The sequence below is a fragment of the Oncorhynchus keta genome, chromosome 12 (genome assembly GCF_023373465.1).
Source record: "Oncorhynchus keta strain PuntledgeMale-10-30-2019 chromosome 12, Oket_V2, whole genome shotgun sequence".
Taxonomy (NCBI): domain Eukaryota; kingdom Metazoa; phylum Chordata; class Actinopteri; order Salmoniformes; family Salmonidae; genus Oncorhynchus; species Oncorhynchus keta.
Genome location: NC_068432.1, coordinates 36964682 through 37074150, shown reverse-complemented (window position 1 = coordinate 37074150; position 109469 = coordinate 36964682). Strand labels below are relative to the sequence as shown.

The window sequence follows — 109469 nt, the reverse complement described above, 5'->3', positions numbered from 1 at the left end:
CCTGCTTACAAGCAAAAATTAAGGCAGGAAGCACTAGTGACTCGGTCTGTAAAAAAGTGGTCAGATGAAGCAGATGCTAAGTTACAGGACTGTTTTGCTGGCACAGACTGGAATATGTTCCGGGATTCTTCCGATGGCATTGAGGAGTGCACAGAGGACGTTGTCCCCACAGTGACTGTACATACATACCCCAACCAGAAGCCATGGTTTACAGGCAACTCTCGCACTGAGCTAAATTGTAGAGCTGCTGCTTTCAAGGAGCAGGACTCTAACCTGGAAGCTTATAAGAAATCCTGCTATTACAACAGGCAAAGCGTCAATACAGAACTAAGATTAAATCCTATTAAATCGGCTCTGACACTCGTCGGATGTGGCAAAGCCTGCAAACTATTACAGACTACAAAGGGAAGCACAGCCGAGAGCTGCCCAGTGACACGAACCTACCAGACGAGCGAAATAACTTCTATGCTAGTGTAGCCGATGCGAAATGGCTAGCTAGTTAGGGGTGGTGCGCGCTGGTAGCGTTTCAATCGGTGACATCACTCGCTCTGAGACCTTGAAGTAGTGGTTCCCCTTGCTCTGCAAGGGCCGCGGCTTTTGTGGAGCGATGGGTAACGATGCTTTGAGGGTGACTGTTGTCTGTGTGCAGAGCGTCCCTGGTTCACGCCCAGGTTGGGGCGAGGGGACAAACGTAAAGTCTATACTGTTACACTCGCTTCTAGGGAAATAACACTGAAATAGCTCTCCGCAGCTGATGTGAATAAGACCTTTAAACTGTCTTGGTGTGCTTGGACCATGTTAGTTTGTTGGTGATGTGGACGCCAAGGAACTTGAAGCTCTCAACCTGCTCCACTACAGCCCTACCGATGAGAATGGGGGCGTGCTCGGTCCTCTTTTTCCTGTAGTCCATAATCATCTCCTTTGTCACAAGGCCACAGGGCCAGACGGATTACCAGGTCTAGTCCAAACATGTGCTGACTGACAAGTGTCTTCACTGACATTTTCAACCTCTCCCTGTCTGAGTCTGTAATACCAACATGTTTCAAGCATACCATCATAGTCCCTGTGCCCAAGAACACTAAGGTAACCTGCCTAAATGACTACCGAACTGTAGCACTCACGTCTGTAGCCATGAAATGCATTGAAAGGCTAGTCATGGCTCAAATCAACACCATTATCCCATAAACCCTAGACCCACTCCAATTTGCATACCGCACCAACAGATCCACAGATGATGCAATCTCTATTGCACTCCACACTGCCCTTTCACACTTGGACAAAAGGAACACCTATGTGAGAATACAATTAATTGACTACAGCTCAGCGTTCAACACCATAGTGCCCTCAAAGCTCATCACTAAGCTAAGGGGCCTGGGACTAAACACCTCCCTCTGCAACTGCATCCTGGACTTCATGACGGGCCGCCCCCAGGTGGTAAGGGTAGGTAACAACACATCCGCCACGCTGATCATCAACACGTGGGCCCCCAGGGGTGTGTGCTCAGTCCCCTCCTGTACTCCCTGTTCACTCATGACTGCATGGCCAGGCACAACTCCAACACCATCATTAAGTTTGCTGATGACACAACAGCGGTAGGTAGACCTGATCACCGACAATGATGAGACAGCCTATAGAGAGGAGGTCAGAGACCTGACCGTGTGGTGCAAGACAACATCCTCTCCCACAAACATCATCAAGACAAAGGAGATGATTATGGACTACAGGAAAAGGAGGACCGAGCATGCTCCCATCGGTACGGCTGTAGTGGAGCAGGTTGAGAGCTTCAACTTCCTTGGCGTCCACATCACCAACAAACTAACATGGTCCATGCACACCAAGACAGTCATGAAGAGGGCACGACAAAACCTATTCCCCCTCAGCAGACTGAAAAGTTTTGGAATGGGTCCTCAGATCCTCAAAAGGTCTTACAGCTGCACCATTGAGAGCATCCTGATGGGTCACTGACTGGTATGGCAACTGCTCGGCCTCCGACTGCAAGGCAGCAGGTAGCCTAGTGGGGTTAGAGTGTTGGACTAGTAACCGAAAGGTTGCAAGATCAAATCCTTGAGCTGACTAGGTAAAAATCTGTTGTTCTGCCCCTGAACAAGGCAGTTAACCCACTGTTCCTAGGCCGTCATTGAAAATAAGAATTGTTCTTAACTGACTTGCCTAGTTAAATAAATGTTTTAAAAAGGCACTGCAGCGGGTAGTGCGTACGGCCCAGTACATCACAGAGGCCAAGCTTCCTGACATCCAGGACCTATATACCAGGCGGTGTCAGGACCTAAACATTTTCAAAGACTCCAGCCACCCTAGTCATAGACTGTTCTCTCTGCTACCGCACAGCAAGCGGACCCGCAGCGAGAAGTCTAGGTCCAAGAGGCTCCTATATAGCCTCTAAGACTCCTGAACAGCTAATCAAATGATCAACCAGACTAATAAAATGGCTACCCCCCCTCCCCCTCCCGGGAACGCTGCTGCTGCTCTCTGTTATTATCTATGCATAGCCACTTTAATAACTCTACCTACATGTACATATTTCCTCAATTACCTCAACACCGGTGCCCCGGTACACCGGTACCCCCTGTATATAGTCCCACTTTTGTAATGTACTGCTGCTCTTTAAACATTTGTTATTCTTCTCTCTTACTTTTTTTGACGTATTTTCTTAAAACTGCATCGTAGGTTAAGGGTTGTAAGTAAGCATTTCACTGTTGTATTTGGCGCATGTGACAAATAGAATTTGATTTGAAATCATTACATTTGCTGACGACACAACAGTAGTAGGCCTGATTACCAACAACAATGAGACTACAAGGAGCAAGTGAGAGCCCCGGTGGAGTGGTGCCAGGAAAATAACCTCTCCCTCAACGTCAACAAAACAAAGGAGCTGATCGTGGACCACAGGAGACAGCAGAGAGAGAACGTCCCCATCCACATCGACAAGTTCCTTGGCGTGCACATCACTGACAACCTGAAATGGTCCCTTCACACAGACAGCATGGTGAAGAAGGCGCAAATAGCGTTTCTTCAACCTCAGGAGAATAAATTTGGCATAGGCCCTCTGAGACCATCACAAACTTCTACAGATGCACCACTGAGAGCCTCCTGTCGGGCTGTATCACCACCTGGAACAGAAATTAAACCTTCCGTAACCACAGGGCAGGGCATCTACAGCACCGGTATCACAACAAGGTCAAAAAGATCAAGGACCTCAGCCACCTGAGCCCCGGCCTGTTCACCCCGCTACCATCTAGAAGGCAGAGCCAGTACAAGTGCATCAAAGCTGGGGCTGAGAGACTGAGAAACAGCTTCTATCTCCAGGCCAACAGACTGTTAAATAGTCACCACTAGCTAGCCTTCGCCCAGTACCCTGCCCTGAAACTTCGTCACCATTCTAGCCGGCTGCCACCCAGTACTTTGCCCTGCAACTTGAGACTGCTGCCCTATGTACATAGAGTCATTAAACACTGGTCACTTTAAATACTGTTTACATACTGTATTCTTGTCATGGCTCATCATCTTCTGGATTATGTGTGTAATGTTTTTTTATTGCTAGGTATTACTGCACTGAGCTAGAAATACAAGTATTTCGCTGCACCTGGAATAACATCTACAAACCTGTGTATGCGACCAATAAACTTTAATTAGATAACTACACAGAGGTGGCACCACAGATCCCATAGTGGTCAGGACATTTTTGACTCCTGATGGCAACTAGGTATAACTCTGGAACACAAAAACCATACAACACATAAATGCCCCCTAGCCTACCAACCATGCTTCTCTCAATCCCTAATACTAAAACTGAAACTAAATCATATATACATATTTTAAATGTAACCTTTATTTAACTAGGCAAGTCAGTTAAGAACAAATTCTTATTTACAATGACGGTCTACCGCGGCCAAACCAGGATGACGCTGGGCCAATTCTGCGTCACCCTATGGGACTCCAAAGGTACGGACTCCGACCGCCAAACATGAACCTGGAAGGGGAGGGTTAGGGTGGGCAACTAGCATCGGTGGTGGCTCCGGTGCGGGACGTAGCCACCGCTCAGACCATGGATCTGGCCCTGAAGCCGGGCTGAACGCCATGCCCGGACTGAGCACCGGAGCAGAGGAAGGCTCCGGCCATGGAGCAGGACTGGACGCCGTGCCTGGTCTGGGCACCGGCGTATGGGAAAGCTCCGGGCCGTGGACCGTCACTGGAAGCTCCAGACCGTTGACCGTAACTGGAGGCTCCGGACCGTTGACCGTCACTGGAGGCTCCCGGACCGTTGACCGTCACTTGAAGCTCCTGACCATCACTGGAAGCTCTGGACTGTGAACCGTCGCTGGAGGTTCCGAGCTGTAGACCATCACTGGAGTCTCCGGACCGTGGACCATCACTGGAGGCTCTGGACTGTGAACCGTCGCTGGAAGCTCTGGACTGTGAACCGTCGCTGGAGGGTCTGGGCTGTAGGCCATTGTTGGAGACTCCGGCACAGGACGTACCGGGCTGGGGAGGCACACTGGAGGCCTGGTGCGTGGAGCTGGCACAGGTGGCACCGGACTGATAACACGCTCTTCAGGGCGAGTGCGGGGAGCCGGCACAGGATGTATCGGGCTGGGGAAGCACACTGGAGGCCTGATGCGTGGAGCCAGCACAGGTTTCACCGGACTGATGACACACTCTTCAGGGCGAGTGCGGGGAGCCGGCACAGCACGTACCGGGCTGGGGAGGCCTGCTCTGCAGCATACTCCTAGCCAACACCTCTCTCCGACTCGCTGTTGGCTGGGCTCCCTGCCTGTGCCATTAAACCCCTACAACTCATCCAGAACGCCGCAGCCCGTCTGGTGTTCAACCTTCCCAAGTTCTCTCACGTCACCCCGCTCCTCCGCTCTCTCCACTGGCTTCCAGTTGAAGCTCGCATCCGCTACAAGACCATGGTGCTTGCCTACGGAGCTGTGAGGGGAACGGCACCTCAGTACCTCCAGGCTCTGATCAGGCCCTACACCCAAACAAGGGCACTGCGTTCATCCACCTCTGGCCTGCTCGCCTCCCTACCACTGAGGAAGTACAGTTCCCGCTCAGCCCAGTCAAAACTGTTCGCTGCTCTGGCCCCCCAATGGTGGAACAAACTCCCTCACGACGCCAGGACAGCGGAGTCAATCACCACCTTCCGGAGACACCTGAAGACACCCCCCCTAAAAGATTTAGATGCACTATTGTAAAGTGGCTGTTCCACTGGATGTCATAAGGTGAATGCACCAATTTGTAAGTCGCTCTGGATAAGAGCGTCTGCTAAATGACTTAAATGTAATGTAAATTATATCCTTCCCTAAACTGCTCCACCGACACCCAGACGGTCTCTGGCTCTCTCCTCGGCTCAGCCTTGTAACTGAAACTGTGCCGAATTTCAAACAAAAATCTTAAAACTAATAGAAATAAAAACTAATATAAAAACATCAAATTATTTTAGCCTTGGATAAGACTGATACAGCATGTCAGTTCACTAATGTTTATTAGTAGGCTGCTACAACATTTATGTAGAGTTTTTTTCTTGTGTCTGTCGAGAGTGAGTTATTTTCCCGTTTGATAAAATAATACCAGAAGAAAGTGGAGAGCACGCTGCTTTCAGTTGACGTGCGCCATGCCAGAGATACTGTATACAAGCACGACATGGTCTTGTCTCCTGCCTAACAATGGGAGTTGTTGTCCATTTCGAAGACCCATTTGCGACCAAGCTTTAACTTTCTGACTGATGTCTTGAGATGTTGCCTCAATATATCCACATAATTTTGCTTTCTCACGATGCCATCTATTTTGTGAAGTGCACCAGTCCCTCCTGCAGCAAAGCACCCCCACAATATGATGCTGCCACCCCCGTGCTTCATGGTTTCTAAGGTCTTGGCTGATTTATTTTGATTTTCCCATAATGTCAAGCAAAGAGCACTGAGTTTGAAGGTAGGCCTTGAAATACATCCACAGGCAAACCTCCGATTGACTCAAATTATGTCAATTAGCCTATCAGACTAAGCCATGACATAATTTTCTGGAATTTTCCAAGCTGTTTAAAGGCACAGTCAATTTAGTGTATGTAAACTTCTGATCTACTGGAATTGTGATACAGTGAATTATAAGTGAAATAATCTGTCTGTAAACAATTGTTGGAAAAATCACTTGTGTCATGCACAAAGTAGATGTCCTAACCGACTTGCCAAAACTGTAGTTTGTTAACAAGACATTTGTGGAGTGGTTGAAAAACGAGTGTATGTAAACTTCCGACTTCAACTGTATGCAAGAGGTTAATAAAATGAGTGTCAATTCACATCTACCTGTTTTTTTCTCATAATAATGGTATGTACTTCCTTAAGTGGTTAACGAGATCATCTGAAATGGCTGTAGGCAAAAGGATCAGCACTGCAGCAGTGACACGATGCAGTGACTGTCAGACTCCTGACAGTTGGCCTGCTTTGGAGTAGCAGCCTATTCCCAGAAAGGGTTATAGCACCACAAGGTGGCCACATTGTGCTGTTGCTGCTTCTTTTCACGAGGGAAGTATTTTGGGCAATTTTTTTGTAAAGGGGCGAGAGAAAAATATTTCTCTCTGTGCTAATACAGCAGTAGTACAGGCCCAGTGCACTACTCTTGTGAAAAGAAAAAAAATCCAGTGCTGCAGACCGCTATATTGTTCCACTAATACAGAAATTGTAAAGGCCCAGTGCACTATTTTTGTCAAATAAAAATATATACAGTACCAGTCAAAAGTTTGGACACACCTACTCATTCCAAGCTTTTTCTTTATTTTCACTATTTTCTACATTGTATAATAATAGGGAAGGCAGCAAAACTATATGGAATCATGTAGTAACCAAGAAAGTGTTAAACAAATCTAAATATATTATATATATGAGATTCTTTAAAGTAGCCACTCTTTGTCTTGATTACTGCTTGATTGAGTAAAGCTTTGCATACTCTTGGCATTCTCTCAACAAGCTATATATATATATATATACACACATACAATATTGAACAATCATATCCTATTTTCATACGTTCTTTGAGTGGGGCAGAAGCGATTGATGCATGCACCTGGCACCAGTCAGTTTAACTTTCTTTTCTCACCTAGCATACAGTGATGGATCAGATGTCACGTGTTGCTGCTTTTGACTTTGACACACAGACACTGAACAAACACAGGGTTAGTTTACCATTCTGCTTGAGATTTTGGCACGTGGGCTTGTCACAAGGGGAAAGAGGAACTGTTTGTAAATTCTTGCACTAACCAGACTTCACATGAGTCTGTCAGATGAAGGATGTACTTTTTCAGTCTGAACACCGTAGAATATGGAAATTTGTTTTATTTTCATTCTTCAATCACAAACATTTTAATAATACATACACTACCGGTCAAACGTTTTAGTACACCTACTCATTCAAGGTTTTGTCTTTATTTTTACTATTTTCCGCACATTGGCTAACCTGGCTATCTGCATTGTGTCCCGTCACCCACCACCCGTCAACCCTTCCTTTACGCTACTGCTGCTCTCTGTTCATCATATATGCAGTCATTTTAACCATATCTACATGTACATACTACCTCAATCAGCCCGACTAACCGGTGTCTGTACGTAGCCTCGCTACTTTTATAGCCTCGCTACTGTATATACCCTCGCTACTGTTATTTTTCACTGTCTTTTTACTGTTTTTATTTCTTTACTTACCTATTGTTCAACTAATACCTTTTTTGCACTATTGATTAGAGCCTGTAAGTAAGCATTTCACTGTTGTATTCGGCGCACGTGAAAAATAAACTTTGATTTGATTTCTACATTGTAGAATAATGGTGAAAAACTATGAAATAACACATCTGGAATCATGTAGTAAACAAATAAGTATTAAAAAAATCAAAATATATTTTATATTTGAGATTCTTCAAATAGCCACCCTTTGTCTTGATGACAGCTTTGCGCACTCTAGGCATTCTCTCAACCAGTTTCATGAGGTAATCACCTGGAATGCATTTAAATTAACAGAAATACCTTATTTACATAAGTATTCAGACCTTTTGCTATGAGACCCAACTCGAATTTGAGCTCAGGTGCATCCTGTTTCTATTGATCATCCTTGAGATGTTTGTACAACTTGGAGTCCACCTGTGGTAAATTCAATTGATTGGACATGATTTGGAAAGGCACACACCTGTCTATATACAGTTGACAGTGCATGTCAGAACAAAAACCAAGCCATGAGGTCGAAATAATTGTCCGTAGAGGTCTGAGACAGGATTGTGTCAAGGCACAGATCTGGGGAAGGCTACCAAAGGATCTCTGCAGCATTGAAGGTCACCAAGAACACAGTGTCATCCATCATTCTTAAATGGAAGAAGTTTGGAACCATCAAGACTCTTTCAAGAGCTCGCAGCCTGGCCACTTTGAAAGAGCATTAGAGTTCCTCTGTGGAGTTGGGAGAAACTTCCAGAAGGACAACCATATCTGCAGCACTCCACCAATCAGGCCTTTACGGTAGATTGGCCAGACAGAAGCCACTCCTCAGTAAAAGGCAAATGACAGCCCGCTTGGAGTGTTCCAAAGATTCTCTGGTCTGCTGAAACCAAGATTGAACTTTCTGGCCTGAATGCCAAGCGTCATGTCTGGAGGTAACCTGGCACCATCTCTGCGGTGTAGCATGGTGGTGGCAGCATCATGCGTTGGGGATGTTTTCAGCTGCAGGGACTGGAAGACTAGTCAGGATCGAAGCGAAGATGAACAGAGCAAAGTACATAGAGCATGAAGACATTCTCCAGAGCGCTTTGGACTCTCAAGCTCAGTCGGGTTGGATGGGGAGCGTTGCTGCACAGCTATTTTCAGGTCTCTCCAGAGATGTTCGATCGGGTTCAAGTCTGGGCCCTTGCTGCGCCACTCAAAGACATTCAGAGACTTGTCCCAAAGCCACTCCTGTGCTGTCTTGGCTGTGAGCTTAGGGTTGTTCTCCTGCTGGAAGGTGAACCTTTGCTCCAGTCTGAGGGATCTGCAGAGAAGAATGGGAGAAACTCCCCAAATACAGATTTGCCAAGCATGTAGAGTCATACCCAAGAGGACTCAATGTTATAATCGCTGCCAAATGTGCTTCAACAAAGTACTGATTAACTTGTTGAGTGTAGGGGGCAGTATTTTTGTTTTTGGCAACAAAACAACAAAAAAACGTACCCATTTGAAGTGGCCTATTTCTCAGGCCCAGAAACTAGAATATACATATAATTGTCAGATTAGGATAGAAAACACTCTATAGTTTCCTAAATTGTCAAAATATTGTCTGTGAGTATAACAGAACTGATATTGCAGGCGAAAACCTGAGGAAAATCCAACAAGGAAGTGCTGTTTTTCCTGAAAGCTCTCTGTTCCATTGGATGCCTTGCCTCCATTTAAAGGGATTTCAACCAAATTCCTTTTACTATGGGTTCGTCAAGGTGCAAACAGTCTTTAGACATAGTTTCAAGGCTTTTATTTTGAAAAATGAGCGAGAAAGAACCCATCACATCAGTGGATGGCTGGGTGCCAGCAGAGTTTTTCATGCGCAACAGCCATATTCTCTCTCTCTCCTATGGAAGAAGCTACATTCCGGTTGACATATTATCGATTATATATTGTAAAAACAACCTGAGGATTGATTATAAAAAACGTTTGACATGTTTGTACGACCATTACGGATACTATTTGGAATTTTCGTCTGCGATGTCGTGACCACTCGAGCCTGTGGATTTCTGAACATAACGCGCCAAACAAATGGAGGTATTTTGGATATAAAAATAATCTTTATGGAACAAAAGGAACATTTATTGTGTAACTGGGAGTCTCGTGAGTGCAAACATCCGAAGATCATCAAATGTATTGCTTTTCTGACTTTCGTGACCAATCTACTTGGCTGCTAGCTGTTTGTAATATTTTGTCTACTGAGAGAGATGTTCTTACATAAACGCTTGGTATGCTTTTGCCGAAAAGCTTTATTGAAATCTGACAGTCCAGGTGGATTAACAACAAGCTAAGCTGTGTTCTGCTATATTGCACTTGTGATTTCATGAAAAATAAATATTCCTAGTAATTTAATTTGAATTTGGCGCGATGCAATTCAGCGGATGTTGATGAAAATGATCCCGCTAACGGGATGGGTGCGTCAAGAAGTTTTAAAGGGTCTGAATACTTATGTAAATGTAATTTAAAAAAATGATATATATATATATATAAACTGACAAACATTTATAAAAACCTGTTTTTGTTTTGTCATTATGGGGTATTTTCTGTAGATTTGAGGGACAAAAAAACATTTAATCAAGTTCAGAATAAGTCTGTAAAATAACAAAATGTGGAAAAAGTCAAGGGGTCTGAGTATTTTCTGAAGGCAATGTAGCTACTATAACTAATGTGTTAGTAAACCCGCTATAATCAGTGTACAATCAGCAGCAAGCAGTTTAGCAGTATTGCCCCAGTGGCAATAAATTAATAAAACCAAAAGCATACCTTGACTTGGAAGAGTTCCAGTGTTGGACAGCCATAGCCAGCTAGGTAACATAGCATCCCTTTATATTTGAGCTGGGTGTTTGAGTAGGCTAAACTACCTAGCAGCATTCCCTAGTTAAGTATGTTTTATTGAGTGAAAAACCATACAAAATCTCTGTCTCTTGATTCTCCTTCCTTTTTAAATAAATTCATTTGTTAAACTATTGTATTTTCTCTCTTCGAGACAACTATCCATCCTGCGATGCCTTTCTAAAATCTTCGAAAGCCAAGTTAATAAACAGATCACCAACCAGTTCGAATCCCACTGTACCCTCTCCACTATGCAATCTGGTTTTCGCGCTGGTCATGAGTGCACCTCAGCCATGCTCAAGGTCCTAAACGGTATCATAACCGCCATCGATAAAAGACAGTACTGTGCAGATGTCTTCATCGATCTGGCCAAGGCTTTCAACTCTGTCAATCACCGCATTCTTATCGGCAGACTCAATAGCCTTCTTCTCAAATGACTGCCTCGTCTGGTTCACCAACTACTTTTCAGATGGAGTTCAATGTGTGAAATTGGAGGGCCTGTTGTCCGGACCTCTGGCAGTCTCTATGGGGGTGCCACAGGGTTCAATTGTTTGACCGACTCTTTTCTCTGTACATATCAATGATGTCGCTCTTGCTGCTGGTGATTCTCTGATCCACCTCTACGCAGATGACACCATTCTGTATATTTCTGGCCCTTCTTTGGACACTGTGTTAACAAATCTCCAGAAGAGTTTCATTGCCATATAACTGTCCTTCCGTGGCCTCCAACTGCTTTTAAATGCAAGTAAAACTAAATGCATGCTCTTCAACCGATCACTGCCCGCACCTGCCCGCCTGTCTAGCATCACTTCTCTGGATGGTTCTGACTTAGAATATGTGGACAACTACAAATACCTAGTTGTCTTGTTAGACTGTAAACTCTCCTTCCAGACTCATATTAAGCATCTCCAATCCAAAATTAAATCTAGAATCATCTTCCTATTTCGCAACAAAGCATCCTTCACTCATGCTGTCAAACACACCCTCGTGAAACTGACTATCCTACCGATTCTTGACTTCGGCGATATCATTTACAAAATAGCCTACAACACTCTACTCAGCAAACTGGATGCAGTCTATCACAGTGCCATCCATTTTGTCACCAAAGCCCCATTTACTACCCACAACTGCGACCTGTATGCTCTCGTTGGCTGGCCCTCGCTTCATATTCGTCGCCAAACCCACTGGCTCCAGGTCATCTATAAGTCTTTGCTAGGTAAAGCCCTGTCTTATCTCAGCTCACTGGTCACCATAGCAGCACCCACCCGTAGCATGCGCTCCAGCAGGTATATTTCATTGGTCACCCCCAAAGCCAATTCCTCCTATGGCCACCTTTCCTTCCAGTTCTCTGCTGCCAATGACTAGAATGAATTGCAAAAATCACTGAAGCTGGAGACTCATATCTCCCTCACTAACTTTAAGCATCAGCTGTCAGAGCAGCTTACAGATCATTGCACCTGTACATAGCCCACTTGTAAATAGGCCATCCAACTACCTCATCCCCATATCGTTATGCATTTCTATTTTGTTTCTTTGCACCACAGTGTCTCTACTTGCACATTCATGTTCTGCACATCTTTCACTCCAGTGTTTAATTGCTGAATTGTAATTACTTCGCCACTACGGCCTATTTATTGCCTTAACTCCCTAATCTTACCTTATTTGCACACACTGTATGTAGACTTTTCTATTGTGTTATTGACTGTACGTTTGTTTATTCCATGTGTAACTCTGTGTTGTTGTTTGTGTCGCACTGCTTTGCTTTATCTTGGCCAGGTCGCAGTTGTAAATGAGAACTTGTTCTCAACTGGCCTACCTGGTTAAATAAAGGTGAAATAATAAAATAAAATTACTCGCCACATTTTATGCACTACAGTGCTAGCTATCTGTAGATTAATTCTCTGATCCTTTGATTGGGTGAACATGCTGCAAGTACCCCGATAGGTTGGAGGACGTCCTCCGGAAGTTGTCATAATTACTGTGTAAGTCTATGGAAGGGAGTGAGAACCACACGCCTCCTTGGTTATGTAATGAAGTCAATGTAACCAGAGTATGACAGAAACTAGCTGTCCTCTGTCTACACCATGGTGCTACCCTACAGAGTGCTGTTGAGGCTGCTGTAGACCTTCATTGCAAAACGGTGTGTTTAAATAAATTATTTGGTGACGTGAATATATTTTGTTTAGTTTTATGTGAAAAGTTTAGCTTTAATGCTTTACTATTTTTATGAAAATCACTGACGATGGTCCTCCTCTTGCTTCTCTGAGGAACCTCCACTGCTACAAGCGCGTACTGATGACACAAGTAAACAAGTTTACGGCCGAGGTGGTAAGAGGCAGATAACTTTTAATACTGTAAACCTTTTTAAATGTACGATATAAAGATTACTTTTGTGGAAAATTTGGAGCATCCGCAGGTCAGGTGTACAGCAGGCTAGATAAACCCAGTACCACACTTACAGGCTGTGTGCTACCCTCTGTTTATTGTTTGAAAATAAGTAACGTGAATACCCCATGTCTGTGATTCATTTTAGGTGAAATAGATGTTGCAGTCATCTACCCCGACCCAGCAGGATACATGGACTATAAAATACCTGTTACATTATCACACACACAATGAGGAACAGCAGGACTAAAGGATCTGTCAGCGACATATCAACGTCCATGTTAGTGTTGTCAGACAGGAGCTGGTGGTTCTACTGCCTCTTCTGTGTATAAAGTCTGCATTAATGACCCTCACTGATTCAAATTAAGTTAAATAATGGTATTAAGAGAATATTAAACAAAGAATATGAACGTTATAGCATGACACGCTTTGAATTCATTACTGCATTTATTTTCTCTTCAAAAATCATTTTGTACAAAGATATTAAAAACAAAAAGTTTATAATAAAGTTGTATCCCAGTGTACCAAAATAAAAAATTGCAAAATTCAACTATTAAGTGTAAACAGAATGTAAACAAGTTGTGTTTAGTGTCAGGGTTTTGGGATCAAATATGAAACATAATTGTACATTAATGAGGTATTGCCTAAACAACATTGGTATATATATATATATATATATATATATATATATATATATATATATATACAGTTGAAGTCGGAAGTTTACGTACATTTAAACTCAGTTTTTCACAATTCCTGACATTTAATCCTAGTAAAGATTCCCGGTTTTAGGTCAGTTAGGATCACCACTTTAGTTTAAGAATGTGAAATGTCAGAATAATAGTAGAGTGACTGATTTATTTCAGCTTTTATTTCTTTCATCACATTCCCAGTGGGTCAGAAGTTTACATACACTCAATCAGTACTTGGTAGCATTGCCTTTAAATTGTTGAACTTGGGTCAAACGTTTCAGGTAGCCTTCCACAAGCTTCCCACAATAAGTTGGGTGAATGTTGGCCCATTCCTCCTGACAGAGCTGGTGTAACTGAGTCAGGTTTGTAGGCCTCCTTGCTCGCACATGCTTTTTCAGTTCTGTCCACAATATTTCTATGGGATTGAGGTCAGGGCTTTGTGATGGCGACTCCAATACCTTGATTTTGTTGTTCGTAAGCCATTTTGCCACAACTTTGGAAGTATGCTTGGGGTCATTGTCCATTTGGAAGACCCATTTTTGACCAAACTTTAACTTCCTGACTGATGTCTTGAGATGTTGCATCAATATATCCACATCATTTTCCTTCCTTCAATGCCATCAAGTTTGTGAAGTGCACCAGTCCCTCCTGCAGCAAAGCACCCACAACATGCTGCTGCCACCCCCGTGCTTCACGGTTGGGATGGTGTTATTCGGCTTGCAAGTCTCCCCCTTTTTCCTCCAAACATTACGAATGTCATTATGACCAAACAGTTCTATTTGTTTCATCAGACCAGAGGACATTTCTCCAAAAAGTACGATCTTTGTCCTCATGTGCAGTTGCAAACTGTAGTCTGGCTTTTTTTATGGCAGGTTTTGGAGCAGTTGCTTCTTCCTTGCTGATCGGCCTTTAAGATTATGTCGATATGCGACTTGTTTTACTATGGATAGAGATACTTTTAGCCTTTTAATCTTCACAAGGTCCTTCGCTGTTGTTCTGGGATTGATTTGCACTTTTTGCACAAAAATACGTTAATCTCTAGGAGACAGAACGCGTCTCCTTCCTGAGCGGTATGATGGCTGCCTGGTCCGATGGTGTTTATGCTTGCGTACTATTGTTTGTACAGATGAACGTGGTACCTTCAGGTGTTTGGAAATTGCTCCCAAGGATGAACCAGACTTGTGGGGTTCTACAATTATTTTTTCTGAGGTCTTGGCTGATTTCTTTTGATTTTCCCATGATGTCAAGCAAAGGGGCACTGAGTTTGAAGGTAGGCCTTGAAATACATCCACAGGTACACCTCCAATTGACTTAAATGAAGTCAATTAGCCTATCAGAAGCTTCTAAAGCCATGACATCATTTTCTGGATTTTTATTTGCCGTTTAAAGGCACAGTCAATTTAGTGTATGTAAACTTCTTAACCACTGGAATTGTGATACAGTGATTTCTTTAATCCGAACCGACTTGCCAAAACTATAGTTTGTTTACACAAAATTTGTGGAGTGGTTGAAAAACAAGTTTTAATGACTCTAACCTAAGTGTATGTAAACTTCCCGACTTCAACTGAAATATATATATATATTATATATGTATAGTACAAGTTTGGACACACATACTCATTCAAGGGTTTTTCTTTGTATTTACTATTTTCTACATTGTAGAATAATAGTGAAGACATCAAAACTATGAAATAACTGATACGGAATCATGTAGTAACCAAAAAATTGTTCAACAAATCAAAATATATTTTAGATATGAGAATCTTCAAAATAGCCACACTTTGCCTTGATGACAGCTTTGCACACGCTTGGCATTCTCTCAACCAGCTTCACCTGGAATGATTTTCCAATAGTCTTGAAGGAATGTTTGACTGGCTCTGTAACTGAAAACAAAGTTATTTAAAAAATATATTGAATCCTTTTACCACATTCACCTTTTTAACATTCTTTGGCAAAAACATACAGCAGTGTTTAGAGTAATAGTCAAGTGTTTCCCTCTTAGACAGTGAATATACATCCATCTTCTCAAGTCCTCCTCTCCAGCTGGGGTCATCGGCAGGCCAGTGCCTGGGCCTCGCTGAGGAGATAGAAGGCAAAGGAATAACCAGGGAGTCTGAAATGTTCTCCTGCAGCAAGAGGAGTTCCCTGGAGTGATGGAAGAGTTCGGTCATCCACCATCTTCAACACCTCTCCGTTGAGTTTCACAGACCTGGAGATCACAGCACACAGATAGATCCTTTATAGTTTTTTAGCACGGTATTGTTTACACTGACAATGTTACAAGGCAAGACAAAAGCAGAAACAGGTAACACTTCGTTGTACAGGGTTCCCGAGTTGCGCAGTGGTCTAAGGCACTGCATTTCAGTGCAAGAGGCATTGCTAAAGTCCCTGGTTTGATTCCAGACTGTATCACATCCGGCCATGATTGGCAGTCCCATAGGGCGGCACATAATTGGCCCAGCATTGTCCGGGTTTGGCCGGGGTGGGCCGTCATTGTAAATAATAATTTGTTTTTAACTGACTTGCCTAATTAAATAAAGGTTCAATAAAAATAAAAATTACAATAATAATAATAAAAAGACAGCAAAAAGGTTCAAGCAACAAACTTAAGGTTAGTGGCCTCATTGATGGGAATAAAGATGAATGGTAGCCTACTTCGAGTAGAGTCCCTCCTCGCCAGGCTACAGTGCTGTTAGAGACCATGGCAGGCACAGCGATCCTCGCAGGGCTCTTACTCAGGTTCAGAGCAAACAATGTGACTGCTCCAATTTTGTAGCTTGTACTGGAGAAGAGAGGAAGAGAAAATTGAGGGACAGGCAGGATGGTTGTCTCACAAACACAAGTTGTTGTCTCACATCTTAAAGCTGGAATGCATAATTGGTGAAACTCCCACGTCCGTTTGAGACACTACAACAAGGAAGTTACTGCAAACAGCGAACACTTTCTGTCACATTGCATGCGTTATAGAACAGCAGAATGTGCTGGAATTTTTTTAAACATGCTGCCTGAGGTTCTTCACCTGTTTCGTCTAATGCGGATTCCATCTTTAATACAGCTAGATTGTGAAATACCTTTTCTTGTTAGTGCAGTGTAGGTAGACCCGTACTCTTTTAGTCTTTCCCAAAATGGAAAAGGCTTCTATACTCAGCACCTCTGGTCCAACAAGCCTCTTGTACAGAACTGATAGCCAGTAATCCTGCCAAAGTGATACAAATATAAACCAGATAATTTACTATATATAGAAACATTTAATATTTCTAGAATAGACCATTTTTTTGCAATTTAAAAAATACTTAATTGGATCACTGGCGTTTTTTCAGGAATTCAAAAGACATGAGGAGAATAAACAAGAATTTCTCTTACAGGAAGTGGATCGAGGTTATCATCTACCAGATGGTAAGTCCCAGATCCAATCAAAACCTGCCTGGTTACAACATCTAAACCAAGCTTTGCACCAAGGCCCAGTTTATCCAGCCACCTGTAATCATTAAAGAGTTATTTTACACCACAAATACAGTACTGCAGGGGTAGGCCACCCTGGTCCTGGAGTGCCGCAGGCACTTCATGTTTTTGATTTAACCAACCAGGAGGACCAGGTGTGTTGAATTTAGAAAATCACTGAACTGATCGATTAGCTCAGTTGGTCAGGTGTGGTGCCTAGTTGAAACAAAATCCTGCAGTACCTGCAGCATTCCAGGAACAGGGTTGCCTACCCCTGCAGTACTGTTTCAAGACACTATAACATTTTTTGGGACAATAATGAGATTCAGCCACATATCATCTGATCTAGAAACAATCAACCGTATTCATGCTCAATGAGAATTACATTAGATGTAATCCCTTGTAAGAAAATACTTCCCTCACACTGGATTAAGTCAATGTTGGATACATCATGGGACATGCATTTTTGTGGCAAGACTACTATTGTAAGTCTTCCTGGAACAGGGCATGGTTGAAAGATTGATCATGAGATGTAGGCTGACAGGTGACCTGTAAATTCAATGAAATCCACATTCCCAAATAGCAGAGATTCCCTTCCATGAGAGTAGACTAAAAACATAATTGACTCAACTGCTGCTAGTGCACTGAGCGTGCAAAGCTAGGCTGTCTGTAGTCTCTCTTCCCACAGTGGAGCGCCATGAGTCTGGCCAGCATGAGTAGGCTGCCTGTTACAACATCCAGACTAAGTCAGACTAAAATTATCACTCCGGCTCACGTGGTATCAGGCTATGATTCTGAATGGGTCTATCTTTCTGTCCTCACAGACACTCACATGAATCCAGCGACAAATGTGTCAGACAGACCCTTAGCCCCGCCTCCATAGGCAGAACTAGTCTCTCCAAGCCACACCTTCTTCCCAGGGGATGCCAGATCAACGTTCTGAGGATACAAGACACCGGACAACCAGTTAATTGCCTTTACTGAAATATAAAACATACACATTTTTATTTCCTGTGAAATTGCTGTGCACTGGCACTCATCTATAAAATGAAAAATATCTTATATACTATGATTAGACACGTACTTCCACATCTTTTCATTACCTCCATGACTTCATGTGTTTTCAGGGCTAAAGTGTTTAGCACCTCGGGGTCTAGGAAATCTTTTAAAGATGTGTGTCTTCCGTTGACATAGTAACTAATAAAAATACAGAGTAGTCGATTAAAGATCAGTTCTTCAAATTTGGGGCAGCAGGGTAACCTAGTGGTTAGAGCGTTGGACTAGTAACCGGAAGGTTGCAAGTTCAAACCCCCGAGCTGACAAGGTACAAAACTGTCGTTCTGCCCCTGAACAGGCAGTTAACCCACTGTTCCTAGGCCGTCATTGAAAATAAGAATTTGTTCTTAACTGACTTGCCTAGTTAAATAAAAAAATAAAAGTGACATGACAGAAACATACAGTACCAGTCCAAAATTTGGACACACCTACACATTCAAGGGTTTTTCTTTATTTTTTATACATTGTAGAATAATAGTGAAGACATCAAAACTATTAAATAGCAACCAAAAAAAAAGTGTAAAACCAATCAAAATGTATTTTATATTTGAGATTCTTCATAGCAGCCAACCTTTGCCTTGACAGCTTTGCACACTCTTGGTATTCTCTCAACCAGCTTTATGAGGTAGTCACCTGGAATGCATTTCAATGAACGTGTGCCTTGTTAAGATTTACTTTGTGGAATTCCTTTCCTTCTTAATGCGTTTGTACCGATCTTTTGTGTTGTGACAAGGTAGGGGTGGTATACCGAAGATAGCCCTATTTGGTAAAAGACCAAGTCCATATTATGGCAAGAACAGCTCAAAGGAGCAAAGAGAAATGACAATCAAATCAAATGTTATTTGTCACATACACATGGTTAGCAGATGTTAATGCGAGTGTAGCGAAATGCTTGAGCTTCTAGTTCCGACCATGCTGTAATATCAAACAAGTAATCTAACCTAACAATTTCACAACAACTACCTTATACACACAAGTGTAAAGGAATGAATAAGAATATATACACAAAAATATATGAATGAGCGATGGCCGAACGGCATAGGCAAGATGCAGTAGATGGTATAGAGTACAGTATATACATATGAGATGAGTAATGAAGGGTAAACATTATGTAAAGTGGCATTGTTTAAAGTGGCTAGTGATACATTTATTACATCCATTTTTCATTATTAAAGTGGCTCAAGACGAGTCAGTATGTTAGCAGCATCCACTCAATGTTAGTGATGGCTGTTTAACAGTCTGATGGCCTTGAGATAGAAGCTGTTTTTCAGTCTCTCAGTCCCCGCTTTGATGCACCTGTATTGACCTCGCCTTCTGGATGATAGCGGGGTGAACAGGCAGTGGCTCGGGTGGTTGTTGTCCTTGATGATCTTTTTGGCCTTCCTGTGACATCGGGTTGTGTAGGTGTCCTGGAGGGCAGGTAGACCAAGAAGGAGAGTGAAGAAGTGCTGCATCGGATGACCTGGCCTCCACAATCAACCGACCTCAACCCAATTGAGAAGGTTTGGGATTAGTTAGAGCGCAGAGTGAAGGAAAAGCAGCCAACAAGTGCTCAGCATATGTGGGAACTCCATCAAGACAAAGCTGGTTTAAAGAATGCCAAGAGTGTGCAAAGCTGCCATCAAGGCAAAGGGTGGCTACTTTGAAGAATCTAAAATATAATGATGTCTTCACTACTATTCTACAATGTATAAAATAGTAAAAAATAAAGAAAAACACTTGAATATGAAGGTGTGTTCAGACTTTTGACTGGTGCTGTATATGTATCATTAAAATGTCTGGAATTAAACAATGGAAGACAAAAAAGTAACATATTCTATGGTGTTCCGACTGAAAAGTACATCCCTCATCTGACAGACTCATGTGAAGTCTGGTTAGTGCAAGAATTTACAAACAGTTCCTCTTTCCCCTTGTGACAACCCCACATGCCCAACCTTACAAGCACACGAATAAACTAACCCTGTGTTTGTTCAGTGTCTGTGTCAAAGTGAAAAGCAGCAACATGTGACATCTGATCCATCACTGTGTGCCAGGTGAGGACAGACAGTTCAACTTACTGGTGCCAGGTGCATGCGTCAATTGCTTCTGCCCCACTTTCCAAGAACCTATGAAAAGTAAATAGGATATGATTGTTCAATATTTTTTATATACAGCTCTGGAAAAAATTAAGAGACCACTGCAAAAGTATCAGATTCTCTGGTTTTATTATTTATAGGTATGTGTTTGGGTAAAATGAACATTATTTTTTTATTCTATAAACTAGTGACATCATTTCTCCCAAATAAAAATGGTCATTTAGAGCATTGCTGTTATTTTGACCAGTTGCCATTTTCTGCAAATAAATGCTCTAAATGGCAATATTTTTATTTGGAATTTGGGAGAATTGTTGTCAGTAGTTTATAGAATAAAACAAAAAATAATAATTTTACCCAAACAAATACCTATAAATAGTAAAACCAGAGAAACTGATCATTTTGATATATCTGTCACGACTTCTGCTGAAGTCGTTGCCTCTCCTTGTTCGGGCGGTGCTCGGCGTTCGACGTCACCGGTCTTCTAGCCATCATTGATCCTTTTTTCATTTTCCATTGGTTTTGTCTCGTCTTCCCACACACCTGTTTTCTATCCCATTCATTACCTGTTGTGTATTTAACCCTCTGTTTCCCCTCATGTCTTTGTCAGAGATTGTTTTATTGTCAGTGTAGTGTGATTGTTGTATAGGTGAGCGTCGGGTCCTCGTACCCATGTCTGTTTGTTTATGTACGTTTAGTGTTATGAAGCACACTCTGTGGACTTTATTAAAAGTCTCCATTTTACACTCCATTTGACTCTCCTGCGCCTGACTTCCCTGCCACCTATTACACCTGTGCATGACAATATCAGTCAAAATTTTGAACACATCTACTTATTCAAGGGTTTTCTTATTTTTTTAGTAGTTTCTACATTGTAGAATAATAGTGAAGCCATAACTATGAAATAACACATGGAAACATGTAGAAACCAAAAAAGTGTTAAACAAATCAAAATATATTTCTAGCCACCCTTTGCTTTGATGACAGCTTTGCACACTCTTGGCATTATCTCAACCAGATTCCCCTGGAATGCTATTTCAACCATCTTGAAGGAGTCAGCAAATATGCTGAGAACTTGTTGGCTGCTTTTCATTCACTCTGCGGTACAACTCATCCCAAACCATCTCAATTAGGTTGAGGTCGGTTGATTGTGGAGGCTAGGTCATCTGATGCAGCATTCCATCACTCTCCTTCTTGGTCAAATAGCCTTTACAAAGCCTGGAGGTGTGTTGGGTCATTGTCCTGTTGAAAAACAAATGATAGTCCCACTAAGCAGGTGGAATGGCGTATCGCTGCAGAATGATGTGGGAGCCATGCTGGTTAAGTATGCCTTGAATTAGAAATAAATCACAAACAGTGTCACCAGCAAAGCACCATCACACCTCCTCCTCCATGCTTCACGGTGGGAACCACACATGCAGAGATCATCGGTTCACATACTTTGTCACAAAGACACAGCGGTTGGAACCAAAAATATCAAATTTAGACTCATCAGACCAAAGGACAGATTGCCACCGGTCTAATGTGCATTGCTCATGATTCTTGGCCCAAGCAAGTCTTCTTATTGGGGTCCTTTAGTTGTGGTTTCTTTGCAGCAATTTTACATTGCGGCCTGATTCACGCAGTCTCCTCTGAACAGTTGATGTTGAGATCTGTCTGTTACTTGAACTCTGTGAAGCATTTATTTGGGCTGCAATCTGAGGTGCAGTTAACTCTACTGAACTTGTCCTTGCAGCACAGGCACATCGTGCACCACTCCCTAGCATTCTCCTCGCCAATGTCCAGTCTCTTGACAACAAGGTTGATGAAATCCGAGCAAGGGTAGCATTCCAGAGGGACATCAGAGACTGTAATGTTCTTTGCTTCACGGAAACATGGCCCACTGGAGAGACGCTATCGGAGACGGTGCAGCCAGCTGGTATCTCCACGCATCGCGCCGACAGAAATAAACATCTTTCTGGTAAGAAGAGGGGCGGGGGCGTATGCTTTATGGTTAACGTGACGTGGTGTGGCCACAACAACATACAGGAACTCAAGTCCTTCTGTTCACCTGATTTAGAATTCCTCACAATCAAATGTCGACCGCATTGTCTACCAAGGGAATTCTCTTCGATTATAATCACAGCCGTATATATTCCCCCCCAAGCAGACACATCGATGGCTCTGAACGAACTTTATTTGACTCTTTGCAAACTGGAATCCATATATCCGGAGGCTGCATTCATTGTAGCTGGGGATTTTAACAAGGCTAATCTGAAAACAAGACTCCCTAAATTTTATCAGCATATCGATTGCGCAACCAGGGCTGGAAAAACCTTGGATCATTGCTATTCCAACCTCCGCAACGCATATAAGGCCCTGCCCCGCCCTCCTTTCGGAAAAGCTGACCACAACTCCATTTTGTTGATCCCTGCCTACAGACAGAAACTAAAACAAGAAGCTCCTGGGCTTTGTTCCGTATTGCGTCAGACAACAACATTGACAAATACGCTGATTCGGTGAGCGAGTTGATTAGAACGTGCGTTGAAGATGTCATTCCCATAGCAATGATTAAAACATTCCCAAACCAGAAACCGTGGATTGATGTCAGCATTCGCGTGAAACTGAAAGCGCGAACCAGTGCTTTTAATCAGGGCAAGGTGACTGGAAACATGACCGAATACAAACAGTGTAACTATTCCCTCCACAAGGCAATCAAACAAGCTAAGCGTCAGTATAGAGACAAAGTAGAATCTCAATTCAACGGCTCAGACACAAGAGGTATGTGGCAGGGTCTACAGTCAATCACGGATTACAAAAAGAAAACCAGCACCGTCACGGACCAGGATGTCTTGCTCCCAGGCAGACTAAATAACTTTTTTGCCCGCTTTGAGGACAATACAGTGCCACTGACACTGCCCGCAACTAAAACATGCGGACTCTTATTCACTGCAGCCAACGTGCGGACTCTCCTTCACTGCAGCCAACGTGAGGAAAACATTTAAACGTGTCAACCCTCGCAAGGCTGCAGGCCCAGACGGCATCCCCAGCCGCGCCCTCAGAGCATGCGCAGACCAGTGTGTTTACGGACATATTCAATCAATCCCTATCCCAGTCTGTTGTTCCCACATGCTTCAAGAGGGCCACCATTGTTCCTGTTCCCAAGAAAGCTAAGGTAACTGAGCTAAACGACTACTGCCCCGTAGCACTCACTTCCGTCATCATGAATTGCTTTGAGAGACTAGTCAAGGACCATATCACCTCCACCCTACCTGACACCCTAGACCCACTCCAATTTGCCTACCGCCCAAATAGGTCCACAGACAATGCAATCTCAACCACACTGCACATTGCCCTAACCCATCTGGACAAGAGGAATACCTATGTGAGAATGCTGTTCATCGACTACAGCTCGGCATTTAACACCATAGTGCCCTCCAAGCTCGTCATCAAAATCGAGACCCTGTGCAACTGGGTACTGGACTTCCTGACGGGCCGCCCCCAGGTGGTGAGGGTAGGCAACAACATCTCCACCCCGCTGATCCTCAACACTGGAGGTGAGGGCCCTCGGAGTGTGGTGTCAGGAAAATAACCTCACACTCAACGTCAACAAAACTAAAGGAGATGATTGTGGACTTCAGGAAACAGCAGAGGGAACACCCCCCTATCCACATATCGATGGAACAGTAGTGGAGAGGGTAGTAAGTTTTAAGTTCCTCGGCATACACATCACAGACAAACTGAATTGGTCCACCCATTCAGACAGCATCGTGAAGAAGGCGCAACAGCGCCTCTTCAACCTCAGGAGGCTGAAGAAATTTGGCTTGTCACCAAAAGCACTCACAAACTTCTACAGATGCACAATCGAGAGCATCCTGTCGGGCTGTATCACCGCCTGGTACGGCAACTGCTCCGCCCACAACCGTAAGGATCTCCAGAGGGTAGTGAGGTCTGCACAACGCATCACCGGGAGCAAACTACCTGCCCTCCAGGACACCTACATGACCCGATGTCACAGGAAGGCCATAAAGATCATCAAGGACAACAACCACCCGAGCCACTGCCTGTTCACCCCGCTATCATCCAGAAGGCGAGGTCAGTACAGGTGCATCAAAGCTGGGACCGAGAGACTGAAAAACAGCTTCTATCTCAAGGCCATCAGACTGTTAAACAGCCACCACTAACATTGAGTGGCTGCTGCCAACACACTGACTCAACTCCAGCCACTTTAATAATGGGAATTGATGGGAAATTATGTAAAATATATCACTAGCCACTTTAAACAATGCTACCTAATATAATGTTTACATACCCTACATTATTAATCTCATATGTATACGTATATACTGTACTCTATATCATCTACTGCATCCTTATGTAATACATGTATCACTAGCCACTTTAACTATGCCACTTTGTTTACATACTCATGTCATATGTATATACTGCACTCAATACCATCTACTGTATCTTGCCTATGCCGCTCTGTACCATCACTCATTCATATATCTTTATGTACATATTCTTTATCCCCTTACACTTGTGTCTATAAGGTAGTAGTTTTGGAATTGTTAGCTAGATTACTTGTTGGTTATTACTGCATTGTCGGAACTGGAAACACAAGCATTTCGCTACACTCGCACTAACATCTGCTAACCATGTGTATGTGACAAATAAATTTGATTTGATTTGAGGTAACTCTGGGTCTTCCTTTCCTGTGGTGGTCCTTATGAGAGCCAGTTTCATCATAGCGCTTCATGGTATTTGCAACTGCACTTGAAGAAACTTTCAAAGTTCTTGAAATTGTCTGTATTGACTGACCTTCATTTCTTAAAGTAATGATGGACTGTTGATTCTCTTTGCTTATTTGAGCTGTTCTTGCCATAATATGGAGTTGATCTTTTACCAAAAAAGTATATATTCTGTATGCTCAAAACAACTGATTGGTACAAACACAATAAGAAAGAAAGAAATTCCACAAATCAAATTTTAACAAAGGCATTCTAGGAGACTACCTCATGAAACTGGTTGAGAGAATGCCAAGAGTGTGCAAAGCTGTCATAAAGGCAAAGGGTGGCTACTTTGAAGAATCTCAAATATAAAATATATTTGGATTTGTTTAACACTTTTTAGGTTACTACATGATTCTATGTTATTTCATAGTTTTGATGTCTTCAATATTATTCTACAATGTAGAAAAAAGTAAAAATAAAGAAAAAGCTTGGAATGAGTAGGTGTGTTCAAACTTTTGACTGGTACTGTATATATAAATAAATAAATAAAATCCCACATGATTTGTGGTTGTGTGAGAATAATCTCATGACCCAACATTAACCAGCCCTGAGACCACTGGAGAAACAGTGGAGGGTTGATAGTTTGTCCCATACATTGTATAAAAATATATATATATATATATATTTTTTAAAGTAGTTCTCCCAATAGGGAAAAGAGCCTGAAAATGTTTGATTTACTTTGTGCCGTTGAGATGAGAGACTAATGAGTTGTTATAATTAACAGTTTAGGTTTGAACCACAGTCTTGGGTATAGACATGCAGTAGCCAGAGGAAAATGAGAGAAGCAGTAATACAACTCTGACCCTTTTGTATAATACGACTGAGAAAAGACAGAAAACGCCCATAAACTGGACAAACCAGTCTAAATCAAGTGGCCTATTATTCAGGGATTAGTCTCCTACTGCATTGGAAGTGATATTCAGTCATGAATATAGACAGGTATGCACGTCATGTCATAATTCAATTGTAGAATATCCTTTTAATTAATAATAATTCATACTTTCTTTGTCTTAGTCGTTTTCTAGTTAGCAACGACTTTTCATGTTTGGGAAAATATGTTTCTTACTTTGACCAAGGAGACTTCCAATACTATTGCCTTAGCTAAGTACACCAGCACGTCAAATATGACTATATTGGGGCTACCTTATGTATAGGCTACATAAAAGGGACAAACTCTCACCCCTCCAGTAAGTCTCTCCGGTGGTCTCGAGGTTGGCTAATGTCTGGTCCATAGAGTCCAGTGTCATGGTAAAGTTTGGATTCCCGCAGAATCCCCCTGAGTTGAATGAAGTCTTGGCCCAGCTGGTATCCGTTCACCCGGATCCCTGCCTTCTTCTCATAACTGTTGGGCTCTGATATGAATGGAGACAGGTTTTTAGAGGACCAGAATGGACATAACATCAAAAAGTCTGACTTGTCCTTGAGGAGTTGTAATATGTGTTGCCATTGCATTGGTGTGAAGCTGACATAAACTCAGCAAAAAAAGAAACATCCCTTTTTCAGGACCCTGCTTTCAAAGATAATTTGTAAAAATCCAAATAACTTCACAGATCCTCATTGTAAAGGGTTTAAACACTGCTTCCCATGCTTGCTCAATGAACCATAAACAATTTATGAACATGCACCTGCGGAACGGTCATTAAGACACTAACAGCTTACAGACGGTATGCAATTAAGGTCACAGTTATGAAAACTTAGGACACTAAAGAGGCCTTTCTACTGAATCTGAAAAACACAACAACAAAAAATGCCCAGGGTCCCTGTTTATCTGCGTGCCTTAAGCATGCTGCAAAGAGGCATGAGGACTGCAGATGTGGCCAGGGCAATAAATTGTAATGTCCGTACTGTGAGACGCCTTAGACAGCACTACAGGTAGACAGGACGGACAGCTAATCGTCCTCGCAGTGGCAGACCACGTGTAACAACAGCTGCACAGGATCGGTACATCCAAACATCACACCTGCGGGACAGGTACGTGATGGCAACAACTGCCCGAGTTACACCAGGAACGCACAATCCCTCCATCAGTGCTCAGACTGTCCTCAATAGGCTGAGAGAGGCTGGACTCGGGGCTTGTAGGCCTGTTGTAAGGCAGGTCCTCACCAGACATCACTGTCAACAATGTCGCCTATGGGTACAAACCCAGTCGCTGGACCAGACAGGACTGGCAAAAATTGCTCTTCACTGACGAGTCACGGTTTTGTCTCACCAGGGGTGATGGTCGAGAGCAGCACACTCTAGGAGCTCAGATGCAAAAATGTAATTACCAACGTTTCGACAGCCAAACTGTCTTCATCAGGGTATAATCACAAACACTGTGGGATGACTCATTTATGAAGTGTCAAAAGACACAGGTGTCTGTAATCATGGCCACGAGTGGCCTAATATCATTGGTTAATTATCAAATATTAAAATGTCATACAAAGAACAGCATACAAACAACAAATGGATAGCATACGATCATAGATTAATTTTACTACACAAGCTTACAAACAATTACAATGGCAAAGTCACAATAATCACAAGAATGGCTTCAGATCAAAGTCTACGTTGAGACCGAAGGGCGCAAGGGTCTTTAAGTTAAAGATCCAGGCAGCCTCTCGTTTTAACAAATGATCAAGGTTACCCCCTCTCCTAGGGAGGGTGACATGTTCGATGCCAATATAACGCAGAGACGAAATCGAGTGGCCTGCCTCCAAGAAGTGGGCCGCAACTGGATAAGTACAAATATACAAATATTTACACATCAAGTTTGCTGAAAATAAAACACAGTTGATAGTGAGAGGACGTTAATGTTTTTGCTTAGTTTATTTCATTGTTTAGTCAATTCAATCAATGAACCAAACTGCAATTGTTACCATTTCCCAGCTCCCAGGCCATGCTGTACTGTTTGGATTCACAGTACTGTATGAGGGTCCTGGCATTGCTGCTGTCCCAGGAGTTGCCAGTGGTCCTGAGCAGCTCGTTGAGCCCAAAGATGAGGTCTAATCCAGAGCAGTTTGTAAAAGAGTACAGTAGATCCACTGCATACTCTGCCAGGGAAAAAACAAATATTTTAAATTCTTCTTCTTTCAGACTATTTGCTCAAGGGAAAATGAGTGGTTAGCTAAACAAGAGTCTATTGTGAGCTAGACTGATGCTCCCTGCATGACAACCATCGCTCATACAGTACCTGTGAACTTTACACTCCGGTACTTCCTCTGCAAGTCCTCTTTCTGGAGAACTACTTCCTGTAGAGACCATTCCTGCTTCAGCCTCTCCTCCAGTATTGGGGGTAGCTCCAGCCTTTCACAGAGATCATCTGACAGCAGAATAGAAAGCAGGAATCAGAAACCAAGTGGCTCTGAGTCACTCAGAAGCTGACGACCTAAGATTTAACTCAAACGCATGATATTGTTTGAGATCTGCCTGGTCCACTGTGTGCATTCAAGCTGACTGTGTGAATCAACATAATGTTCCTTCTCAGTGTCATTAATGCAAAACAGGAATTGTGCTGCGGAAGTGAGTGACCACAATCAAACCACACACACACACACATCACAAGAGTTGCTGGTGAAATATATAAAACGACTCTCTGTGGTAATATGACTAGTAAGCAGTTGAAATGTGTGACAATGTATGCCATATTTACCTGCGTCAAAAACAGAGTTTTTGTGATACTCATTTGAATGTAAAAATGCAGGGTTGAAGGTCATGAAATCTTGTCTTGTCCCTCCAAATCTTAGAAATGCTGGAGATAAAGCTTGAGCCAATGTCCTCAGTTTTGGAGACCTGGTGGATTTAGTTCAGAATTTATGCAGTTTTGGAAGATTAAGTTGAGCTGGGGTGTATTCATTAGTCAGATTTCAATGCAAAATGTTCTCCATTGAAAAACATTTACTTCAAATGGAAACTTCAAAAGTTTCTCTTGGACACATTCAGCTCGTTCTGTTTGGTGGTTCCTAGAGTAAACTGTTGTGTGTTGCAAAACGTTTTAGAACGGAATCTAATGAATACACCCCCGGGGTGTAATCATTAGTACAAACAGTTGTTTCTCAACTAAAACAAGTTTCTGTTGGAAATTCAGGTAGGTCTCTCCCCATTTCGTTCTGTTTAAAAACGTTTTACATCATTATAGGCGTAATGAATACGCCAGACGTCTCTCTGAACTGTTTGTTTGTTTCTCCAGAGAGAAAATATTTATAGAACCTGACTGAGTCTAATCTAGTGGTAGTCTGCGGGTGTTAAAACAAATAGACTGAAGGCAATCGTTTTATAAAACAAATACATGTAAATTGTGTTAAAAGTAGTAATACTCACATTAAAAGGTACATGAACTTCTCTTCAGCGACGAGACTCGCATCTATGGCCACAGACAAAAAATGTTTGTTCACTCTTTTGAGTACTCGAGAGAGGTCTACATTCAGATATACAGACTCAAAATTCACCTCATCCCTCGCAGACCTGACACTTGCTCCGACATAATATCTATGAGATAGAATAGATATCACAAATGCCAAGATTAATATGCCTGACATGATAAGGCTAGACGGACACAGTTCAAGTATTACATTACCGCAGTGTATTCACTATAAGACAATTGTAACACAAATCTACTGATGCTCTCTATATTCCCTCACTATCCAAATAAATGAATGGCAAATTGTTATCGGTGCACTACACAGACATCACTGCGCCAGTTCCTGTATTCAAAAATTCAAATTTTCAGTGTGACAAAACAAGTAAGTATAATGTAGAGAATCCTTGTACCATCTAAACCTCTGTGAACTATATCTAACAATTTCACAACATATACCCAATATACACAAATCTAAAGGAATGGAATTAAGAATATAGAAATATTTGGACAAACAATGTCAGAGCGGCATAGACTAAGATACAGTAGAAACATATAGAATGCAGTATATCCATATGAGATGAGTAATCGGTGGTTGTTGTCCTGATGATCTTTTTGGCCTTCCTGTGACATCGGGTGCTGTAGGTGTTCTGGAGGGCAGGTAGTTTGCCCCGGTGATGCATTGTGCAGACCGCACCACCCTCTGGAGAGCCTTGCGGTTGTGGGTGGTACAATTGCCATACCAGGTGGTGATACAGCCCGGAAGGATGCTCTCAATTGTGCATCTGTAAAAGTTTGTGAGGGTTTTAACTGGTCAAGCCACATTTCTTCAGCCTCCGGAGGTTGAAGAGGCACTGTTGTTCCTTCTTCACCACACTGTCTGTGTGGGTGGACCATTTCAGTTTGTCAGTGATGTGTTCGCCGATGAACTTAACTTTCCACCTTCTCCACTGCTGTCCCATCGATGTGGATAGGGGGGTGCTCCCTCTGCCGTTTCCTGAAGTCCACGATCATCTCATTTGTTTTGTTGACGTTGAGTGAGAGGTTGTTTTTCTGGCACCACACTTCCAGAGCCCGCACCTCCTCCGTATAGGCTGTCTCGTCGTTGTTGGTAATCAAGCCTACTACTGCTGTGTCGTCTGCAAACTTAATAGAACATATCTACCGCTTCTTAGACTTGCTTTCAATGAGAATGACAGATCTATAACTCACATTTCTATGTGAATTTGGTCAGGTCTCCCAAAAAGTTACATACTGCAGCTTTAACCTCTTTCAGCTAGGGGGCACTATTTTTATGTTTGGAAAAATAACGTTCCCAATGTAAACGGCCTATTTCTGAGGCCCATATGCTAGAATATGCATATAATTGACAGATTAGGATAGAAAACACTCTAAAGTTTCCAAAACTGTCAAAATATTGTCTGTGAGTATAACAGAACTGATATTGCAGGCGAAACCTGCAGAGAAAAAAAATCAAACCAGGAAGTGACTTCTATTTTGAAAGCTCCATATTCCATAGCCTGCCTTCGCTCCATTTAAAGGGATTTAAACCAGATTCCTTTTCCTATCGCTTCCTCAAGGTGTCAACAGTCTTTAGACATAGTTTCAGGCTTTTATTTTGAAAAATGAGCAAGAAAAATAACATCGCATCAGGTGTTCGCATGAGTTTTGCTTGCGCAACAGAGCTTGGGCAGCCATCGTCTCTCCCTCTCCTACTGAAAAAGACAGAGCCAGTTGATATATTATTGATTATATATTTTAAAAACAACCTGAGGATTGATTATAAAAAACATTTGATATGTTTGTGTGGACATTACGGATACTATTTGGAATTTGTCTGCGTTGTCGTGACCGCTCGAGCCTGTGGATTTCTGAACATAACGCACCAAACAAACTGAGATATTTTGGATATAAAAATAATCTTTATGGAACAAAAGGAACATTTGTGTAACTGGGAGTGTCGTGAGTGAAAACATCCAAAGATGATCAAAGGTAAGCGATTAATTTTATTGCTTTTCTGATTTTCGTGACCAAGCTACTTTGATGCTAGGTGTTCATAATGTTTTGTCTAGTGATCAATAAACTTACACAAACGCTTGGATTGCTTTCGCTGTAAAGCATATTTTCAAAATCTGACACGACAGGTGGATTAACAAAATGCTAAGCTGTGTTTTGCTATGTTCCACTTGTGATTTCATGAATATAAATATTTTTAGTAATATTATTTGAATGTGGCGCTCTGCAATTAAGCGGTTGTTGATGACAACAGGTAAACTGTGATATAACTAAAGAGTTAATCAGGGTGATTTCTCCACAAATAGACAGGTAAAACACATTATGTTTTAATACACTCTGATAAACAATATGTTACACCAAACAATATTAACACACAAGGCCAAATAAAAGTAATGTTTACAAAATAAATCCACCCCAGCAACATATTTACAAATAGGAGAGATCAAGAGGCATCATTAACAAGTCATCCACCTCCTCCTGAAGTGCATCAGCTTTCTCATTCAACAGCATCTGAAACAAAGGAAGACTTCAAAAAAGGACAATGATCATAGTCACGTCTCATCACAATCCCTTTTTCTACGACATTCAATGTTTTTATTTATTCTATATGGATTTAGGACGTAAACAGCGCAATTGTGTGTGTGTGTGTGTGCGTAAGCATTTGACAACAGTCATACTTTTGCAGAAGCAACAATCTGATTGGCTTGTTTCTTGAAGAGGTTCTCCAAAGTCTTGACAAGAACGTTTGGGTCAGCGTTGGCCAGGTCAGCCAGTGTCTTATATCCGGCGTTGTACAGTTGCTTGGCTCTTCCCTGTCAAAAGCAAATAAAGGGTTACAGCATGCAAAAATACTTCTGGAACAATGCCTGCATACCTTGGCTAGGACAATTATAACTGGATACCTAAGATGTGGATATGTTTTTTGGGGCGTTTTGTTGACAGGTAAGTAGGACATTGTCACCATTTTGAGGATGATATAATGCCAATAAAATGAATAGAGATTTTTTTTAAAGTCTGACCTCCATGACTCCCGCTACCTCCATGAAAGGGATGAGCTCGGCCTGGACACAGTAGGTCAGCCTGCGAGTCAGCTCAGTCAGGAGAGCGTTGAAGGGCCAGAACTCCTCCAGCTCCTGATAACAGAGAGAGGACACAGTGAGATCAGTGGGGTCAAAATGGAAGGCAAAGAGCAGATAAAACTTAAGAGCTATTCTTAGTACTGAGAAGTGTTTGCAGTAACCCAAAACCCTATTACACTGAGGTGAAATCTCAATGTTCTTATGATAATCATGCATACGATATGGATCCATTTTCAGAGTGCCTCTATGAAACACTGACATGAAGGACAAAGATAGTTATATTTAGCTTGCCTGGTCCCCAATGACATACTCACTGAGTATATCAAACATCAGAAAGGCGCCGGAGGGCATGGCTGCCGTTTTACAGGCTCCTAACCAATTGTGCCATTTTGCTTGTAACTTATTTTGTACATAAATGTTTCTGCCACCGTCTCTTATGACCAATTCTTATGACCAAAAAGAGCTTCTGGATATCAGAACAGTGACTACTCGCATCGAGCTAGCTAGAGAAAGATTTTTTCTTTAATGAGTCAGAAGTGAAGGATTTACTGCTGATACCAGACCAGGCCCAAATTCGTTGTTCGCAAGAAGAAGAGACGCCGATACAGGGGACGCAGATCCGGGGGCCTTGTGAGAATTTGGCGGCAAGTGGGTAACCCACCTCTACCACCCGTCCTATTGGCCACCGCGCAAATACTGGAGAATAAACTGGATGAACACCGTTCAAGACTACCCTACCAACAGGACATTAAAAATGAATATCTTATGTTTCACCGAGTTGTGGCTGAATGACGACATGGATAATATACAGTTGGATGGGTTTTCTGTGCATCGGCAAGTCAAAACAGCTACTTCCGGTAAGACAAGGGGTGGTGGTCTGTCTATTTGTCAATAACAGCTGGTGCGCAAAATCTTATATTAAAAGAAGTCTCAAAGTTTTGCTTGCCTGAGGTAAGAGTATCTCATGATAAGCTGTAGACCACACTAAATACCAAGAGAGTTTTCATCTATATTTTTCGTAGCTGTCCATTTACCATCCCAAACCAATACTGGCACTAAGACCGCACTCAACAAGACGCAAGCACTCCGACGAACCATCAAATAGGCAAAGCGTCAAAACAGGACTAAGATTGAATCCTACAACACAGAGTCAGACGCTCATCGGATGTGGCAGGGCTTGCAAATTAAAAACTCAGCACTGTCAACTGTGTTTATTTTCAGCTAACTTAATGTGTAAATATTTGTATGAACATAACAAAATTCAACAACAGACATAAACTAAACAGGTTCCACAGACATGTGACTAACAGAAACGGAATAATGTGTCCCTGAACAAAGGGGTGGTCAAAATCAAAAGTAACAGTCAGTATTTGGCGTGGCCACCAGCTGCCTTAAGTACTGTAGTGCATCTCCTCCTCATGGACTGCACCAGATTTGCCAGTTCTTGCTGTGAGATGTTACCCCACTCTTCCACCAAGAAACCTGCAAGTTCCAAGATATTTCTGGGGGGGAATGTCCCTAGCCCTCACCCTCCAATCCAAAAGGTCCCAGACGTGCTCAATGGGATTGAGATCCGGGCTCGTCGCTGGCCATGGCAGGCCACTGACATTCCTGTCTTGCAGGAAATCACGCACAGGACGAGCGGTATGGCTGGTGGCATTGTCATGCTGGAGGGTCAGGTCAGGATGAGCCTGCAGGAAGGGTACCACATGAGGGAGGGGGATGTCTTCCCTGTAACGCACAGTGTTGAGATTGCCTGCAATGACAAAAAGCTCAGTCCGATGATGCTGTGACACACCGCCCCAGACCATGACGGACCATCCACCTCCAAATCGATTCCGCTCCAGAGTACAGGCCTCGGTGTAACGCTCATTCCGTCGGCGATAAACGGGAATCCGACCATCAACCCTGGTGAGACAAAACCATGACTCGTCAGTGAAGAGCACTTTTTGCCAGTCCTGTCTGATCCAGCGACTGTGGGTTTCTGCCCATAGGTGATGTTGCCGGTGATGTCTAGTGAGGACCTGCCTTACAACAGGCCAACAAGCCCCGAGTCCAGCCTCTCTCAGCCTATTGCAGACAGTCTGAGCACTGATGGAGGGATTGTGCGTTCCTGGTGTAACTCTGGCAGTTGTTGCCATCCTGTACCTGTCCCGCAGGTGTGACGTTCGGATGTACTGATCCTGTGCAGGCATTGTTACACATGGTCTGCCACTGCGAGGACGATCAGCTGTCCGTCCTGTCTACCTGTAGCGCTGTCTTAGGCGTCTCACAGGACATTGCATTGTATTTCCCTGGCCACATCTGAAGTCCTCATGCCTCCTTGCAGCATGCCTAAGGCACGTTCACGTACATGAGCAAGGACCCTGGGCATCTTTCTTTTGGTGTTTTTCAGAGTCAGTAGAAAGGCCTCTTCAGTGTCCTAAGTTTTCGTAACTGTGACCTTAATTGCATACCGTCTGTAAGCTGTTAGTGTCTTAACAACCGTTCCACAGGTGCATGTTCATTAATTGTTTAAGGTTCATTGAACAAGATTTGGAAACAGTGTTTAAACCTTTTACAGTGAACATATGTGAAGTTATTTGGATTTTTATGAATTATTTTGAAAGGCAGGGTCCTGAAAAATATGTTAATTTTTTTGCTGAGTTTATTACAGACTACAAAAGGAAGCCCAGCTGCGAGCTGCTCAGTGACACAAATCTACAAGACGAGCTAAATTGCTTCTATGCACGCTTCGATGCAAGCAACACTGAAACATGCATTGGAGCACCAGCTGTTCCGGACGACTGTGTGATCATGCTCTCCGTAGCTCATGTGAGTAAGACCTTTAAACAGGTCAACAATCACAAGGATGAAGGATTACCAGGACGTGTACCCAGTGTTGTCACTGATATTTTCAACCTGTCCCTGTCTGAGTCTGTTATACCTACAGTTGAAGTCGGAAGTTTACATACACCTTAGCCAAACACATTTAAACTCAGTTTCACAATTCCTGACATTTAATCCTAGTAAAAAGTAATTGTCTTAGGTCAGTTAGGATCACCACTTTATTTTAAGAATGTGAAATGTCAGAGTAATAGTAGAAAGCTTAAATGTATTTCATCACATTCCCAGTGGGTCAGAAGTTTACACTCAATTAGTATTTGGTAGCATTGCCTTTAAATTGTATAACTTGGGTCAAATGTTTTGGGTAGCCTTCCACAAGTTTCCCACAATACATTGGGTGAATTTTGGGCCATTCCTCCTGACAGAGCTGGTGTAACCGAATCAGGTTTGTAGGCCTCCTTGCTCTCACACACTTTTTCAGCTCTGCTCACAAATTTTCAATAGGATTGAGGTCAGGGCTTTGTGATGGCCACTCCAATACCTTGACTTTGTTGTCCTTCAGACATTTTTCCACAACTTTGGAAGTATGCTTGGGGTCATTGTCCATTTGGAAGAACCCTTTGCAACCAAGCTTTAACTTCCTGACTGATGTCTGAGATGTTGCTTCAATATATCCACACCATTTTCATCCCTCGTGTTGCCATCTATTTTGTGAAGGGCACCAGTCCCTCCTGCAGCAAAGCACCCCCACAGCATGATGCTGCCACCCCCGTGCTTCACAGTTGGGATGGTGTTCTTCGGCTTGCAAGCCTCCCACTTCTTCCTCCAAACATAACGATGGTCATTAAGGTCAAACGGTTCCAATTTTGTTGCATCAGACCAGAGGATATTTCTCCAAAGTATGATCTTTGTCCCCATGTGCAGTTGCAAACCGTAGTCTGGTTTTATTAAGATGGTGTAGGAGCTGTGGCTTCTTCCTGGCTGAGTTGGCATTCAGGTTATGTCGATATAGGACTCGTTTTACTGTGGATATAGATACTTTTGTACCTGTTGTTTCCTCCAGCATCTTCACAAGGTCCTTTGCGGTTATTTTGGGACTGAGTTGCACTTTTCGCACCAAAGTACGTTAATCTCTAGGAGACAGAACGCGTCTCCTTCCTGAGCGGTATGACGGCTACGTGGTCCCATGGTGTTTATACTTGCGTACTATTGTTTGTACAGATGAAAGAGATACCTTCAGGTGTTTGGAAATTGCTCCCAAGGATGAACCAGACTTGTGGAGGTCTAGAATGATTTTTCCTGAGGTCTTGGCTGATTTCTTTAGATTTTCCCATGATGTCAAGCAGAAGCACTGATTTTGAAGGTCGGCCTTGAAATACATCCACAGGTAAACCTTCAATTGACTCAAATGATGTTAATTACCCTGACAGAAGCTTCTAACGCCATGACTTACTTTTCTGGAATTTTCCAAGTTGTTTAAAGGCATAGTCAACATAGTGTATGTAAACTTCTGACCCACTGGAATTGTGATAAGTGAAATAATCTGTCTGTTAACAATTGTTGGAAAAACCACCCCCAGGTGGTAAGTGTAGGCAACAACACATATATCCTCAACACAGGGGCCCCTCAGGGGTGCGTGCTTAGTTCTCTCCTGTAATCCCTGATCACCCACGACTGGGAGTGTGGTGCCAGGACAACAACCTCTCCCTCAACGTGATCAAGACAAAGGAGATGATCGTGGACTACAGGAAAAAGAGGCCAAAGCACGCCCCCATTTCATTGACAGGGATGTAGTGGAGCAGATCAAGAGCTTCAAGTTCCAAGTTGTCCACATCAACAAACTATCATAGTCCAAAACACACCAAGACAGTCGTGAAGAGGGCACGACAACACCTATTCCCCCTCAGGAAACTGAAAAGATTTGGCATGGGTCCTCAGATTCTCAAAAATTGCTACAGCTGCACCATCGAGAGCATCCTGACTGGTTGCATCACTGCCTGGTATGGTAACTGCTTGGCATCTGACTGAACGGCGCTACAGAGGGTAGTGCGTATTGCCCAGTACATCACTAGGGCCAAGCTTCCTGCCATCCAGGACTTCTATACCAGGCGGTGTCAGAGAAAGGCCCTAAAAATGCCAAAGACTCCAGCCATTCTAGTCATAGACTGTTCTCTCTGCTACAGCACGGCAAGCGGTGCCGGAGCACCAAGTCTAGGTCTAAAAGGCTCCTTAACAGCTTCTACCCCCAAGACAAAAGACTGCTGAACAGCTAATCAAATGGCTACCTGGACAATTTGCATTGAGCCCCTTTTTTTAACACTGCTGCTACTCACTGTTTATTATGTATGCATAGTCACTTTACCCTTACATACATGTACATATTACATCGACTAACCTGTACCCCCACACATTGACTCAGTACCGGTACACCCTGTATATACAGTGGCTTGCGAAAGTATTCACCCTCCTTGGCATTTTTCCTATTTTGTTGCCTTACAACCTGGTATTAAAATAGATTTTTTGGGGGGGGTTGTATCATTTGATTTACAAAACATACCTACCACTTTGAAGATGCAAAATATTTTGTGAAACAAACAAGAAATAAGACAACAAAAATTAACTTGAGCGTGTATAACTATTCACCCCCCAAAGTCAATACTTTGTAGAGCCCCCTTTTGCAGCAATTACAGCTGCATGTCTCTATAAGCTTGGCACATCTAGCCACTGGGATTTTTGCACATTCTTCAAGGCAAAAGTGCTCCAGCTCCTTCAAGTTGGATGGGTTCCGCTGGTGTACAGCAATCTTTAAGTCCTACCACAGATTCTCAACTGGATTGAGGTCTGGGCTTTGACTAAGCCATTCCAAGCCATTTAAATGTTTCCCCTTAATGTAATCCAAGAAACTGAAGATCTCGTACAACGCTGTGTACTACTCCCTTCACAGAACAACGCACACTTGCTATAACCAGAATAGAAAGAGCAGTGGGAGGCCCCGGTGCGCAACTGAGCAAGAGGACAAGTACATTAGAGTGTCTAGTTTTAGAAACAGACGCCTCAAGTCCTCAACTGGCAGCTTCATTAAATAGTACCTACAAAACACCCATCTCAACATCAACAGTGAAGAGGCGACTCCGGGATGCTTTTTTTTTATGTTGTGCAACGTGGCCTCCCACTCCTCTTTCTATTCTGGTTAGAGCCAGTTTGCTCTGCTCTGTAAAGGGAGTAGTACACAGCGTTGTACAAGATCAAAAGTTTCTTGCCAATTTCTCACATGGAATAGCCTTCATTTCTAAGAACAAGAATAGACTGACGAGTTTCAGAAGAAAGTCCTTTGTTTCTGGCCATTTTGAGCCTGTAATCGAACCCACAAATGCTGACTCTCCAGAGGCCGGTTTTATTTCTTCTTTAAATCAGAACAACAGTTTTCAGCTGTGCTCATAATTGCAAAAGGGTTTTCTAATGATCAATTAGCCTTTTAAAATTATAAACTTGGATTAGCTAACACAACGTGCCATTGGAACATAGGAGTGATGGTTGCTGATAAATGGGTCTCTGTACGCCTATGTAGATATTCCATTTAAAAAAAATACAGTATATATACAGTGGGGCAAAAGGATAGGATTTTTAATGAATTTATTTGCAAATTATGGTAGAAAATAGGGTCTTTCAGCGTGACAATGATCCCAAACACACCGCCAGGGCAACGAAGGAGTGGCTTCGTAAGAAGCATTTCAAGGTCCCGGAGGGGCCTAGCCAGTCTCCAGATCTCAACCCCATAGAAAATCTTTGGAGGGAGTTGAAAGTCTGTGTTGCCCAGCAACAGCCCCAAAACATCACTGCTCTAGAGGAGATCTGCATGGCGGAATGGGACAAAATACCAGCAACAGTGTGTGAAAACCTTGTGAAGACTTACAGAAAACGTTTGACCTCTGTCATTGCCAACAACAGGTATATAACAAAGTATTGAGAAACTTTTGTTATTGACCAAATACTTATTTTCCACCATAATTTGCAAATAAATTCATTAAAAATCCTATATACAGTGGGGCAAAAAAGTATTTAGTCAGCCACCAATTGTGCAAGTTCTCCCACTTAAAAAGATGAGAGAGGCTTGAAATTTTCACTTCAACTATGACAGACAAAATGAGGGAAAAAAATCCAGAAAATCACATAGTAGGTTTTTTAAGAATTTTATGTTAGCAACACATACCTACTGTAATGAATTAGAGTTGGATCCGTTTAGATTTGTCTAATGCTTTACTAGTAAACATGCGTTTATTTAATGGATTAGCCCATCAGAGACGAGTAAATATATAAATCTGACTTCAAATTGAGTCCAGTGGAGTAAATAGACTATTTATTCTATTGACAGTGATACAATTAGTTCATATTTGCAGTACCATATTTTAATATTTTAGATTCATTATATTTGTTATCAGCAAGTATTAAGATGTGTTATATGGAAATTTAACAAACTATCACTTTGAAAATCCATTAATTTTGGGAGGAACTACTGATCCTGCACCAACATTTAAACTTGAACAGGATGTGACGTCAGTGTTGTTTTCTTAACACAGCAGGTTAAAAATGCTTGCTGTCCGATCTTTATAATGAAACATTTCACGGCTTGAAGGAAAATATAAGAATGCAGTTTTATTATTGTGTATACAATTCATTGCTAGGGACAAAAGCACAATCATACTGACGTTTGTAATGATTAAGATAACCTAGTATTAGCTAGCCAAATAGCTAACCTCTAACTAGCTATGCCATCCATTGCTAGCTAACGTTAACTAGCCACATGTGTCCTATAAACTAGCTAACTATCCAGCATCCGACCCGTTTACTTACAGCTGCATTGGGGTCGGACATCATTCCTGTGTAGATTAAGAAACCACAGAGCCAGTGCTGTAATATTTGGGATAATGAGACATTTCGGGGTACAAAACATTTGTCATCCCTGGATTGATGTACATTTCCCAAACCATATATTTTTTTCCAGTTCCGCGGTGTCTTAATTTTTATTTTACCTTTATTTAACCAGGCAAGTCAGTTAAGAACAAATTCTTATTTTCAATGACGGCCTAGGAACAGTGGGTTAACTGCCTGTTCAGGGGCAGAACGACAGATTTGTACCTTAATCTACACAGGAATGCTGTCCGACCCTATGTAAGCAAACGGGTCGGATCTGCTGGCTAATATACTAGCTAGCTGGCCAGAGTAAACTCTATATTTGATGTAAGCTAATGTCTTCTTTACTCTTCTCGCAGAACAATGTCTCAGAAGTATCCCAGGCTCGTCTAATGTAGTCCAGAAGAACGATGAAAATCTGCATATGTAACGTTACTATTAGCTAGCTATCCATCTAGGAAGAGTGCACAAAGAAAAACTATATGGATGGAATAATTGGGTTTCGGATGACATTTGAAAATGCAAATATAATTTGATTCTTATGTACTCTTAGTGCACAAGATGTGACATTCCACATGACGAACATTAACGTTTTAAACAGGATTTGAAGCTGTCTCATTTGTTTACAACGTCTATGGCAACTATATTGTTGGATGGATTCACATAACTTTATGTACATTTTTATCTCCCCAACCATTGTGGATGGAGAATCCATATGAACAACCACAGAAGGGCTGCATTCTGTGACATCACAGTGGACTTCAAGAATGTTCAGGTCTGTCAGACTACAGTACATAATACCATACTGATGAGCAGAGATGCAATTGAGCAATGTTTAATTACAAAATGCATATAATCCAAACTTCTTTCCAATAGCTGCTGTCCTTGTATATAAATCCCCACACAGGAAGAATTTACAGTAGGCACGTAACATGTGAGAACTTCGTCAGATAAAGCTAAACATGTTCATATCACATCACCAGAGGCTGTCATGTCATTTTAACAAGGTGTTATTCCTTTCCAGGGCTGTGGTAAGAAACAGAGGGAGATTTCCAAAGCCATAAAGAAAGCTATGGGTAAATCATCAAATCACTCACTTTATTATTGACTCATTGACTGGTCTTGGGACAGAATATCATATGATCCAATACTCTTGGGTCAGCAGCATTAAGCAGAGGTTGCTCTGTGATAGTTTCTCTTTGCAAATGCACCATCACTACTTACTAGAGGGTACTGATGACATTGTGCGCTACAGACCTATTGCTCAAAATGACCATGTTTTGATGGTTTAGGCCTTTCTATAATAAATACTCATAATATTTTCCTCCGCAGGAGTCATGTCTGGACCCACATTATGAAAGATACAAACACCTTCGACAACCAGCACTTGGAGTAACTGTGTCAGCCTGTATTGGGAACTAGTGTAGAATATATACAGTAATAATTGTATTAAAATAATTCTTAATGTGGAATATTGCTCGTTAATCTAGTCTGAGCTGCTATGCTTGGGTTGAGCCATGAGACCAATAATCGTAACTCACTACACGTGAAAATAATTTTGTAATTATGTACAATTTCAGCAACAGCTTGAATATAAAAAAATTGTTGATAAACTAAAGTTATTATAATCAATAACTTGGACAGTCACTTCTAAATAAAACATGTTGCCCCTAAAAATAAGCTAATTGAAGGCATCCCTGCAAACATATCAAGTTTTCAGTTATTGATGGAGGACTGTTACAGGGGAATGTCACAGAATTTCCTATAATCCATACACAGTGACATTTAATGCAAAGTGACCATTCTTGAGCGGTCCTTTTGGTCCTCAGAAGACGGGGGAATTGGACACATCTAAATCATTTCCGTTCTGATTGGCTGGGATCAAATCCTCCTCGGTCTCAGACCCACTGACTGACAAAGACTCCTCAGTCTCCTCCAGCATGCCTTTCCTCCTCTTGGGCACCTCAGATGATTCACGAAGGGGACGTTTTCTCCAGGATGTACCTCCGCCTCTCCCAAGCCTCCCCTTCCTGGCTTTAGGGAGTGTATGACTCAGGATCAAAGGCAGTGTTGTAGCGATGTCTATGCCATGGTCAGTGCTGCAGCAGAAATCAGGCAATGGAAACCCCTGGAGGTTTAGAGCCTGCGTTTGGAGTAGAGATGCCCCAGGAAATAGTGTTTTGATGACCTCACAGAGCAGCACATTCTCCTGGGGCTGTGCCGGGGTGGAGGCTCCATCTGCTGAGACTGGAAACAAACGTAAATAAAATGTTTAATACACACAAGATAATAGATCAAGACTGATTCATCAATAGAAACAAAGGTTATACTTTCTCCCAGCTCTTGTTTCCTATCATTGACCATCCTTCTTAGATCAGAAACGTCTGCAAGCAGCTTCTCGACCAATCGTTCACTCTCCTCCACTTTCTTACATGCCATCTGTGAAAATAAATAAACAAATCCCAGGTGACACCATGTTTACCAAAGGTTGTACTGTACAGTCTTTTGTACATGTTTTTACATCAATCCAACTTACCGTCAGTTCACCCTGCAAGGTGTTGTTCATGTCATTAATCTCATCCACCTCATGCAGAGATCCATCGGAGGAGAAGAATTTAGATCTACACAGGGCAAAAAGTGTACGACTAGTCATACAGGTACCAGACAAACACACATATTACATTTTTCAAAGTCAATAGTGCCCAGTGCTGAGGCCCAGTAGTAGTACCTGTGTTTCCTAACAGCATGGTTGTAGTTGACTGATGAACAAGATGCAGAGAGTCTCCAGTAGTCCTGCTCTTCCAACAAACCCAGGTTGCTGACCAGGACAGGTACACTGCAATACTGACTAATAATAATATTTTTTTTTTTAAGGGATTTATTGAAAGGTGTTTTAAATCCAAGGACTACAGCAAGAGTAAAAAACAAAACAAGGATAAAACTACAGTATACAAGACATTAGGAATACCTGATGATTCCATTTGATTTAACTAGGCAAGTAATTTAAGAACAAATTCTTATTTACAAGGAAGGACAAAACCTCCCCTAACCCAGACGATGTTGGGCCAATTGTGCGCAGCCCTATGTAACTCCCGATCACAGCCGGTTGTGACACAGCCTGGGAATGAACCAGGGTCTGAAGTGATGCCTCTAGCACTGCATTAGACCGCTGTGCCACCCGGGAGGCCAGGTGAAGGCCATGATCCTTTATTGATGTCACTTAAAAATAGATTTTGTTTAGCCTTGATACAATTGAGAAATGGATTGTGTATGTGTGCCATTCAGAGGGTGAATGGGCAAGACAAAAATATTGAAGTGCCTTTGAACAGGGTATGGTAGTTGGTGCCAGTCACACCAGTTTGAGTGTCAAGAACTGCAACACTGCTGGGTTTTCCACATAACAGTTTCCTGTGTGTATTAATAATATTCCACCACCTGAAGGACATCCAGCCAACTATGTGAAGCATTGGTATCAACATGAGCCAGCATCCCTGTGGAACGCTTGACACCTTGCAGAGTCCATGCCCCGACTAATTGAGGTTGTTCCGAGAGCAAAGGGGGTGCAACTCAATATTAGGAAGGTGTTCCAAATGTTTTGTACTCGGTGTAGAATATATGAATATATAAATATATATACACACACACACATTTTTAACCACTTAAGCTAGAGCTGGCTAAGACTACTCACAGTGCAACACATTTTGATTCAAAACAGTGTGAAGGCCATCAAAATGTGAATGTACTGACCTGCCATGTGATCTGAAGACTGCATACTCCAGTTTGTGAGTGGAGCCTGATGTTGTGATCTCACTGGGTGTCAGTAGCAGAAAGACCAGCTCGTGATTGGAGAGTGCTCTCTTCAGGTTCTCGTGGACTACTTGCTCTCTGAAGGTAATTTGTTGATCTGTGTTTCTCCGCTGTTTATACCAACCAATCACATTCTCCTGGATAGGAAAGTCAAATAGAAGAAAGAGGGTGAATAAAAGTGTGCTTTGTTGGCTATCAAACAAGATGGGAAAGAAATGCAAACAACTTGCCTAATGGCACAGGTTCCTTTACTCCCTGGACTTAGTTGCAATACCACCATCTGTGACATCAATATTACCACGCTATCTTCTTCCACTTACCTCCTTATAGTTGGATAAAATGTGCCTTATTTCATCCTGGTTCACCTCCCCTATTCTATTATAGAAGCTAAGGGAGGTGGAGAGAAAAATAGATTTGTTAAGTGACATGCTTCCAGAAATTATCTATGATAGTACGTGATATACTGTTGAAATAGTTACACACACACACAGCTGAATCACAATGTTAAGAAACCTTTAGTCTCTGCAGTTTACCTATTGAGCTTGCGACATGATATGTGTTTCTGAATGTCTGGAATAGAAAGCAGGGTGAGACAACAGTCAGTACACACAAAGATTATATTATAAAATGTAAGTACACAGCTGATGACTCACTTATTGTATGCTCAAACTGTATGTTGTCGATTTGAGAGTCAGTGATGTTGCTTCGCTCTTCAGCTTTGGTCTCCCCGAGAATGAGACCTTCCTGCAAAATGTTATGAGGTAACGTTACATACATGTATACTGTCAGTTTAATAAAAAAAACTAATATTTGAATGAGTAAGCTATTTGGTCAGACCTATCTGTTGTGGTGTTAGCCAACTGGCTAACGTAGCTAGTTAGCTAGCGATCTAGCCAGCTACTTACCACATCAGAATCACTGTTCAAGTGCTGAAACATCAATGAACCAAGAACAAATCCGGAGACGCGAATATAAGAGTTCGAGTCCTCCATGCTTATTTTTGTCAGAAAGACAACATCAAAAGTGTTACCACACAAACATAAGGGGTAACCCAGACATGTCACGTCACACGGGCTATAAAGCTGAAGCATCCGTTTAGAACGTTTTCTCGCCACCAAATATGGTAGTGAGAGGAAGTTCAGTCGCGGGTAGTGGGAGAGGATGTGACGAAACTGGACTGACATTCTGCTAATTGTATCATCGATGAAACATCTGATCTCCAATACATTGTTCTGTCCCAAAACTACAATATGTTACGAACCCAGTGCACTAAGTTGAATACACTTGACGCTTTGCCAAAGTTTTAAAAAATGGCGTTGTTTAGAAGTAGTGCATTTGTCGAATTGCGTTAGTGCACACGCCCATTTCATTGCGAAGACGCTCCCTAACTTAAATAAGCAAATATATGCCAATAGGATCTCGCAAAGCTCGTGCTTGGCTTTGCCCACCTCCTTGCTTGTTCTGCCCACTAATGCTTAATTTCCCCCCACTGTAAACGTCACAGATAAACTATCTCGGATTAGTTATAAATACATTTGGTGTTACGATTGCGTAAAAACAGCGCTACCTGCAATTGCAGACGCATCGCTTTTTCTGCGCAGCTGAATATGCACGAAAGCTGAATTTTTTTCGAGCAACTCGCCAGTGGGGGAGTGGTTTTATTATTTCCACTAGTTACCACAGCCATAAAGTCAAAATGGCTACATTGTAAAAACTCACATAAAAAATAGCTTTTGGTCTTAATTTATGGTTAGGGTTAGGTCTAAGGTTACCTGTTTGGTTAATGTTAGAGTTCGGTTTAAAATAACTTTTTAGGGAGATACAGTGGTGTACATTACTTAAGTAAAAACACTTGAAAGTACTACCTAAGTCGTTTTTTTGTGTATCTGTACTTAAGTTTACTATTTATATTTTTAACAACTTTTACTTTTACTTTACTACATTCCTAAATACAAGTATGCACTTTTTACTCCATACATTTTCCATGACACCCAAAAGTAAAATTTGAATGCTTAACAGGACAGGACAATTCTCTAATACACACACGAATCAACAACCCTGGTCAACCCTACTGCCTCTGATCTGGCGGACTCACGAACACAAATGCTTAGCTTGTAAATTATGTTTCGGAGAGTGCCCCTGGCTATCCGTAAATACATTTTTTTTAAACAAGAAAAGTATGCCATCTGGTTTGCTTTATATTAGGAATTTGAAATGTATTTATACTTTTCCCTAAATATATTTTAGCAATGACATTTACTTGTAATACTTAAGTATTGTAACGACCCTGGGTTTATATGCGCCGAAATCGACCCTGCCGCATCTGCTCCCTGCTGTTTCAGTACAGTATATTTAAAACCAAATACTTTTAGACTTTTACTCGAGTATTATTTTACTGGGTGACTTTCACTGTTACTTGAGTTATTTTCTATTAAGATATCTTTACTTTTACTCAATTATGAAAACGGGGTACTTTTTTCAACACTGAGAAGATGCATTGTATTGTAGAAATAGGCGCGGTTTCTGACTTTGTGAATTTGGTAACTAGTGACGTCCTGGTTTTATTTTTTACAGCAGATCTTGTGCACTTTCCTGTGGCTGACTACACAGTTGGGTTGCAACCTGCAACCACTACCGCTACAGCGAGGTACAGAAGAATGGAAAACTCGTTAAGACAATGAAGAGGTCTTCAGGTTACTATTTCTCTTTAATACATTTGGAAACATTTCATGTTCTGCAGTCAACCTCGGATATGGTATGCCCAATAATGTAAGCTATTTCTAGTGCTTCTCGGCTTGGCTGTATATTAGTTAGCTAGGCTATTTCGGTGTTCATATCCCGTTTCAGATCCTGTTTACCTAGCTAACTTTACATAGATCACTACCTAGCTAGGCCCAGGTCAAACATATGAATTCAGCCTCCTCTATTATAAAAATTAAATATAATGCTTATTTGGAATGAATAGCTAATAAACGTTATGTCTCTCTTCTGTAGATAACTTGAACCCTATGTGCCATACCAGTGGATGACAGATCTCTGTGAGGGAGGGATGGATGACCTGTGGAGTATAACGACTTTGTTGCTGCAGGTGTGGTTCTCCGTGATGATTGGGCTCATCATGATACCTGCTATGTTTGGCCTCTCCCTGGGGGTCACTTCGGTCTATATTCAGATTCTGGTCAAAATATTGGAGGTAACTGCTGGAAATTCTGGAAGAGCTCAAATTCTGAAATTTCGGGAATAGCTCACTATTTTTTTCTTTTATTCTGAAACATGTTATTGAAGCATAACCTCATATAGCATCCAATAAAGAACTATGTTATATTCTTTTTGTGAACAGATGATTTATGAAAAGATCAATATTTTTTGTATAAATGCATTAATCGGATATTAATTTATTTATATTCACTACTATATGTAGGATATTGTTACATTTACATTTAAGTCATTTAGCAGACGCTCTTATCCAGAGCGACTTACAAATTGGTGCATTCACCTTATGACATCCAGTAGAATAGTCACTTTACAATAGTGCATCTAAATCTTAAAGGGGGGGGGGGGTGAGAAGGATTACTTATCCTATCCTAGGTATTCCTTAAAGAGGTGGGGTTTCAGGTGTCTCCGGAAGGTGGTGATTGACTCCGCTGTCCTGGCGTCGTGAGGGAGTTTGTTCCACCATTGGGGGGCCAGAGCAGCGAACAGTTTTGACTGGGCTGAGCGGGAACTGTACTTCCTCAGTGGTAGGGAGGCGAGCAGGCCAGAGGTGGATGAATATTGTGCTCTGTATACTGTATTCATGTTTCCCCCTGACCCCTTAGAACAGACTGACATAGTTCATGTTCAATGTGGGGAACGCGGGGCAGTTGGGCAAGATGCAGTAAGTAGAAAGCATTGTGTGTGAGGTCAGCTGAAAATAACTCTGTTCTATGGGCAGTGGGCCACCCTGCGGATCCAGAGAGGACACAGGGATCGACCCACTCTGCCCGTGCCTGCTCCGCTACCCAATGGTGAGTGACATTACATTCACTACCCATCGATGAATGAGTTCATGCTGAGGTCTGGAGGGACCCTGTCTGTGTAACTTATTGTGGATGACTATCAAACTGTAGCCTAATCTTTATTTTCTTCATTAACTTTTGTACTAAGCAGTTCTTTTCTATGGTTCCTATGCTGAATGATACCATTTGAATCAATACTCTTTAGTTTGTATTTGCCCCTAACTGAAATGTGAATAGCCCTGTGATAATTATTATACATCCAGTAAGTTGAGTTGAGTTCTGATGGTCTATAGGAGAAATATTTGAATTCAGCAGAACTGCATTTCAAACATCCCATTGGCATGTGGAGTTCTTGGTTCTGTTCTTAGAGCATATTGTTCTGTAGTATGAGGAGTTGAATTCAGCTCTATCTGGAAGGAGTAGAGTAGACCCTGTACATGTGACTGTGTGTCAGTGTGGTGGCTTATGATTGGTCAGCTTATGATTGGTCAGCTCAGCTGATGTGGGGTTGCGGAGTGGTCATCACGAGCTTCTATACCCACAATATCATAAATAAAGTCTGCCCATTTCTATAATTTATCTTCTTAAAAGTACATTTTAAAAGTAACCTTAACCACACCGCTAACCTTACGCCTAACCCTAAGATTAAATTAAGACCGAAAAGCACATTTTTATAGCCAAGTTTTACTTTGTGGCATAACTTCGGGCAGAAAACTGACTCTCTATGTGTAGCTTAACCCTCAACCCATGCTGTGAAATACTGTATGCCCCCTTCATCTTCTCTTCCTGGAAATATACTGTACAACGTTTGAAAGACGTCACGTCACCGTCTTCAGTGGAGCTATGTTGAGTTAAATTTGATACTTATTAGACATGTATATCACATTCTATTTTGAACTGCCTTGAAGATTCCAGAAGATTAGGTTTATACTGGGGACTTTTTGTAGTGTCTCTAAGTTGTCTATCTGCAATCCTACCCTATGTTGTTGAATTAACACTCAATCATGTTTTGATCACAGTAACATTGGCATTCTAAATCAGGGTTGACAGGAAACTTAAAAAATGACTTTTTTTATTTTTGTATGGAAGGACAAAAAGGTCAAGTCAATGCAATGTTATTATGCAATAAGATTTAGCAAACTATTCAGCAGCAGAGATGACAAAACCCACCATGCTTTTGTCTAAAACTCTTCTTCTGTGAACATAATACTAAAGCATATATAACTGTATAATCATGACACAAGCTAATTGTTAACCAGTAAGTTATTAGAAAAGTGTTCATGTTTTACTGGAACTGGGTAAACTACAGTACATCAATGCTGAGTACAGAGAAAATTAATGTAAGCTCAGTGCTCTCACTGGTACCTGGTACTGATAGGCTATGCCACAACAGTCTTCCCATCGCATTCCTCATCGGCATTTCCTTCTCTGGGATCTCTTTATACCACTAGAGGAAGAGAACAGATACAGGTAGATACAGTGCCTCAATTAGTAGGTGTATATTTTACTCTATACATACAATCCTTCTTATACATCCCCCACTCTACAGGCTTTTCCATCATATTTAATGTCCTACATCTGAAAATCTCTGACTATGCTACCCACTCAGTGATTTATCTGTGCTGTTCCTCTCTTCTCTTCCCAGGACTCATCCAGAGGGAGGGTGGCTCTATGGAACAGGAGATGGGGGAGCTGCGTCGGTATCGTACCCAGTCCATATCGAGGGGAGAGTTTGCGCTGAGCGACTCATTCTACTTCTACAGAAAGGGCCTGGAGAGCATCGTGGATGACCAGGTCACTCAGCGCTTCTCCTCTGAGGAGCTGGTCTCCTGGAACCTCCTGACCCGCACAAACCACAACTTTCACTACATCAGCCTGCGCCTCACCGTCATCTGGGTCCTGGGCGTGATCATACGTTACTGTGTCCTTTTCCCTCTCAGGTGGGTCTGACCACACCTCCCCTTAACTCTATCCATCTCAGACCAATCAACAGCCCATTTGTTCAGTTCAGTTTCTGTCAACTGATGTGGATTTATTGGATAGAGTGCAATTATTACTACTAATATTATTATTATTAAACACGATTTTAATGTTATTTTATTTTTTACATTTTTTTTGTTCGTACTTTCAGGATAACCCTGGCAATCATAGGGATTAGCTGGCTGGTGATCGGGACAACTTTGGTGGGGTTTCTACCTAACAGGAGGTAACGATGTACACAACAAAGGTTTTAAAGAATGTTTTACAACTTTCATAAACTGTGGTGATAGGAACATTGATAGGAACATCCAATGTTCCTATCTCTTATAACAGCTAGCTAGCTCAAGAGTTGATATACGGCTTGAGAGAATAGAATTTCCCTGGCTGTTACTGTACTTTGCTCTTGTGTTCTAGAGTGAAGAACTGGCTCAGTGAGTTAGCCCATCTGATGTGCTATAGGATCTGTGCCAGAGGCCTCTCTGCCACCATCCAATACCACAACAAGTTAGTATCCAGACCAAACTACCTAAAATAAACATTTAGGAAGTAATATTTGTATCAATGTTTTCAATTTCATGATGTCATTGAAATAAATACTTATTTTTTACAGAAATAATAAACCACAAAAAGGAGGAATATGCGTAGCAAACCACACCTCACCTATTGACATTGTCATTTTGGCCAATGATGGATGCTACGCTATGGTGGGTAACATGAACATGGCTGTGTCAACATATCACTGATTTTTGATATTGTATACATCACTTTTGGTTCTCAGCAGACTAGAGTTGTCATGCTCACTGTGTCCGGGTTTATTCCCAGGTGGGTCAAAGTCACAGTGGGCTGATGGGGGTCATCCAGAGATCAATGGTGAGGTCCTGCCCACATGTGTGGTTTGAGAGGTCGGAGATGAGAGACCGGCATGCTGTTACCAGTAGGTGAGACAGCAAGTAAATGGGAAAAGATGTCAGGAGATGCATTTAGTATGTCTTTTTCATCTGTACATTTACTCGGTTGTCTTCTGTGAAGTGAATAAATTGCTTGCCAATGTCAATTTATTGCTTGTATAACGATATACATTACCATTACTGCCACTCAATCTCCTCATACATTGTATTGTTTTCATCGTGATTAGTTTTGTCCTGGTTATTGATCTCCCTCCCTCCATCCTCTTCTAGATTGAGGGCTCATGTTGCAGCGAAGCGCAATCTACCCATTTTGATTTTCCCAGAGGGTAAGTCTTTATACTTTATTGTAGTGCTTATACTATGATTGTATTGTAGTCTTTATACTAGGACTTTATTGTAGTCTTTATATAAGGTGTCTCGTCCACCTTTATCTGCTGTCTGGAAGGTGTAGTTGGGGTCAATTCCATTTAATTTCAGTCAATCCATAAAGTAAATTCGTAAACTATTTTTCTGATAAAATGTCAGTCTACTTCCTGAATTGACTTGAATTGAAATGCAATTGACTCCAATGCTCCTGGAAGTTTGTGGTTGTGGTGGTCTCGTGACCTTTTTATCTCCTGCAGGAACCTGCATCAACAACACATCAGTCATGATGTTCAAGAAGGGAAGCTTTGAGATTGGAGGGACAATATACCCAGTTGCAATCAAGGTACTCTCTGCAGTCTTCAGTAAATTGTCCATTGTCTGAAATGCCTCTCTTGTGTTCTAACCCTGGCTCTGTCATCAATCAGCAGTTACTGTATGACGTTAAACATTGTTACATATTGACCTTCACTTCTTATGTGTTGACCTTGTCGGCAATTTTTTTATTTCATTTCCATGTAAAAGCCTTTTGATCAGTGGAGGCTGAGGGGAGAACAGCTCATAATATTGTCCGGAACGGAGCAAATGGAATGGCATCAAACACCAGGAAACCATTCCACTAATTCCGCTCCAGTCATTACCACGAGCCCGTTCTCCCCAATTAAGGTGCCACCAATCTCCTGTGCTTTTGATTAATATACGCTTGGATCTCCTTCCCTGTTAGTATGACCCACGCTTTGGAGATGCCTTCTGGAACAGTGCCAAGTACAACATGGTGAGCTACCTACTGAGAATGATGACCAGCTGGGCCATCGTGGTCAATGTATGGTACCTGCCCCCAATGACCAGACAGGTAGGTTGTCACAGTCTATATACGGTATTACTGCTACTCCCTCACATGACCAACTGGTCAGACCTTATGTTGTGTTTTATTCCCAAACCTTTATAGAGTGCACACTCCTCTTACCCCCAGGACCATAGACTCCTCTGTATATATATTTTTTTAATGATATCCTTCTTCATTACCGCTTTGAATAGGAAGGGGAAGATGCTACCAAGTTTGCCAACCGAGTGAAGTCTGCTATTGCACATCAGGGAGGGCTGTTGGACATGGCATGGTAAGGAAACCCTCAGCAAACGTTATTTTTCACTGCTTTATTCTCACTAAAGATCCTTTAAAACATGTCATTCTGTCATAAAAGAGTTCTGTGATCAAAAGAAAATGTGCTGGGAACCATACTGTTTTATAATAATGTGTTACTAGTTAGAAGCTTTACCTCCCTCACTAGCTTTAAGCACCAGCTGTCAGAGCAGCTCACAGATCACTGCACCTGTACATAGCTCATCTGTAAATAGCCCATCCAATCTACCTCATCCCCATACTATATTTATTTATTTATCTTGCTCCTTTGCACCCCAGTATCTCAACTTGCACATTCATCCTCTACACATCCTACCATTCCAGTGTTTAATTGCTATATTGTAATTACTTTGCCACCATGGCCTATTTCTTGCCTTACCTCTCTTAACCTACCTCATTTGCACATGCTGTATATAGATTTTCCTAATGTATTATTGATTGTATGTTTGTTTATTCCATGTGTAACTCTGTGTTGTTGTATGTGTCGAGCTGCTTTGCTTTATCTTGGCCAGGTCGCAGTTGTAAATGAGAACTTGTTCTCAACTGGCCTACCTGGTTAAATAAAGGTGAAATAAAAAATAAATGAACAAGTAGGCCGCAACTAAAGTCTGAATTGCAGTACACAGCACATGGAGGTAAACATATCTCGGGGTGCTTAAAAAGCAAAACAAACATCAATAAGAAAAATTGAATGACATGAGTATAGGTCTGGACTACAAAGTTCTGAGTAGGCTACTTCAATGTTCTGAGTAAGCTACTTCAATGTTCTGAGTAGCGTACTTCAAGTTCTGGGTAGGCTACTTCAAGTTCAAACCTCCAACAGATGGAATGACAGTCAATAGCACAAGGCTTGAACAGAGGGAGGTGCAGGTGGTTAACAGGGAGAGCTGAGCAGCCAAATCAGGTCGTCCGGGGGCAGGTACCTGAAGCTGGGTGTCTTGCCTTCCGCGTCTTCTCCGTGCTGTAGGACACTGCCGTTGTTTTTTTTTTTATCTTCCCATACTCAACTTTGAAGGAATGCTCTTGAGCAATGAATTCCTCACTGCCAACTCAGCACTGCATTGTAGTCTTGGATCAAGGAGACCGTAGAAACATTCCAATGTAGGCCGACCGAATTCAAGTCAAAATAGCTGATTTTGAAAAGCTGTTTTGCTGTTCATTCTCGGGCAGGAAACAAGTAAGATGTAATCCAGACTAAATCTATACTCGTTTGGCTATTCAAAAACAAAAATTGAAAAAACATACATTTATGAAATATTTACTAGATATACAGGAGCTCTCTGCCAAGGCTGCCAAAAGGGCGCCATGGCAACTGTAGAACGTCTGACTCTCTCTACAGGGATGGGAGCTTGAAGAGAGACAAGGTGAAAGAAGAATTTAAAGAGCATCAACAGAAGATGTACAGCAGTATGGTTGTGGGAAAGAAAGCTAGAAACTCACAAGAGCCTCACACAGAGAGCACCAATAGCTAATGACATTGGAATTAACATTGGACAATCTCTGACAGTGGGCGATAACTTCAAAGTATTTTACATACTACAATGCATACGGACTGAAGTAATTCCAAATCAATGGCCTTTGTTATTGAATACACAGATTCATTATAATTGTGTGGTATCAGACTCTGATACGCAACATATAGTTTATCCGTTTTTAATGCATGAAATGCCTTTTCTTTTTTTTATTGTTTTATAGAAACTGAAACATATCAAACTTAACTGCAAGTAGTACTAATCTGTATGATATTAAATGATCTCTGATAATGTTACAGTAATACTACGTTTTCAGATTGCACTAAACTTAACATTATTCAAGAATGTGTTTACGTTGACACAGAATTTGTACTGGTATTAGTATTCATTTGTTCAATTTTCTTTCTTATGTTACGTTATGCTCCTTACAATGCAACTCCTGACCCTAAATAGCCCCCTACAATATACACTGAGTGTACAAAACATTAAGGACATCTGCTCTTTCCATGACATAGACTGACCAGGTGAATCCAGGTGAAAACTATAATCCCTTATTGATGTCACTTGTTAAATCCACTTCAATCTGTCTAGATGAAGTGGAGAAGACCGGTTAAAGAAGCATTTTTCATTCTTGAGACATGGATTGTGTATGTGTGCCATTCAAAGGGTGAATGGGCAAGACAAGATATTGAAGTGCCTTTGAACAGGGTATGGTAGTAGGTGCCAGGCGCACCGGTTTGTGTCAAGAACTGTGACGCTGCAGTTTTTCAACAGTTTCCCGTGTGTATTAAGAATGGTCCACCACCAAAATGATATCCAGCCAACTTGACACATCTGTGGGAAGCATTGGAGTCAACATGGGCCAGCGTCCCTGTGGAACACTTTTGACATCCTGTAGAGTCCATGCCCCGACTAATTGAGGCTGCTCTAAGGGCAAAAGGGTTGGAGTGGGGGACACAACTCAATATTAGGAAGGTACTCATAATGTTTGTTCACTCAGTGTATACTGTTCACCCATGGTCATGTTTGAAGGTGCTTTGATCAAAGTCCAAAACAAAGACTGGGGGTTTATTGTTAATTATTTACATCATTTAAATGTTATGAAATCTACATTTTGGCCTGGTCCAGAAACAACCACTTGCCCTGCTCTAACCCTTAGCCACTTATGCAGATCTGAGAGGGTAGATGTATAGGTATAAAGAATATGGAAATGCCTATTTGACATTTACATGTTAGTCATTTAGCAGATGCTCTTATCCAGAGCGACTTACAGGAGCAGTTAAGGTTAAGTGCCTTGCTCAAGGGCACATCGACAGATTTTTCACATATTCGGCTCGGTTACTGGCCAAACGCTTTTAATCGCTGGGCTACCTGCTGCCTATAGAGGCTTATTAGAAGTTGTCTCTGGACCTATACTGAACAAAAATATAAACGCAACATGTAAAGTGTTTATACAACGTTTCATGAGCTGAAATAAAATATTCCAGAAATGTTCCATACACACATGAAGCTTATTTCTCTCAAATTTTGTGCACATATTTGTTTACATTCCCGTTAGTGAGCATTTCTGCTGACAGTTGTGGCATATCAAGAAGCTGATTAATCAGCATTATCATTATACAGGTGCACCTTGTGCTGGGGACAATAAAAGGCCACTCTAAAATGTGCTGTTTTGTCAACCAACACAATGCCACAGATGTATCAAGTTTTGAAGGAGCATGCAATTGGCACACCGACTGCAGGAATGTCCACCAGAGCTGTTGCCAGATAATGTAATGTTCATTTCTCTAACATAAGCCGTCTCTAACGTACTTTTAGAGAATTTGGCAGTACGTCCAACCGGCCTCAACCACAGACCACATATATGGAGTCTTGTGGGTAAGAGGTTTGCTGATGTCACATTGTGAACAGAGTGCCCCATGGTGGCTGTGGGGTTATGGTATGGGTAGGCATAAGCTACAGACAATGAACACAATTGCATTTTATCAATGACAATTTGAATGCGCAGTGATACCGTGACAAGATCCGAAGGCCCATTCCTGTGCCATTCATCTGCCACCATCACCTCATGTTTCAGCGTTGTAATGTACAGCCCCATGTCACAAGGATCTGTACACAATTCCTAGAAGCTGAAACCTTCCCAGGTCTTTCATTGCCTGCCTACTCACCAGACATGTCACCGATTGAGCATGTTTGTGATGCTCTGGATCGACGCGTACGACAGCGTGTTCCAGTTCCTGCCAATATCCAGCAACTTCGCACCGCTATTGAAGAGGAATGGGAAAACATTCCACGTGCCACAATCAACAGCCTGATCAACTCAATGCAAGGAGATGTGTCGCGCTGCACTGACTGGTTTTCTCTTCCACACCCCTACTTTTTTTAAAAGATATCTGTGACCAACAGATGCATATCTATATTTTCCAGTCATATGAAATCCATAGATTAGTGCCTAATGAATTTATTTAAATTGACTGATTTCATTATATGAATTGTAACTCAGTGAAATTGTTGAAATTGTTGCATGTTATATTTGTAATTTTGTTCAGTAGTTTTCTAATTCTGCTAGTACTGTCGTAAATGAAACACTAGGAGTCAGTGTTTGCAAACAAATAACAATCATGTCACCAACTTACTCGTCAACGATCAGAAGGATCCACTCACACAAAAAGATCTCACTACCTTGACTAAATATCAACACCTCATTTACAATCCAAAAGTTTCAATATAAGAAAGAAAGATATGCTATTAAGTTGAATAGTATGGAGTGTGGGGATAATGTTAGACGGTGGCTGATTAAAACCGTAGTTTACCATAAAGCTTTGGTTTTACTCATACAAAACACAAACAAACTATATTTGATTTAATTTATTTAAATGTATACAAATGTTATATAATGATGATCTAAATATTTACTAAATAAGCTGAGGTCTTGGTGTGTAAAAGTAATACATTCCTGTTCTGTTACTTTGTGAAAGGATGATGGGAATGATGGTTGACCGCGTGATAATATTACTTATTTTACTAATAGCCTGATACATATAACAATATGACACCTATCATTTTACCAGGTTCACTCTTTTGGGACAAGGTTTCTTGTCTGTGAGAACCTGTATGTGCCCTGAGAGTGACACGGTGGGTTAGGGAGGTGGGAAGAGAGAGAGTGAGGGGGTTAGATGATCCCAAATAAAAAAGTCTGTACAGATAAATGTGGGTAAGACATGTTTACTGTGCTGGTGCTTTAATAAAGAAAGCAGATACTGTGAAATAGCATGGAGTTATTCTTCCACACACAGCGAGCTGGAGCCAGCTTAAATTTCACAGCCTCTCCTCCGTCGCAGACCCACACCGAGACCATCTCCCAGCACGGCTCAAGCACCCGGCTATAATAACAATCCCACAACTTAAATTGCTTGAACAGAAATGTTTGTTCTCTTCTAACAGGATTGTGAATTATTAATCGGATCTAAAGCCGATTTTATAACCTGATTGTTGAGGTGGGACTCTTGGCAAGTGATGCTGCACCACACCATTTACTGTGATGAATGTGTGTGCACATCTTTATAGCCAATTTAATGTGATTCGGATAGATTTCGAAGGGACATCATATAGAAAGCATGGGAGTGACCCATGCAGGACCTATATGACTGCAGGCTCCATACAACTGCCCAGTATGTCTTAATATGTTGATTAGATTTTCTCCATTTCATTTTTACTTTGAAGTGATCTATACAAATGTAATGCAGGTACACTCAGTAAATATGAATACATTGTCAAATTGAATCATTTCCTCCAGAGAATATAGTTCATGGAGGACATCATTTTAAATCGAAGTTTGTCTGGAACTGAGCATCTTAACCAGTCAGGAGGTTAAATGACTCTAGCTCTGTCTAAGACCTGACATTAGTTAGAGCATAATGTCTTTAAAAACATTGTTCTGCCATCCCTTCTGTGTGCTTCGAGTGGAACTCCTACGCTAATGTAGGGCTATGTTATGTTGAAGAACAATGTGACTCACAGAGAGAAATCAATATAGAGGCATTTGTATTTGTATTTATTATGGATCTCCATTAGATCCTGCCAAGGCAGCAACCTACTCTTACTGGGTTCCGGCAAAATGAAGGCAGTTATACTGTACAATTTCAAAAACATTACAATACATTTATTACAGAATTCATAACACAGCGAGAGTAATATCTGGAAAGTCTATTCATTCTAGACCCATGATGCACCTCAATGAAATAGTCTTCTTCTTTTTTTTTATCTGCCCACAGCCCACCCTAATGTTATTGCATTAAATTCATCACAAACTCCCCCTTAGTGCATTTTGGGTTTAGTCAAAAGACAACCGTCGGGTACATGGATGGGCAGAGTATTCTGATGAGCTGGAGTGTGTGTCCTTCCTCCAGCAGTCATCCGTCACTTAAATCCCACTTCTTCAGACTGTGTTTCTGACTGAGAGAGATCAGTAATTATTCATCAAGACAATTTATTGTTTGCTTATTGTGTGATTTGACTTAATTCTTCATAAGAAAGAATAAGTAAATTACAATATATTCAATACCTGCTTTATTCCATCACATACTTAATCAGACTGATAGTTATCAAATATGATATGTTTTGGGGAAAAGTCATTGTTTTTATTATTTTTGTTGCACGGCGCCAGTGAAAACCTGACTATATTTAAAAAAATAGATTCCTGCTACAATTGGAATGAAGGATGTCTGTCTGTCTGGCTGATAAATAATACAATGTGACAATCCTTCAGTGTTGTGGACAGTGTGTCTGCTGTTCCTAGGCATGGCCCGGACTGGACCCTAGCTCCAGTCACAGGGTGAGTGTGATGCTGTGACATGTCACATTATAGCCAGGACCAAATCAGGCTGAACACAGGTCAAAGCAAGCCTGTCACACACAGACAGACAGTATTTCCAGGGTTTTTGGTTCTTAACAAACAGCACAAAACATAAAGTGTGAAAAAAAACATCATCAACAAAGTTGTGCAAAGTTTCAAGGATTTCCATCTCCAGTTGTTTTTAGTGTGTGATGTGTGTGTTCATTCCCTCTATACAGTGACTTGGTGGCCAGGAGGGGGAATATATGATTTGCCTACACTAATGAAACAGGCTATAATTGGTCCACATTGATCTATTTGATTGAGCTGCAATTGAGTCTGAAGTTGTTCAAGTGGGAAGCTGATTGATTTGTGGTTAAATTCAAGATAATTTAGTTTGGAAATAATTATGTTCTTATCTAGTTATCTTCAGATGCTGAAAGGAATCTTTTTGACTAGATTGTATGGTTGACTTGAAGGAATGTTCTCTCCTTTTCCCTCCACTATTTGCAAATCTATTGGTGAAAATGGCATAAAGGAATATTATTTTGCATAAGATAACCTGTACAGTATAGTAATTTAGCAGATGCTCTTATTGGGAGTGCATACATTTTCATACTGGTCCCCTGTGGGAATCGAGCCCACATCCCTGGCATTGCAAGAGTCATGCTCTACCAGCTGAGCCACACAGGACCACAATGTAGCCATATTATATGAGGAAAAGGTGTAGCCTTATGACAATATCATAACCATGAATATAACATTTTAATACATCTAACAGTGAAGCAAAGTTTTGTTGTGCCCAGTAATTTTCATCACAATCCTTAAACACAGTTTAGAGAGTCCACAGATGTTCTTTTCCTCATTTTGACAAAAAATAAATAAATGCATTGTGTTGGGGGGGAAACAGAAAATGGTGAGGTACATGACAAATGTCCTTTGGTGAGGTACATGAAGGTGTGTAATTGCAGACTACACTTTGCCCTCAGCCCTGTGCCTCAAAAGGTATTTATTCTATTATTGACAGAGTTGGAGCTGGGCTGGCAGTGGCTCCCTGCGTCCACCCCCCTCCTTCTGATTGCTTTTGTTTCCAGGTCACCTCCTATCTATTGCAGCAACTTTTCCAATTTCTTAGGACTTGTTATAGGAGGATAAAAGACATGGCCAGTGGTTGCTGAAGGCAGACTGAGACCGCTCTCTGGAAATGTACATAAACCTATAACGAAACAATACCAAAAAGAACAGATTCAACACTCCTCACTTTCATGCTCACTGAGCAATGGAGATGATCTAATCTAAGAATGGGATTCAATGAAACTCACTGTGGTGCAAGTTTATCAAATAAATAATGTAATACAAAATGTTGTCCATTAATATACAATTATCTTTAGCCTTGATGATTAATTGCATTAAACTTTTGAAAGTGTGTTTTGTACAAATCAAGGGAGGGGGGAAATGATGGATGAAGAAAGCAACAGAACTAAATTGAAAGTGTACTCATCCATTCTCTCTTTCACAACTAATGATAAATTGAGCATGTCACATTGAACAATACATGTTCAGGTTTAAACATCGTCTCCTCCATAGAGCAGTAATGTGGACTGACGGCAAGGCAAGCAGGTAGCTCACTCTGACGGAACTCTTCACACTTCTCAGATGACTTTTCCATTGCAGGCAGGGTGTAGAGTAAGAGAAACGCTACTTTGCTTTAATTTGCAGGGAATAATTGAGTGCCTTTGATGAACGACATATCCTTTGTGTACCTACAAGAGTCATGGCCTGTGGGAGACCAATATTCAGAAGTAGATTTAGACCTGATTCAGGATCTGATCCTAAACTACATTTAATTAATCAACATGAACAATACGTATTCATATACAGGTAACTGCCAAAATGACAGAAACACTTGAGTAAATGAGGGAAACAAAGTATATTGAAAGCAGATGCTTCCACACCGGTGTGGTTCCTGAGTTAATTACATCACATCATGCTTATCATTTATAAAACTGCTGGGCAGAATTAGTTTGTCTACCATGGCTAGGATGACAATGCCCCCATCCACAGGGCATGAATTGTCACTGAATGGTTTGATGAGCATGAAAACGATGTCAACCATACGCCATGGCGGTCTCAGTCATCAGATCTCAAACCAATTGAGCAGATGGGAGATTCTGGAGCAGCAAGTGAGACAGCGTTTTCCAACACCGTCAACAAAACTCCAAATTCTGGAATGGTGTCACATTCCCCCAATAGAGTTACAGACACCTGTAGAATCTATGCCAAGGTCCATTGAAGTGTTATGGCTTGTGGTGGCCCAACACCCTATTAAAGACATGCTCTGGAACTTTGGCGACTCCTCAGTATTTTTTAAACATCACGCTTTGGCCTGGATGTGTCAATGTGTAGTTCATACATGCACAATCTATGAGCAGAATTACTGTCTTACCTCAATTAGTGACGAAGTCCCTAGTTTGAAAGTAATTGTTTTTCTGGAAGCTGTGCTGCGCCATTTTCCGCAAATTTTCTCCAATGCGAGCCAGCCCCCTAGGAATTTGAGTTCAACCAATGAGCTTCAGCCCCTTGCAATTTGAGTGACAGCTAGCAAGATGCAAATCATGCACACACAGAGTGAGAGAGAGAGGGCAATGACGTGGTGCACATCTCCTCACATATGTGAAGTTGTACAAATTTACGGGGACCACTTTTGGCTCGTGAGCTCTTTCAGAACTACTGGCTAAAAAGTATGCAAAGGTACTGTAGAATCTCTTTAAGACACTTTATGTCGGTGTTTACTTTATTAAGGTAGTTACCTGTATCTCTAATGTAAACAAGTAGCATATACTGTGTACTTATTCACTTGATTTATGCAATTCCCGTTTCCTGTGGAGATTTTGTATTTGTGCGTGTAACCTTCTCTTGCGCAGCCTTTTCACAGAAGTCTTAACCTTTCACGTTGTCTTCCCAGAAAAGTTTAAACAAGTCAAAAGAACTGGGTGCTGCCATATTGTTTGCTTTGTTAAAAAACGAACTAATTGACACACAGCCAAAGTTACAGATGATCAAATTCCTATTAAGATTGCATCTGGCTTGGCTCCAGGCGACAGCCTATATTGTAAATAATATTGCCATCTGTGAGATGGCGACAGCTGGGAAATTAAGAAGACACGACGAGGATGGAATTAATAGGGAGAAAATAAGGATCGTTTCTTGGGATCTCTATAAACATGCAGTAATGCAACTTAAATTACACTACTCTTAGTTATTCATTTTCAAATAAACACAATTTAATAACCATTGCTAACCATACACATTGCTGCATAGTATGGATATCTCTGCTACAGATAACAAATGAACAAAAGCTATGTCAAGGCTTAGTCCCCAAAAATGAAAATGTTAATCCTTCCATCCCAGCAATTGAGTGAATAACATTTCCCCCTGCTTTAAACAATTATTATAGTCACAGTAAATAAATATTTTATTGAGCATATGCAGTAGTAAAAACAGGAATGGACCGACATACCGGACCATTTTTGTCTTTGAGGACCATATTTTCCGTGACGCCTCCATTGTTTGCACGATAATTATCATTTTGGGGGGGGGGAAGCAATTAGACAGGCCCATTGGGCAAAAAATGGACCAGCCCATCCAGTGACGTGAAGCAGTTTCGTGGGGCCCCGCACAAGGATCGAGCAAGCAGCCAGCTCGTGCTAGGGTGTGTACTATGCCAGTGAGCCCATCTGCCATTTATGGCCAGTCCGCCCCTGAGTAAAAGTCCAGACTAACATTTCCCATCATTCCTACAGAATGTGACCTAACATACTGTATGTAGCCTTTCCTGATCATAAGGAATCTCTCATAATAGATCTCTTAGGCATTTGGGGGATTCAGCTCCATTTTCTCTCCAGCAGCGCCATAATCCACAACTCCACTGCTGTAATTTCATTCTCTAAAGCAGCTCTGCAAATATCAGTTAATCGGAGCACTTTGCAACTTCTAAGCAAAATGTATACTTTTTAATTTATCTGCCTGGGATGTCTCGAGGCCCCAGGACAATGTTGATGGATGATATTTTAATGCTGATGAATGTTATTTGTACTGAACATGGGAAACTATAAATGTTACTTCATTGTCAATGATCGTGCCCTATGCATAAAAGTGTGGCGGGTGTGCGTTGCTCATGAATAATTGCCTTTAGCAGCAGATGTTACTTTGCAGAAACCAATTCCTCGGATAAGATTTGCAAAGATTAATTGTCTACAGCTGTTTCATGGCCCGGTGCAATCTTAATACATTTATGATAAGTTTAAAAGCTCACTAGAGGCAATGGAGGCTCCCATGTGAGACTGCAGAGAGAAACGGCTGCTTTATTCCTGCATCTGGATTCATATCCTCTGTCATATTCATCATTAGCCTTTATGCAAGCCGATCCAAGGCGCTGTGGATCATTATTGTGCAAGGTGCAACAGTGTCCTCCCCCTTCCCCCTCTTTTTTTATTTCTTTATCCTTCCTCTCTTTCTCACTCATCATCCCATCATATTTCTTTTTTTTGTGAGCAAATTATTCAAATTTGTGCAAATGAGTTGTTTCCATTTTTCTCCTCTCCGAGTGGAAATTGAAAGTGACCTGGAGTGACCCACATCTATTACTGGTTCTAAATTGCAGGGGATGTGCCGTCCGTATCACTCTAATGGCACAGGGCCGCGCCAGAGATTCGTTAACGACTGAGATATGACCCTGCCCATGAATAGCACCTGCAGTAGTTAGGAACAATCAGAGTGTTATGGCCCATACTCCAGGCTTTATAAAACACTGTTTGAATATTCCACAGAGAACCCCGGCAATCATGTTCACTATGCCAATCGTGTGTCAGGGGTCGCACTCAACAGGACAGTCATTTAAAGAGGAGAGTTTTAAAGAATCATTTCATGTTTAAAAGTTCTTGACATAAGCAACAGGAACACAGATTGTCTGTGGATTTCATTTGCTCTGTGTTTAACCCTGTGCAGCTAGTCCCTCTAAGTCATTGTGTGCTTTTCATTCCACATTAGCTCATATAATAGCATAGCAGGGTTTTCTCTCCCAGATGACACAGCTGCCGATAGATTGTCTGCATCCATTATTTATATGTGAATCCTCAAAACACTGTGACCTGTGAGTTACATTACTCTCCTGTACTGTGACCTGTGTGTCACATTACTCTCCTGCACTATGCCACTATCTACATGTTTATTTATGCTACAGATATAATTTTAGTCTCTTGATTTCCTCAAAAATATATAACCTCACCTGTACTATACCATATCTCACCTATAGTGTTATTGTATAATGTGCACATTTTGTCACTGTCTGTAGATAATGTATCACAGTCGTGGTTCAGTTAAATCTAGGGCCTATTGTTGATGACCATTTTCAAATAAGAAATGTTTTTACAGGTGTACAACAGATTGAAATGTAATTGAGGCCTATGTCTAAAGCCCTTTTACCTAACCAAAGAGCCAGTGTGATTCCAACCTATCAACCCAATGCTGATATTTCAAGTGAGGACATTGTAATGACCCGGTTGTTGTCCATGCGAGAGTAATCAGTGTGTGTAACCTGTAGCGTCTGTCTGTCTGATGATCTTTGTCAATGCCCTCACCTTCCCCTATAGCACATTTAAGTACAATAAAAGCCAGCTTAATATTAATTGACAGGTAAGCCATGAATAACGCTGGCTAACCTTGAGTGTTGCTTCATTTCCACACCAGCTCCTACATCAAACATGACTTAATATACTGCAATAAAACTAAACCTTCAATTCATACATTTGCATGATTTATATGTAGGATATTACATTAATTTAGCGTAATAAATATTCAACAACATGAAAACGATGTAGCTGCATAATGTTAATTTATTCTAATATGATGATGGCCATGGGACTTAATTAGTCATTAGCAGTGGTGGAAAGTAAAGTCATACTTGTCATACTTGAGTCAAAGTAAAGATACCTTAATAGAAAATGACTCAAGTAAAAGGGAGTCACCCAGTAAAATACTACTTAAGTAAAAGTCTAAAAGTATCTGTTCTTAAATATACTTAAGTATCAAAAGTAAAAGTATCATCACTTAAAATTAATATTAAGCAAAGCAGACGGCACAATTTTCTTGTTTTTAAAATGTCTCGATAGCCAGGCGCACACTACAACACTCAGACATAATTTACAAATGAAGCATTTGTGTTTAGTGAGTCCACCAGATCAGAGGCTATAGGGATGACCAGGGCTGTTCTCTTGATTAGTATGTGAATGGACCATTTTCCTGTCCTGCTAAGCATTCAAAATGTAACAAGTACATTTGGGTGTCAGGGAAAATGTATGGAGTAAAAAGTACATTATTTTCTTTAAAAATGTAGAGAAGTTAAAAGTTGTCAAAAATGGAAATAGTAAAGTACAGATACCTCAAAAAACAACATACAGTAAGTAATACTTTAAAGTATATTTTTACTTAAGTATTTTACACCACTGGGAATTGGTTCCTCTTTCTCCGCTTTCTGTTCATTATCTAAAATAATTAACTCAATGCATTTAATATTTGCCTCTACCTTTTATTATGTTTGCAAGTAAGTAGAACCTGGTGTATGTGCTGAGGATGGATGAAGGTGCTTTACAGTAACTGATGTGTAACATCACGGTAGATGGCATCATCACCATAATGTGTGCACAACAAAGGGTGTGCTGACATGGCCATACTCGTATTCATAAATTGAAAAAACTGAAGTGGTTGCAGGCACCCTAGTGGTTAGAGCGTTGGACTTGTAACTGAAAGGTTGCTAGATCAAATCCCAGAACTGACCAGGTAAAAATCTGTTGTTCTGCCCCTGAACAAGGCAGTTAAGCCACTGTTCCTAGGCCATCATTGAAAATAAGAATTTGTTCTTAACTGACTTGCCTAGGAAAATAAAGTTAAAATAAATAAATATGTCGAAATAGATGTTAGCTAAATTCCTCCCTACACATTCTCACTGTAAAAAAAATAACAACTGCAGATTAGGAGCAGCGTGCAGAGGGATGTGTGTGTGTCCTGAATCTGTAGTGGGCAACCAAGTTTGCTGCCACTCAGTCAGAATGCTCATCAGCATTTCGTAATTTTTCCATACCCTTGCCCCGCTTGTTATGAATTATACACATTGATAGCAAATGTCCTCGCCATGTGATTTATCATAATAGCAGGCAGCAGCAATCTAAATGATCAGACCGAAAACATGCGAGGAAAACTGATCGGGTGAAATTATTAAACGAGTGGACGGAGAGATACAGATTCACTCTATCCATTGAGAACAGCAGGATCAAAGTACAGCCCACCAGCCATTCAAACTACCCATTTGATTTATTTAGACCACGTAGAACCTCACACATGACTGACATGTGAAAGATGCGTGCTGGCACCTGAAAAAGAATACAAAAATACTTGGATTATAATCAGGGACATGGGGAATACTAACCCTTTGGTAATCTACCAGTAATGCCTTGAATGGTTTGACCAGGGACATGGAGAATACTAACCCTTTGGTAATCTACCAGTAATTCCTTGGATGGTTTGACCAGGGACCTGGAGAATACTAACCCTTTGGTAATCTACCAGTAATGCCTTGGATGGTTTGACCAGGGACCTGAAGAATACTAACCCTTTGGTCCTCTACCAGTAATGCCTTGGATGGTTTGACCAGGGACATGGAGAATACTAACCCTTTGGTCCTCTACCAGTAATGCCTTGGATGGTTTGGCCAGGGACCTGGAGAATACTAACCCTTTGGTCCTCTACCAGTAATGCCTTGGATGGTTTGGCCAGGGACCTGTAGAATACTAACCCTTTGGTCCTCTACCAGTAATGCCTTGGATGGTTTGGCCAGGGACCTGTAGAATACTAACCCTTTGGTCCTCTACCAGTAATGCCTTGGATGGTTTGGCCAGGGACCTGTAGAATACTAACCCTTTGGTCCTCTACCAGTAATGCCTTGGATGGTTTGGCCAGGGACATGGAGAATACTAACCCTTTGGTCCTCTACCTACAGTATATGAATAGCAGTGTGCGAAGCCAGAGTAGATCTGGACATGAATGCGTATCCTCTTCCTCTCCCTGGAACAGTTAACATCATCATTCCCCTGTGCCTCCCTTCCTCCCCCGCCTGCTCACCTTCCCGGCGTATAAGAGGAATTGGATGCCTCCTTAACAAATGCCTCATTCTTTGCAGATTATTTACTTTTAATGGGTGCGAGGATGAGAAAAGCACTTAATATGTGCTCACACGAGGCGTGATGTATGGGGTCACCGTAGCGCTGGTGGCATCACCCCCACTTTGCTCTTTTCATATAAATCTATCAGAGGAGAGGGGTTGAGTGGAAGGTAAACTGTATACTACAGGGACCTGAGAAAGCTGTGTTCTCTCAGGACAGAGAGGATAGTCAACACCACAGAGGAATAATACATTGTTTCTTTTGTCCCCCTTTTGGGTGCGACCAAGCATGTGTTTCGTCAGTAGTGGTAACTTTTTTAGTATGTCACATTCTTGAAAAGGGATTTTTGTGAGAACCAAAAATTATCTAAAAGGGGCCATTTATTTGCAATTGGCTAATAATATTCACGTTAAATAGCTGAATATTATCAACAAGACATCATAGAGGCATTAATAGTATCTTATTAATGACTAGGTTCACCTAACCCTTTATAACTACTTGCCCCACTGCTTCCATTCATTCATCTCTGAACTCTTAACGATCAAAAGTATTAATTCCCACAGTATTCTATTATTAATATCCTGAACAGAGATAAAAGTAATATTAACATAAAGACATGGTCATTACTTTATCCCTGTCACCATTTGTCTTATTTAAATATCAAAAGATAACAGTTTATAACAATAAAAAAAAGACATTCAATTTATTACATTTTTTGTGCCAAATAATCAAAATAATGTTTTGCAGAGCGCTAATCAAAACTTGTAACGTTCTATTATAAATCTTTTGAAAGATATGGATCATTTATACCATGTATGTTTTGAATGAATCTCATTTCTCTTTAGCCCTATCTGAGTGGGCAGAGAAAGCCTCCTTAAAACAATCACATTTTATCCAATATGAATATCTACAGCAATAAAACATGTTTTTGCATGAAATCAACTATTTAATTTTTCATTTTACATTTACATTTTTAATCTGACACTTAATTTAGTCATATTTTACAACAAATTACATTTGTTGGAGCTTCTGATACATAAAGGTCAAATATTATAATGTCTTTGAGGTCCCACAGGTAGCTACGTCAAATCAGAAAATAATACAAGTTATTTTATCTTTCTGTTTTAGTTCAGATTCAATTGTGAAAATACTCTTGTTTCCTTAGCTGTGTTTGTGTGGAAAGACAACTAGTAAAAATCCAATTTCTTCAAGACAATGCCATCTGAGAGGGAAAAGCTACCAGTAACACACTCACTCTCCGACTTTGATCAGAGCCTTGGCAAAGATGTAAATCTTGTTCTGCTGTATTCTTCAGCTTTAATGTCTAACACACACACAGACTCTCTGTATTGTATGTGCTTTGCGGTTTCCTTATAAATTCTTCTCTAAACATTTTTGACAATGTATTTTGCTACACTCTGCACTAATCTTGACTGGCTTTATTATAAATTGCAGGGTTGAGGTCAATTGACATAATCATTTAATTAGGAACATCTGCGTAAAGAGTTAACTGTTGATTGCTGATTTTGGAATATTAATGTTTTTCCTTTTTATTCTCAAAATCTCCATTTTGAGTGTGAAATTGAAAAGGCATACAGACAGACTCCAGACAGTGTACTGTACACTTTATGAGAAGTGTACTGTACTCTCACAGAGGGGACCTCAACTGGATTGAGAGGCATTTTGGCTGGCTGGTTGGCTGACTGATTCTCTAGCTGGCTGACTCGTTGTCTGTATGGCTGGCTGGTTTACTGGCTGACTGGTTGGTTGTCTGGCTGACTGGTTGGTTGTCTGGCTGACTGCCGGGTTTTCTGGCTGGATGACTGGCTGGCTGGCGGGTTGTCTGGCTGGATGACTGGCTGTCTGGCCGGCGGGTTGTCTGGCTGACTGGTGGGTTGTCTGGCTAGTTGTCTGGTTTTTGTTGTGTGTAGAGTGAGCTGAACAGTGTTTCATCAGCAGGGGGACTATGGGGTACTGGGGGGCTGCTACACTTGCTGATGGGGAGAGTGAGGATGAAACACTAGATAAGGGATGGGCATCTTTCAAAAAATCTGAACTCAATGTGAGGGGCCTCAGTGGCTCAGTCTGCGTACCCACACCCATGCCCACACATGCAGTCAGTTTGCTTCAGTTCTACGTATTTTGCCATGTTTAGAGAAGGTTTTGCAATTTCATAACACATTTCATGCAATTCTACTCATTTTGCCATGGAGCATAGAGAAAATGTTGTAGTTTTAAAGCAAGTTTGCTTCAATTCTACATATTTTGGAATGGGGAACAGAGAAGATTTTTAAATTTTATAACTCAATTCATGCAAATTCTACTAATATCGCCATTGGGTGGTGAGATAAATGTGCAATTTTACAGCTAATTTCCTGTAATTCTACAAATGTTGCCATAAGGTGCAGAGAAATATGTGCAGGTTTTAATATTATATCTGAGTGAGAGTAACTAACAAAATCAATGTGGGCCCCCCGGTCGGAAATTCAACCATGATTACTACAAATTTACCTATCAAACATTTTTTTACTGACATGGGCGAGTCACTGATGTAACAAGAGAAACTGCTGATGCACAAACAAATTTCAAAATTGCACCTTGTGTATTCTACTATTCTAACTGTCAACAATAAGTTGAAACCCTGAGTTCCAAAAATGATACACTTTATTTTCTTCCGATTTTTTTGATTTGTCCGCTGTCCGCCAGTTGCCCATCCCTGCACAAGATCATGCGCCGAGCCATGCACTCAGAAAATGAGAATAGAGGCCTCAGCCAACACCACCTTCCTATCATCCTTTTATAACCTGTAGTATTGTAGCAGGAGATTTCTGTCACACCCAGTCAGATTGATGGGCTTGCCAATGAAACATTACAAGTGCAGAGTAGACTGACCAAACATCTAAACATATTTTTTTTGTAAACGGGGTTACTCTCTGGATCCCAGGAGGAGAGCAGATAGTCTTTAGTTAAGATGATCCCATTTCCAACAGCAATTTATAGTCTATTGACTGGAGACAGTGTCTTTTCAGATGTACGGAAATTGTCTTACATTGCAGATGAGATGCTTTGCTTGACACCGGATTCTCGGGCCACGGCAGGAGCAAATACTGCATCACATTAGATGTCCGGGAGAGGGAGAGATGATATCACAGTGAGATTCTGGTCTGGACAGACACAGGCTCATATCCGCCCATCTCCAAAACACAATTTGCACCCACCCTCCCTTGCACACACGCGCGCGCGTGCACACACACATAAACACGACATACCACTTGAAGCCAGACAATCCCACTGATTGGTAGGAGAAACAATGCCTTTTGTGACACCTATCATATTGTTAAGGGCCGCTGAGACTTTATGCTCAAGTGGCGTTTCTCATTACCTCTCAGGCAGAGCTGTTTTGACAGGGGGATCCTTGACTGCCACTCAAGTCTATCAATGTCAGGAAAGGGCTTAGCGGCATACCCATATATTTGGATTAAATAGTCAGAGTCATTACGCCGAATGTTATTGACCTTTTAAGATACAACTTTAATAGCTTTTATTTCCCCTCTCTGTCTGTTTGCTTCTGAAACATGAGAGGCTACAGTGCTTATGAAGTCCCTCTCAGGGTTTTGTTGGAATTGGACTCAAATGCTGTAGATCCCCTCTTCCTTGTGGGTCATTCCAAGGGCTTTGTTGCTGAAAAAGGAGAAATTAAACTGCACCACAATGGGAAAGAGGAACAGGCGATCAGGATTACACGACAGGCTACTCATTTTCCAGTAGTTAGCAAAGCTAGACAAAGCCTGGCTAGGACCACATCAATGGGATTTCAATATTGTGCAGTTGAGCCATCTATACAATAAATATTCAAATGGGAAAGTTGTCAACCTCTTTCATCAGGAAAAATAGGATTTTAATTCGGTACTATGCTACACCATGAATTCATTGGATTCAAATGAACTTGTTGCACTGTGGTTTGTTTTACATTCCTAAAAGGGTGTGTGTGCGTGTGTGCATTTGTTTGCGTATGAGAGAGAATGGGTTCTGTGAGGTTAATATCCTGCCCTGTCAGAACTTACATTTTTCATTTCAGGTGTGTTTATCTTAAGTGGATGGTTCTGGAGGATGACTAATATGGGATGGTGATAGTCGCTGTGAACCAAAACACAGAGTACACTATGTGATTTATCTTGGCTAACATGAGCTATGTGCTATTTCATATAGCCTCTCACTACATCACAGTAAAAGATAGATAAACAAAAAACTTTCTCTGAAGTTATTCTGTTCTCAAACTACTCTTACTCCTACAGAATGTTGTTTGATATAATATAATTGATATAATTCACGACTGTTAGACTGTTTGAAACTATTCAGTCCCAATGACATGTATCCCTTTTTCACTATCATTTTACAATCACTTCACCTGTGCTCCATACATTCTCCATTTCACCATCTTTCCATCTGTCCATACCAGAGCAATAATATTCACTTGTCTCTGTCCCTTTTACACCATTTTACCTGTCCTGACTTCTGTCAAAGCCTGTCCTGTTATTGACTGTCACCAGCCATCAGCTTTTTACGATATCAGGCCCAGGGAAGTCACAGCTCTTTGTACAAGCACCTACAGTAATTGAATTTGCTGCAGAAATAGTGAGCTGGAAAATGTCATTTTCTTCCCCATCATGGGTGTATGTGAGGGGAGGCAGGAGCAGGCGGGTCATATCCCCTCCTTAACTTATCTATCCTCTCTTCCATGTTCCACTCTCTCTCCTTTCTCACATATACCCATCCCACTCCATCCTACTCTCTCAAAATCTCCTCTGTCCTCTCACTCCATCCTACTCTCTCCCAAAACCTCCTCTGTCCTCCCACTCCATCCTACTCTCTCCCAAAACTTCCTCTCTCCTCCCACTCCATTCTACTCTCTCCCTAAACCCACTCCATCCTACTCTCCTTTCTTGTTCCAACCTCTCTGTCCTCTTGCCTGTCCCCTCTCTGCCTCTCCCATCCCTCTGAACCCCTCTTCCCTGATATAGAAACCTCTCTGGCAATTTTCACCCAAATACATTCCACAAACAATAGTTTTCAGAATGAGCATTAACAGGGTTGATCACACGAAATGGCCCCTTTTAATTTACAGCGGGATTCTATGGATCACAGGGGGGCGTAGATTAAAGCGTTCAATGAAGCCAGTGATGAGGTATTAACCAGCTAGAGCCCCTCGGGTGCCTGGGAGAGCAAGACGCTGGCCAGACCTCTGCCTGCTGTGTACAGTTATTCCCCTGTAATGAAGTGCCTCTATGCGGTGGCATGGAGCAGAGGCAGGAAAAATAGATTGAAGATGATGAGCTCTTCAAAGTCATTTCTCGCTCACTCATTCCACCTCATGCCCGGCCTGCTCCTCTTGTCCCGAGCTCTCGTCTCCCCAAAATGCCTGGGATTTACTTAGCTAGCTGAACAGACCGATGCAATTTTTATGACCTTATTGCTTTTTTTACCCTGGTAATAGTTTTGAATCAATTTATCAATCTGCAGGAACCATCAGGCATGTTGCCCTCAAAGATCAAGTCCAGGTCATTCCATCAAGGCACTCAGGTGCACTGAGATGGAAAGGGAAAGGGGGGAAAATGTGCCTCCCCCACAGACCCCCATCTCTGGTGTCACCCATATGAGAATGTGCTTCAAACGGCTTAGCAAACATGCTCTTACCAGTTTAACCCCTCATCCCAAACCCCCACAATCATGCTGTCTTTAAAATCAGTTATAGGTGAGGTCGGGAGCACTGGAATTTCTTAATATCTATAGCAGCCTGGGACTGGAAAAGAGGATAGACAAAATAAGGGACCTTCCCACTCCTTCTACTCTATGACAAAGAGCATCTCTTTCAATTCTGTTTTTATATAAATAAGGTTTACCGTGAAATTACTATAATCGCACAAAATAATATTGATTTAAATTCATTCCCATAAATATAGAGAAATATGAGCACTTTCATTCAATTAGGATGAATTATCTGAGGGACTGGCTACTGTACACCAAATAGTGGTAGCTCAATAATGTGATAATTGAAAACTAACTTTGTTTTGCATGACTCTAGATTCATACTCCCTCCCACTGCTTCCAAGATACACTGATATGTTACCTGTGACTATGATATCATGTCTACTATTTTGCTTATTTTAATGATATTTTAAGGTTTTTTTTAAGTTAAAAATACAATCGTTTTTTTGGCAATACATTTTGTTCAGATTTTTTGCTAATTCATTTTGTTGTCCACACATCTTATGTCAACTGCATCTACGAACATTAACTAGCACATGATGGATATTTATATTTGAAATATTTTATAACTGCTGCAATATGTCCTGCATAAACAAAAACAGTGTGAGCATGTGTGTAACTGTAGCTATATGTCTCTGTGCCCTCTACAAGTTCTAGAAGTGTGTTCATACATTGTTGCGCCTGTTGTATGTCTCCATGTGCGTACCTGTGTCCCTGTTTCTCTCTCAGAACCTGTGGAGAGGCTTCTCAGTCGGGGCGCTCTATATTTAGCCTATCCTGTGAAAGCCATCTGCCCTCCCTGTATCCCTGTCGTTTTGCCTCCCTCACAAAGGACCCATACATCTCAGACCTTCTAGGCAAATCACACACTAATGAGCCTCTTTAAGGCTCTTTGAATTTCTAATGAATAACACTGTGCAGGAAAATAAACACATTGCTATTGATCATGCCTCAAAGATTTAGACTAATTTAATAAGTGGACCAGAGCTTGGCTGGGCTTTGGCTGGCCTGTTGTCTGGGCACCCTGTTCCTCGCTCCTCAGCCACACCACGGGGTGCTGCTGTCTCTGTTGTTAATGTACTGATCTGATCATCAGGCTCGATGGTTAGAGACCCCAAATCCCACTGTTCAGGAAGACTCTCTTTGTGGGAATTGTGATGTATAGCTACAGTATACTATAATGTAAACAAAATAAACCTGCAAGATTAAATGTTTTCTGTGGCATAATTTCTGCTCTGTATTATCATGGGGTAGCGAGGGGTTGATGTCCCACCCTCTTGAACTGATCTAATACCGATATACAGTGGGGCAAAAAAGTATTTAGTCAGCCACCAATTGTGCAAGTTCTCCCACTTAAAAAGATGAGAGAGGACTGTAATTTTCATCATAGGTACACTTCAACTATGACAGACAAAATGAGAAAATTGTGACTGTTTGAGGTTGTGGGGGTCTTCTATACTGATAACAAGTTCAAACAGGTGCCATTAATACAGGTAACGAGTGGAGGACAGAGGAGCCTCTTAAAGAAGAAGTTACCGGTCTGTGAGAGCCAGAAATCTTGCTTGTTTGTAGGTGACCAAATACTTATTTTCCACCATAATTTGCAAATAAATTCATAAAGAATCCTACAATGTGATTTTCTGGATTTTTTTGCTCATTTTTTCTGTCATAGTTGAAGTGTACCTATGATGAAAATTACAGGCCTCTCTCATCTTTTTAAGTGGGAGAACTTGCACAATTGGTGGCTGACTGAATACTTTTTTGCCCCACTGTATATGTATACGGTATCTTAGCTCCCGAGTGGCGCAGTGGTCTAAGGCATCACTACAGCTCCTGGTTTGAATCCAGGCTGTGTCACATCTGGCTGTGATTGGGAGTTCCATAGGGCGGCGCACAATTGGCCCACCGCCATCTGGGTTTGTAAATAAGAATTTGTTCTTAACTGACTTGCCGAGTTAAATAAAGGTAAAATATATTATCTTGAATACAGTTACCTTTTTGTTATCTATTGACTGGTGGGCAGTTTGGTATCAAAGGTTGTGAGATACAGTATGATCCTCATTAGCTAGGGCACTGAATTCATCTGGTACTGATCTGCATTCTGTAAAACCAAAGGAGCCCAACCACCTTGTGGTCCCTATTAATTCTCTCCTAATATATTGAAATATTATGCAACATGTTTAAGTCATAGATGAGAAAGATCGAGGTGGAGGCAGGTGATTGATTATTTGATGACACTTGCTGGTAGTTTTTAACATCCTTTTAAGGCAGTGCTTCTGGGCCACTGGGGTATTGGACAAAGTGGTCATTCTGTAGGGCAAAGCCTGATGAATATTGAAAATGTATCTTACATGCAACTGTGCCAGGGGTGCTCATAGTAGACCCTGTAGTGGTGAATACTGGAGCTACCAGACATGTAGTTGTAAAGCTGTTTATATTGAAAAATTAAGTAGGCTAGATTTCCAACGGCAACAATCTATTGATAGCGATCAGTTATCAATATATATTTTTCTTGTTACTCCATAGTTACATTTAGACAATTGTATACCATCTCAATTGACTGATAAACATTCTGTATACCTCAGCATATTATCTCCAGTCCATATGATGCAACACGTGAAGGAGTGGAATCACTTGTTCACTGAGGTGGTCATATAATTGAATGTCATCTAGTAAATGTGGACCAGCCCTTTGAGGTCCAGTGACTTTGTTGATGGGCTACAGTACATTACAGTATGTCTGATGAGGAGGCTAGTGAGGAGTGGGTCGGCATACAAAGCCCTCTTCCTGACCTACACCATTCCCAGAAAGAGGCCCTGTTCTCTGGCCAATATTAGACTAATCGCCCTTAAAAAGAGCATTAAGCAAAGAGCTAATGGAATTCGGGGTATAATAATATAGGGATATAGTGAGACAATTCTATTAACAAGATATAAATCATGTTGAGTGTGAGGTAAGTGTTTTTTAATTGATTGATGGAAACGGATATCCATAGGTTTTCTGAAGACTAACAGTCATTTACCGTAACCTGCACAGTGAAAGAGGCAAAAGGGGAGCAATAAGGAAATTACAGTGGGCTGGGGATAAATGATTCAGAAAATATAATCATTTTGTGCTGACATTACTAATTTCATCTCCCTCCTGTGGAATGGGATGGGGACCGAGGTGAAGGTTTTCAAAAAGATTAAAACTACACCCTGAACACTGCTACATGATTACCCACAGAAGTAGTAGCTCCTCCGCTCTCTCCACTGGCTTCCAGTTGAAGCTCGCATCCGCTACAAGACCATGGTGCTTGCCTACGGAGCTGTGAGGGGAACGGCACCTCAGTACCTCCAGGCTCTGATCAGGCCCTACACCCAAACAAGGGCACTGCGTTCATCCACCTCTGGCCTGCTCGCCTCCCTACCACTGAGGAAGTACAGTTCCCGCTCAGCCCAGTCAAAACTGTTCGCTGCTCTGGCTCCCCAATGGTGGAACACACTCCCTCACGACGCCAGGACAGCGGAGTCAATCACCACCTTCCAGAGACACCTGAAACCCCACCTCTTTAAGGAATACCTAGGATAGGATAAAGTAATCCTTCTCACCCCCCTTAAAAGATTTAGATGTACTATTGTAAAGTGGCTGTTCCACTGGATGTCATAAGGTGAATGCACCAATTTGTAAGTCGCTCTGGATAAGAGCGTCTGCTAAATGACTTAAATGTAATGTAAATGTAAAGTAGTACCTTTCTGCTGTAATCAACAGCGGTTGTAGGGATGGAGAAAAAGTGGATTCCACAAAACAAACACATACTGTAAGCCTACATACATATCCCTTCCATGTTCAGATAAATTGTTTTAATTAGTATCATTAGTACAGGCGTTGAGAAGTGTACGTTTAGAGTTGTACGTTTAAACAGGGAGACAAATGTTAAGGCAGCAATAATGATAACATGCAAGTCAACAGAAAGAACAGATCTGTCTGAACATCGACACCAGCCATCTTGAATCTTGAATCAACAGATGTCCAATATATTCCATCACCGAAACCTAGATACTTTCATTAGAATAACACGAGTCACACATACAAACACAATTGTGAACACCAAAATACCTCATATACCGATATGTGGTGTCAGCCCAGACCCGTTGTTTCAGAGATAATGCACATTATTTACAAGTCTTCATGTTCCCCTCCTCTCTCTCCCCCTATATTTCACCATGCTCCTTTTCAGAGGGTGAATTAACAGAGGAACAACACTGGTTGCTCAGAATGACAAGAGAAAGCAGCCCCCTGATAACCATCAAGTGGAACAAATTATAAGTGTTACAAAATAAGATGACAAAGGGGGGGGGGGGAGTTGTAGTGTAAGTTAACAAGGTTGTGATCAATAGCAGACAGCAGGACCCTGTCTCTCTGTGCCTGCCTGCCTGCCTGGTGTTATCTCCCCTTCATGTTCATTACAGTCAGCCTCTTGTTCCCTCAGCCCAGACGCTGACATTGATCGACAGTTCCTATTAAGAGCCTTTCCCTTGCAGCTGGCAAGAGCAGATACATGAAATCAAACAGTTATTGCTTGTCATTGGGCCTGGCAAGTAAAATATGGCCACTAAATAGTTGTTGCCATCAGATGCGGTTTGATACAAGGTTTTAATTTGGGAGACTGCTCCATTACACTGATGCAATTGACACCAGCCTTTTGTTTGGGGGCGATATGATTGTGTACATGATCCCTGGGTGTTGATAGGCTGTTTCCTCAGGGGCTTTGTTTTGCTTTTTATATGTTTTTCTGCTTGTCAGAATACGCTCCCTGCCTGAACAGGGGATGTTATCACCCTCCTTCTCCTCCTCTTTTCTTCTCCTCCTCCTCCCCTCCTCTTTCAGTCCTCTGTCCTTGTCCCCTTATCAGGAGGTGTCTCGGTGTAGCAACCCTAAGCTCTCGCCTGGCTACAAGATAAGACATTCCTTATGAGCAGTAGGTATGGTGACACAACAATAGCCGAGATTGTCAGGCTCAAATTACAGCTCTCGTCTCTTCCTGTGCCAGGACGATATCTAACCTCCCCTTCTTTGAATTACAACCGTGAAATGGGCCCTAAACGCTCATCTAATAAGGATGTATTAGTAACACCCCCCTGCTGTCACACAGACACACACTCCCCCCTAAAACTCTATGCTGAACACGATCACCGTGGCGACGTCAGGCCAGGAACAGGACAGCTGTGTGATGACGGGCAGTGGGTGGTGTCCTGTTCCCTGCTTTGTGTGCTGCATATTAAAAGTTTTATGAAGGCAATTAAATGTGTGCTTACTGGCGAGGAGTTGGCGGAATGGATGTACAATTGAATTAGTAGTTATGATGGGCCACATTTCAAGATTAAGTAAATGCAATTACCTCTGACGTTGTCTCCCTCCTCCCAAAAGGTTAGGCTGCACCATGTGACTTAATTACCCTCGTCACATACACTTTTCCACTGATGTCATTTCACAGCAGCTGGAAGGAAGTGAGAGGCTGGCCAGTCTCCTTGGTTCTGTGTGGAGAGTGAAGAGAGCCATTGATATTCTTCTCTGGGCCTGTTTTACAGCGTGAAGCATTGAAGCTGACTCATCCCAATAATAAGAGCTTTGCAAAGACACCTCGGCAAAGAGATTCCTGGGCTTGTCTCTGGCTTTGCAGGTTAACTAAATTGCATTATGGGGATAATGCTAAGTTATAGTATTGGATGTAAACTGGGACTGAACAGGGCAACATGACAGCTGGATGGTCTACACAGAGTCAGACTTCAAATCAATTCAAATGTTATTGGTCACATACACATGGTTAGCAGATGTTAATGTGATTGTAGTGAAATGTTTGTGCTTCTAGTCCGACAGTGCAGTAACATCTAAAAAGTAATCTAACAAATTCACAACGACTACCTTATACACACAAATGTAAGGGGATGGAATAAGAATATGTACATTTAAATATATGGATGCAAGATGGCCGTGCGGCATTGGCAAGATGCAAAAGATGGTAAAAAATAAGGTATATACAGTTGAAGTCGGGAAGTGTACATACACTTAGGTTGGACTCATTAAAACACATGTTTCAACCACTCCACAAATTTCTTGCCAACAAACTATAGGTTTGCCAAGTCGGTTAGGACATCTACTTTGTGCATGACACAAGTAATTTTTCCAACAATTGTTTACATACAGATTATTTCACTTATAATTCACTGTATCACAATTCCAGTGGGTCAGAAGTGTACATACACTAAGTTGACTGTGCCTTCAAACAGCTTGGAAAATACCAGCAAATGATGTCATGGCTTTAGAAGCCTCTGATAGGCTAATTGACATCATTTGAGTCAATTGGAGGTGTACCTGTGGATGTATTTCAAGGCCTACCTTCAAACTCAGTGCCTCTGCTTGACATCATGGGAAAATCAAAAGATATCAGCCGAGACCTCCGAAAACATTTTTGGACCTCCACAAGTCTGGTTCATCCTTGGGAGCAATTTCCAAATGCCTGTAGGTACCACGTTCACCTGTACAATCAATAGTAAGCAAGTATAAACACCATGAGACCACCCAGCCATCATACCACTCAGGAAGGAGACGCGTTCTGTCTCCTAGAGATAAATGTATTTTGGTGCGAAAAGTGCAGATCAATCCCAGAACAACAACGAAGGACCTTGTGAAGATGCTGGAGTAAACAGGTACAAAAGTATCTATATCCACAGTAAAACAAGTTCTATATCGACATAACCTGAAAGGCCGCTCAGCAAGGAAGAAGCCACTTCTCCAAAACCGCCATAAAAAAGCCAGACTACGGTTTGCAACTGCACATGGGAACAAAGATCATACTTTTTGGAGAAATGTCCTCTGGTCTGATGAAACAAAAATAGAAGTGTTTGGCCATAATGACTATCATTATGTATGGAGGGAAAAGAGGGAGGCTTGCAAGCCGAATAACACCATCCCTACCGTGAAGCACGGTGGTGGCAGCATCATGTTGTGGCGGTGCTTTTCTGCAGGAGGGACTGGTGCCATTCACAAAGTAGTTGGCATCATAAGGGATGAAAATTATGTATATATATTGAAGCAACATCTCAAGACATCAGTCAGGAAGTTAAAGCTTGGTTGCAAATGGGTCTTCCAAATGGACAATGACCCCAAGCATACTTCCAAAGTTGTGGCAAAATGGCTTAAGGACAACAAAGTCAAGCTATTGGAGTGGCCATCACAAAGCCCTGACCTCAATCCGTTTGACCCAAGTTAAACAATTTAAAGGCAATGCTACCAAATACGAATTGAGTGTATGTAAACTTCTGACCCACCGGGAATGTGATGAAAGAAATTAAAGCTGAAATAAATCATTCTCTCTACTATTATTCTGACATTTCACATTCTTAAAATAAAGTGGTGATCCTAACTGACATAAAACAGGGACATTTTACTAGGATTAAATGTCAGGAATTGTGAAATACTGAGTTTAAATGTATGGCTAAGGTGTATGTAAACTTCCGACCATATGAGATGAGTAATGTAGGATATGTAAACATTATTAAAGTGGCATTATTTAAAGTGACTAGTGATACTATTATTAAATCCATTTATTAAAGTGGCCAGTGAGTTGAGTCTGTATGTTGGCAGCAGCCTCTCTATGTTTAACAGTCTGATGGCCTTGAGATAGAAGCTGTTTTTCAGTCTCTCGGTCCCAGCTTTGATGCACCTGTACTGACCTCGCCTTCTGGATGATAACAGGGTGAACAACAGCTTGGTAGGTTGTTGTCCTTGATGATCTTTTTGGCCTTCTTGTGACATCGGGTGCTGTAAGTGCCCTGGAGGGCAGGTAGTTTGCCCCCAGTGATGCGTTGTGCCGACTACACTACGCTCTGGAGAGCTTTTCGATTGAGGGTGGTGCAGTTGCCGTGCCAGGCGGTAGTACAGCCTGACAGGATGCTCTCGATTGTGCATCTGTAGAAGTTTGTGAGGGTTTTCGGTGACAAGCCAAATTTCTTAAGCCTCCTGAGGTTTAAGAGGCTCTGTTGCGCCTTTTTCACCACGCTGTCTTTGTGGGTGGACCATTTCAATTTGTTTGTGATGTGTACGCCGAGTAACTTAAAACTTTACACCTTCTCCACTACTGTCCCGTCAATATGGATAGGGGGGTGCTCCCTCTGCTGTCCACGATCATGTCCTGTGTTTTGGTGACGTTGAGGGAGAGGTTATTTTCCTTACACCGCACTCCGAGGGCCCTCACTTCCTCCCTGTAGGCTGTTTCTTCATTGTTGGTAATCAAGCCTACCACTGTAGAGTCGTCTGCAAACTTGATGATTGAGTTGGAGGCGTGCATGGCCATGCAGTCATGGGTGAACAGGAAGTACAGGAGAGGGCTAAGAACGCACCCTTGTGGGGCAACACTGTTGAGGATCAGCGGGGTGGAGATTTCCTACCTTCACTACCTGGGGGCGGCCTATCAGGTAGTCCAGGACCAAGTTGCTTAGGGCAGGGTCGAGACCCAGGTTTCCAAGCTTAATGATACGTTTGGAGGGTACTATGGTGTTGAATGCTGAGCTGTAGTCAATGAACAGCATTCTTACATAGGTATTCCTCTTGTCCAGATGGGATAGGGCAGTGTTCAGTGTGATGGCAATTGCATCGTCTGTGGACCTATTGGGGCGGTAAGCAAATTGTAGTGGGTCTCGGCTAGCAGGTAGGGTGGAGGTGATATAATCCTTGACTAGTCTCTCAAAGCTCTTCGTGATGACAGAAGTGAGTGCTACGGGGCGATAGTCATTTTGTTCAGTTACCTTAGCTTTCTTGGGAACAGGAACAGTGGTGGCCATCTTGAAGCATGTGGGGACAGCAGACTGGGATAGGGATTGATTGAATATATCCGTAAACACACCAGCCAACTGGTCTGTGCATGCCCCGAGGACGCGGCTAGGGATGCCGTCTGGGCAGGCTGCCTTGCGAGGGTTAACACGTTTAAATGTTTTACTCATGTTGGCCATGTTGAAGGAGAGCCCACAGTCTTTGGTAGCGGGCCATGTCGTTGGAACTGTATTGTCCTCAAAGCACACAAAGAAGTTGTTTAATTTGTCTGGGAGCGAGACATCAATGTCCGAGACGGGGCTACGTCTCGTGTTTGAGCCGTTGAATTTGCGACTCTACTTTGTCTCTATACTGACGCTTTGCTTGTTTGATTGCCTTGCGGAGGGAATAGCTAATAGCTGTTTGTTCTTGGTCATGTTTCCAGTCACCTTGCCATGATTAAATGCTTTCAGTTTTGCGTGAATGCTGCCCTCAATCCACGGTTTCTGGTTAGGGAAGGTTTTAATAATCACAATGGGTACAACATCTCCAATGTACTTCCTAATAAACTCACTCACCGAGTCAGCGTTTACGTCAATGTTATTGTCTGAGGCTACCCGGAACATATCCCAGTCCACGTGATTGGAGCAATATTGAAGTGTATAATCCAATTGGTCAGACTAGTGTTGGATAGACCTAAGCACGGGTACGACCTGTTTTAGTTTTTGCCTATAGGAGGGGAGCAACAAGATGGAGTCATGGTCAGATTTGCCGAATGTGGGGCGGGGGAGGGCCTTGTATGCATCACGGAAGTTAGAATAGCAGTGGTCCAATGATTTGCTCGAGCGGGTGCAACAATCAATGTGCTGGTAGAATTTGGGTAATCTTGTTCTCAAATTAGCTTTGTTAAAATCCCCAGCTACAATAAATGCGGCCTCAGGGTATATGGTTTCCAGATTACATAGAGTCCAGTGAAGTTTTTTCAGGGCCGTCAAGGTATCTGCTTGGGGGGGATATACACGGCTGTGACTATAATCAAAGAGAATTCTCTTGGAACATAATGCGGCCAGCATTTGATTGTAAGGAATTCTAGATCAGGTCAACAAAAGGACTTGAGTTCCTGTATGTTGTTATGATTACACCATGAGTTGTTAATCATGATGCATACACCACCGCCCTTCTTCTTACCAGAGAGATGTTTGATTCTGTCGGCGCCACGCATGAAGAAACCCAGTGGGTGTATCGACTCTGACAACAGATCCCGAGTGAGCCATATTTCTGTGAAACAGAGAATGTTACAATCTCTCATGTCTATCTGGAAGACAACTAGTGCCCTAATTTCATCACCTTGTTGTCTAGAGACTGGACATTGGCGAGTAGTATGCTCGGAAGTGGTAGATGGTGTGCTGGCCTTCTATGTCTGACCAGGAGGCAGCGCCGTTTGCCTCTCCTGTGGCGACGACGTTGTTTTGGTTCGGCCTCTGGGATTAGAACCAATGTCCAGGGTGGAGATCCGAACAAAGGATCCGCTTCGGGAAAGTCGTATTCCTGGTCGTAATGTTGGTAAGTTGACGTCGCTCTTATATCCAGTAGTTCTTCCCGGCTGTATTTAATACACTTAAGATTTTATGGGCAAACAATGTAAGAAATAATACATTAAAATTAAAATAAATACTACATAGCTTCCTAAGGATGTGATGCGAGGCGACCATCTCTGTGGGCGCCATCTTGCAAGGAAACACCAAGGAAAATGGCCCGGATAAAATGTATATGGAACTTTTCACGGCTTACTTTGGCCTTGGTTATGGAGGGTAAAAATTATTGTAGATTGTATCTCTTTCCACAGAAGCCCACTGATCACTAGATCTATATGACTGTTTGACAGAGTGGGAAATATATAAGATGATGATGAACTTTGTGAGTAACAGTTTGTAATTTTCTCTCTGAGAGGTTTGAGGTCACTCTCCAGAGTACTGATTAACTTTGATAAGTACATTTTGTGAGTAACAGTTTGTAAGTTTCTCTCTGAGAGGTCTAAGGTCATTCTCCAGAGTACTGAAGCAATACATCAAAGCAATTCTCTAACTGCCAGGCCGTTGACAGCGATAAGTGACCCTTGTATCAAGGGTCTGCCTCATATGATCTCTCTCTCAAAAGTATTTTTTTCTCCCTCACAGAGCAGTTTACATGGCCTCCCTCCCTCTCCCTTTCCCTCATCTCCACTCCCTCAGAAACAGTTGATTAGTACTGAGCTCTTAGGCATCGTCATTTGCCAGTGATAGAAGCTCAGCAGCCAGTGTGAATCTGGTGTCCTTGCAGATTTAGTGGTCACTTCCCTCAACTTTGGCCATTAACCTGAGTACAGCAGGCAGTTGGCCCCCCTCTGAGCACCATGGGTACATTTATTACCCAGGGACACTCTAATGGATCCCAGTTAAGGTGTGTTAACAATTTTTCTATCGATTAATAGGAGGAGAATGATAGCCAGACTAACATAGCCCAGACGATTTAGTGGCTTTTAAGGTAGTAGCGATGAATATAATGCTTTCGAAAGAGCTTCTGGACATTATATATATGACACCTGCTACATTAAGCTACATTAAGGTTTAATACATCTTCATTACTGGCACTTTGCCCAACCCCTTCAAGGTTGAAATAGAGATCCTGCTTTCATTAGACTACCCATCATCGCTCTATGGAGAGATATTAAATAATAATGTAATTGTTGAAACAGTTCTGCCTTAGTTTTTAATGTTAATCGATGTATTAAATATTAAACAATTCCATAACAGGAGTTTGAGCCGCTCCCACCAGGACGATGCAGGAAAATTCTGCAGCAGCATCAGGCTAATCTACGCTCTCTCTCTCTTCCTGTAATTAGGCAAAGTAGAGGATGATGACAAACCCTGACCCCTGACCCCTGGCCTGCTACTTCTGGCTGCTGCTGCCTGAGATAACCAGAGAGGAAAGAGCTGTAAAGTAGCTGTTGAATCAGAGGTACTGGAACTCATGTAGAAGCACATTTCAATAGGTCATTTTAGACTTTCCTTATAAGACTCAGCATGCCTGCTACTGTAGTAATAAGACTTAGCATCCATGCTACTGTAGTTATTTTGAATGGTCAATGTGTTAGCCTCAGTTTGGAGTGCCTGAAAATGTACAGTGACTACAATTTATGGAATGGCTAATAAATTAATTCACACATCCAGTCTACCTTTTGATAATGTGTTGAAGAGGCAATGAAAATCATGTAACATTTGTATCATGTCATCCCTAAAGCATGCAAGCATCATTATTTTACTCTGTGTTGACATTTGTACTCGTATTTCATATGAATTATAGATTTGCAAATATGTGTTCAACCTCAAACAAACACTCAATTCTATATGGACAGAGGGCAAGAAACTCTCGAAGGGAATAGCTAAAGAGAAAATCCATCCCCAGAACATTAAAAGTAGAAGACCAAACCATGTTGGATGAGAGAGTAGTTTTGGCTGCCGCACACGACGCAGCAAAAATAAACGACACAGTGAGCTTACGTCAGACTGGCTAGTTCGGGGAGCGTTCAGCAGTGCCCTGTGTGTAGAACGAAAACAGCCTGACCTACAGGAGGCCCGGGACCGGCCCAGCCGCCCAGATATTCAACCCCAGAGCTCTATTGCTTTTCCCTTCAAAGCACCAAAAAGTTTCATGTTTGGTTTGCAAATCTTTTGATGAGTGTCTCTTCAATTATTTTTTGGGCTCACAAAGTCAGACCAATGAGGATTGTTATGTGGTGGTAGATGTTTGATTAACTCACCTGTCTATTATTGGCCAGTTTATTTGGCTTTGGAGTATTTTTGTTGCGGTGAGGGGATGGGGGGAGAAAAGTAACAAACATGGCAAAAATGTGAAGAGAAAGTTTAAAAATGTCACTACTGACTATGATGGGTTGGAGCAATTATAGAAGGAATAGCATTTCATTCCTTTATTGTTCAATGCCACATTAGCAATCTGCAACGTTTGGGAATTGCTGCCAATAGAGGCTGCTCTGGGCAGATGGGCAGGCCCGTAAGAAGGATCCATTGCCACATAAATTCCCTGTTGCCACCAAAAGAGAAAGGAGAAACAACACTAACAGTGGTTTATGGCTGGGCTAGGATGATGCCAAAAGCAACAGTTCATACTTTTTTCCCCCAATCAGACACGTGAGGGATCAATATAGATGTTCTCTCTTTCCCATTATAAAACAGAGGAAATAGATGGTAAGTGGTATGCATGACCATGATACAAAAAACACTGGTCAAAGGTATGTCTTAACAATTCAGATGATTACATTACTGAGGAACTAGGTGGGTAGGTATGTTGGATTGTCAATTTTGCTGTTGTATTGCTGTTGTCTCTCAAAACCATGAGCATCCAAATTATAATGTTCAATGCTTGACTAGATTAAAAAGCCAACATTTTTTGTAAAGCTTTTTACTGACCCCCATTCTTAACCCTCACCTGTCAGAATAATAGATAGCATTTTAATATCCAAAATAGCCTTTGTTTGAGTTTAAATGTGAATGTTTGTATTTCCACATAATTTGTGTATGTAAATGGTTGCTGGAGTCCTGGCAAACAGATGTTGAGGAGGCCACATTCAGATCTGCAGCACCTGCTTATTTAAACAGAGGCCTGTTGATGCCTGGGTCTCGACTGTTTTCTTTCCAGAGGCACCTTGCTGCATCACAGAAGTTGTGGTCCTGTGTGTAGTATGTCCAGCATGTCCCATTATCTATAGATCCCTGAGGACACTTTGAAGGTATGGCCAAGTTAGTGTTTGTTTTTGGGCGAGAAGTCCAGCTATGAGAACCCTGTGATAGAGATGCAATGAGAAAAAAAAGAAAAATAGGATTTACTTTTATGGTGGTATGGTATGCTTTCTTATATCTCATAGCTTAGCTTAAACTACACTTGAATCATTTTGTTATTTTACAACTATAAACTCATAATTCATACCTGTTTAAATTGAAGTATAATGTTTTGGGGGAAAAGATACTCCTTAGCCACATAAACAAATGTACATTGATGTAATAATAATGTCACAGTGAATAGCTGACATGCACCACCTTAAAAAACAAACTATTTAAATCGTTTTGTTCCAAAACGCTATATATCCATTTTCATAAATATTGGTTAATTGACATAAGAAATTATGAAAGAGATTGGTGTGTTTCTTCAGTATCTAATTATGGCATGGGGTTGTTCAATTACAGTATTTGTTTAAAATCAATTGATTGTTTCATTTCAGAGAGACAAATAATCATGATTTGTTTTGCTAAATGTGGTATATATCCTCAGAGAAATACATATCACAGACAAATATACAGGATTCGATCATTCCATTACAGCCAAAACATTTATATACAGTGTTTTGTAAAAAATTTTAAAAAAATTAAAAAATAAAACATTTTCATGCATATCTAAAATCTGTGAAAAAAACATCTGAGAACAGTAATATTTTACACACACATGAAGGTGCCCATAAGCAATCATTTCTGATGAAAAAACACAGATGTACATTTTTTTGTGTGGATATTGCGTTTTGGAAATAAACTCTTCAATTATAGGTTATCCTGATCCCTTTGTTTTCAACAGTGAGATGCTGTGAAAAGCAATCGTTCAACCACAAGTAGCATAATATTATCCAGACCGTTGTCAGACCCCAGCCCAGCAGCATAGCGGCAGCAGCCAGGCACCATAACAAGTGTATCTATTGCAAGCAGACATTTACAGAGACTGCGCTTCATTCTCTGTCCTCAATCTTCACAATTGACTTGTCATGTATTTTCCAGCTAATTAGGTCTTTTAAAATGGGGGCTATGTAAAGCCTGCATTGATCAGAGCATGCTGCTAAATTGACCGTAAATGCTGCCATTCAATCTGGGACAATTACCTCCATATAGCAAGAATTAGGATTCATTAATGATACTTATTGTAAACAGGAGAGTGACGGAAGGGTGACATGTATGTATTCATGTGAGATATCAGCAACCTGTTTCACAGTGGTAAGGTTGACCTTTTCTTCAGGCTCAAAGGCTGAGTTAAATAGAGAGAGGTCAAGGGTGAGAGTGCAATGAGAGGGTGTGGGTGGGACAAAGGCTTCCATACATTTGTTTTTCTTTCTCTGCCTTTTCCCCTATACTAGACACATCTGGTATTTAGAACATCCTCCACATTATTTAAGCAATCAGGCTCGTGGATTATCGTAAATAACACTTGCTTAAGTTCTTAGGCATGACTCCAAGCCTAAGAATATCCTTCCAGCCTTAATTTGGAACCCTAGAACACTGGCTTACCCTTTGACTTTTGACTACCTCAGCTCTCCCATGTCTACCTCAGCTCTCATCCGTCCTACCTCTCCTCTGTCCTACATCAGCTCTCCTCTGTCCTACCCCTCCCCTGTCTCGCTCAACTCTCCCTGTCCTACCTCAGCTCTCCGTCCTACCTCAGCTCTCCTCCATCCTACCGCAGCTCTCCTCCGTCCTACCTCAGCTCTCCTCCGTCCTACCTCAGCCCTCCTCTGTCCTACCTCAGCCCTCCTCTGTCCTACCTCAGCCCTCCTCTGTCCTACCTCAGCCCTCCTCTGTCCTACCTCAGCCCTCCTCTCTCCTACCTCAGCCCTCCTCTGTCCTACCTCAGCCCTCCTCTGACGTACCTCAGCTCTCCTCTGACGTGGTCCTTCTGTAGCTCAGTTGGTAGAGCATGGCCTAACGCCAGGGTAGTGGGTTCGATTCCCGGGACCACCCATACATAGAATGTATGCACACATGACTGTAAGTCGCAGCGTCCGCTAAATGGCATATATTATTATTATTATTACGTACCTCAGCTTTAATGGTTTTGATTGAAGTCATTTTGATGAGGAGGTAGTGGTACCTTGTCTACATGGTGCAACTCATTTGCTAATTGAAAAATAAGGTCTCATGACTGGGAATCCCCATTGCCAATTCACAGTCCTATGTCTACGGGGACATGTATTCTGTCTCACTGCCTCTCTATCTTACATCAGATATTTATAGACTTCAGTCACACATCGACTGAGAACAGAACTGAGCTCCTCAGAAGGAACCAAATCCTTCATCGTAATTCCCTCTGGGAGTCCCATCCTGTTGCTGAAATGTCTTCTGTCAGATCCTCTAAAGGTGAGCAAGAACAAATCTCCAGCCTAATGGCCAGTGAATTAAACCTTCAGGCAGTATAGACAGACAGGGGGTGAATGAAGGAAAATGTAGGCTCTAGCTGAACAGGGAACTCAGGGTAGTCCCAATCCCCCATTCTCTGTTCTCTGTCTAACTCTCCATCACCAGACAGACCAATCCCCAATCAACAGAGACAAACCCTGTGACAGCCTCCCCCTCTCCAGGGGGAGGCTGAGGTAGGTCAGAGAAGGGCTGAGGTAGGTCAGGGGAGAGCAGGGGTAGGGCAGGGGAGAGCTGAAGTAGGATGGAGGCGAGCTGAGGTAGACAGGGGACAAGTAGTCAGGGGAGAGCTGAGGCAGTACAGGGAGAGCTGAGGCAGTACAGGGAGAGCTGAGGTAGTTCAGGGGAGAGCTGAGGTAGTTCAGGGGAGACCTGAGGTAGTTCAGGGGAGACCTGCGGTAGTTCAGGGGAGACCTGAGGTAGTTCAGGGGAGACCTGAGGTAGTTCAGGGGAGACCTGAGGTAGTTCAGGGGAGACCTGAGGTAGTTCAGGGGAGAGCTGAGGTAGTTCAGGGGAGACCTGAGGTAGTTCAGGGGAGACCTGAGGTAGTTCAGGGGAGAGCTGAGGTAGTTCAGGGGAGACCTGAGGTAGTTCAGGGGAGATCTGAGGTAAGGGGAGAGCTGAGGTAGACAGGGAATAGCGGAGGTAGACATGGGGAGAGCTGATGTTGGACAGAGGAGAGCAGAGCTAGCAGGAATTATCCACTTTTTGGTGTAGAGCAATTAAATTATTTTGAAATATAATATACTGTAGTTGCCATTATCCATCAAATGGTTTGATTTTATACCAGAACCACTCAAAGGCCAGCATGATTAAGTAGGCTAAACCGCACCGGGCAGAGAGGAATGGATACCATACATTGATACTCATTCCTGCAGCCTCAGAGGTACATTAAGACAACTAATTGCGTACCCCTGTCTACCTCAGCCTATATGGGTCATTCTACAGAAGCGGGACAGATTGGGCGTTGGAAAATATGGAAATGTAATCCTATTTTTCCCAAACTTTCAGCACGTCTTCCAACAATGTCAGGTAGAGATACAGTTGAAGTCAGAAGTTTACATACACAGGTTGGAGTCACTAAAACTTGTTTTTCAACCACTCCACAAATGTCTTGCTAACAAACTATAGTTTTGGCAAGTCGGTTAGGACATCTACTTTGAGCATGACACAAGTAATTTTTCCAACAATTGTTTACATACTGATTATTTCACTTATAATTCACTGTATCACAATTCCAGTGGGTCAGAAGAGTACATACACTAAGTTGCCTATGTCTTCAAACAGCTTGGAAAATTCCAGAAGATGATGTCATGGCTTTAGAAGCTTCTGGTAGGCTAATTGACATCATTTGAGTCAATTGGAGGTGTACCTGTGGATGTAGTTCAAGGCCTACCTTCAAACTCAGTGCCTCTTTGCTTGGCAACATGGGAAAAGCAAAAGAAATCAGCCAAGACCTCATAATTAAAAATTGTAGACCTCCACAAGTCTGGTTCATCCTTGGGAGCAATTTCCAAATGCCTGTAGGTACCACGTTCATCTGTACGAGCAATAGTACGCAAGTACAAACACCATGGGACCATGCAGCCATCATACCGCTAAGAAAGGAGACACGTCCTGTCTCCTAGAGATGAACGCACTTTGGTGCGAAAAGTGCAAATCAATCCCAGAACAACAGCAAAGGACCTTGTGAAGATGCTGGAGGAAACAGCTACAAAAGTATCCACAGTAAAACGATTCCTATACGGACATAACCTGAAAGGCCGCCATAAAAAAGCCAGACTACGGTTTGCAACTGCATAAGGGGACAAAGATCATACTTTTTGGAGAAATGTCCTATGGTCTGATGAAGCAAAAATGGAACTGTTTGGCCATAATGACCATCGTTATGTTTGGAGGAAAAAGGGGGAAGCTTGCAAGCTGAAGAACACCATCCCTACCATGAAGCACGGGGGTGGCAGCATCATGTTGTGGGGGTGCTTTGCTGCAGGAGGGACTGGTGCCCTTCACAAAATAGATGGCATCATGAGAGATTAAAATTATGTGGATATATTGAAGCAACTTCTCAGACATCAGTCAGGAAGTTAAAGCTTGGTAGCAAATGGTCTTCCAAATGGACAATGACCCCAAGCATACTTCCAAAGTTGTTGCAAAATGGCTTAAGGACAACAAAGTCAAGGTATTGGAGTGGCCATCACAAAGCCCTGACCTCAATCCTATAGAAAATTTGTGGGCAGAACTGAAAAAGCTTGTGGGAGCAAGGAGCCCTAGAAACCTGACTCAGCTACACCAGCTCTGTCAGGAGGAATGGGCCAACATTCACCCAACTTATTGTGGGAAGCTTGGGGAAGACTACCCGAAACGTTTCACTCAAGTTAAACAATATTCTACCAAATACTCATTGAGTGTATGTACCCACTGGGAATGTGATTAAATAAATAAAAGCTGAAATAAATAATTCTCTCTACTATTATGGTATAGCATGATTATCGGCAGGGTAGCCTAGTATTTAGAGTGTTGGACTAGTAACCGGAAGGTTGCAAGTTCAAACCCCCGAGCTGACAAGGTACAAATCTGTCATTCTGCCCCTGAACAGGAACCCACTGTTCCTAGGCCATCATTGAAAATAAGAATTTGTTCTTAACTCACTTGCTTCGTTAAATAAAGGTAAAAAATTTAATTATTCTGACATTTCATATTCTTAAAATGAAAGTGGTGATCCTAACTGACCTAGACAGGGAATTTTTACTAGGATTAAATGTCAGGAATTGTGAAAAACTGACTTTAAATGTGTTTGTACATTTCCGACTTCAACTCACACACTTTATTTGTATTGCATATTGCACATCCTTAAAAACATAGGTACTGGGCTAATAAAGAATACTAGTATAGAACACGAAGGCCCACATACTGTTAAAGCTCCCAATTCACAGCTTTATTGACAACGTTTCGAGTCGAAACGGATCTTCGTCAGGTCTGAAATATTTACCTGAATTCCTTACCACTCCACTAAATGTCACTTCATAAACAGTGAAACAGTTGCATGGTTCTCCCTTTATTGCACAGCAGGGATCATTTTGATTAACGTATTTCAGATTAATTGTACAAATGTTATTTGCATACCAAATTAACAAAATTGTAAAAACTTGATTTTTAACCTGATTTTCAAATCTTTTAAATTGAATTTAGAGAAATATAATTTCTATTGTTCTCTGTAAAATTTGCAATGTTGATTGTATGAATCTGAAACTTGTTGATTGATTGAATTACTTATGCATATAATTAATTATGTTGTTCTATGTTTAAATGATCACTTTACTTATGTTTATTTTGGCAAAATAACAGGCGTTTCGATGTCATGTGTTAATCATAGAGACAAATGGAGGACTTTCGATGGATATAACTCGTTTTAATGTTGACATTGCCATTGATGGCTTCAACCATTTCAACTGGGTTGGGATTCCTATTGTTTGGGAGTGATCAGCCAATGATCAGAGAGCATTGTCTTCTTCAAATTGGGGCGCCTATGATTTGTAAACCACTGACTATAAAGACCAGGACATTGGTCCAAAGATCCAGACCCAGACCAAGTGAGTTGAGACCATAACAAGTTAAAGACTGAATTTATGTGGTCTTGATTTTTTATTTTTTATTTTTTATTTCACCTTTATTTAACCAGGTAGGCTAGTTGAGAACAAGTTCTCATTTGCAACTGCGACCTGGCCAAGATAAAGCATAGCAGTGTGAACAGACAACACAGAGTTACACATGGAGTAAATAATTAGCAAGTCAATAACACAGTAGAAAAAAATGGGCAGTCTATATACAATGTGTGCAAAAGGCATGAGGAGGTAGGCGAATAATACAATTTTGCAGATTAACACTGGAGTGATAAATGATCAGATGGGCATGTACAGGTAGAGATATTGGTGTGCAAAAGAGCAGAAAAGTAAATAAATAAAAACAGTATAAAAACAATATGGGAATGAGGTAGGTGAAAAAGGGTGAGCTATTTACCTATAGACTATGTACAGCTGCAGCGATCGGTTAGCTGCTCGGATAGCTGATGTTTGAAGTTGGTGAGGGAGATAAAAGTCTCCAACTTCAGCGATTTTTGCAATTCGTTCCAGTCACAGGCAGCAGAGTACTGGAACGAAAGGCGGCCAAATGAGGTGTTGGCTTTAGGGATGATCAGTGAGATACACCTGCTGGAGCGCGTGCTACGGATGGGTGTTGCCATCGTGACCAGTGAACTGAGATAAGGCGGAGCTTTACCTAGCATGGACTTGTAGATGACCTGGAGCCAGTGGGTCTGGCGACGAATATGTAGTGAGGGCCAGCCGACTAGAGCATACAAGTCGCAGTGGTGGGTGGTATAAGGTGCTTTAGTGACAAAACGGATGGCACTGTGATAGACTGCATCCAGTTTGCTGAGTAGAGTGTTGGAAGCCATTTTGTAGATGACATCGCCGAAGTCGAGGATCGGTAGGATAGTCAGTTTTACTAGGGTAAGCTTGGCAGCGTGAGTGAAGGAGGCTTTGTTGCGGAATAGAAAGCCGACTCTGGATTTGATTTTTGATTGGAGATGTTTGATGTGAGTCTGGAAGGAGAGTTTCCAGTCTAGCCAGACACCTAGGTACTTATAGATGTCCACATATTCAAGGTTGGAACCATCCAGGGTGGTGATGCTAGTCGGGCATGCGGGTGCAGGCAGCGATCGGTTGAAAAGCATGCATTTGGTTTTACTCGCGTTTAAGAGCAGTTGGAGGCCACGGAAGGAGTGCTGTATGGCATTGAAGCTCGTTTGGAGGTTTGATAGCACAGTGTCCAATGACGGGCCGAAAGTATATAGAATGGTGTCGTCTGCGTAGAGGTGGATCAGGGAATCGCCCGCAGCAAGAGCAACATCATTGATATATACAGAGAAAAGAGTCGGCCCGAGAATTGAACCCTGTGGCACCCCCATAGAGACTGCCAGAGGACCGGACAGCATGCCCTCTGATTTGACACACTGAACTCTGTCTGCAAAGTAATTGGTGAACCAGGCAAGGCAGTCATCCGAAAAACCGAGGCTGTTGAGTCTGCCGATAAGAATTTGGTGATTGACAGAGTCGAAAGCCTTGGCGAGGTCGATGAAGACGGCTGCATAGTACTGTCTTTTATCGATGGCGGTTATGATATCATTTAGTACCTTGAGTGTGGCTGAGGTGCACCCGTGACCGGCTCGGAAACCAGATTGCACAGCGGAGAAGGTACGGTGGGATTCGAGATGGTCAGTGACCTGTTTGTTGACTTGGCTTTCGAAGACCTTAGATAGGCAGGGCAGGATGGATATAGGTCTATAGCAGTTTGGGTCCAGGGTGTCTCCCCCTTTGAAGAGGGGGATGACTGCGGCAGCTTTCCAATCCTTGGGGATCTCAGACGATATGAAAGAGAGGTTGAACAGGCTGGTAATAGGAGTTGCGACAATGGCGGCAGATAGTTTCAGAAATAGCGGGTCCAGATTGTCAAGCCCAGCTGATTTGTACGGGTCCAGGTTTTGCAGCTCTTTCAGAACATCTGCTATCTGGATTTGGGTAAAGGAGAACCTGGAGAGGCTTGGGTGAGGAACTACGGGGGGGCGGAGCTGTTGGCCGAGGTTGGAGTAGCCAGGCGGAAGGCATGGCCAGCCGTTGAGAAGTGCTTATTGAAGTTTTCGATAATCATGGATTTATCGGTGGAGACCGTGTTTCCTAGCCTCAGTGCAGTGGGCAGCTGGGAGGAGGTGCTCTTGTTCTCCATGGACTTCACAGTGTCCCAGAACTTTTTGGAGTTGGAGCTACAGGATGCAAACTTCTGCCTGAAGAAGCTGGCCTTAGCTTTCCTGACTGACTGCGTGTATTGGTTCCTGACTTCCCTGAACAGTTGCATATCACGGGGCTATTCGATGCTATTGCAGTCCGCCACAGGATGTTTTTGTGCTGGTCGAGGGCAGTCAGGTCTGGAGTGAACCAAGGGCTGTATCTGTTCTTGGTTCTGCATTTTTGAACGGAGCATGCTTATCCAAAATGGTGAGGAAGTTACTTTTAAAGAATGACCAGGCATCCTCAACTGACGGGATGAGGTCAATGTCCTTCCAGGATACACGGGCCAGGTCGATTAGAAAGGCCTGCTCACAGAAGTGTTTTAGGGAGCGTTTGACAGTGATGAGGGGTGGTCGTTTGACTGCGGCTCCGTGGCGGATACAGGCAATGAGGCAGTGATCACTGAGATCCTGGTTGAAGACAGCGGAGGTATATTTGGAGGGCCAGTTGGTCAGGATGACGTCTATGAGGGTGCCCTTGTTTACAGAGTTAGGGTTGTACCTGGTGGGTTCCTTGATGATTTGCGTGAGATTGAGGGCATCTAGCTTAGATTGTAGGACTGCCGGGGTGTTAAGCATATCCCAGTTTAGGTCACCTAACAGAACAAACTCTGAAGCTAGATGAGGGGCGATCAATTCACAAATGGTGTCCAGGGCACAGCTGGGAGCTGACGGGGGTCGGTAGCAGGCGGCAACAGTGAGAGACTTGTTTCTGGAGAGAGTAATTTTCAAAATTAGTAGTTCAAACTGTTTGGGTATGGACCTGGAAAGTATGACATTACTTTGCAGGCTATCTCTGCAGTAGACTGCGACTCCGCCCCCTTTGGCAGTTCTATCTTGACGGAAGATGTTATAGTTGGGTATGGAAATCTCTGAATTTTTGGTGGCCTTCCTGAGCCAGGATTCAGACACGGCAAGGACATCAGGGTTAGCAGAGTGTGCTAAAGCAGTGAGTAAAACAAACTTAGGGAGGAGGCTTCTGATGTTGACATGCATAAAACCAAGACTTTTTCGATCACAGAAGTCAACAAATGAGGGTACCTGGGGACATGCAGGGCCTGGGTTTACCTCCACATCACCCGCGGAACAGAGAAGGAGTAGTATGAGGGTGCGGCTAAAGGCTATCAAAACTGGTCGCCTAGAGCGTTGGGGGCAGAGGATAAGAGGAGCAGGTTTCTGGGCATGGTAGAATATATTCAGGGCATAATGCGCAGACAGGGGTATGGTGGGGTGCGGGTACAGCGGAGGTAAGCCCAGGCACTGGGTGATGATGAGAGAGGTTGTATCTCTGGACATGCTGGTTGTAATGGGTGAGGTCACCGCATGTGTGGGGGTGGGACAAAGGAGGTAACAGGGGTATGCAGAGTGGATCTAGGGGCTCCATTGTGAACTAAAACAATGATAACTAACCTGAACAACAGTATACAAGGCATATTGACATTTGGGAGAGACATACAGCGAGGCATACAGTAATCACAGGTGTTGAATTGGGAAAGCTAGCTAAAAACAGTAGGCGAGGCTAATCAGCTAGCACAACAAACAGCAGGTAAAATGGCGTTGACTAGGCAACTGGGCCGACAGATAAAACAAACAAGCAGAATGGAGTACCGTGATTAATGGACAGTCCAGCGTGCGTCAGCTATGTAGCCAAGAGATCAGTGTCCAGGGGGCAGCGGTGGATGGGCAGGGAAGCTGGGCTGGCGAGTGTTATCCAGGTTTTTTTTTTTTTTTTTTTTTTAACTAACAATGACTAAATAGCTTGTAGCTAGAGTCCTGGGGTGTCATTTCAGCTAAACCTAGGGTATTGCTGTAGCTTCATTCACCTCAGTCTTTAGGGGACTTCTACAAACACATGCCATACAAGAACTAGCTGCTATGCATTAGCTCCATCGGAACTAAAACTCTAGTTTAGTTTCATGTCAAGTCAAACAGCAGTTAACTAGCCAAAGCAATCTACTACAGCCATCTTTATATCGACGAGGGGGCTACATTTTGGGGGTTCTTGCATTGGAACTATATTGAATTCTGCTTATATAATCACGCTATAGCACAATAAATATAAAGTTCAAATGCTGAGACTCAAAGATCATTGAGTGCTTTTGAAATCTGTAGCCAATAGACCGTGCCCTACAGCTAGGCCATTTTGGTTATGAATATACGCTACAAGATAGTTAGGGCAATTCACCTATTATAAACAGCTGTAAATGCAGCCGTACGCGCAGTTGTAAACAGAAAGAATGGAAACTAAATGCTGAAAGTAGAAGCCTAGTTATTCAAGCATGCAAAGAAAAATACTGAATAGCAGTTTGACTTAGAATACCGACACAACTGCCTAGTAAAGAAGTAGACCTAGTAAACACAATATCAGATCAATATAGGCATGACAATCTATATTTAGGCTAGTTACAGTGGCTTGCGAAAGTATTTTCCTATTTTGTTGCCTTACAACCTGGAATTAAAATGGATTGGGGGGGGGGGGTTGTATCATTTGATTTACACAACATGCCTACCACTTTGAAGATGCAAAATATTTTTATTGTGAAACAAACAAGAAATAAGACAAAAAACAGAAAACTTTAGCCTGCATAATTATTCCCCCCCCAAAGTCAATACTTTGTAGAGCCACCTTTTGCAGCAATTACAGCTGCAAGTCTCTATAAGCTTGGCACATCTAGCCACTGGGATTTTTGACCATTCTTCAAGACAAAACTGCCCCAGCTCCTTCAAGTTGGATGGGTTCCGCTTGTGTACAGCACATTTTTTAAAATGTTTTATTTATTTTCCTAGGCAAGTCAGTTAAGAACAAATTCTTATTTTCAATGACAGCTTAGGGACAGTGGGTTAACTGCCTTGTTCAGGGGCAGAATGACAGATTTTGACATGGTCAGCTCTGGGATTCAATCTTGCAACCTTTCAGTTACTAGTCCAACACTCTAACCACTAGGCTACCTGCCGCCCTAATATTTAAGTCTCATCTGACCAGAGTACCTTCTTCCAAATGTTTGGGGAGTCTCCCACATGCCTTCTGATGAACACCAAATGTGTTTGTTTATTTTTTCTTTAAGCAATGGCTTTTTTCTTGCCACTCTTCCGTAAAGCCCAGCTCTGTGGAGTGTATTGCTTAAAGTGGTCCTATGGACAGATACTCCAATCTCCGCTGTGGAGCTTTGCAGCTCCTTCAGGGTTATCTTTGGTCTCTTTGTTCCCTCTCTGATTAATGCCCTCCTTGCCTGGTCCGTGAGTGTTGGTGGGCGGCCCTCTCTTGGCAAGTTTGTTTTGGTGCCATATTCTTTCCATTGTTTAATAAGAGATTTAATGGTGCTCCGTGGGATGTTCAAAGTTTCTGATATTTAAAAAAAAAACAACCCCGATCTGTACTTCTACACAACTATGTCCCTGACCTGTTTGGAGAGCTCCTTGGTCTTCATGGTGCCGCTTTCTTGGTGGTGCCCTTTGCTTACAGGTGTTGCAGACTCCGGGGCCTTTCAGAACAGGTGTATATATAATGAGATCATGTGACACTTAGATTGCACACAGGTGGACTTTATTTCACTAATTATGTGACTACTGAAGGTAATTGGTTGCACCAGATATTATTTAGGGGCTACATAGCAAAGGGGGTGAATACATATGCACGCACCACTTTTCCGGTTTTTTTTTGTTCGTTGATTTTTTTAAACAAAATATTTTTTTCATTTTACTTTGGACTGTGTTGTGTATGTCCATTACATGACATAGAAATACAAATCAATTTAAATTACAAGTTGTAATGCCCCAAAATAGGAAAAACACCAAGGGGGATGAATACTTTTGCAAGGCACTGTACATTAACATTAAACAAATGCAGTAAACAAAAGGTGAATGGAGATCCAAATAACCAAAACATAGCCTACAGCCTACTACAGAGATGCAGCCATGCACAGCTGTCAAATAAATAGGCTTATAAGGCCCACATCAGCAATACATTGTGATATGTCACAATGCACTTTTGTGAATCAAATTTAACCCACGCAATCATGGAAGCAATGCCAGCCTACCATAAACACATTTCAATACTTACAGTTCAATTTACAGCCATGAAAACCAATAGGCTACCAAGAAAACCATACTAGCATCTGCAGTAACCGAGTGTTCCAGCCACTCTCTTCCTATGAACCAATTGCCATTAAATTAACATTTTGGACAGAACCTGCGGTTAGGATAGGATTCTAGTCTATTCTGGGCTGGCTCCTGTGTTCCAAGATCATCAGGAAAAGTCGGAAATGGAGGCAGCTGTGGAGCCATTATCCTTGCGGCATTGGTGGAAGGGTGGGTAGGCTCTGCACACGGAACTAGTTAGAGCTTGGCAGCATCATCGCTGCTGGGCTTGGCTGCGGCCTCTGTGGTTTAATGTTGCTGCTGATGCTTATCGCTCTCCTTCTCCTATGTCTGGGTACTTTGGCGAAACCAATTTATGATATCCATCATGGCAGATTAGCTGGTTTGAGCTAGCTAAATATGCAAACACTAATGTTTTTTTACAGATAGCTAGCTAAAAGTGAAGCAGCTTCAATGGTACATTTTACCCCGCCCTTATAAATTCTAAACAAATAAGCGTTTTTTCCTGCTTTTTATGGAAATCCAAAGGACTCATACCTCACCACCCAGTGACTTTCCGTAGCCCCCCCGAACCACCTCGCGGTGTGCCCTGTCCATTGTGCTGACACAGCGCAGCGGAGATACAGATGTTTTTTGCGCCTTCCTTTCACTCAATCGTTTTACCTTTTTTTTTTGCAATTTCTATATATGGACATAAAACTAAAACTGAAAGGAATAAAGTTTGAACTCCCCCTCAAGCCCCCTCGTGGAACTGGGCCCAACGTTACCTCTGCAATGTGTTGATGAAAAAGTCCCACTGTTCCCTACAGCTGCGTCGATGTGCTCTCCACAGAGAGGAAGAGGCAAAGCGAGAGGTTTCAATCGTGCCAAAATCTGTCCAAAAATGCCCAATGTGTTTCTTTTATGAGCTTATTTTGACCAAAGCTTGCCACCTTCCTTCCCACCTTTGGGACAACGACTCCCATTGTTAGGGCATCATTATCTCGTCATTATATACAGAGCATCTCATAATTATATAAGGACCTCTGCTCTCAATAAAGCCAGCCAGCCATACAAAAAGCCTTCCCTTCCGCTCCCAGATGTCCACATTGGTCCTACAGTCAGCATTCATTTGCCTTTTAGTAGAGATTGGAATGGTTTTAATAGCCTATTTTACATTTTTGGTGTTGAGCTAGGGCAAGGTTTCCCAAACTCAGTCCTGGAGCCCCCCTGGGTGCACATTTGTTTTTTTCCATAGCTCTACACAGCTGATTGAAATAATCAAAGCTTTATGATGAGTTGGTTATCTGAATCAGCTGTGGAGTGCTAGGGCAAAAACACTAAACGTGCACCCATGGCAGAGGAGGCTGGTGGGAGGAGCTATAGGAGGACAGGCTCATTGTAATGGCTGGAATGGAATAAATTGAATGGTATCAAACACATCAAACATATGGAAACCACATTTGACCAAGTTCCATTTATTCCATTTCAGCCATTACAATGATCCCATCGTCCTATAGGTCCTCACACCAACCTCCTCTAACCCAGGAGGCTCCAGCCTGCTCTGACCCAGTGGGGGCCCCAGGACCGAGTTTGGGAAACCATGAGCTAAATTCATGCCCCTGCAAGAGTCCATGGGCCCTTTCTTCAATTGTAAGAAACTCAAGTATCCTAGAGTTAACTTGAGTACAGTACAACACAGTACAGTAGAGTACAGTACAGTAGAGTAGGATACAGCACAGCACAGCACAGTACTGTGCTGAGCTTTTCGGAAAATCTGACCACGACTCCATTTTGTTGCTTCCAGCCTAGAGACAGAGACTAAAACAAGAAGCTCCCACGCTCAGGTCTGTTCAACGCTGGTCCGACCAATCTGATTCCACACTCCAAGACTGCTTCCATCACGTGGATCGGAATATGTTCCGCATTGCGTCCAACAACAACATTGATGAATACGCTGATTCGGTGAGCGAGTTCATTAGAAAGTGCATTGACAATGTTATTCCCACAGCAACGATTAAAACATTCCCAAACCAGAAACCGTGGATTGATGGCAGCATTCGCTCGAAACTGAAAGGACAAACCACTGTTTTTAATTAGGGCAAGGTGACCGGAAACATGACCAAATACAAACAGTGTAGCTATTCCAAGGCAATCAAACAAGCTAAGCGTGAGTATAGAGACAAAGTAGAATCGTAATTCAACGGCTCAGACACAAGAGGTATGTGGCAGGGTCTACAGCTAATCACGGATTACAAAATGAAAACCAGCCCCATCGCAGACCAGGATGTCTTGCTCCCAGACAGACTAAATAACTTTTTTGTCCGCTTTGAGGACAAAACAGTGCCACTGACACGGCCCGCTACCAAAACCTGCGGACTCTCCTTCGCTTAAAACATTTAAGCGTATTAACCCTCGCAAGGCTGCAGGCCCAGACGGCATCCCCAGCCACGTCCTCAGAGCATGCGCAGACAAGCTGGCTGGTGTGTTTACGGACATATTCAATCAATCCTTATCCCAGTCTGCTGTTCCCACATGCTTCAAGAGGGCCACCATTGTTCCAGTTCCCAAGAAAGCTAAGGTAACTGAGCTAAACGGCTACTGCCCCGTAGCACTCACTTCCGTCATCATGAAGTGCTTTGAGAGACTAGTCAAGGACCCATATCACCTCCACCCTACCTGACACCCTAGATCCACTCCAATTTGCTTACCGCCCCAATAGGTCCACAGACGACGCAATCACAACCACACTGCACACTGCCCTAACCCATCTGGACAAGAGGAATACCTATGTGAGAATGCTGTTCATCGACTACAGCTCAGAATTTAACACCATAGTACCCTCCAAACTCGTCATCAAGATTGAGACCTTGGGTCTCGACCCCGCCCTGTGCAACTTGATACTGGACTTCCTGACGGGCCGCCCCCAGGTGGTGAGGGTAGGTAACAACATCTCCACCCCGCTGATCACAACGCATCACCGGGGGCAAACTACCTGCCCTCCAGGACACCTACACCACCCGATGTCACAGGAAGGCCATAAAGATCATCAAGGACAACAACCACCCAAGCCACTGCCTGTTCACCCCACTATCATCTCCACCCCGCTGATCACAACGCATCACCGGGGGCAAACTACCTGCCCTCCAGGACACCTACACCACCCGATGTCACAGGAAGGCCATAAAGATCATCAAGGACAACAACCACCCAAGCCACTGCCAGAAGGCGAGGTCAGTACAGGTGAATCAAAGCGGCAGCGTAGCCTAGTGGTTAGAGCATTGGACTAATAACCGGAAGGTTGCGAGTTCAAACCCCCGAGCTGACAGGGTACAAATCTGTCGTTCTGCCCCTGAACAGGCAGTTAACCCACTGTTCCCAGGCCGTCATTGAAAATAAGAATGTGTTCTTAACTGACTTGCCTGGTTAAATAAAAAAAATAATAAAAAAATTAAAAGCAGGGACCGAGAGAATGAAAAACAGCTTCTATCTCAAGGCCATCAGACTTTTAAACAGCCACCACTAACATTTAAAATATATATATATATTTCACCTTTATTTAACCAGGTAGGCAAGTTGAGAACAAGTTCTCATTTGCAACTGCGACCTGGCCAAGATAAAGCATAGCAGTGTGAACAGACAACACAGAGTTACACATGGAGTAAACAATTAACAAGTCAATAACACAGTAGAAAAAAAGGGGAGTCTATATACAATGTGTGCAAAAGGCATGAGGAGGTAGGCGAACAATTACAATTTTGCAGATTAACACTGGAGTGATAAATGACCAGATGGTCATGTACAGGTAGAGATATTGGTGTGCAAAAGAGCAGAAAAGTAAATAAATAAAAACAGTGTGGGGATGAGGTAGGTGAAAATGGGTGGGCTATTTACCAATAGACTATGTACAGCTGCAGCGATCGGTTAGCTGCTCAGATAGCAGATGTTTGAAGTTGGTGAGGGAGATAAAAGTCTCCAACTTCAGCGATTTTTGCAATTCGTTCCAGTCACAGGCAGCAGAGTACTGGAACGAAAGGCGGCCAAATGAGGTGTTGGCTTTAGGGATGATCAGTGAGATACACCTGCTGGAGCGCGTGCTACGGATGGGTGTTGCCATTGTGACCAGTGAACTGAGATAAGGTGGAGCTTTACCTAGCATAGACTTGTAGATGACCTGGAGCCAGTGGGTCTGGCGACGAATATGTAGCGAGGGCCAGCCGACTAGAGCATACAAGTCGCAGTGGTGGGTGGTATAAGGTGCTTTAGTGACAAAACGGATGGCACTGTGATAAACTGCATCCAGTTTGCTGAGTAGAGTGTTGGAAGCAATTTTGTAGATGACATCACCGAAGTCGAGGATCGGTAGGATAGTCAGTTTTACTAGGGTAAGCTTGGCGGCGTGAGTGAAGGAGGCTTTGTTACGGAATAGAAAGCCGACTCTTGATTTGATTTTCGATTGGAGATGTTTGATATGAGTCTGGAAGGAGAGTTTGCAGTCTAGCCAGACACCTAGGTACTTATAGATGTCCACATATTCAAGGTCGGAACCATCCAGGGTGGTGATGCTAGTCGGGCATGCGGGTGCAGGCAGCGATCGGTTGAAAAGCATGCATTTGGTTTTACTAGCGTTTAAGAGCAGTTGGAGGCCACGGAAGGAGTGTTGTATGGCATTGAAGCTCGTTTGAGGTTAGATAGCACAGTGTCCAATGATGGGCCGAAAGTATATAGAATGGTGTCGTCTGCGTAGAGGTGGATCAGGGAATCGCCCGCAGCAAGAGCAACATCATTGATATATACACAGAAAAGAGTCGGCCCGAGAATTGAACCCTGTGGCACCCCCATAGAGACTGCCAGAGGACCGGACAGCATGCCCTCCGATTTGACACACTGAACTCTGTTTGCAAAGTAATTAGTGAACCAGGCAAGGCAGTCATCCGAAAAACCGAGGCTACCGAGTCTGCCGATAAGAATATGGTGATTGACAGAGTCAAAAGCCTTGGCAAGGTCGATGAAGACGGCTGCACAGTACTGTCTTTTATCGATGGCGGTTATGATATCGTTTAGTACCTTGAGTGTGCCTGAGGTGCACCCGTGACCGGCTCGGAAACCAGATTGCACAGCGGAGAAGGTACGGTGGGATTCAAGATGGTCAGTGACCTGTTTGTTGACTTGGCTTTCGAAGACCTTAGATAGGCAGGGCAGGATGGATATAGGTCTGAGCGAACCATTACCTCATACGTGAAGAAATGGCTGGGTGTCCCACGATGCCTGAGTAACATCGGCCTCTATGGCAAAGGGGTCCTTGAACTACCTCTTACAAGTCTAACGGAGGAGTACAAGTGCTCTAAAGTAAGACTTCAGATGACATTGAAGGACTCCAAAGACCAGACCATTAGCAAGGCTGCACCTCTTCTACAAACTGGACGGAAATGGACATCATCCAAGGCTGTGCAGCAAGCAACATCAGCCCTGAGACACCAAGACATTGTGGGGAATATCCAGCATGGAAGAGGAGGCTTTGGCCTGGCAGCAAGCAAACCAACGTTCCATAAGGCAACAACATCTGAACGCAGGAAACTGGTGGTCGAGGAGGTGCGCAGACAGGAGGAGACTGCAAGAAGTGCAAAGGCTGTCTCTCTTGCTAAACAAGGGCAATGGACGCGGTGGGAAGGCCTGGAGAGGAGAAAGATCAACTGGAGTGAGCTTTGGCAAATGGAGGCAAGCAACATCAGCTTCATCATAAGAGCTGTTTATGATGTGCTTCCATCACCAAAAAATCTACATCAATGGTATGGCGAGGACTCGACCTGCCCCCTCTGCCCAGCTCCAGCGACTCTCAGGCATATAATGACAGGTTGCAAGACCAGCCTCTCACAAGGCCGCTACACCTGGAGGCACAATCAGGTCCTCAAGAGCCTGGCTGTAGCACTTGAGACCAAGAGGAGTGCAACCAATTCATTACCTCCAAAAACAAGCAATCCCGTCAAAACAACAACATTCATCCGGGAGGGACAGAAAAGGCCCAAGTATCCTCCTACAAAGCCAGAAACTGGACACCTAGCCATGGCCCGGGACTGGAAGATGCTTGTCGATATTGGCCAGCAACTCATTTTTCCACCTGAGATTGCTTCTACCAACCTTAGGCCAGACATGGTACTCTGGTCCCCTTCACGAAAGGCTGTGTACATCATAGAGCTCACAGTCCCATGGGAAAACTCTGTTGAAGAGGCCTACGAGCGTAAACTGCGTTACACAGAGTTGGCAGCAGACGCAACTCAGCGTGGCTGGAATGCAAAGGTCTGGCCAGTTGAAGTGGGATGCAGAGGATTCGTGGCTTCTTCCATCATCAGGTTGCTGAAAGAACTTGGAATCCATGGACAGGCTCTGCGGCAGACCGTCAGAGCAGTTTCTCAAGCAGCTGAAAGAAGCAGCCAGTGGATCTGGATCAAACGGAAGGACCCTTGCTGGGCTATAACTTCATGACCCCCCACCCCCACCTGAGAACCCAATTCAGATCCCTCCAACTTGAGGAGGGCATATGAGGTATGCGGTCAGCTGTATGGCTGGCTCAGGGAAGAGGACGCCCCTGCCTTGCATAGTCCCGTGGGACATCTTAATTGGGCATGGGACACAAGCTAAGGCTTGATTACCCTTTAGCTGGCCACCTTTGATGAGGGTGTTTAGTGATTAAAGGCCGAAACACCCACTGATTCAAGGCACACTACTGAGGATGTGTCCCAGAAATTGACATCTTACCCCAGTCTAAGAAATAAACCTCCCATGCCACTCTGTCAACATCACGGCAAATCTCATGTGAGTGCATTCCATCTATTGGCACAATGGACAGTTTTTAACATCTCGTCCCGTGTTTTATGATTCTGATCATCTGGACCAGTCCAGTGACTGCTGTGAAAGGACAGCTGACAACATAGGAAAGTCTGTGTGACAGCTTGGAGAGACAGCTGACCGGAGGGAATAGACCCCACTGGGGCTGTCATGGGCTAGCTACCCATGTTGGCAGTCTCCGACGCTGTTTCAGTATGTTGGAGACACCCGCTAAGTGCTACTGAAAGTCAACAAAGGAACATACCCCTAGAGCCTGCGAGAGCTGGGGCGCAAGATGGCTCAACGACTGATCACATGGTTACGGACCCAGGAACGGAAACGACTACGAGTAGGAACACAGCACATGAGACAACCATAACAGCAGCAGGACACACACTTCAGGTGTGCAGCTGTGGTTGGGAGAGAGTAACATCGGCAAGGGGGTTAAGGATCCATCAAGGGAGGAAAAGGTGCTTGGGAGAGCAGAGACAGGGACCTCGCATTGACCAGTACTTCTTACGAAGCAGCCAGTCAAATCAGTCGAATGAAGCACAGCGACGGGACGCAAACCAAAGTTCGCAGAGCATCAGCACCCCTGTAACTGAGGAGGATAACACAAGCACAGAAATGCCGGTGGATGAACTCACCCAACCACAGAAACCTCTAAAGAGGAAAAGATCAAAGGGCACAGACCGAGTGTGAAGTGGCCCAAAGCTGTTGAAAAGAGAGAGTGGGAAACAATCAACAACGACCTGACAAAATCTTGGAACAACAGGTAGGAACAGCAGAGAAAAAGCTTGAAAGGATGGGAGACATTATCTACCACTACGGAGAAGAGCGCTTTGGAGTAAACGAAAGGAGAAGTGGCAAGACACCACCCCGCCAGCCAAATCTAGGAGACAGCAGGAGATCGAGATACTTGTCAGAGAGAAGGCAGCTGAGGAAGCAGTGGAAGAAGGCCTCTGATGCAGAGAGAGAAGGTCTCATGCTACTCCAAGCAGACATTAAATGTCGGCTGGCAACCTTGCGAAGAGCGGAAAACTTAAGGAAACTTCGTAGGAAGAAGGTACACTCAAGAACACGGTTCTATAAAAACCCCTTTAAGTTTGTCAAAGATCTCTTCGCAAAGGAAAAGTGCGGAATCCTAAAACTCCAAAGCCTGAACTGGAAGAACATCTGGAAAATGTCCACCAGGACATGAAAAGGCATGAGCAGATAGTCATCCCACATGACATCCCACCTATTCAACCACCAGAATTCAATCTGGACACTGACCCTCCAAAATGGAGGGAAGTAGAGAACGTTGTCCGAAGAGCAAGAGCGGCCTCTGCTCCTGGGCCTAATGGAGTACCATACAAGCTCTACAAGAACGCCCCGGATGTTCTACGCTTTCTTTGGAGGCTCATGAGGATAGTGTGGCAGAAGGAAATAATACCAAAGGCATGGCGAAGGGCTGGTGGTGTGCTAATCCCGAAAGAGAAGGATGCGACAGACATCAGTCAATTCCGACCAATCTCCCTTCTCAACGTCGAAGGAAGATCTTTTTCAGTATAATAGCACAGAGGCTGTCCACTTATCTGGAAAGGAACAAGTACATTGATACATCTGTACAGAAAGCAGGCATTCCTGGTTTCTCTGGTTGCCTGGAACATACTAGTATGATTTGGCACCAGATCCAAACAGCTAAGAAGGACAAGAGAGACCTCTATGTCATCTTCCTCGACCTGGCCAATGCCTTTGGCTCAGTTCCCCATGAACTCCTCTGGGAATCCTTCAACATTTTCCACGTACCAGAACCCATCACTACACTGGTAAAGGCCTATTTCCAAGACCTGCAATTGTGTTTCACAACACCTGACTTCACAACAACATGGCAGCGCTTGGAAGTAGGCATAATGGCAGGCTGTACAATTTCTCCTCTGGCCTTCACTATGGCCATGGAAGTCATCATCAGGGCATCGAGATGGGTGGTCGGCGGTGAGAGAACTAAGGAAGGGCTCCGTCTCCCACCTATCCGAGCATACATGGATGACATGACTATACTGACCACCACTGCAGCATGCACCAGGCGGCTACTTGCAAAACTGCAGGATAACATCAAGTGGGCCCGGATGAAAATCAAGCCAAGCAAATCTCGAAGCATCTCCATAGTCAAGGGACAGCTTAAAGATGTGAGGTTCTGCATTGGAGATGACCCGATACCAACGGTATCTGAGCAACCCATCAAGAGCCTGGGTAGATGGTACAACGAAAGCCTCCGGGATAAAGATCAAGTGCAGCAAGTAAGGCAGGACATCGCCAACGGTCTTGAGAACATCAACAAGACCCTACTGCCTGGGAGGCTCAAGCTTTGGTGCCTACAGTTTGGACTTCTCCCCCGGGTAATGTGGCCACTCACCGTCTATGAGGTCCCATTAACAACAGTGGAGAAGATGGAGCGAACCATTACCTCATACGTGAAGAAATGGCTGGGTGTCCCACGATGCCTGAGTAACATCGGCCTCTATGGCAAAGGGGTCCTTGAACTACCTCTTACAAGTCTAACGGAGGAGTACAAGTGCTCTAAAGTAAGACTTCAGATGACATTGAAGGACTCCAAAGACCAGACCATTAGCAAGGCTGCACCTCTTCTACAAACTGGACGGAAATGGACATCATCCAAGGCTGTGCAGCAAGCAACATCAGCCCTGAGACACCAAGACATTGTGGGGAATATCCAGCATGGAAGAGGAGGCTTTGGCCTGGCAGCAAGCAAACCAACGTTCCATAAGGCAACAACATCTGAACGCAGGAAACTGGTGGTCGAGGAGGTGCGCAGACAGGAGGAGACTGCAAGAAGTGCAAAGGCTGTCTCTCTTGCTAAACAAGGGCAATGGACGCGGTGGGAAGGCCTGGAGAGGAGAAAGATCAACTGGAGTGAGCTTTGGCAAATGGAGGCAAGCAACATCAGCTTCATCATAAGAGCTGTTTATGATGTGCTTCCATCACCAAAAATCTACATCAATGGTATGGCGAGGACTCGACCTGCCCCCTCTGCCCAGCTCCAGCGACTCTCAGGCATATAATGACAGGTTGCAAGACCAGCCTCTCACAAGGCCGCTACACCTGGAGGCACAATCAGGTCCTCAAGAGCCTGGCTGTAGCACTTGAGACCAAGAGGAGTGCAACCAATTCATTACCTCAAAAACAAGCAATCCCGTCAAAACAACAACATTCATCCGGGAGGGACAGAAAAGGCCCAAGTATCCTCCTACAAAGCCAGAAACTGGACACCTAGCCATGGCCCGGGACTGGAAGATGCTTGTCGATATTGGCCAGCAACTCATTTTTCCACCTGAGATTGCTTCTACCAACCTTAGGCCAGACATGGTACTCTGGTCCCCTTCACGAAAGGCTGTGTACATCATAGAGCTCACAGTCCCATGGGAAAACTCTGTTGAAGAGGCCTACGAGCGTAAGAAACTGCGTTACACAGAGTTGGCAGCAGACGCAACTCAGCGTGGCTGGAATGCAAAGGTCTGGCCAGTTGAAGTGGGATGCAGAGGATTCGTGGCTTCTTCCATCATCAGGTTGCTGAAAGAACTTGGAATCCATGGACAGGCTCTGCGGCAGACCCGTCAGAGCAGTTTCTCAAGCAGCTGAAAGAAGCAGCCAGTGGATCTGGATCAAACGGAAGGACCCTTGCTGGGCTATAACTTCATGACCCCCACCCCCACCTGAGAACCCAATTCAGATCCCTCCAACTTGAGGAGGGCATATGAGGTATGCGGTCAGCTGTATGGCTGGCTCAGGGAAGAGGACGCCCCTGCCTTGCATAGTCCCGTGGGACATCTTAATTGGGCATGGGACACAAGCTAAGGCTTGATTACCCTTTAGCTGGCCACCTTTGATGAGGGTGTTTAGTGATTAAAGGCCGAAACACCCACTGATTCGAAGGCACACTACTGAGGATGTGTCCCAGAAATTGACATCTTACCCCAGTCTAAGAAATAAACCTCCCATGCCACTCTGTCAACATCACGGCAAATCTCATGTGAGTGCATTCCATCTATTGGCACAATGGACAG

At 42.6% G+C, this 109469-nt stretch overlaps 4 protein-coding genes and 2 long non-coding RNA genes across 14 annotated transcripts in view; 2 read left to right on the top strand and 4 right to left on the bottom strand.

The window, feature by feature from the left end:
• Positions 1–13413: 13413 nt before the first annotated feature.
• On the bottom strand, positions 13414–29451 carry LOC118375605 (heparanase-like). Its single transcript, XM_035762181.2, is given in 13 exon segments — positions 13414–15857; positions 16304–16330; positions 16332–16430; positions 16720–16844; positions 17012–17126; positions 17922–18028; positions 18193–18286; positions 20203–20250; positions 26170–26341; positions 27848–28021; positions 28162–28290; positions 28621–28760; positions 29417–29451. Coding segments are annotated over 13 exon segments (1425 nt in total). The 3' UTR covers positions 13414–15697.
• A 2194-nt stretch (positions 29452–31645) lies between these two features.
• LOC118375604 (helicase POLQ-like) lies at positions 31646–32750 on the bottom strand. The gene is made up of 4 exons (XM_035762180.1): positions 32712–32750; positions 32361–32474; positions 32019–32153; positions 31646–31851 (listed from the first exon to the last, which is right to left on the bottom strand). Exons 1-4 carry the CDS (start codon positions 32748–32750, stop codon positions 31768–31770), a joined length of 372 nt encoding a protein of 123 aa, XP_035618073.1. The 3' UTR covers positions 31646–31767.
• Positions 32750–41638, top strand: LOC118375609 (uncharacterized). Its single transcript, XR_004823855.2, has 4 exons — positions 32750–33277; positions 35077–40932; positions 41182–41233; positions 41490–41638. It is a non-coding gene; the product is annotated as an uncharacterized LOC118375609 (long non-coding RNA).
• LOC118375607 (BRCA1-A complex subunit Abraxas 1) lies at positions 40977–45435 on the bottom strand. The gene is made up of 9 exons (XM_035762183.2): positions 44870–45435; positions 44618–44708; positions 44498–44534; positions 44285–44351; positions 43905–44101; positions 42886–43005; positions 42694–42778; positions 42488–42596; positions 40977–42404 (listed from the first exon to the last, which is right to left on the bottom strand). Exons 1-9 carry the CDS (start codon positions 45146–45148, stop codon positions 41983–41985), a joined length of 1407 nt encoding a protein of 468 aa, XP_035618076.1. The 5' UTR covers positions 45149–45435; the 3' UTR covers positions 40977–41982.
• A 672-nt stretch (positions 45436–46107) lies between these two features.
• On the top strand, positions 46108–84637 carry LOC118375608 (glycerol-3-phosphate acyltransferase 3-like). 9 transcript variants are annotated; one of them, XM_052458162.1, is made up of 14 exons: positions 46108–46141; positions 46539–46657; positions 46959–47157; positions 47899–47971; positions 49608–49902; positions 50094–50168; positions 50357–50446; positions 50553–50646; positions 50765–50880; positions 51121–51176; positions 51474–51559; positions 51938–52066; positions 52252–52331; positions 53694–55325. In XM_052458162.1, exons 3-14 carry the CDS (start codon positions 46990–46992, stop codon positions 53824–53826), a joined length of 1395 nt encoding a protein of 464 aa, XP_052314122.1. In that variant the 5' UTR covers positions 46108–46141; positions 46539–46657; positions 46959–46989; the 3' UTR covers positions 53827–55325. The 9 variants fall into 9 exon arrangements, with proteins under 9 accessions (XP_052314122.1, XP_035618081.1, XP_035618085.1 ...); XM_035762188.2 differs by lacking the exons at positions 46108–46141; positions 53694–55325 and adding an exon at positions 63324–64347 and having other exon boundaries at positions 46244–46657; XM_035762192.2 differs by lacking the exons at positions 46108–46141; positions 53694–55325 and adding an exon at positions 84314–84637 and having other exon boundaries at positions 46385–46657.
• A 20186-nt stretch (positions 84638–104823) lies between these two features.
• The window catches only part of LOC127906351 (uncharacterized), a 9977-nt gene continuing 5331 nt past the window's right edge, over positions 104824–109469 (bottom strand). The window contains exon 3 of the long non-coding RNA XR_008060953.1: positions 104824–105242. This is a non-coding gene — a long non-coding RNA (uncharacterized LOC127906351). The remainder of the gene's footprint in view (positions 105243–109469) is intronic.

Excerpts from the sequence above, each read along its gene's own strand:
- LOC118375607 (XM_035762183.2), bottom strand. The coding sequence starts at position 45,148 with ATGTCAGTCCAGTTTCGTCACATCCTCTCCCACTACCCGCGACTGAAC. Across the intron at positions 44,102-44,284 it reads TTTTATCCAACTATAAGGAG|GAGAATGTGATTGGTTGGTA; the intron begins GTAAGTGGAAGA and ends TTTCCTATCCAG. Across the intron at positions 42,597-42,693 it reads CCTTGCAGGGTGAACTGACG|ATGGCATGTAAGAAAGTGGA; the intron begins GTAAGTTGGATT and ends TTATTTTCACAG.
- LOC118375604 (XM_035762180.1), bottom strand. The coding sequence starts at position 32,750 with ATGTTTGATATACTCAGTGAGTATGTCATTGGGGACCAG. Across the intron at positions 32,154-32,360 it reads AGGTAGCGGGAGTCATGGAG|GGAAGAGCCAAGCAACTGTA; the intron begins GTCAGACTTTAA and ends TGCTTTTGACAG. Across the intron at positions 31,852-32,018 it reads AGATTGTTGCTTCTGCAAAA|ATGCTGTTGAATGAGAAAGC; the intron begins GTATGACTGTTG and ends CCTTTGTTTCAG.
- LOC118375608 (XM_052458162.1), top strand. The coding sequence starts at position 46,990 with ATGACAGATCTCTGTGAGGGAGGGATGGATGACCTGTGGAGTATAACG. Across the intron at positions 50,647-50,764 it reads ATGATGGATGCTACGCTATG|GTGGGTCAAAGTCACAGTGG; the intron begins GTGGGTAACATG and ends GTTTATTCCCAG. Across the intron at positions 52,067-52,251 it reads TGCCCCCAATGACCAGACAG|GAAGGGGAAGATGCTACCAA; the intron begins GTAGGTTGTCAC and ends CGCTTTGAATAG.